Source organism: Saccopteryx leptura, chromosome X, assembly GCF_036850995.1.
Source record: "Saccopteryx leptura isolate mSacLep1 chromosome X, mSacLep1_pri_phased_curated, whole genome shotgun sequence".
Taxonomy (NCBI): domain Eukaryota; kingdom Metazoa; phylum Chordata; class Mammalia; order Chiroptera; family Emballonuridae; genus Saccopteryx; species Saccopteryx leptura.
The window spans coordinates 41,446,815-41,590,993 of record NC_089516.1 but is presented as its reverse complement, the minus strand read 5'-3'; the positions used below and the strand labels follow the sequence as shown (position 1 = coordinate 41,590,993).

Genomic DNA, 144,179 nt, shown 5'->3' with positions numbered 1-144,179 from the left:
TTACTTCTTTTTCTTTTTTTTATATTCAGTGAGAAGAGAGGAGGCAGGAACAGACTCCCACATGTGCTCCGACTGGGATCCACCTGGCAAGCCCACTAGGGGGGATACACTGCCAGCTGAGGCATTGCTCTGTTGCTTAGCAACTGAGCTCTTAGCTCTTCTTAGCCCTTGAGGTGAGGCCGTGGAGCCATACTCAGCTCCAGGGGCCAATTGAGCCATGGCTACAAAAAGGGAAGAGAGAGAGAGAGAGAGAGAAAGAGAGAGAGAGAGAGAAGAGAGGGGAGAGGGGTAAAGAAGCAGATGGGCTCTTCGGCGTGCCCTGACCAGGAATTGAACCAGGGACATCCACACACCAGGCTGATACTCTACCACTAAGCCAACTGGCCAGGGCCAATATTATACTTTTTTCATCCTTCTTTTCTTCATTAATTGAAATACTGCTTTAAAAATATTTCCATTCATCAACAGTTTTGTTTCTTTGACATACCAATTGTAAAGAATGTATTTAATTATTTTTATTTATTTGTGAGTTTTTAAAATAATGATTTGGTTGTCTACAATCTCACACAGATGACAAATAAGGATGTTTCAAAAGAATAATTATGGACTATTGCATTTACATATATTTGATGTGTTTTAAATTATTTCCCTTACCATACTTATTGATGTTGAGATGGTCTGTCATTGGTCAATGGAATCTTCTTCAAGTTGGGTTCTGATGGTTTTGACATTATTCTAGTAGTCCTCAATGGCTTATTATTTAGTATGAAAAAATGTACCATACCAATTGTATACATTTCTGCCAAACCAGGAATAAATACTTGTTCTCAATGATAACAGGTTATGATTACATTAGAAAATAAAACAATGATTCATTTGATTTATCTCACCTACACATATAGTAGTCTCCATATGACCACCATCAATATGAATAGAGAAAACAGATTTTTTAAATAAATTCTCTATTGTTTCTATCAGTATGTCATAGTTTATACCTATCTGAGAATAATCCACTTCTGTTGAGTGTTTCTTAAGCACAGTTTATATTTCAATTGTTTCCTATGAATTCTCACCTTTCATTTTCTGTAGCCTTCTGTGAAGAAGTTAATCTTATCATTCTGTTTTACAGATAAGAAATGGGTACTTAGTGAGACTGAGTGAATTATCTAAGGTCACAGGTCACATAGCAAGTAAACAGTGGACTTGATGTTCAAACACAGACTTATGACTTTAAGTCCATACTGACTTATAGAATCTATTACATAGTAAGAAAATAATAGGGAAATGGAGTGGGTTAAAATTACAAATGGGATAAGAGGATAAAGTATTAGATGATTTGGAGGGAATGGAAATATGGGTGAATTTAAGAGAAAAGAATTCAGTGAATTTCTTTTATGAGGACTTATGTTTCTTTCTAAAGTAATAGATGACCCTGTGGAGATGTGAGGGAAGATTGCAATAAGAAAATATGAAGAATGAGGGAAGATTTAGAATAAATTTTTGAGGTGTGGGAAAATTGGCTGTCATAAGTGTAATAAAATTACTTTCTTAAGAATTCTAATTTTTAAAAAAGCAATTTAGACTGGAAACTTAATAATCTCAGGTTTAGAGATTCCTTCTTCCCCCAACATACTCCTACCATCACTGGGTGGCGTGGAACAGAAGCAGAGTTTTGTTTTATCCTGGTTTAAGGAATAGTATTGTCAGATGAACTGAAAGGTGAATAATAGGAAAATATTAAGGGGCTGGAAAAGACAGGATTAAGTACACTGTGTTAGATGCCTTATATTGAGCCTATAATGATCCACAGAGGCTCTAAAGGAACAAAGACCTCAAGGTCACCATTATTACATGCTAAGAAATTAATCCATTATTTTGAAATTAGGTAAGCAGAAGCAAATAATGAAACATCCTGTGTTTGTCATATGAACTGTAACATTGATTACCAAATAGTGGATGAGAGAAATTTCACATCAGAGAATAATTCCATCTAATAAATAAAGGGTAAATAAAATTCAAACATTTCTGTTTTGGCTCCAAATGACCCAAGTGCCCCAGACAATGTGCACCAATATCTGATCGCATTACAAAAAGGACACCTATAGAGTATATGTATTCTGATAGACTAATACAACACTATCTCTGAGCCATTCTTGCAAAAATAAAAGAATGAATCAGAAGACTCTAGCCTGACCAGGCAGTGGTGCACTGCATAGAGCATCGGACTGAGATGCAGACAACCCAGGTTTGAAACCCTGAGGAAGCCAGCTTGAATGTGAGCTCATTCAGCTTGAGCATGGGATCATAGACAAGATCCCATGATCACTGGCTCGTGACCAAGGTAGTTGGCTTGAGCATGGGGTCAACTCGCTCTGCTGTAGCCCCCCCCAGTCAAGACACATATATGAGAAGGCAATCCATGAAAAACTAAGATGCTGCAACAAAGAATTGATGCTTCTCAACTCTCTCCTTTCTGGGCTATCTATACTTATCTGTCCATCTCTCTGTCTCACTCTCTGTCTCTGTTACAAAAAAAAAAAAAAGACTTTAATATGAATTTAGACCTAAATCTCAATTTACAAGAAAGACATCTTGATATCTATCTTCCTATCACAAATGGCAGGATTTCCTTTTTCCACATGGCTGCATAATATACCACTGTAAGTCCTTTTACCAAGAAACAGAAATTCCACAGAAGAACACCAATGTTCACCATTCACCTCATTAAAAGGAACTCAGTCACATGGTCAGTATTACATATAAGGGAAGCTGGAGAACCCACCATCTGACAAAGGGGAATGGAATAGCCATGACTGGATTGGGGAAATCCTGAGTCCCACCCTGGCACTGGACATATTACTTCTTTGAACAAAATCAGTTTTCTTTACCACAGGACACTAGTAGTAAATAAAGGCTGTTGGGTCAGCAATCAAGACATCTACTGAGAATAAGAAGGAAGGTTCCAGAGTCAGAAAGCAGTCAAAGGCAAGGATTGAACATGAACTAAAGGGACCAGGCTTACAAGGACTGAGACACATACTGTTTCAAGGCACTTTTGTACCTGCTCCCTCGTTCAGTATTCACAACAAACCTGTAAACTAGCATTATCTCCATGTCATGCGTGAGGAACAGAGAAGAGGAGCAAGGTGATTTGTTCAGAGTTCAGATTAGCAGTTCCACGGTGCATTACTTTACCTCTGTCATGGATCATAGATAATCCTGTCTCTGGCTTACCAAATTTATCATGAAAAATATAACACAAGAGAAGGGAAAGAGGTCCACTATTTCCTCAGCATGGCACTAGGCATGTTTCATATCAGGAAAAGGACATATGTGAATTCTGGCCACCTTCCTGATGATGGGAGATGGTGGCAGAAATGGGGCTGACAGAGTGGCTCAGACTTGATCCTGCCTGTATGGGCTGAACTGTATTCCCTCAAAATTCATATACCCTTTGGCACTTTAGAATATGACTGTATTTGAGATTTGAGTTTTAAAGAGGTAATTAAGTTAAAGTAAGGCTATTAGGCTAGGTCCTACACCAGGCTGCCTGGTGTCCTTACAAGAAGAAATTAGGAAACACAGAAAGAAACCATGGGTGAGTGAGCAGAGACGAACGGCCATGGGAAGAGGCAGCAAGAGGACATCCATGTGCAAACCAAGGAGAGAGCCCTCAGGAGAAACCAACCGTGCAGCACCTGGATCTTGGCCATCATCCAGCCTCCACACTGTGAGAGATAAATTTCTGTTCTTTAAGCTACTTAGCCTGTGGTATTTTGTTACGGCTGCCCTTACAAATTAATACACTGCCCCACACAACCTCTGCTGCCCATTCCGCAAAGCCAGATGAAGCACGCTAAGCGGGATCACAAGAATCCAGCCACGCACTGACACAGGCAAGCAGGGTCTATCACTGTCTTGGGAAGCTGTGAAGCCTGGCAACATTTCCATACTTGGATGTGGCTGCCATGCTTGTAATGTTGCCAGCCATTTTGTTCATCTATTCACAAAGAATGAGTCTGGTGGGCATTGGTTCCTATTGCACCCATGGAGCCAAATTCGGGTCTTGCCAGGATATCAAAGAAAGTTCCTAGAAGGTCTTTCTTATGCCCCATAACTTCACACCATGTCAATAACAGGTTGCCATTCATGGAGGCAAATAGCTGTTTTTCATTATGTCAACATTACTGCTCTATCATGGTTTACCCAATGCCAGAATTTTGTGACTCATTTCTCAAGATCTTTAATCTCCACCTTTTAGGACTTGGGACTCTTTTTTTTTCTGAAGTTGGAAACAGGGAGGCAGTCAGACAGACTCCCGCATGCGCCTGACCAGGATCCACCAGTCATGCCCACCAGGGGCAATGCTCTGCCCATCTGGGGCATTGCTCTGTTGCAACCAGAGCCATTCTAACACCTGAGGCAGAGGCCATGGAGCCATCCTCAGTGCCCAGGCCAACTTTGCTCCAATGGAGCCTTGGCTGCAGGAGGGAAAGAGAGAGACAGAGAGGAAGGAGAGGGGGAAGGGTGGAGAAGCAGATGGGTGCCTCTCCTGTGTGCCCTGGCCAGGAATCAAACCCGACACTCCTGCATGCCAGGTCGACACTCTACAATTGAGCCAACCGGCCAGGGCCAGTACTTGGACTTTTAATATGTGGATCCTTCCAGTCTAACCCCCTCTATCCCATAGTTAAGTAGATACATGAAGCAAGCTAGCAAAGTTTTGAGTGAGTCTGTATGAAGAACACAGAAGGCAGGTAGATGGCTATCATTAAAACAACTCGGAAACTAGACTTTGGATGTTTAAAAATGCATAGCATAAAGGTTTATCCAATTTTCTCACATGTCATATAAATATTGATTAAGACATCATAATCTTACAGACTCAGCACTTGACATGTAACATTTCTCCTTCCTGTGATAACTTATTTATTGTACACTTATTAAACTCTCTCTAGGAAATCAAGGCACTGCAAGGTGGGGACATTTCTGACCACAGTGATACTGTAGGTAAATAAGAACAAGGAGGTAGAACAAACACTGGAATGTCCCTTCTTTACTACCTTTTTCTTTATGATACTTTAGTGATTGCCTTTCAGTTATAAAATCTGTTTGCAATAAATGAAGGAAACCCTTCAGATACCCAAAGGATTAAAGAGAAGTAGCATACACATACTTCTCTTTAAGGGTGGCTGGGTGCTACTGCTGTCAGTCTTCTTGGTGTCTATCAGAAAGGAATCACCTCAAAGGGGAGAGACCGTGAACAGGTCATGTCCACAGAGATTGACCCTCTCTGTTTGTCTTCCCTTTCTGATATGGCTGAGTTTTCTTGATGAGGGTTGGAGCAAAGCAGACAGTTTCTCTGTTCGGATCTAACAAGAATATCACTCATTATTGACACATCATCTCTATTACTCGGCAAGCATACCAGGGAGAAGGCAATTATATTTGATCTTTGCTTCAACAGTCCCCTAAAACCTCAGAGGTGTGATTCCTAAGGAATACAAGTAAGTTATGCACATGGCTACAGGGGGCTACAAAAAGTTGGTTTTAAATTTTTCTTATCAACTCAAGTGATTTTGGAAACCTTGTTATTTTTACCCTTTAAAGTGTCTTAGGGACACATATTACCAATGTTACCTGGAAAATATTATGTTAATTGAAATGACCTAGACACACATGGATAAACATTCAATGATTCCAAATATATGAAATGTTTAAAATGAGCAAATTCATAGAGACAGGAAGTAGATTAGGGGACTCCAGTGACAGTTGAGAAAAGGGAAGGGGGAGTTATTGTTCAATGGGCACAGAGTGTATGTTCAGGGTAATGAAAAGGGTCTGGAAAATAATGGTGATGGCTGCACAATGTTGTGAATCAAATGCCACTGAATTGTTCACTTAAAAATGGTTAAAGCGGCAAATCACATGCTATGTATATTTTGCCACCATAAAGACATTAAAAAGAACTCATTAAGGATTTTTGATCAAGAGCCCAAAGTGTCACCTGAGGACCAGATGCAGCCATTTCAAAGAGGTACCTGAGTCAGTCTTTGGATGAAGAGTGCAGAGCCCAGGCAGAGTGTGCAGTAGACAGCAAGGGCTCCATCGATGTGAGCTGACACTGAAGCCATGGTCTGTCCTTACCCATTCTATGCAGAAGTTGTATCTCTGAGGTCTCAGTGACAAATTCTACACACCTGTCAATGTCAGCACTCTGCCTGTTTCTTCCTTCCCGGACCCTTCCTCTCTCTTACCCTCCGTTCTCCTGTTTCTGAGGTGGTGGTACTCAGAGGTTGAATTTTGAACATCACTGATTGTATTTTTCTGTTTTCCATTTTTAATGTGTCCACGTGTTTGATTTTTAAATTCCAGTTCTCTGATGAAATCTCAATTTTGTCATCCATATTTTTGAACATATTAATCCTAATTATTTCACTGTTTCTGTCTGATCATTTCAATAGTTGAGTCTACTGGGTATTCTCTTTTCTTCTTCTCTTAATCTGTTTTTTGATATGTCTGGAGGTCGAATCAAATATCAGGCATTGTTTAGGACAATGTTGAATGGCTGTGGGTGGTGATTCTCCCTCCACAGAAGTTTCACTCTCTCTCCGGCAGGCTGTTAGTGCAGATGCCGTTACATGAGTCCATCAGGGACTGAACTCTACTCAGGATGCTTTCGACTTTCTAAGGCTGGATTGGCTCTAGTCTTCCCGGCATGCCCCCTGAAGTTGCAGCTTTCCAGGGGTCCCACATGGCAGTTTGAGATATGTGCTGGGGCCCTCTTTTAGATGAGTTCTGAATTCAGTTTTATACTCTATTATACCAGGAGACTGCTAATAAATCTGTTGAGACTTTTACCTATGCTTGCTCAGCCTTCTAGTCACATGGTTTATGCAGTTTAGGTATGGACAAATGCTTCAGGGGCACATTGAATGCAAGTCTCACCTACGTCTGCCTTTCTTCTTCCTAAGATCTTGGCTTCTCAACTAGTGACTGGTTTATAAGTCTGACTCCAAACTCTGTTTTTCTAGCCCTCTGAGATTTCTGAAGTATGGAAGGCTTCTTTGCCTTTCAGTGGGTGTTTTGCTTTTTGAATGATGTTCTCTCACCCAGGACAGGTTAGAGTTCAGCAAATTTCCTTACAGTAAAGGCTGCACAAGGCTGTTGCAGTCTTCTCAGTGAACTTCCATAGTCTCTCGGCTCTATTACCCTGATGTCCAGGACACAAAAGAAAGTGCCTTATGCCTTCAAACAGAATTCTTTTCTTTCATCCAGATTTTAATTTTGCTTTCTGTGAGACAAGAAGACATCAATAACCTCTTTCATCATGGCTATATCTGGAAGTGGACATATCCCACACATAACTGTTATGTTTATTTCTTTAAAATAAACACTTAAATTTGGCTCAAAAATATTTTTTGAAAATGATTAATATCAGAGGTTTTTCCTACCAGATATCAGTGTTGTACTATGGTTTAGGACAAATATTATGGTGCCTTCCTTTACATTACCATCTTCAAAGTAATTCTGTATATCGAAAGCTGTTCTAAAATGGAAGAGCTACTTTTAAAAGTGATGATGCTACCATGTTGCAGTAGTTTCAATCATCTTGAGTTTCTCTTGAAAGAGTATAATTAAGATGTCATTTCCTTAAAAAAACATCCAGTTTCTTTAAAATATATTCAAAAATAGTGGCTGAAAAATTCTCAAATTCATTGGAAAAAAGAACAGCAACAACAACCATAAAACTACAGATTCAAGGAAATGAGTGAGCTCCAAATACAGAGAAACCCAAAGTAATTCTTGTGAAGACACAAGATGTTGTAATACTGAAAAACCGAGGAAAGAAAATAATCAAGCAATGAAGCTCATGGAAATGACAGGTTATTTATAGGTGAAAACCAATTCTGGTGACACCAGATTTGTTTATTTATTTATATTTTGTCTTCAAGCATGAAAAATGGATGGAAGTGGGATGACATTTTTTCAAGGTTTTTTTTTATGTAAAATGTGAAGAATTTATATTCATAAACATAGTAATATGATTACCACAATCAAGTTAATTGACACAGCCATCATCTCACAGAAATACCTTTCTTGTGTGTTGAAAACACGTGAGATCTAATAGCAAATGTCACATTTAAAATACACTTTTACTACTAACTATAGTCACCATTCTGTCTATTAGATTGCCAGAAGTTATGCATCATGTGATCGACAGTTTGTGCCCTTTGACAAACATCTTTGAGTTCTTGAGAACAAATCTGACAAGTCTAAATTTTGTAAGTAGAGATACTATCCTTTAAGAATGAGGTAGAATAAAGATATACTCTAAGTAAGGACAACTATGATCATGTGGTCTAGCCTTAGACAGTGGCTTAAAGAAACTCTGCAAATGAAAGAGAAAGAATAATTGAAGAAAGCTTGGAATGTCACAGAAGGCAGAAGAGAAATAGAACGGAACAAAAATCGGTGTAAATACAATAAGTTATCCATTTCCTCAGGGGCATCTTAAATCTAGTTTGATATTTAAAGTAAAAATTACAACATCTGTTTGGATGCTAAATGCATGGAAAGGAAATCCTTGAGACAATTCTATTTAAAAGTTAGGAAGGGGCCTGACCTGTGGTGGCGCAGTGGATAAAGCGTCGACCCGGAAATGCTGAGGTCGCCGGTTCGAAACCCTGGGCTTGCTTGGTCAAGGCACATATGGGAGTTGATATTTCCAGCTCCTCCCTCCCTTCTCTCTCTCTCTCTCTCTCTCTCTCTCTCGCTCCCCCTCTCCTCTCTAAAATGAATAAATAAAAAATAAATTAAAAAAAAAGTTAGAAAGGGAAATGGAGCTAAAAGGACTTAAGCATTCTAACTTCATGCAAAATCATAAAACATTACTCTGTAGATGGTGGCTACACATGTACATTATAATACTTGGAAACAACCACTGAAAAAGATACAAGATGGTATATTCAAAAACATTAATAAGTAATTTGAATGGCACTCTAAAACATATTCAAGTAATTCACAGAAATGCAAAAAAAAAAAACAAAACTCCACAAGAATGTGGAAATGAGGAAACAACAAAAATTTTGAAAAAGAAAACATAAAGTTTTAACATGTGAACATCTAATTGCAATATAATTTCTCTAAATAGATCAATTAAAGACAGTGATGAGCAGAAATGTTTCCAGAAAAATGACCCTGCTATATTTAGTTTTAAAAAAATGCATTTTAAACACAACTACAAAAACACATGGAAAGTAGGTTGATGGAAAAGAATATATTATGCTAACATTAATTATTTAACAAAAAGAAGAATGGCTATATCACTGCTAGAGACGCTGTGCTCCAGAGTAATAAAATTACTAGTACTGGTGGCAGTTACATAGTGGTGTAAGGTACATCCAGCAAGAACTCATGTGATCCTAAGTGTGTATGCAGCCAGAATTAAAGAAATATATGAAACAAAATGTGATAGAGCTAAAAGGAGTAACAGACAAATCCACAATTATAGTAGGAAACTTTAACACTCTACTGCTTGGAATTGAATTGATAACACTATTTTCTCTTTGAATCACAAAATAAAACTCAGTTGTGTGCTGAATTCTCAAGATATAGCTATATGTAGCAAGTGATTCATGGATGTTGAAGGATTAACATTTAAAAGAACAAGCTATACCAAAGGTTGCATTTTATATTATTCTACAAATTATTCATCACTGAACTCTTCATTGACATTCCCCAGTGGGAGTACTGCACAACCCTGTTGAACTCAAACATGTCCACGACCTTATCTTGATCTATGACACATGTAAACTTAGTAGCTAGTCTTTAAGACACATTATACCACTCACATGCATTGCTATGACAGGTACAATTCATTCAAAGTCTTCTAAATAGCATTACATAATACTTTCTCTTACCTCCGATCAAAAATTTTAATATAGCCATACCTTAACTGGAGGTTACATCCCGAAAGAATGTGGCAAGGAATTGTACCATCACCAGCACGTGAGGAAAAGTCATATTGCTGCTGTTTGTTACCATGGTATAGCTTAGCCTAGACAGGCTGATTTTCCAGACAAAAGTAATATATTCTTCTCAAAACACATGTCACAATCTTAAAGTAAGACAAGAATTAAGATTAGAATGTGATGAACCTGAGAAGAAGGGCATATTTTATTGCAAAAGAATACAATTTCACGGTTCTGCTCAAGATGGTGGCGCAGATTGACACTGTATTCACCCTTCAAATTACCAAATAAAAATTACAACTACATCATAGAACAATCAACCTGGTTAAGTATCTTAAGACTAGCTGAACAGAAGTCCTATAACTAAAGATATAAAGAAGAAGGCACATGGCAACTTGTCAGAAGAGTGGACACGTGAAACTGGCAGGTCCCACACCCACACATGGCAGTTGAGGTTCTGAAGAAATATTTTAGCTACAGAAGTCCTCGCTGAGGCCCGAGGGTTCTCAGTCCCATATCAAGCTTCCCAATAAAGAACACCAGTGTCAGGAACAGGAGCTCACATAACATCTGGCTGTGAAAACCAGTGAAAATTTCATCTGTCCAGGTGAGAAGGCAGGTGGCTAGAAACTCAGGCATCCTCTTCAAAGGCTCTATGTACAAACCTTTGCTCGCAGGCACTCACCTGCGGGTCCAGCAGAGAGACAGATAGATGCTCAGGGGCTGCCAGAGACATACAGGGGGAAACTGAGTGTTGAGGCTTCAGGCTGATAACTGAAGAGAGACAACTGCTGTCACTGTCTCTGTGTTGAGTACTCCTCTCTCAGGATTGTCAGGAACCACATTTCCTGTGTTGAGCCCTCCTCCCACTCAGCCAAATCTGAATCTGCATTAGTCTGGTAAACTCCACTAGCTACATCGTCTTCGTGACAACTACCTGAGACCCTGCTCCACTCAACTCCCACATGGCTCAAGGCTCCTTTTGGCAGCAGCCAGACTAAACCACCCAGGAAGATAAAGAAATAATGTAGTTCAAAATTACATCAAAAAAGGAAATAAAATAAAATAAAATAAAATAAAATAAAATAGCTAGGATTAAATATAGCCAAGGAGGTAAAAGACTTGTTCTGAAAAAAATTATGACAGTGAAGAGAAAAAGTGAAGAGCATGCAAATAAATGAAAGTGTATACAGTGCTCATGAATAGGAAGAATTACCATCATTAAAATGTTCATGCTATAAAGCAACCTATACATTCAATGCAATTGTTATCAAAATACCAATGGTGTTTTGCACAGGACTAATCTTAAAATTTATATGGAATCACGAAGACCCCGAATTCATACAGCAATCTCAGAAGGAAGAACATAGTTGGAGGCATCAAACTACATTTTGCCAAACTATACTACAAGGCTATAGTGATTAAAAGAGCATGGTGCTGGCATGTAAACAGAGTCATTGATCAAGGACATTGAATAAGGACCCTAGAAATAAAGCAAAGCCAATATGGTCAAATCATCTATGTCAACAGGCAAAAATGTAATTGAGTAAAAACAGTCTTCAATAAATGGTGCTGAAAAAATTGGACAGATACATGCAGAAGAAAAAAATGAAACTAGACCAACTTTTATACCATCTGCAAGAATAAACTCAAAATGGATTAAAACATATATGTAAGACTCAAAACCGTATAAGCATTAGTAGAAATGATAGGCAGTAAACTCTGTGACAGTGCTTTTAGTGATATGTTTTCCAATATATCTCCTTGGGCAAAGCAAACAAAAGAAAAACTAAACAACTGAATCTACATCAAACGAAAAAACAGTTTGCACAATGAAGAAAATCATCAACATAATGAATGAGAGATTTTTGCCAATAAGCCATCTGGTGAAAGGTTAATTCTTACAACTCAGAAACAACAACAGAGAATCCAATGAGAAAATGGGAGAGGCATATGGAAAACAGAGAGGGGGTTCCTGAAAAAATTTAAAAAATAAAACTACCTTTTAACTCAGCAACTCTACTTTTGGGAATATATCTGAAAAAAATTCAAAAAACTAATTTGAAAAGATATGTGCACACTTATGTTTATTTCAGTGTTATTTACAATGACCAAGACATGGAAGCAACCCAAGTGCCCATCTGTAGACAAGTGAATAAAGAAGGTGTGGTACATATATACACTGGAATATTACTCATCCATAAAAAGAATGGGCTCTTCAATTTTGCAGCAGCATGGTTGCACCTAGAAGAAAAGAAAAATGCTAAGTGAGTTAAGTCAGATAAAGAAAAATGAATACCATATGATTTCACTTATAGGAGGAAAGTAAAGAACAGAATAAACGAACAAGTAAAATGTAAGCAGACTTATAGATACAGAGAACAAATTAGTGGTTTCCAGATAGAAGGGGACCGTGGGCAACTAGGTGTAAAGGGTGAAGGGAATAAGAGGTACAAATTGGTAGTAACAAAATAGTCACAGGGACATAAATTACAACCTAGGGAATATATTCAATAGTATTGTAATAACTCTGTATGGTGCCAAATGTGAGCTAGAATTATCGGGGGATCCCTTTGTAAAGTGTATAATTGTCTAACCGCTATGCTGTACACCTGGAAGTAATATAAAATCATATTTAATGTTAGCTGTAAGTTAAAAATGAAAAGAGTACATTAACCTAAGATGATATGACACTTATGAATATGACAGACATAAATTACATTGTGAGACTTGAAATGGGCTCTCAGTGTATAGTTGATTAAAAGCACACAATTGATAACAATGTATAAGAACTAAATAAATAACAAATGATAGGTCAAAGTAATGTATATCATACTCTGCACCTGCACTGAGATTACAGAGTTCAAATTTTGATTAATGTGAAGTGGGTTGGTTATGCCATCCAGTGTGCTTGCTGAGAGTAACTGTGAAGCCCAAGATTTGAATAAAGAAAAAAATTTCAACCAATTCAGTTCCAAGAGGATACAGAGGAATTACTGGGTCCAATGACTGTGTTCTATAAAAGACAGGACTCACAGAACAAACCTAGAACTGAGAAATGCTTTTTCCCTGTAGGTAAACAGCTGTAAAGCTAAACTGTGCTTTGGTGCCATTGTTAGAGAGAAAAGTGTCCTCAATTCTCAGAGCTATCAACAGTGGTAATGATGGTAACCACCCCGCCCCTTTTAGAAGATACGTTTCCTCCAGCATACACTTTCCGAGTCATAATGAAGAAAACCTAAATAAATAAGCTTCCATTTTAGCCTATTCTGCATCATTTGGGTGTAAAGATAAAACACATTAAAGTAGGTGACAACAGGGATGTTATAGACCAACCTTGGGGAAACAGCTTAACTTCAATGAAAATGTATGTCCTTAAAAGCATGTTTTATATTTAAGAGGAAGAATGGCTAAAAGTGAGCTAAGCATCCATCTTGAGAAGTAATGACATAAACATAAAAATTAATAAATAAATAAAATATTCATTAACGATGAAAAACAAATAGTGAAAGAGAAGACAAAAACACAGTAAAGCATATTAACAAAGCATTTCCCTGATCCTTTGAAAAAATCAGAATAAAACCAGTAAATCTCTGCTGACACTTATCACGAAAAGAGAGTAAAGGCACAAATTACTAATTCCAGGACTCACAAGGGGGTGACATTACCAGAGACCTTTATGCCAATAAACATAGAAATTTAGAACGACTAGAAACAAAGGAAAATACAGCTTAATAAAACTGAGAAAGAAGGTGAGAAAACATGATTTGAACTAAAACTATGAAATAAAACATGCAATAATTTTCACAAAAATGTCATTCTAGCTTCATAATGAGTTCCGTCAATAATTAAATGGGAGGTAACTCCAATATTGCTCAAATGTTTCAGAGACTAGGGGTACAGGGTACACTACCTAGTAGCATTTTATGAAGCATAACTTTGATGCCAAAACTAGATGGGAAATTTTGAGAATATTAATTTACAAACTCGCTTGTCTCATAAACACAGATGAAACTATCCTAAGCATCATATTTGCAAAAAATAACCTAGCCATGTATAAAAATGATACCAGTCACTCTGTTCCCCCAGATCCCCAACCTCCATCCCTCTGACAGCTCTCAGTCTGTTCTCCGTATCGTTGGGTCTGTTTCTATTTTGTTTGTTAGTTTATTTTGGTCACTAGATCCCACATCAAAAGGAAATCATATTGCAAAAAGTAAGATTTCCTTCTTTTTTACGGCTGAGTAGTATTCCATTATGTCAACATATCACAGGTCTTTTGTTCACTCATTTACTGATGGGCATTTGATGAAGGAATTAAGCAAAACAAACAAACAACAGCAACGACAACAAAAACCTTCATAGACACAGAGAGCAGTTTGGAAATTACAAGAGGGAACGGGGATGGGGGAGGTAGAAGAAGGGAAAGGGGAGGTAAATGGTGATGGAAGGAGGCTTGACTCCACTCGACGTGGTGAACCTGCAATACAATATACAGAGGTTGTATTATAGAGTGGTACAGCTGAAAACTATATAATTCTATTAATCAATGTCACCCCAATAAATTCAATAAGTAAAGAATGATACTATATCATGACCAAGTTGGGTTTATCCCAGGAAAGCAAGATGGGTTTAACATTAGAAAATAAATCAGTATTATTCACCAATTTAACAGATGAAGGGGAAAAAATAAGTATGATCACCTCAATTGATGCACAAACATACTCTATTAAAAGTCATTCTCCTGACCTGTGGTGGCGCAGTGAGTGAAATGTCCTCCTGGAACACTAGGTCGTCCTTTCGGAACCCCAGGTTTACATAGTCAAGGCACATATGAAAGTTGATGCTTCCAGCTCTTCCCTTACTCTCTCTCTCTCTCTCTCTCTCTCTCTCTCTCAATCTCTAAAATGAATAAATGAATTTAAAAAACATAATTAAAAGTCATCAGTTACTCACGATGAAACAACGTTTAATAAAACAGGTCAAAGAAATATTCTCCTAAGCGTCTAGATACAATTTTGGAGTTAACAGGGTTTTCCTAGGTATGTGATAAACCCAGGATTTATCAAAGGAAAAGGTGATAGATTTGAGTACTTGGAGACTGAAGAGAAAGAGAGAGAGAGAGAGAGAGAAAGAGAGAGAGAGAGAGAGAGAGAGAGAGAGAGATTCAACAAGCTAAATCTATCTTAAGTAAAGTTAGAACTCAAAAGGTAAAGTTTAAAAAGGATTTGCTACCCATATCACACACAAAATGCTAATTAGCCTAAACAGAAAATAGTCTTTTTTCGGCCCATTTGTGCAAAAGGAGCAAAGGCTTCACTATTATTTGTGATAACACTAGCTGCTTTAACAGCTGAATTCCCAAATCTGGGTAGCCTGGGACTATAAAATGTTTCTTGCCCATGTACAACCCGGAGGGAAGCAGGGTTGGGAGGCATGACTCTGCTCTCTGAAATAATTCAGGGACCAGACTGAGCGAAGCTCTACCCTCTTCCGCAGCTGGCTTCATAGTCCATCCCAGAGTGCAGACATGGCGCCAGCAGATGGGTAAAGAGAATAGGAGGATCTTACAGGAGGCTTTAGGAGTCATGCTGGTCAGAGCTGTGCATCACTTAGGCTCGCTTCCCCTTGGCCAGGACTCAGTCCCCGCCTACAATTACCTGCTGCAGGGCTGGGAGACCTCAGGAGGGGGGGGAAATGGATTTGGAGAACAATCAGTCAGTCCCGGCCACTGGTATGACAGACAGTTCACAGGAGGGAAAATACAAAGTGCCCTTAAATAAGTTTTAAAACTCCCCAATCTACTTATAGTAAAAGAATCCATATTTTACCCACCAGAAGAGACCATCCATTATCAATATATGGCCAAATATAGCAGCCTTTGAAGTAACACCATTTTGGCAACAATGTGGGGAAAAAAAATGTTCCTGCACTGTGAGTGCCGCTATAATCTGACTTAGCACCGAGAGAGGGCAATATCTGTAAAAATTATGTGTGATTTTACCCTTTGATCCAGAAATCCAACTCCTATGAATCTATCCATGAAATGTACTTGCACATATGTGGAATGAAGTTATATATAAGTTAATTCAATACAAGTGAATAATAACAGTTATTATTGTCTGTAATAACATAGGATTTGAAAACCCATAATTGTCCATCAGTAGCAAACTGGCTAAGTCAATAAAAGAGGATACCACCATATAAAAGGACACCAGGCAGCTAATTTAAAAATATCGGATGCTTTTAGCTTAGCAGTTAAGTGTGCATTCGGAACTGCACTGCATGGCTCTCATCCTGGCTCTTTCCACTTTTAGCCATGCCACCTTTGGCAGGTTGTTTAAGCTCTATATCAGGGGTCCCAAACTTTTTACACAGGGGGCCAGTTCACTGTCCCTCAGACTGTTGGAGGGCCAGACTATAAAAAAGCTATGAACAAATCCCTATGAACAATGCACATATTTTATTTTAAAGTAAAAAAACAAAACGGGAACAAATACAATATTTAAAATAAAGAACAAGTAAATTTAAATCAACAAACTGACGAGTATTTCAATGGGAACTATGCTCCTCTCACTGACCACCAATGAAAGAGGTGCCCCTTCTGGAAGTGTGGCGGGGGCCGGATAAATGGTCTCAGGGGGCCGCATGCGGCCCGCGGGGGGTAGTTTGGGGACCCCTGCTCTATATGTTTGCGTTTCGTCTTCAATATACGAGGATAATGTTTGCTTCCTTGGCGTGATGAGGGATGTATCAAAGCATGTAAAACAATGGCATGACAAGCATGCTTTAACTTTCGCTCTCACCTTGGTCACCCAGAAAGATCCCCAAGATACACGTGAAATGAAAAAAAGGAAGGTCCAGGAAGCTGTTTGGTATTTGAGCATTTGCATATAAAAGGGAGTAGTTGACAAATGCTTGCATATGAATAATGTACCTCTGCTAGGAAAGCTTAGCAGAGCCTGGTAACCAAGCCTGGCTGCCTATTCTGAACTGGGTGCTTTTTTATCTGTAGTGAACGGCATACTTTTGACTTCATGTTTTGAAACTTTTCAATTTTATACCATGCCTGCATTTATCACCTATTTAATTATTGTCCTTTTGTTGAAGGCAAAAAGAGAAAAGGAAATGCACTAATCACGCAGGCTTGGAGCTATGCATTCTTAATTTGTGGCTTCCTCTACCATGCAGGGCCTACTATATACTGAAGGCCCTAACACAGAATGAAAAGGTAGGGTGTTCCATTCAAAAAGCAGGGGAAAGATCTCTTCCTTTCTTCCACAATCACTCCTTTGACCAGTCACGGTGTTTTGTATTAGCTGTTGACTGCCGTGCTGGTACTCACAGTTGGCCAGGGTCCCACACCACCCACCCCATGATCTGACACCCTCAGCCCTGGTCTTTGCTGTACCCACACTCAGGTTGACCCAGAGGGTGAAGGGCAGCAGCAGTCACATGGGCAAGACAGGAAGGGGGATGTGGGTGAGTGGGTGGGCGGGTGGGTGAGTGAGCAGCAGGAAACCTGTCCCAGTGAGGCAGAGAGCTGGCGGGTCTAGGCCGCAGGATTACTGAGGCCCCAGATCCCCAGTATGTACTGCGCTGTCCCATCAGACAGTACTTACAAAACACAAATTCAGATTAAAAATGTTAAGAATTTCAAGGAGGCAACATTAACCCAGAAGCCCAGGGTCCCGTCCTACCCCGGGCCCTGTGCAACTACATTAGTTGCAGGTCCTTAGAGGCAGCCAGCTGCTATATCTGACATCTGGAACCTTAATTAACTTCTCTAGGGTTCAGTCTCTTCTTCTGTAAACTAATAATTTATTTAAAAATAAATAAACTCATAGCTTTTTTGGTGAAGCTTCAATTAGATTTTGTGTGTAAAGTGCTTAGCGTGGTATCTGGCACTGTAACCAATCATTACATGTTAAAATTCATTTTTTAAGTCATTAATGAGACAGTAATTTGTAGGATGTTGCCAATTAAAAATCGGTCAGTATTGTGCCAGAATTCTAATTGTTAAATACTCTGTTAAAATAGTGCAAAATAGTGTAATGAACACATGCAAATATCACAACAGATAGAAGGATGGACTAAACTGGTTAGACGGGCAATCCTCCCAGGGATTTGATGGAGAAATGTGTCCTAGTTCATCCCTAAAGTCCAAATAGGCCAGCTCTTCACCCATCTGCAGATGACATCGGCAAGTTCAGAACAAAACTATTTTGAATCCATCATGGGAATAGTTGTTCCTGGTCAGACACAGAAGCTGGCATGTACTGAGTTCCCATGGCAACCAAATATATCAGGGAGATCATCTTTCATAGAAAATGCAAGGTGAGCCTTTGTCAAAGAGGTAGTCTGGATATTGATGCGTGGGTTCATGCCGCTCCTCTGGGTACTGTCTACTTCTTACCAGGCCCACATTTTCTACATACAAAGCTACCTCTTGAGTGATGTTTTCATGCTTTTACAGAGCACCAATGTCCATAGGTTTAGCATCTACCATATCACCAGCCCAGAAAACCATCCTCCCTGCTTCCACCAGTCCTTCCTTTCTCATGGGGTGGGATGGCTCTTCTTTCACTCATCAAAGTGCCACCATCCCTTTACACCCTCTTGTCATCACAGTTGCTGGTGACATTACCTGCTTTTCACAGTTAATGTTGTTCTCCCTTTGGACATAACTTATTCACCCAGTCAAAACTCTAGTACCATAATAATTTCTTTCTAGTATGATCCTAATGAAACATAACCACAGTTCCTCAACACCATTTGTTGAAGAGGCTATCTTTACTCCATTGTATGCTCTTATCTCCTTTGTCAAATATCAGTTGTCCATAGAGCTGTGGGTTTATTTCTGGATTCTCTGTTCTGTTCCATTGGTCTATATGCCTGTTCTTATGCCAATACCAGGCTATTTTGAATACAATGGCCTTGTAGTATAACTTGATATCAGGAAGTGTGATACCTCCCACTTGGGAAAATTGGACAGCTACCTGCAAAAAAATGAAACTAGACCACCAACTTACACCTTTCACAAAAATAAACTCAAAATGGATAAAAGACTTAAATGTAAGCCGTGAAACCATAAACATCTTAGAAGAAAATATAGGAAGTAAGCTCTCCGACCTCTCTCACAGCAATATATTTGCTGATTTATTTCCATGGCAAGTGAAATAAAAGACAGGATAAACAAATGAGACTATATCAAACTATATCAAACTAAAAAGCTTCTGCACAGATAAAGACAATAAGAACAGAATAAAAAGACAAACTACACAATGGGAGAACATATTTGACAATACATCTGATTAGGTGTAAATTTAAGACAAAAATAAAAAATTCAGAGTTTAGAAAGCTATAAGATAGTGATTAAAGAAATCTAAGAAGGTATAAAGAAATGGAGTGACATCTAGTGCTCATGAATTTGCAGAGTTTACATCCATGCAATGAAATACTAGTTAGAAATAAAAACTAATGAACAATTGATATATGCAACAGCTTGGATGAATATTAAAGCAGTTACTTTAAGTAAAAAACATCTGTCTCCAAAAGTTATATATTCTATTTATCAATTTATATGATATTTTAGAAAGGAGGAAACTAGACTGAAGGAGAACAGATTAGTCTTTGCCAAGGTTAAGGAATGGGGAGGAAGGACTGTGTGAGTAAAATAAGATATTGTAGGGACATTTGAGGGTTATGGGATTGTTTTTTATCCAGATGGTGGTGTAGGTACACGAATCTATGTATGTGTTGATACTCATAGTGCTGTACACAACAAAAAAATAATTTGCTGTATGTAAATTTTAAAAATGACATTTTTATGTATCTAGGTAAAATGAATGTCTACATTTATATTTAAGTGAAAAAATCCTGCAAAAATACTTTGGGTCAGCCCTGGCCAAGTGGTTCAGTTAGTAAGAGCATCGTCCTGATGTGCCAGTGTTTTGATCCCTGGTCAGGGCACAAACAAGAGTCAACCAATGATGCATGAATGGGTAGAATAACAAATTCATGTTTCTAAAACGAAGAAACAAAAAGTAGTTTGTGTAATATGCTGCTGTAAAAATGTAATGTGTGTGTGTGTGTTTGCTTGCATATGTATAAAACTTCTTTAAAAGAATTAGAAACTCACTAGATGGCTAGGTGCCAAGAATAAGATGGAAAGTATTTACTGCATATAATTTTGTCTCCTCTTTTGTTATTGTTTTAAATTATTCTATTTATTTTATGTCATATATTTGTAAATAATAAACAACAATTGTATAATAAACACTTTTGAACTATCTCTCAACCCAACAGCAAGATAATTATTAATCAATTTCATTTATGAGATCTTTCCTTGCCTTTTCTCATCATCTACCCTGGAAGTAAACACTATCTACCAATTCATATGTCTTTCTGGTTATATAAGTATGTATTTCTATTTTTCTTTTTTGTATTTTTCTGAAGCTGGAAACGGGGAGAGACAGTCAGACAGACTCCCGCATGCGCCCGACCGGGATCCACCCGGCACGCCCACCAGGGGCGACGCTCTGCCCACCAGGGGGCGATGCTCTGCCCCTCCGGGCGTCGCTCTGCCGAGACCAGAGCCACTCCAGCGCCTGGGCCAGAGGCCAAGGAACCATCCCCAGCGCCCAGGCCATCCTTGCTCCAAAGGAGCCTTGGCTGCGGGAGGGGAAGAGAGAGACAGAGAGGAAGGAGGGGGGGGTGGAGAAGCAAATGGGTGCGTCTCCTATGTGCCCAGGCCGGGAATCGAACCCGGGTCCCCCGCACGCCAGGCCGATGCTCTACCGCTGAGCCAACCGGCCAGGGCCTGTATTTCTATTTTTTAATTGATTGAAAATATTACCTTACTCAAATTTATCTCTCTAAGTTTTAAATTTACACATTTTTTTCTTATATTATTTTTTTTACTCTCATGCTTTTGTTATTTCAGTAGTAATTTTAAAATATTTATTACTTTTTTTTATTTTACTTTATTAAAACTTTTATTGAATTTATTGGGGTGACATTGGTTAATAAAATTATATAAATTTCAAGTGTACAATTTTATAATACATCATTTGTATATTATGTTGTGTGTTCACCATCTATAAAATTATTAACTTAACAATATCTAAACTTTAAAAATATATTAACTTCTCTCCCAAGCAATTTAATTTTGATTTCCATCTCTTCCTGAGTTACATATTTTTGTTCAGAATCTTTGAGTCATTATTTTCTTCAACCCACAACTCCATCCTAATTATTGTTTTTATATATACTATATTTGTTTTTTAGATGAACTACATCTTTATCATTTTATTTGTTCACCATTCCTTCTATCTTGTCAGACTGTCTTTCTGGAATCATTTCCTTTTTTCTGAGGTGTAGTCTATAGATCAGTAGTTTTCTTTTTTTTTTTTTTTTTTGGTATTTTTCTGAAGCTGGAAACGGGGAGAGACAGTCAGACAGACTCCCGCATGCGCCCGACCGGTATACACCCGGCACGCCCACCAGGGGCAATGCTCTGCCCACCAGGGGGCGATGCTCTGCCCCTCTGGGGCGTTGCTCTGCCGCGACCAGAGCCACTCTAGCACCTGGGGCAGAGGCCAAGGAGCCATCCCCAGCACCTGGGCCATCCTTGCTCCAATGGAGCCTTGGCTGCGGGAGGAGAAGAGAGAGACAGAGAGGAAGGAGGGGGGGTGGAGAAGCAAATGGGCGCTTCTCCTATGTGCCCTGGCCGGGAATCGAACCTGGGTCCCCCGCATGCCAGGCCGACGCTCTACCGCTGAGCCAACTGGCCAGGGCCTAGATCAGTAGTTTTCAATCTCTGTGCATCAGAAATACTTTAAGGAAATGTAAAAATATATGCATATTAATGTCTGAACTGATTTTTAGAGTTTTAGACTAATTTTAGCTGGGATGGGGACTAGGTATTGGTATTTTCAAAAGAAGAAAGACAAAAGTTCTCCTAGTGATTGTAAATATGGACCCAGAGTCGAGAACTATTGCTTTATAAGTTCCATATTTATTATTTTGTTTACTGCTTGTCTTCCTCATTAAAATATAAGTTTCAAGAGTGCAATGATTTTTTTCACTTTTTTAATGTATGTATCTCTACTGCCTTGAACAGTGACAATGACACAGTTGTTGACTAACAAATGTTTATAGACTAAATGAAAAAAAAGTGATAATAAGAAACATGAAAGGAGCAGAGAAGAGGAGAAGTCTGGTTTGGTTAAGAAGAGGAAGGAAATGTCAGCAAGCTTTCATTATAGAGACAAAATGTGAGCTTACCTTTGAAAGGTAACTATGAGTTAGCAGCATGTGAAAGCACAGGTTTGAGCTCTTGGTGTAGTTTAAAAATTATGAGCAGTTATGTGAAACTTGGACTTAGGGTGGAAGAAGCTGATTGATGAGAGATAAGAGAGAAAGATGAGGGGGAGAGAGAGAGAGAGAGAGAGAGAGAGAGAGAGACTACAAAGTCAAGGTGTACCATGGATGGTAAGTAGTTGGGATTTGGAGAGAAATATGGAGAATCTAAACTAAGATAGTGATCCTGGTTACTGAAAGAAATAAATGAAGTCATTATTTATACATTACCCAATTCATACATTACCCTTTCAGTAAGTCCTTCTATACCTTCTATACTGACAACCTCTTGTTGTCAACAACCTCTACGTTGTTATTGTACTTATTTGTTTTCTTTTTCATAGCACTTGTCAACTTTTAGCATGTATTTTCTTAAAATTTTCATTACCTGACACAAAATGCAGGCCCTGTGAAAGTAGACGTTTTTGTCCATTTTGGTTACAGTTCTATCCATAGAGTCTGGGGCATATTAATTACTTATTACATATTTATATGGTGCTAATTCAATTAAAAATATTTGTATGGCATGAATTAATGAAAAATTTGAATGCAGAGGGAGTAAAAGAAGTGACCATGTTTCAATGCCATTAAATTTCTGATAATCTATTGGGTTTTTTTTCCAGCTCATTTTCCAAGTACAATTAAACCTTAATAGCATAAATTCCTGATTTTCTGTATCTATTCATTGATCACCACAGTATCCTCTAAACCAACCTGTCTACCTCTAGATTACACTAGTACAACCTATTTTCTATGTTCTGCTTTGAAGCATTACTATCTACTTCCTTGCTTAAAATTCTTCTTTTGTTTTGTATTTTCCTCATAATTAAGCTCGAACTCCATAAAATGGAATGCAAGGTCTTTCCTTCTCTGGCCTCTTCTTATATCCAGCTTCATCTCTCATCACTGCTCCTTTCACTCTGTACTTCAAGTCCACCACCATTCTTCCCTTTTATTCATTCATTCAATCATATATTCAACCTAAACAAGTCTTTTTTGAGTATCCACTAGAGATAAGTAAGGTCTATTGTAGGTTTTTAGTATGAACCAGTCAATGGCATAGTCAGAGTTCCTACACTGCCTCCTCTTTATTGATTATTATTATCACATTATATTGCTGCTAGCTGTTTAGGTGTGCTTCCCCCACTGGTTGGAGGATCTCAAAATGCAGGACTGTGTCTTATTCTTCCTTATCTGGGCAATATCAGGAACAGAACTTTACACTGAGCAGTTGTTCAAAATTTGTTGGCTGAATGACAAGATATAAGTCAAAAACGTTGAAATAAACTATAAAAATATTAGAAAAAGTAAGGATTTTGCGTTGGCTCCTGTCATTGCTCTGACTACATTTTGGTCATTTATTCATTCAGCAAACATTTATAATCACCTATATTATCTTAGGTTCTTATGTGTTTAACTACCACCTTTACTCTTTACACTGAAGGCCACTAGTAAAATGCTTCTGGGTGTAACATAGTGTTTGAGACATGGTAAGTGTTCTGGTATACACCTGTGGATTGACTGTAAACCACAAAAGAAAAAAAACTGCGGCCCAGATTTTGAGCCCAGAATGGTTTCTTGGAGGAAGTGGCAATAGGTAATTCAATATTGAACTTTTAAGCAAAGTAAGGATTATTTTTACTACTGTATTGAAACATTTTATAAGTTGTCATTTTCTTTATTGGGGGAGTATATAAGTGTAAAAGAATGATTTCTAAAGAGTTCATTTTTATTTATTTGGAAATATAGTATAGCATGAAACTCTCTGGATACCATTCCAAGACAAAAATTATACAGGTTTAAGACAAAAAACAAACAAACCTTGAATCCAAAGTATGTTACTAGTAAAAAAAAAAAATAACCTTTTTTTTGTTGTTGTTGTTGTTTCAAACTAGTATCCCAGAAAATAGTAAACTGGTATGTTAAATATGTAACCCTAGACATCTAAGGGTAAGGGAAGTACTTAATACCCTGAATCAACAAGACAAAGTGACAAACTGGATACATAGGGTTTGTCAGAGATACTGCAGTTCCTGGGATGGTTAGAGCTAGGATTTGAAAAAAACAAAATTAACTGATTTCCAGCCAACTTACACATCTATCCAGGTTTTGATCTGATGAGAGGTTCAGTGGAATAAAGTACTGCAAGAGATTGCTAGAGAGGCACAGGAAGCTGCCTGAAGTGAAAGTGGGGAAGGGTGGTGGCAGTAGAAGCTAACTAAAGCTTCCGCCAAACAAAAGAAAAGAATACTTCCGGTCACAACGCGTCGCGGCTTTCTTCATCAAGGTGAGTGTTAAGAAGGGATGGTAATTCTCACAGGTGAATCCACAAACATGCTTGGGAAACTTCCCTCCTTGCTTCAGCATGGGATTAAACAAAGAATTCATTCCGAGTGTGAGGGATGCTTCTGAGGCTTGTGGTTCTGATTGCTTCACTATCTCTTCCTCAGAGATGGCAGGCTGTAAGCCCTTCCCCATTCTTACTCTTGTGGCTCTTTTATCCCTGATCATGTCATTCTTCACTTCTCGTCTTTGTCCCGGATCCTCTTCCTGATCATTCTGAGACTGGATCATTCCCTCTACCACAGATTTCTTTCCTATCTTTTACTCCTACCTCTCACTCCGCCCCCTCTAAGCCTCAGAACTTTTGCAAACGCCTTCCCCCACTGTGAACCTACATTCTTTCTTTTTTTTCCCTTTCCTTCTGACCCCAGTATTTTACTCCCTCTGAAGGCTTCTGATTTTTCCTGTACCTGTCTGCAGAAGCCACTTTACAAAATCAAGTGTGACTTCAATTTCAAGGTCAAGGCTATTTCATTTTTAAAATAAGAAACAAATTTTAGAGTCCTACGAGACAAAGAGACGTGTTCAAATTATTGTGTCCTTTTATTTATATTTTTACTGTCGACACAATTACACATTAGGTATTGCACTGGTTTCAGCCCTCTACTCATGAGTTTTTTTAGTTTTAAATTTTAGCATAGAACTGACTCCCTAAATTTTTATAGAATGGCAAGCATTTGCCTATACCTAGTGTCTGCCTTAGGAGGTGGAAGCTTTCCCTTCACCTTGAGAACCTCTCTTAGAGAGCAGAAATGGTTGATTAAAAATGTATTATTTCATGAGTTGGATTTACTATGAAAATATTTTTCTTGTCTCTGGTAGCAACATTGAACAGCAAGGTGGCAGATGTTTCAAACAATTTTTTTTTCCTAGGGGCTTTGAGAGTATTATATACTTTGATGCATTGTGAATTGTCTTTCTTTTTCATTTATTGCAGTGTGAAATGTATTTTGCTGTTTCATTTATCACATGTAATTGATCTTGTGAGAACATTAGTTAGTAATCAGAATTTTTATTTCAATTCTTTACCCAAAGAAGGGAAATGATCATTATATTTATGAGGTTCAGGGTTTTCAAGCTGTGAAAGGAAATTTAACCAAGGATCTCCTTGAACCAGCAGTTCATTCCCTTGTTCTCTTGTAATTAATGTGTTATGCTTGCCAAAATAAGAGGTGATTCTTTTTTCTAGACCATTTTTATTTATTTTAGAGTAAACAATGAAGCAGATATTTTATGACACCAAAACACTTAGGAACCTTATCAAAGGGTATTCTATTGATATATTCTCTATTCAAATCTCAATTACACAAAATTTAAATGTTATCACACTACCTGGATTTAATTTAATATTTTTTATTGAATGACTTTTATGCGCCAGACACTGTTCTAAGCATTGAAGATACAACAGTGGAAAATAACAAAAACTTTTCATAAATTTGGAAACGTGTTTTCATTTTCATTTGTCCAAGGTAGTTTCAATTTTCCGGTTTGATTTCGTCTTTGGTTCATTGATTGTTTAGTAGCATGTTCTTTAGTGTCCATGTAGTTGTGTTTCTTCCAATTTTCTTCCTGTAGTTGAATTCTAGTTTATGCTATTGTGGTTAAAAAAGAGTTCAGTCTTGAATTTATTGAGATTTGTTTTGTGGCCTAATGTATTATCTATTCTAGAGCATGTGCACTTGAAAATATATGTATTCTTCAGTTTTTGGATGAAATGTTTTATAAATGTTTATTAAGTTGATGTGGTCTAGTGTGATATTTAAGGCCATTTTCTTATTAAATTTTAATTTGAATAACCTATCCATTGATATGAATGAGGTATTAAAATCCCCTAATATTATTGTATTACTATGAATATCTTCTTTTATGCCCTTTAATACTACCTTTACATTTTTAGGTGCTTCTGTGTTGAGTGATAGATATTTATAAATGTTAGATCTTCTTCTTGAATTGACCCCCAAAACAAAGTCTTTTAAACTATAGCTGAGATAGACAATAAATGAATATATAGTAAGCATATAACGGTGTTGTGATAAGGAGAGGCTGCATTATTTTTAGATAGAATGGCCAGGAAAACAGGATATAGTTACGTCAGGGTTTGCATTTTGCCGGGGTCCAGCCCCGGGGGGGATCCAGGGGTCCCACAGGAGGAGACGGCGTCGGCGAAAATGGAGTGAGAGAGCCGAATTCTTTTCTTTCTCTTTATTCTCCGGTTAGCATTTACTGCCAGGCATCTCTACCAAATGCTAGTATAGCTCCCTTTTTATACACGCACACTGAGTTACAATCACATGGTGTTAATTATTACTTTTGTTTCACTATGTTTTCATGTTTCCGGATAACAGTTAATTTACATCTATGAGTCACAAACCAGGTAGCAAATCATTCAAAATACAAAATAACTTGAATAGCGATAACAACATCAGTAAAAGCTTTTAGAGTATTAGTTCTAAAAGGCTTGCCTCTAAAGAAATTAACATAACATCAAGAATAGCTTTCACCCAAAGATATGCAGAGTGCACTTGCAAGATAGCCCAGCATCAACACAAGACATTCCATGGATTTCCCTACATTTTTAAATCTCATGAGAACATCTCATTGAGAAAGCCTAGCAATTGCCTTTAGTCAAAAGACAATTCTCTTAGTAAAACATTCTTTTCTTGCTGACTACGCTCTCATCCTAGGCCACACAATGGGCCATCCTACTATACCTTACCTAAGATACTATTGTCTAATCAAATATTACTTATTTATTATATTTAAACACTAGTTAAGTTCTGACTCTATTCTTCTCAGAATATACCACTATTTGCAGATCAAAGAAGAAAGGAATGTTTCTCTACTTATCACATGAAAAGGCTAGGGAAGAAAAATGTTAAGTGAAGGCCTAAGGGTGCTCTGTGCACAGCCACTGCTTCCTACCCATTCACAAGTCACAAACTATTCTTTTTAACATGATTAAGAAGGAATTCTCCTACAAACTTAACCCTTTACGAGGGATATCATAGCCAGCCTCTTATGTCTATGAGCCCAGTTTAAGGGGCTTGCAGGCTTTTCTGTGGAACTCACATCCTCTGTCTCATTTCCAAAGAAATCACTACGAATCTGCAGGAAAAGCGCGGTACTATTATCCCTGTGCCACAAATAATAGCACACACCCAGAAAAGGGGGGATATAAGGCCAGATTAATTTAAAAAGTCAAAGGGGGGAGTATCGTTGTGTCTATCCTTTGTGGTGACTTTGTCACCCCACAGCCATTGGTCTTCACTGCAGTGACTTTGTCACCCCGCAGCCATTGGTCTTCTCTGCTGTGACTTTGTCAATCAGCAGTTTTTGGTCTTCTTCTGCTGTGACCTTGTCAGCCAGCAGTTGTGGGTCTTCTTCTGCTGTGACCTTGTCAGCCAGCAGTTGTTGATCGGCTCCCGACAGCATTTGTTAATCACTCTGGTTCTTACAAGCCCACACCCAGTCACTTTTCTGGATAACATTAATTCAACATTCTGTATACTCAATTAATATAATTAATTCATAAAAATTCCCCATATTCTCTTCTTCCTGGCTAGTTTTTTGCTAGCATTTAGGTGAATTGTCAATTACCAGCCCCTCCAGGAAGACATATCTCTATCTCCATCCTCAACCTCTCTTTGTGGTGCACTGTGTTCATAATATGTAGACCATAAATGTTGAGTGTGGTAAAAGGAAATGAATTCTGTGGTTCTAAATATAGTTGGCCACCTAAGGTTAAAAACCACCCTTTAAGGTCAGCATTGTCATTGTCGTTTTACTGATGATAAAAACAAGACTCAGAGATATAGTGACTTGCTAAATGGTGGTAAAATTCATGGAATTAAGGTCTGTAAGACATATTTCTGTCCTGATTTTGTTTTTCTCTCTTTCTTTCTCTGTTTATTAATGAAAAATAGAAAAATTTATGGAATATTTTATTATTTTATGACATAATCTGGATATAGAAATTTTAATTGTAAAGTTTACTTTCACAAGTCAGACTATGTCAGGTGCTTGAATTGTTTCCTAGTTGTAAATATTAAGAGCTGATAAGTGTAATGACCCTTTTTTACTTGAACATTTTCCAAGAAAATGTATAAACAAGTATAAGTTGAAAGAAGAATACAGTGGTAATTTTTTTGAGGAGCCTCCATACTGTTTTCTATAGTGGCTGTACCAGTTTACTTTCCCACCAGCTTTGCAGGAGGGTTCCTTATTCTGCACAACCTCTCCAATACTTGTTATTATTTGTCTTTTTTATTATTATTTTTAAGTGATATGTGGGGACGCAGAGAAGCAGACTCCCACATGCACCTGGACCGGACCACCCACAAGACACTTACCAGGTGATGCTCTGCCCATCTGGGGCTGCTGCTCTGTTGCTCAGCAATTGAACTATTTTAGTGCCTGAGGCTAGGCCATGGAGCCATCCCCAGCACCCGGGGCCAACTTACTTGAACTATTCAAGCCATGGCTGCAGGAGAGGAAGAGAGGGAGGGAGAGAGAGAGAGAGAGAGAGAGAGAGAGAGAGAGAGAGAGAGAGAGGAAGGGGGAAGGGTGGAAAAGCAAATTGTTGCTTCTCCTGTGTGCCCTGACAGGGAATTGAACTTGGGATTTCCACATCCAGGGCCAATGCTCTACCCTTGAGGCAGCTAGCCAAGGCTGTCATTTTGATAATAATTGCCATTTTAACAGGCATGAGGTGGCATCTCATTGAAGTTTTGATTTACATTTCCCTAATAGCTAATGATGTTGATCATCTTTTTTTTTTTTTTTTTTTTTTTTTTTTTGTATTTTTCTTAAGTTGGAAAGGGGAAGGCAGTCAGACAGATTCCCACATGTGCCCAACCGGGATCCACTAGGCATGCCTACCAGGGGGCGATGCTCTGCCCATCTGGGGCATCACTCTGCCGCAACCAGAGCCATTCTAGCGCCTGAGGCAGAGGCCACAGAGCCATCCTCAGCGCCCGGGCAAACTTTTACTCCAATAGAGCCTCGGCTGTGGGAGGGGAAGAGAGAGACAGAGAGGAAGGAGAGGGGGAGGAATGGAGGAGCAGATGGGCGCTTCTCCTGTGTGCCCTGGCCGGGAATCGAACCCGGGACTCTTTTTAAAATATCTGTTGGTCATTTGTATATATTCCTCAGAGAAGTATCTGTTCAGGTACTGTTTGTTTGGTGTCAGGTTGTAGGAGTTCTTTTGTACACTTGAAAACTATATAATCTTATCAACCAATATCACCCCAATGTAATAAAAAAGGCAAGAATATGATAAATACTTTTATACTCTGAATCTAGATTCAAAAGTTAACTTTTGCCATATTAGATCAGTTATTCATTCACTTGCTCACTTCATCCATCTATTTTTTTATTAAGGTGTCATTTATCTATTTTTTATCTATCTATTTTGCAGAATAATTTGAAGTTTTGCAAGCATTATTTGAGTAAGCTTAAACACATGTAGAATGGTGCACATATCATAAGTACACAGCTCAAAGCAGTTTCACAATGTAAACACACCTGCATAACCACCATGGAGATTAAAAACTAGAACATGATAAGTATCTGAAAGACTTTGAATGTATCCTCTCTCAGTCACAAGTAAACTTCAAATTGTTTGCTTCTATTATGTATAATAATTTTGCCTGGTTTTGGATTTTATAAAAATCCACTAGCATAGTTTGTATTTTTTTTTTGGTATGTTTGATTTTTTGCCATAAGATTTTGCTTTTGAAATGTATCTACTATTTAGGTGTAGCCATAATTCCTTCATTCTCATTGATATGCATTCCACTGTATGAATATACCACAATAGATGAGCATTTTGGTTGTTTCCACTTTTAGACTGCAAATAGCAGTGTGAAAATTTTAGTCCATGTTTTTCTGTATGTGTGTGTGTGTGTGTCTGTGATATATGTCAGGTATATACCTAAGAGTAGAATTGCTGAATATAGGTCATGTATTTGATTAACTTTAATGGCTATTGTCAGACAGTTTTCCAAAGTGTACTAAAACACTCCCAAGAGAAATTTTTAAGAGTCCCAGTTGCTCTAGAACAGTGGTAATCAACCTGGTCCCTACTGCCCACTAGTGGGTGTTCCAGCTTTCATGGTGGGTGGTAGCGGAGCAACCAAAGTATAAATAAAAAGGTAGATTTAACTATAGTAAGTTGTTTTATAAAGATTTATTCTGCCAAACTTAGTGAAAATCCGACATAAAGTACTTGGTAAGTAATTATTATTATATGCTTTAACTTGCTGTAACTCTGCTTTATAAATTTTATATAGTAAAGTTATTTCCCTACTTTATAAATCACCATTACTGTGGAACTGGTGGGCGGTTAGAAAATTTTACTACTAACAGAGATACAAAAGTGGGTGGTAGGTGTAAAAAGGTCGACTACACCTGGACTAGAATATAGCCAGCACTATCACTGTTTTTTGTTTTAAGAAAAAGGGAGTAGTCAATCTAGCGATTATAAGTGATATCTCGTTGTGGTTTAATTTGCATATCTCTGTTGGTATATGTGCATCTTTCCATACGTTTCTTGGCCTGGATATTGTTTTATGAGGTGCATGTTTGAGTCTTTTTTTTTCTTTTTTGGACTGTGTTTTTCTTATTGATTTTTAGGTGATTTTTTGATATTAAAGACATGACTACTTTGTCAGATATATTTATTGCAAGTCTGAGTTGCTGGCATTTTTAGTCTCTCAGTGGTGTCTTTTGATGAACTGAATATATCAATTTTAATATTGTTCAATTCATGAGTTTCCTCTTTATGGCTAGTGCTCGTTTGTCCTGGTTAAGAAATCTGTCTTGCTCAAGGTCATGAAGATATTTTTCGATGTTGTGTTATTGTATATTCTCATATATATTTACAGTTCATTTGTAATTGATCTTTGTGTATGTTGCCAGTGTGAGTTATGAGTATGGCTTTATGGACTTTTTTGTTGTTGTTGAAATGGACATCCATTCAATCTAATTCCACATGTTGAAAAGATCGTTCTCCTCTGCTATAGTGTTATCTTTTTAATAAATCAAATGATAAGGTTATATATGCAGGTTTATTTCTGAATTTTGTATATTTTGTTTATTTCTCTATTTTTGTATGAGTACCACTTTATAATTAATGTAACTTGAAAATGAACCTTATATATGTCAATAAGTCCTACAGTTTTGTGCTTATTATTTAATAATTCCTTGGTTATCCTTGGTCATTTGAATTTTCGTTCTCATTTTAGAATCACCTTGTCAATATCCACAAAAATTCTTATTGGCATTTTGATTGAGATACCACTTAGTAGATCAACCTGAGGAGCACATATCATTGCACGTCACCTCAAAATATCACAGCATTCAACCTCTAATATTAGGAACATTTTATAAATAATTTAATTACCATCATCTCACCAAGAAAAACAATAATTTCTTAATATCATCTAATACTTAATCTATTTTGAAATTTTTTCCCTAAGCTTTTATAACTGATATTGAAAAAATAACTTAGATTAATGTATTTTTATATTTGAGATTTTATTGTTGTTATTTTCTATTATTTTGTTGAACTTGTGGTTATGTATATATTTAGTACCTTTCAATTCATTGTAGTCATTATTTCTATTGTTGCTGAAATTATCTGATTTGGAAGGGGCTGCTTACAGCCCCTTCACATTGTATTGTATTTTTTCTTTTACTGCCGAAGGTTTCAAATAGATTTAAAGTAGAAACTAGTAAAATAAACATGTATTTCTGTACCCATTTCCCAGCTTCAACAATTAATATCATATTGCCATTTTTTTTTTTTTTTTTTTACAGAGGCAGAGATAGACAGGGACAGACAGACAGAAACGGAGAGAGATGAGAAGCATCAATCATCAGTTTCTCCTTGCGCGTTGCGACTTCTTAGTTATTCATTGATTGCTTTCTCACATGTGCCTTGACCGCGGGCCTTCAGCAGACCGAGTAACCCCCTGCTGGAGCCAGCGACCTTGGGTCTAAGCTGGTGAGCTCTTTGCTCAAGCCAGATGAGCCCGCGCTCAAGCTGGTGACCTCGGGGTCTCGAACCTGGGTCCTTCTGCATCCCTGTCCGACGCTCTATCCACTGCACCACCACCTGGTCAGGCCATATTGCCAATTTTTTTGATCTTTCTCTTCACTCACTTTTGTCACTGGTGGATTTTATTATTTATTTATCTATTCATTTATTCATTTATTTATTTATTTTTGGGGGGGTATTTTTCTGAAGTTGGAAACGGGGAGGCAGTCAGACAGACTCGTGCATGCACCTGACCGGGATCCACCCGGCACGCCCACCAGGGGACAATGCCCTGCCCATCTGGGGCGTTGCTCTGTTGCAACTAGAGCCATTCTAGCGCCTGAGGCAGAGGCCATAGAGCCATCCTCAGCGCCCGGGCCAACCTCGCTCCAATGGAGCCTTGGCTGCGGGAGGGGAAGAGAGACAGGGAGGAAGGAGAGAGGGAGGGGTGGAGAAGCAGATAGGTGCTTCTCCTGTGTGCCCTGGCCGTGAATTGAACCCAGGACTCCTACACGCCAGGCTGACGCTCCACCACTGAGCCAACCGGTCAGGGCTATTCATTTATTTTTATTAAGTGAGAGGTGAGAGGCAAAGAGATAGACTCTCACATTCGGCCCGACCTGGATTCACTCGGGGAGTCCACTACCAATGATGCTCTGCCCATATGGGTCTGCTGCTATGTAACTCAGCAACAGAGCTATTTTAGCACCTGCGATGAGGCCATGGTGCCATCCTCAGTGCTCAGGGCTAGCTTGCTCAAAATATTCGAACTGTAGTTGCAGGAGGGGAACGGGGGGGGGGGGGGGTTGAGAACCAGATGGTCGCTTCTCCTTTGTGCCCTGACCAGGAATTGAACATGGCACTTGCACAAGCTGGCCGATGTTCTACCACTGAGCCAACCAGCCAGGACCCACTGGTGTATTTTAAAGCAATCTGCAACATCATATTATTACACAAGTAAATAACTCATTATGCATCTCTATCTCAGAGGTGCATTATATTAAGTAACCACTAGGCATTTATATGTAATAAGATTAACAATAATTACTTATATCATTTAATATTCAATTCTTTTTTCTGTGACAGAGACAGAGAGAAGGAGAAATAGGGACAGACAGACAGGAAGAGAGAGAGATGAGAAGCATCAAGTTTTTGTTGCGACATCTTAGTTGTTCACTGATTGTTTTCTCATGTGCCTTGACGGGGGTGGGGGGCTACAACAGACAGAGTGACCCCTTGGTCAAACCAGCGACCTTGAACTCAAGTTGGTGAGCCTTACTCAAACCAGATGAGCCTGCCCTCAAGCTGGCGATGTTAGGTTTTCAAACCTGGGTCCTCTGTGTCCCAGTCCATCGCTCTATCCACTGTGCCACCACCTGGTCAGGCTAATACTCAATTCTTATTCAGATTTAAACGATTGTCTTAGAGATGTCTTTTAACAGTAGTTTTGTTAAATCTGGATCCAAATGAGGAATGTTTGTTGCCACTGGGTATTTTTATTTTAAATCTTTTTTCCTATAAAACCCTTTATAACTCATTCTATTTTAAAAATCATTGATTTATTAGAGAAACTAAGTTACTGACAAATGGGTTTAGATGATTGCTTCCTTGAGGTGACATTTACTTTCCCAGTCTCATGTTTCCTGTTTACTAGCATTTAGAGCTAAGGTTTGATTAGGATGTTTCAGTGGTTTTGTAAGGGAAAGAATTATTTCAGGCAACGATATGTACTTTCTATGGCATTTCATCATATCTTGTTTTATCTTTTTAACTAATGCTGGGATTGATTGGTGTTTTTAGGTGTTGTCAGCCTGATCCCTCCGTTGTAGAATCTCCTACCAAACTTGTTGGGTTTAGCAGCCATTGAAGACAATTGTCTAAATTCCTTATTTCAGTAGTGGTTGAAAAATGGTAGCCTAATTCTATCAACACTTCTGTACTTATTAGCTGGAATTATCTTATAAAACAGACTTTTCCTTATAGCTACGTTTCTTTTTGTTTTTTTTTTACCCTGAAATATATATTATAAAAATTATGTCAGTATATGTGCAATATTGTTTTGTATTAGTTTCAGAAGTACAGTGTAGTAGTGGTTAGACAATCATATACTTCATAAAGTGTTCTTCCTGATATTTCTGTTACTCACCTGACACTATATATAGTTATTGCAATATTACTGACTATATTTCCTTTTATGTACTTTACACCCCCATGACTATTTTCTAACTACCAATCTGTACTCCTCAATCCCTTCACCTTTTTCACCCCATCCCCCAACCCTTCTCCCTCTGTTTGCAATCAGTCTGTTCTCTGAATCTATGAGTTGTTTCTGTTTGTTTGTTCACTTATATTATTTTCAGATTCCACATATAAGTGAAATCATATTGTATTTGTCTCTCTCTGAACTACTTATTTCACTTAGCGTAATACCCTCTAGGTCTGTCCATACTGTCACAAATGGTAAGATTCCATTCTTTTCTATGGACAAGTAACATTCCATTGTGTATATGTACCACAGCTTTTTTATCCACTCCTCTATTGATGGGCACTTAAGTTGTTTTCATAACTTGGCTATTGTAAATAATGCTGCAATGAACATAAGGCTGCACATATTCTTTTGAATTAGTGTTTTGGGTTTCTTCAGACATATACCCAAAAGTGGAATTGCTGGGTCATAAAGCTGTTCCATTTTTAATTATCTGAGAACTGATGATACTTTTTTCTATAATGGCTGTACCAATCTGCAATTTTACCAACAGTGCACAAGGGCTCCCTTTTCTCCACAGCCTTGCCAACATTTACTGTTTGTTGATTTATTGATGATAGCCATTCTGACAGGTGTAAGGTGACATCTCATTGTGATTTTAATTCACATTTGTCTGATGATTAGTGACATTGAGCATCTTTTCATATGCCACCTCTACCTCTTCTTTGGATAAGTGTCTAATCAGGTTATTTGCCCATTTTTAATTGGATTGTTTGGTGTGTTTTTAGTGTTGAGTAATATACATTCTTTATAAATTTTGGATATTAAGTTCTTATCCGATATATCATTGGCAAATATATTCTCTCATTCAGTGGGTTGCCTTTTCATTTTGATGATGATTTATTTTGCTGTGCAAAAATATTTTAGTTTGATGTACTCCCATTTTTTTTTAAACATTTCAATGACTTTTTAAATGATTTCCTTGTTTTGAATTTATTTAAGTGGAACTGGTTAACAAAATTATACAGACCCCAGATACACAATTCTACAGGATGTCATCTATACACTATCTTGTGTATTTACCACCCAAAGTCAAGTCTCCATCTTTTGAAATTTATCACCCTTATACCCTATTTGTTTATTTTATTTTTCCGAAGTTGGAAACGGGGAGGCAGTCAGACAGACTCCCACATGCGCCCGACCGGGATCCACCCGGCACGCCCACCAGGGGGCGATGCCCTGCTCATCTTGGGGCGTCACTCTGCCGCAATCAGAGCCATTCTAGCGCCTGAGGCAGAGGCCACAGAGCCATCCTCAGCACCCGGGCAAACTTTGCTCCAGTGGAGCCTTGGCTGCGGGAGGGGAAGAGAGAGACAGAGAGGAAGAGAGAGGGAGGGGTGGAGAAGCAGATGGGTGCTTCTCCTGTGTGCCCTGGCCGGAAATTGAACCCAGGACGCCTGCACACCAGGCCGACGCTCTACCACTGAGCCAACCAGCCAGGGCCTATTTGTTTATTTTAAAAGAAGGTAAACATAAATGCTTCTTTTTTTCCCCCATTTATCAACTCTCAGAGTAATGAGTTGGTTTCCTAGAGACCATCACTGCTTGCTTTAATAACATTAGGAATTCATAGATTTTTATGTATATCCATTGTTATTTTTTTATGCTCAAACGCTGTCACCTTAGAAATTAAGAGCATTTTCTGTTTGGCTTCTGTGTCCTTTCCACATTATTTCATTAACTTCTATGTTTTCTGATACAAGATATTTTAGGCTCAATTATGTACACTGCCTGCCCTAGCCCTGGAATAAGCAGTTTTGTGAGGAATCATGGATTCTTTCAGTAAGGAGTGGAATTTAGAAACCAAGATGTGAGTGTTCAGGGATTGTTATTTTTAATACCCTTTTTGTGCCCTTTTTCTCACTATTTTGAGTACATTTGAGTGATTCCACCAGCATTCCATTGAAAATCAGTTAGATTGGCTTTCATTTGTTTCTGTAGTCATTCATTTAACAAAAATTTATAGAACACTTATTGCCATGTATCTGGTCTTATGCTAGATACAGGGATATGAAGTTAAACCTGACTGGTTTCTTTTCCTCGATATAGGTTCATTATAGTGGGAATGTGAATAAATAATGTCTAAAGAGTAAGATCAATACTATCATGGGCATAGGTAAGTGGGATCACAGAGAGGACATTTTAAAATGCTTTGGAAAAGGGAAATAATGCTTGATATGGGTGAGTAGAGGTGGTATGAAGGTAGAAGAGCTAGAAATGGCATTCTAGTCAGACGAAACTGGAAGAGGTTGGGGGATCTTGATGTATTTAAGGAACACATCGATGTAGTTGGTTAAAACTGAAACAAAAGTTTTATGGAGGGGAGGGAGACAAAACTGAAGCATAGATAGGGGTTAGGATGTTGTGAGCCCCAAAGGTCAGGACAGAAACCTGGGATTTCACTATGAAGTCTATGAGGGAGAAGTAATGGAATTGTCTTAAGCAATTGTCTTAAGTATCCTCTGTGATGTATTGAGGAAGCACTGGGTCAGTGGATATTAGTGGGGCAGTTGGAGACTGGTATGGAGGAGAGAGATGTGGTGGTCCAGGAGAGAGATACTGTCATGTTTACACACTGCACCCTATGTGAGTGCAAATAATGTGTGTGAGCCATAATTTATATTATAATAGTATAATATATGGAAATTATGTGTATTTATATATATACACACACACATATGACTCACACATAAGGTGAAGTGTAACATAACATTTATATATTAATGTACATGTATGTACATTACATAGAGTTGTAATGTGCATGTACATGTATATAGAGTTGCACGTCTACAATTTATTACTCAGAGGCTGTCTCATCACCACAGGTCTAATATATACTATTGTTCAGTGGATATACACTTCCAAGGGAAAACTGAAGGATGAGAAAAGGTTAACAAACATTAGTCATGCTCCTCTGAACCCTTTTTTCAAGTAGAATTTATTTTGGGGCATTATCTTTGTCATGCCTAGCCCAATGTTAGAAAGAATTTTGTTAAGTCAATTTAGCATAAGTCCCCCCCCCCCCACACACACACTTGCTATCTGATCACTCTCTGCAAGAATTCTAAGTTGGTAGTAAGAATTCTTTTATCCTTGATGTGTCCTCTACCTCCCACATCTGCTCCTTGGCTATAAATCCCCAACTGTTTTTACTGTAAACAAAGTTGAGTTCAGCATGACCTGTGGTGGCACAGTGGATAAAGCGTCGACCTGGAAACACTGAGATCACCAGTTCGAAACCCAGGGCCTGCCTGGTCAAGGCACATATGGGAGTTGATGCTTCCTGCTCCTCCCCCCTTCTTTCTCTCTCTCCTCTCTAAAATAAATAAATAAATAAATAAATAAATAAATAAATAAATAAATAAAAATTGTATATTGCTTTGGGTAATATGGCCATTTTAACTGTTTATTCTTCCTACCCAAAAACATGGAAAATTTTTTCATTTCATTATGACTTTTTCAATTTCCTTTAACAATACTTTGTAGTTTTCAGTATGCAGATTCTTTACATTCTTTGTTTTGTTAAGTTTATAGTCAGGTATTTTTTGTTGCAACTGTAAAAGGGATTATTTTTTTGAGTTCATTTTTCGAAGTTTCATTGTTGGCATATATGAAAGCAATGGACTTCTGTATATTCATTTTGTATTGTGTGACTTTACTGTATTGGTTTATTGTTTCTAATAGTCTTTCTGTGGAGTTTTTTGGGTTTTTCTATATACAGGATCATGTCATCTGCAAAAATTGAAACTTTTACTTCTTCTTTTCTGATATGAATTCCTTTTATTTCTTTCTCTTGTCTAATTGCTCTGGCTAAAACTTCTAGCTCTATGTTGAATAGAAATGGAGAGAGTGGGCAGCCTTGTCTTGTTCCTGATTTTAGAGGAGAAGCTTTCAGTTTTTCACCATTTCATGTGATATTAGCTGATGGTTTGTCATATATGCTCTTTATTATGTTGAGGTATTTTCCTTCTGTACTCATTTTATTGAGTGTTTTAACATAAAGGGATGTTGTATCTTATTGAATGCCTTCTCTGCATCTATTGATAAGCTCATATGATTTTTGTTCTTTATTTTGTTGATATGGTGTATTACGTTAATCAAATTATATATGTCGAACCTTGTGCTCCTGGAATGAATCCCACTTGATCATGATATATTATTTTTTTAATGTGCTGTTCTATTCGATTTGCTAGTATTTTGTTTAGGATTTAAAAAAATGATCAAAGTTGAGTTCAATCTTACTTCCTTTTTTGCAATAATCTTGACACCTATCACAATAGTCCTTAATAAACTTTCTATCACTTTAACAAGTGTCAGAATAATTATTTTCTTTAATAGGCCACATCAAAAGTTTTGTTTATTGAGTTGTTCCTCTTCAAAGCTCCATCAGTTGGCACAGATACCCAGTTGTGTACCTTTGAGTAATCTGAGAATTACTCTTCCTCCACTTCTTCTTGGAATTTTCAGGAACTGGAGTGAAACAATTGCTCAGCTTCTCCCCCAGGTTAGATAGAATGAAGCTTCAACAATTGTCTCTGGAAAGATGGAATGCTTGAAGATGCTTATTTCTTTTTATGTTTCTCTGGGCCAGGCATTTATATACTAATGAACATGTATTGCATTTGTCTTTTTTTTTTTTTTTTTTTAGGTACTCTGACACCTGGCTTCTTTTTTTTTTTTTAATTTTATTTTATTTATTCATTTTAGAGAGGAGGGGGGGAGCGAGGAGAGAGAGAGATGGGGGAGGAGCAGGAAGCATCAACTCCCATATGTGCCTTGACCAGGCAAGCCCAGGGTTTTGAACCGGCGACCTCAGCATTTCCAGGTCGACGCTTTATCCACTGCGCCACCACAGGTCAGGCTGCATTTGTCTTTTAAAGTTACTATCTTGAACTTTTTAATACATGTATAAAAGTATGTGGTTATATAAGACGTGCACTAAGAGGGTTCTGTTAGATTAGGGACGTAGGAGCAAACAAGGCAGTGAGTGTACATGGATCAGTGTTGGTGAAAGCTGAAGTGCAAAGGGCCAATAATGTTGGTGGTAAAATGGTTGATGGAGTGTAAACTACCATGTCAAGGATCTTGTCTGTGAATGAATAACAGGTGGTAAAAGTGTATTTTTAGGATGAGAGATTTGAACATGTTTATATGTTCTGTAGGGAAGGAGCTGGATAAAAACAGAGAGGTTGAAAATATAGGTGGGAAAAGGGATAACTGGAAAAGCAAGATGCAGTGTAGAGAACATGTGAAAGGACTAGCCATTAATAAGAGAAAAGGCATCACTTCTGACATCAGAGTTAAGGAGGGTCAGAAAGGCATGTTTCTGAAGTTATAAAAGGCAAGAGATTGAAATAGCTTCTTTCCTGGTGTCCCTATATCCCCTGTGAATAAGGTAGTAAAGGTATTTTAGAGTGTGAGAGGAGATGGCCAATAGACAGAGAAAAAAAGAGGAAAGTTGCAACCTTCTCTAGAAAATAAGAGAAGATTGATGGGCAGTTATGCACATCTGAGTTGGAAGTAAAGTGTTTTTAGGTTTTTTTCTTTTTTTCCAGTTATGCTTAGCTGCCAAGAAATTTGCAGCAAGGAAGGCAAACATTATGTTTGATTTTAAAGTTGTGAATGTGGTGGTGGTGATGACTGTGGGTGGTGGAAGGTGTGAAGGGCTTAGCTTAGTGGGTTGTTGCGGTTACTGGTGAGATTTGTCCAAGTTATAGAATATGGCATCTAATGTCATCAGGAAAGAGTGTATTCTCAGTAAGATTGTATGGAACCTGAGAAAGAAGCTGTGTGAATATGTGGGTGGGTGTAGGGGAAGTTGCATAGAGATTTCAAAACCTAAAGAGTGGATATTAAAAAGAATGGTAGACAAAAAATTATACTCAGAGTAAAATATTTGAGTTTAAGATTTCAGAGGAAAAGTAGTGTTGGTTGACGACAAGGCTCAGTAGGTGGGTGAGTTGGAGTAGAGGAGGTCTAGGAACTGTGAAGCTGGGGTGATGGACAAGTTAGCTATGGTATCATCAAAGATAGTGAGAAAGTTATAGGGTGTTAGAGAGAAATACACTATATTTTGTAGAAGAAAGGGTAAGTGTAGCTGACAGGCAGATAGCATGAGAACCAAAGGAACAGAGATTTTCCCAGCAGGGAAGAAGATTTAGGGAATAGAAATGCAAAGGACAACATGAGTGGTCACCCTTAACCAGCTTTGCAATTTATCCCTTAGATAACCCTGACTTGGTTTCAACTTTGTCTTTGCCTAACAACTTTTTTTTTTTGCCAATGACCAGAGCCAAGAAAGAACTAGACTCATGCTAAAATCTTGAATGTGAGAGAAGCTAAGCTAGCATTCTATATTCATTTATATACTTGGAGGAACTTGAAAAACTGCTCTTAATAACTTTAAGGGAAATAGTACTGCTTGTCGGACCCTGGCTTACCCAAATGTCCCTGTCCAAGAATCTTGTGGCAAACAAATGTGGATAGCCAGCACCCATAGCTTTTACAGAATGGGGGCAATGCTTTTTATATTACATTTTCATCCCAGAATGGTTGAGAACACATGCTGTTAAGGAATGCTTTAAGAGAGTTACATAGGAAGCCCCTAGATTCTTTCTTTTAAAAAATGCTTTTTAATTGTGCAATATCACAAAAATGGCAAAAGTTGCATAAGATGAAATATACAGAAAAGTGAATAATTATAAAGTAAACATCTATAAAAGAACTGTCCAGTACCAAAAATAGAACATGGAAAGTTATCCAGAAAAGTCCAGTCTTGACCCTTGGGAATTTGGAGACCAAGGGTGTGGGAGAATCAGCAGGCTTAAGAGAGAACTATCTCATTTATGGCTAGGAGGTGAAGGTAATGTTCTGTGAACCACTGCAGCGTGAATGAGCTTATTTTTCAAGAAGGGGAATTTTACAGGTCACGAAGGAAAGATTCCGGGTAGGAAAGAAAGCAGTGAACCCATAGCTTCAAGGGAAAATGGGCATGACTTCTTGTTTCTCATTCTCTCTATTTGTCTTCTTGGTTATCAGAAAAATATTTTCCCAGGATCCTACCAGACAAGAAGTATGAGTTGACAAAGGAGGAAATCAGAAGATGAGAGAGGCAAACATACAAGGTCTGAAAGTGTTAGAAGTGCTAAGTCACCATTGGAGAAAATAGGTTGATTAGAAGCCTAGAAAATTTCAATAGACCATTAATTAATTAATCAATAAAGTAAATAACTTAATTTGCTGGATAGTGAAGACATATAGTTGAATTAGATGCATTTTCTATTGAATCTGGTGGGTGAGATATACACAGACATTGTAACAGGGGTGTTATGATAAAGGAAATACCAGGGTGTGATGCTGTCAGTAGAAACATGGAAGAAGGTTCTCCATCCTAAAGGCTCACGGAAAGCCTCCATGTTAAGAATGTAATTTTGCATACAAATAGCCATCAATCTGGCAGAGAATGAGAATGGGGACCAAAGAATAAGCTGTCACTTAGACCAGTGGTCCCCTACCTTTTTTGGGCCACGGACCGGTTTAATGTCAGAAAATATTTTCACGGACCAGCCTTTAGGGTGGGATGGATAAATGTATCACGTGACCAAGACAAGCATCAAGAGTGAGTCTTAGCCTGACCAGGCGGTGGCGCAGTGGATAGAGCGTTGGACTGGGATGCAGAGGACCCAGGTTCGAGACCCCGAGGTCGCCAGCTTGAGCGCGGGCTCATCTGGTTTGAGCAAAAAGCCCACCAGCTTGAACCCAAGGTCGCTGGGTCCAGCAAGGGGTTACTCGGTCTGCTGAAGGCCCGCGGTCAGGGCACATATGAGAAAGCAATCAATGAACAACTAAGTTGTCGCAATGCGCAATGAAAAACTAATGATTGATGCTTCTCACCTCTCTCCATTCCTGTCTGTCTGTCCCTGTCTATCCCTCTCTCTGACTCACTCTCTGTCTCTGTAAAAAAAAAAAAAAAAAAAAGAGTGAGTCTTAGACGGATGTAACAGAGGGAATCTGGTCATTTTTTAAAAATAAAACATCGTCTTGCTGTATTGGCCAAGAGTTTTCTTAAAGGCTTTAATCACTGTAAAAAAAAAATAGAAGACTGGATAAAGAAGATGTGGCACATATACACCATGGTATACTATTCAGCCATAAGAAATGATGACATCGGATCATTTACAACAAAATGGTGGGATCTTGATAACATTATACGGAGTGAAATAAGTAAATCAGAAAAAAACAAGAACTGCAGGATTCCATACATTGGTGGGACATAAAAACAGGACTAATAGGCATGGACAAGAGTGTGGTGGTTACGGGGTGGGGGGAGGGGCACAAAGAAAACTAGATAGAAGGTGACGGAGGACAATCTGACTTTGGGTGATGGGTATGCAACATAATTGAATGACAAGATAACCTGGACATGTTTTCTTTGAATATATGTACCCTGATTTATTGATGTCACCCCATTAAAATTAATAAAAATTTATTTATAAAATAAATAAATAAATAAATAAATAAATAAAATAAAACATCGTTCAGAGATAAATATAAATAAAATGGAAATAATATAAATTATTTATTCTTTCTCTGCGAACCAGTACCAAATGGCCCACGGACCAGTACCGGTCCGCGGCCCGGGGGTTGGGGACCACTGATTTAGACCATGTATAATGCCAATCTGGACTTGACATCTAACCCTTAGTTTGGGAAGTACCTTACGAAATGGGTCACTGATTGATGTAATAGAGCTAGAAAAAAGGGCTAAGTAGAGAGGAACAGTTTTATAAAAGGTTAAATTTATGCTATAATATCAATCACCTTAGTCTTTTTGCATGAGCAGGCTTTTCCATTTCCCCCAGTATGCCAAGGAATGATAATTTTTTAATATTTCGTTATTATAATTTTATATATGCTATGTATGTTTAATCTTGTTTAAGTAATTCTCTCTTACCTTTGTTTTATTAAAGTATTTTACTGTAGAACTTTTATTATTTTATTTTCACAATTAAGTTTACGGTCCACTTGGAATTTATTTTTATTATGTATGATGTAGAGATCTTACTTAATCTTATTCTGAATGATTAAGCAGCTGATCCAGAACTGTTTACTAAACTAGTCTGTTCTTCACAGATTTCTAATACTGTCTCTGTAATATATACATGTCTTCTTTTACGCTTTCTATTCTGTTCCATTGATCTATTTGTTTATTTCTATACTGATACTATGATACTACACTGTTAATTACTATAGTTTTGTATTGCATTTTAATATTTGGTAGGGAAATATCCCTGCCTTATTCCTCATCCTCAAAAGTATATTCTTTGCCCTTTAATATTCCATATGATTTTAAGATGTTTAATGTGGTTTATAAGAAATATTGAAATTTTTATTAAAACTGCATTTTATTTATAGATTATAGAGACAAAAATGACACTTTTACATCAGTGAAGGTGGTTCATCTCTCCTTTAAGCTAAGTATTTTTTATGTCTCTGAAAAAGTTTTATAATTTTCTCAATAAGGGTCTCATGCATTTTTCTTAGACATATTTCTGTGAACCTGATAGTTTTTGTTGCTCTTACTAATATTTTTAAATTACATTCTGTAATTGATTATAACTGGTATATGAGAATGCTTGATCCCAGTGTATTGTTTTTGTTTCTTTTCATTTTTATTTTTCTATTTTTTATTAAAATACAGTTGGTATATAATATTATATTAGTTGCAGATGAACAATATAGCTAATGAAGTGATCACCACAATAAGTCTAGTTACCATATGACACCATACAAGGTTATGATGTCATTGATTATATACCCTGTGCTGCACATTACATCCCTGTGGCTTATTTATTTTTTATCAGGAAGTTTGTGCCACTTATTCCTCTTTTTCTTTTTCACCCATCTTCTCCAATCCCTTTGAGGAGCCACTGAGCCATTTCACCCGCAAGTGTTGTAAAGAACCAAAGGCTACAGAATTAATATTAATATTATAAGAGGCTTGGAGAACATTTTATTAATTTGGGTTAAGGTGTGCAGAGAAATTGTGAGAATAGTCTCTGTACTGTGTGATTGGCATAGTCAGGATGGCCCTTGGCATTGTATTGTAAATGCAAAGGGGAGGGAAACTTGGATCCCCAGACATTCCACCACGCCTGTGGGGAAAAGTGTGAATGGCTAGCCAGGTGCAGGAAGAGAAAAGCCAAAATAAACCTTTTCTTATAGCAATGAGCCATTCGCGGGCATTTGTCCCCACAGAAACTACCTCTCTTATGTAAATGTGTGTGGTTAACACGTGTGACTCTGGACAGAGACATGGCAGATAAACACTAGATAATATAGGAATACTTTTAATATGTGAAGAGATATCTTTCTACCATTGTGTTGGCTTGTAAACTTTGTTTTCCCCAAAAGGATGTATGGCTTGCAAATTGAACGTGGTCCTATCATGTTAAAGGACATATGACTATAACCAATAGTGGTAAGGGGCTCCTAATTGCAATTTTTGCTTCTGTATTTCCCACTTACAAAACTATAAAAACTAAGTAGAACAAAGGGCCGGCGCGCTCTCTGTCAGATTTCTGTCAGAGTTCCCGCCGCTTGGCCAAGCTAGACAATAAAGCTTTGATAAGTAAACGACGGACCTTGTTCCTGTCTTTCCTGTTTCGGGTCCCTCCGAATTTGGCTTAACACCTTCTCTGGCAACTATCAGTTTGTTTTCTATATCTATCAGTCTGTTTCTGTTTTCTGTTTTGTTTTGTTTTTTAGATTACACATATAAATTAAACATGCAGAATTTTGTCCTCTGACTTATTACATTTAAGCATTATATCCTCTAGGTCCATCTATGTTGTTGCAAATGGCAATATTTCATTTTTTTTGTATGTCTGAGTAATATTTCATTGTATATGTGTACCACATCTTTATCCATTTGTCTATTGATGGACACTTAGGTTGCATCTATATCTTGGCTAGTGTAAATAATGCTGCAATGAACATTGGTGTATTGTTTTTAGATCCATTCACTTTGCTAATAATCTCTTTCTATAAGTCCAATCTTTTGTTTATTGATTTTATTAAGTTTTTATATAAAGTTTATATAAAACATACTTTAAAATGCATAAATCATAACTGTAAAACTCGATTTACCATAAAATGTTTATTTATTAATGTAATTTGTGAATAATTGTAATTTTTACTTTTTATTTCTTATACCTCTGTAACTTGATGTCATTCTATATAAAATAAATAGATGTTGTTTCTGAAACAATTTTACTTAAGCATCTCTGAGGCCTCATTCTCTAATTAGCTGTGTTTGATATGTAAGTATCGTACTTTTGAAGTTATCAAAGACAGGAAGTTCTCTATATTTGGCAATTCCAACAGGGTGGTGATATTTCAGTTAGTTGATCACAGTCCAGGATTTGACCTTTAGCATTTATGAAATGTTGAAATTAAGTTTGTTGAAAAACAAGTACAAATTAATTTTCTGAGACTAATGTAGATATAGAAAGAAAAACACACATCCTACACTAATATATTCTTTCTAGTGACCAGACACTCAGGGCCTCTCTCCAATCAGTTCCACTTTTGGGGTACTTGGGAAATCAAACTAAGAAAACAGCATGTTGCTTACTATGAGAGTGAAATTAAAGCAAAAAAGTGACTCTCACAAACAGTCTTCTATGCAGATATAGTTTATTTGAAGAATATATTTGCATGGTCTGCCCTCTCCATCATACCTGAAGCAGTTGAGAGGCAGTAAGATATAATGGAAGGTATTGGATTTTGTGGTCATTTGACAGGTATTTGAATCCTAGCTCTTTGTGCACTGACTTTAGACAAGTTACTTCTTAAGAATTTCATTTTTCTCACTGATGAAATAGAAATCATGACCCTGCCAAATTTAAAATAAATATATCCTCTTAAAGTATTTGTTATATAGTAAATCCAGCAGAACCGGGGTTTTATTTGTTTATCCATGCCTGTGAGTGAAGAGGGAAATGCCAGTAATTATCTACTAATTTGTCAGAATGATCTTAGAAGTATTCATGTTTCCAGATATAGAGATGGCAATTACAAATTTATCAGCCGATGTGTTAGCTTCCTATTGCTGTTGTAATAAATTATGACAAATAGATAATAAACACGTTTATTATCTTGTAATTATGAAGGTCAGCAGTTTTAAAGTTAAGGCGTCAGCTCCCTCCAGCGGCTTCTAGGGGAGAACGTTTCCTTGCCTTTCTCCAGCTTCTAGAGGCTACCTGAATTCTTTGGTTCAAGATCTTTTCCTCAGTCTTCAGATCCAACAATTTAGCATGTTGAACTCATTGATTCTGATCTTCTACATTCATTGTCATATTTCATTCATTTTTCATTTTAAAATCATTTTAATTTTTAAATTACAGTTGACAAACATTATTTTTTTATTTATTCATTTTTAGAGAGGAGAGAGACAAAGAGGGAGAGAGAGACAGACAGAGAGAGAGAAGGGGGGAGGAGCTGGAAGTATCAACTCCCATATGTGCCTTGACCAGGCAAGCCCAGGGTTTCGAACCGGCGACCTCAGCATTTCCAGGTCAACGCTTTATCCACTGCACCACCACAGGTCAGGCCCAGTTGACAAACATTATTATATTAGTCTCAGGTATACACCCCAGTGATTAGACATAAATTGCTAAATGATCATCTTGATAAATCTTGCACCAGAGGTGGATTATGGTCAGTTGAGGCCCTGGGCACAGAAGAAAATATTGGGCTCCTTACATTAGAAAAAAAGTGTAAAGTTGGGGTTGTGCAGGGTCCTTCAGAAGTCAGGGCCGAGGGCTCAAGCCTGGTGCACCCGCCATTAAATGTGACTCTGCTTGCACCCATCTCACACTATATATAGTTATTAAAATATTATTGACTATTTTCCCTATGCTGTATTTTATGTTCCCATGACTATTTGGTAAAAATCAATTTGTACTTCTTAATCCTGTTACCTTTTTCATCTCTTCCCCCAACTCCCCTCCTATCTGGCAAACATCAAAATATTCTCTGTATCTATGAGTTTGTTTCTGTTCTTCTTGTTTATTTTGTTTTTTAGATTCAATTGTTGATAGATATACATTTTTTGCCATTTTATTATTCATGTTTTTTTTTTTTTCTTCTTCTTAAAGAAGAGCCTTTAACATTTCATTTAATATTGATTTGGTGGCAATGAACTCCTTTAACTTTTTCTTCTCTGGGAAGATCTCTATCCGTCCTTCAATTCTAAATAATAGCTTTGCTGGGTAGAGTAATCATGGTTGGAGGTCCTTACTTTTCATCACTTTGATATTTCTTGTCAATCCTTTCTAGCCTGAAAAGTTTCTGTTGAGAAATCAGCTGATAGGCTGATGGAAGCTCCCTTATAAGGAACAAACTGCTTTTCTCTTGCTTCTTTTGAAATTATCTCTTTGTCTTTAACTTTTGGCATTTTTTTTCCCCTTGAGTACAGAGGTATTGTTTATTTTTTAAAATTTTACTTAATTTAAAAAAGTAATTTTAACAGGATGACATTGATCAATAAGAGTACATAAGTTTCAGTTGAACATTTTTATAGCATTTGAACTGCGGATTATGTTGTATACCCATCACCCAAAGTCAAATCATCCTCCGTCACCTTATATTTGTCTCTCTTAACACCCTTCCCCACACCCGCTACTCCCCATTCACTCAAGTCCTTTTGCCTCTCCTTCCTATTCTCTTCCCTCTGGTAACTACTTCACTTTTATCTATGTCCATGAGTCTCAGTTTTATATACCAAGTATGTGTAAAATCATACAGTTCTTAGTTTTTTTCTGATTTATTTCACTCAGTATAATGTCCTCAGGTCCAACTATGTTGTCACAAATGTCACTATGTCATCATTTCTTATGGCTAAGTGGTATTCTATTGAGTATATGTTCCACATCTTCTTTATCCAATGCTCTTTTGAGGGATACTTTGGTTGTTTTCATGTCTTGGCCACTGTGAATAATGCTGCAATGAACATAGGGGTGCATGTATCTTTATGTATCATGTTTTCAAGTTTGGGGGTAGATACCCAGTAGAAGGATCGCTGGGTCTTATGGTAATTCTGTTATTAATGTTTTGGGGAACCACCATACTTACTTCCATAATGGTTGTACTAACTTGCCTTTCCACCAGCAGTGAATGAGAGTTTCTTTTTTTTCACAGCCTCTCCAACAGTTGATATTACCTGTCTTGTTGATAATAGTCAATCTAACAGGTGTGAGGTGATATCTCATTGTAGTTTCGATTTGCATTTCTCCAATAGCTAGTGAAGATGAGCTTCTTTTCTTATATCTGTTGGCCATTTGTATGTCCTCTTAGAAGTATCCAGGTCTTCTACCCATTTTTTAAAAACTTTTATTGATTTTAATTTATTGTGTTAACACGGATTCAAGTGTCCCACCCAATATAACACCTTCACCACACCCCTGTATGACCATTACATCCCCTTTACTACCTCCCCTTAACTCCCTTTCCACTTCCCTCTGGGATTTGCTGTCCTGTTATCTATATCTGTGTGTTATATATATATAATTTCACTAATTGCTTCACCTTCTCTGATCCCATCCCCTCATCTCCCTTTCCTCCAACAGCTGTACCTCAGCTCCCTGTGACCCCACCTCTGCCTCTATTATGTTCTTCAGTTCACGTTGTTCATTAGATTCCACATATAAGTGAGATCATATGACATTTGTCTTTCTCTGCCTGGCTTATTTCACTTAGCATAATAATCTCCAGGTCCATCAATGCCACAACAAAAGGTAAGATTTTTTTCATTTCCATGGCCATGTAGTATTCCATTGTGTATATGTACCACACTTTTTATTTATTTATTTATTTTATTTTATTTTTTTACAGAGACAGAGAGAGAGTCAGAGTGAGGGATAGACAGGGACAGACAGACAGGAACGGAGAGATGAGAAGCATCAATCATTAGTTTTTTCGTTGCACATTGCAACACCTTAGTTGTTCATTGATTGCTCTCTCATATGTGCCTTGACCACGGGCCTTCAGCAGACCGAGTAACCCCTTGCTGGAGCCAGCGATCTTGGGTCCAAGCTGGTGAATTTTTGCTCAAACCAGATGAGCCCACGCTCAACCTGGCGACCTCGGGGTCTCGAACCTGGGTCCTCCGCATCCCAGTCCGACGCTCCATCCACTGCGCCACCGCCTGGTCAGGCTGTACCACACTTTTTAACCCATGCGTCCACTTGGGCTGTTTCCAGAAATTGGCTATTGTAAACAATGCTGCAATAAACATGGGAGTGCATATCTTCTTTTGAGTCAGTGATTTGGTACTCTTAGGATATATTCCTAAAAGTGGGATAATCGGATCAAAAGGCAGTTTCATTTTTTATTTTTAGAGGAAACACCATACTATTTTCCACAGTGGCTGCACAAGTCTGCATTTCCGCCAGCAATGCAGGAAGTTTCCTGTTTCTCCATACCCTTACCAGCATGAATCGCACTTGATCAAGATGAATTTTTTTAATTTGTTGTATTCAATTTCCTAGTATTTTGTTTAGCATTTTTGCATCTGTATTCATTAGAGATATTGGTCTGTACTTTTCCTTTTTTTGCGTTGTCCTTGCCAGGTTTTGGTAGGAGGACAAATGGCCTCGTAAAATGTATTGGGGAGCATTGTAAAATGTATTGGGGAGCATTGCTGCTGCTTCTATTTTTTGGAAGAATTTGAGAAGGATAGGTACCAAATCTTTGAATGTACCAGTATAGCCATATGGACTTGGACTTTTGTTTTTGGGGAGGTTTTTGATAGTTGTTTCTACTTCCTCTCTGCTTATAGGTCTTTTTAGGTTTTCCACTTCTTCATGACTCAGTTTAAGAAGACTGTATCATTCTAGGAATTTATCCATTTACTCTAGGTTGTTGAATTGGTGGCATAAATCTTTCATAATAGGCCCTGGCCAGTTGGCTCAATGGTAGAGCATCGGCCTGGCATGCAGGAGTCCTGGGTTCGATTCCTGGCCAGGGCACATAGGAGAAGCACTCATATGCTTCTACACCCCTCCCCCTCTCCTTCCTCTCTGTCTCTCTCTTTCCCTCCTGCAGCCATGGCTCCACTGGAGCAAAGTTGGCCCGGGCGCTAAGGCTGGCTCTGTGGCCAACGCCCCAAGATAGGCAGAGCATTGCCCCCTGGTGGGCATGCCAGGTGGATCCCGGTCAGGTGCATGCGGGAGTCTGTCTGACTGCCTCCCCGTTTCCAGCTTCGGAAAAATACAAAAAAAAATCTTTCATAATATTCTACTATGATCCTTTGTATATCAATGATGGCTGTGGTAATTTCTTCTCTTTCATTTTGTATTCTGTTTATATATGAGTGCATCCTATTTTTTCCTTAGTGAGTCTAGCAAGTGGTTTGTCAATTTTATTAATCTTTTCAAAGAACTAGCTGTTTATATTAATTTTTCTATACTTTTTATTCTCTATTTCATTTGGTTCTGTTTAATTTTTACTATGTCCTTCTGCTGATTTTGGGTTTCCTTTATTCTTCTTTTACTAGTTTCTTAAGGTGTGATATTAGATTGTTTACTTGGGATCCCTCTTGTTTCTAGATATAAGCCTATAATGATATAAATTTCCCTCTTATTACTGCTTTTGCTGCATTCCATAAATTTTGGTATGTCGTGTTGTCATTTTCATTTGTCTATATATAAATATATCTTTTGTTTCTACTTCTATTTCTTCTCTGTCCCAGTCATTTTTTATAAATATGTTGTTTAATTTTCACATTTTGGTGGGTTTCTTACTTCCTTTTTACAATTGAATTCTAATTTCAAAGCATTATAATCAGAAAACATGCTTGGTATAATTTCAGAGTTACTGAATTTGTTGATGTTAGTTTTGTGGCCCAACATATGGTTTATCCTTGAGAATGTTTCATGCACATTGGAGAAGAATGCAAAATCTGTTGTTTTGGCATAAAATGTCCTATAAATGTCTCATGTAGATTTAGTCCAGAGTGTCATTTAAAGCCGATATTTCTTTATTCATTTTTCTGTTTGGATAATCTATGTACAGCCATCAATGGTGTGTTGAAATTTCTAAGTATAACCATGTTTTTGTCCTCTTCTATTTTTAGAGCAGTTAGTGGATGTCTTATATATTTTGGTGCTCCCTGGTTCGGTGCATATATATACATTAAGAAGCATTATGTCCTCTTGATACAATGTCCCCTTTATCATTATGAAATGTCCATCTCTGTCTCTGGTTACTTTTGTTGTCTTGAAGTCAGCATTGTCAGTTATGAGTATGGCTATAACTGCTTTACTTTGGATATTATTTGCTTGTAGAATCATTTTTTTTTTGTATTTTTCTGAAGCTGGAAACGGGGAGAGACAGTCAGACAGACTCCCGCATGCGCCCGACCAGGATCCACCCGGCACGCCCACCAGGGGCGAGGCTCTGCCCACCAGGGGACGATGCTCTGCCCCTCCGGGGCGTCGCTCTGCCGCAACCAGAGCTACTCTAGCGCCTGGGGCAGAGGCCAAGGAGCCATCCCCAGCGCCCAGGCCATTTTTGCTCCAATGGAGCCTTGGCTGCGGGAGGGGAAGAGAGACAGAGAGGAAGGAGGGGGGTGGGGGTGGAGAAGCAAATGGGCGCTTCTCCTATGTGCCCTGGCCGGGAATTGAACCCAGGTCCCCTGCACGCCAGGCCGACGCTCTACTGCTGAGCCAACCGGCCAGGGCCAGAATCATTTTCAACCTTTCACTTTGAATCTACTTTTGTCCTTGCAGCTTAGATGTGTCTATTGAAGGCAGCATATGGTTGGGTTTTGCTTTTTTTTTAATTAATTGAATTTATTGGGATTATGTTGGTTCACAAAACCATACAGAATTCAAGTATGCAATTCAATAAAACACTCTCTATACACTGCATCATGTGCCTTCTGCCCAAGCAAAGTCTCTTTTGTATTTGGTCAGTTTTGTAAAACAGTTTTATATTGAGTTAATTATGGTAGAGAATGTATGAGTAGAAAAGCATCCCAATCAGATTTTTTTTTTATTAATTTTAATGAGGTAACATAGATCAATCAGGGTACATAAGTTCAGAGAGAATATCTCCAGGTTATTTTGACATTTGATTATGTTGCATACTCATCACCCAAAGTCAAATTGTCTTCCGTCACCTTCTATCTGGTTTTCTTTGTGCTCCTCCCCTCCCCCCACGCCCTCCCTCTCTTTTCTCCTCCCCCCACCCCGGTAACCACCACACTCTTGTCCATGTCCCTGAGTCTTATTTTTATGTCCCACCTGTGTATGTAATCATATAGATCTTAGTTTTTTTCTGATTTACTTATTTCACTCAGTATAATGTTATCAAGGTCCATCCATGTTGTTGTAAATGATCCGATGTCATCATTTCTTATGGCTGAGTAGTATTCCATAGTATATATGTTGGGTTTTGCTTTTTGATTCAATCTTTTACTCTGTGTTTGCTTCTTGGTGAGTTCAGTCCACTTACATTCAGGATAGTTATTAACACTTGAAGACTTCCTATAGCCATTTTATGTTTTGTTTTCTGGTAACTCTATGACTTGTTTTGTTCTTCTCATTGTTTCTGTCAATTGTTTTTGTTTGATGGTATCCCAAACTTCTTTCCCATTTCTTCTTTTTTTAAGCTGTGTTTCAGTAGTGACTTTTTTTGTGGTGGTTACCATTAAGTTATTAAGAAAAAGATGTTTATATGTTCAAGAGTCTTTTGTTTTATGAGTGCTCCTGAACTCCATCCTCCTTTGTTATTGCACACCTTTATTCTCTTTTCTTTTATGTTATTGTTTTCACAGATTATCTTTGTTTTTATTATGACCTTGTTGGAGCTTTTACTTGTAATTTTGATTTGTTTTGTTCTTTGTATGTGGTTGAATAACCCCCTTAGGTATTACCTGCAGTGAGGTTTTCTGGTGATAAATTCCCTCAGCTTCTGTGTGTCTGTAAAAATTTTTATTTCTCCTACATATTTGAAGGATACTTTAATGGATATAGTATTCTTGGCTGGTAATACCTCTCTTTCAGTACTTCGAATATTTAGGTCCACTCTCTTCTGGCTAGTAGAGTTTCTGCTGAGAAGTTTGATGATAACATAATGGGCTTTCCTTTATATGTTATGGTCTTCTTTTCCTTAGCTGCCTTGAGGATTCTTTTTTTTCTTAGATTTTTGGCAATTTTATTATGATGTGCCTTGGAGTAGGTCTGTTTGGGTTGCCTTAATTCGACATTCTGTTTGCCTCTTGGATTCAAGTTTCTAACTCTTTCCATAGGTTTGGGAAATTCTCATCAATTACTTGTTTGGATAGGCTCTCCATTCCGTCTCCCTCTCTTCTTATTCTGATATACCCATTATTCTTATATTGCTCTTTCTGATGGAGTCAGAAAATTCTTGTAGAGCTCTCTCAGTTAATTTTTTTTTAATTTGTAAGTCTCTCTCCTCTTCTCTCTGTAACATCTCTAGTTAGTTCCCTGTTGTCGATGTTACTGATTCTTTCTTCTATCAGGCTTGTTCTGTTAGCTAAACTTGCTACCTCCATTTTCAATTCATGTATTGAGTTCTTCATCTCTGTTTTTAAAGTTATTTGTTTTGTTCATTAATTTGTTTTCTGAGCTCATTTGGTTGCCTATTGATGTCTTCTCACATCTCGTTGAATATTTTCAGAACTTCAATTTTGAATTTTCTATCACTTAACTGTAAGGTTTGCATGTGATTGAGATTTTTCTCTGGAGATTTTTCATTTTCTTTCTGAACTATATCTCTGTCTTGTGTAGCCATGGTATTCAATTTCTTCTTCCTTCATGGCATTTGAGAGTGGTATAGTTAAGAATCTTAACAAGAAAACAACTTTAAAAAATGAAAAATTGAAATAAAAAATACAATAAGAATGTAATTTTTAAAATTATGACAAAAAGGAAAAACACAAAAAATGATCAAAAGTAAACAGAAAAAATAAAAAACAAAACACTACAAAAAAGAATAAAAATATAAAATTTAAAGAAGATGAAATTCAAAAGAGAAAAATGAATAAGAAAAAAAGGAAAAAAGAGCAAATATAAATTTTGTTTTTGAGAGGTTTCTCCCAGTAGATGTCACTGTATTACAACTTTTAGCTCTGTGAAGTTCTAGGGCTGTCTGTTGAGATGTTGCTGTCACAATGATGTTGGTGGGGCCGCATTCGTGTTGTTGGGTTGTGTGTGTTGTGAGGGCTTTTCCACAGAACGGCCTTGCGGCTTTGGTTTTATGGCTTCAGCTTTCTGGCTTTATGGCTCTAGCAATGGTAATCTCAGGCTTCCCAGTGCTCCTTCCCACCTCTCAACAGACCTAGGAACCAAACCTGGAGCACCTCTGTTCTTCAGGGGAGAGAATGGCTCTGGAGAGCTAGCCATGGGATTTGTCTCTGACACTCTCCATACCCATGAGGTGAGGGAAGCAGGATCTGAGAGGCTGGGGGGAGCACACTTTAGCTTTCTCTCTTTCTGCCCAGTGTGGGCTGGAGGCAGACTGTGGAAGCACTGGCCATGACCCTGTGCTCTGGCTGCTTTGGTTTATCTCCCTCTCTGCCCCTCTATTTCACCACTCCCCCCAGCAGTCGGAGACCCAGTCACTCTGATTTTCCCTCTCTGTACCTCTCAGATGAAATCCAGAGAGCCTGAGCTTACCTCTTCCCAGTAGTCCAGCAGAGAAAAAAATACCAAAAAAACACAGTCACTCCAAGTTAGTTTCCAGTCCTCTCCAAAGCCCTCCATGAATGCATTTTGTCTTCCACCCCTTTTTTCACCTCATCCCACTGTTAGTCCATTCAGTGCATGATCCTTCAGGCATGTCTACAAGCCCAGCTGGGGTTCCTTTGTTGCATTACATTTTCCTTATCTTGTATTCTCTCCTTCTCCTCCTTGTCTTGATTATAAAAGACTGAGGTGGCAGCCTTTAAGATGTCAGGGAAGCGGATGCCTGGTCCTATTCTTAATTTTTGGAGTTTCCCTCAAGTATCAGTGGCTGCTTGTGTTAAAAACCGATCTTTCATAATCAGATTCCCTTCACGTGAATCAGAGTTAGGATTTGTATATTTTAGGAAGGCCTCCTGAAAGCTTTCTACAAAGGTATTGAGATTCTTATTTGGCCCTTATTCAATGGTGGATAATTTATTAAAGTTCATTGGGTTAGTCTTGCTAGCCCTCATACCTTTGAGTATGCAACTTAACATATTATCTGTCACCTAGATGTCATCTGGGGAGTTGTAATCCCACTTTGGGTCATGTTGGGGTCTGGCGGCAGAGCCCTCTGGATATCATTGATTGGTGATATGTAAACTGCTGGCAAACTGTAAGGCTGCCTCAGCTATGACTTGGTACTCCCCTTCAGAGAGAATTTTATTAAAGAGGAGATTAATATCATTACAAGTTAGGTCAAAGGTTAAATAGACCATTTGGGACACTTATGAATTTATTAGGGTTATCTTAGAACTTCCCTTGCTCATTTTTGATTTGAAGAAGATTTTGCATTGAAAAGGGCACCTGTATTTTGATGGGGCCTCTAGGAGCACTTGCTTCTTGGAGTGGGCATAGTCTAGAAAGCGCTGGGCAGGGAGCAGTAGAACAGGTCCCAGGATATGGAGGTGCCTATTCTGGCCATGGGAGTTTGGGATATAGAGAGCTTCCTTTTTTATTCTCTTTTCCCACAGCCTCTGGCTATACCAGCAAGAGTCAGTTTCCATCCCCTTCGCCATTTGCCACATCACTGCCGGCACGGGTTGAGCACTTAAGTGCCATTATTAGGGTGCTCACCGCTAGAAGAGTTTCATGATGCAATAAACTGGTCATGGACCGGGGAAGGATATTCTGGTTGCCCCGCCAGCTGCAAGAAAATGTCCATGTGGCCCTGGCCGGTTGGCTCAGTGGTCGAACATCGGCCCGGCATGTTGGATTCTTTGTCAGAGCACACGGGAAAAATGACCATCTACTTCCTCCACCTCTCCCGCCTCTATCTTTCTCTCTCTCTCTTCTCCTCCCCCAGCCATAGCTCGAATGGTTTGAGCAAAGTTGGTCCCAGTGCTGAGGATGCCTTCATGGCCTTGGCCTCAAGTGCTAACTAAAATAGATTGTTTGCCGAGCAAAGGAGCTGCAGCCCAGTTGGCCTAGTAGGGGCTTGCTGGGTGGATCCCAGTTGGAGTGCATGTGGGAATCAGTCTCTGGTTCCTCATCTCTCACTTAATTAGAAAAAGAAAATGTTCGTGCCAGAAGGCATACTATGTAACCCATTAAGTCCCACTCCCACAGCATTTCCCAAATCCAGTGGCACAACCTCCCCAATCACCCAAACTGGCTGCACAAGGTGGGCCCCTCATGTGGGCTGTGTACACCTTCTTCTTGTAGTTGAGACTTCCTTGCTCTTGGCATGTCAATGGGAGGGATTTAACCCAAGGCCAATTAACTGCAAGGAGTGTCTGTAATCATCAACCTCCTACTGCCATGGAAGATCAGCTGTGCTGGGACCCACCCCACAGAATAGGACTTAACTTCAATGGGGCTCTGGTGCCCGCTGAGTCTGCCCCTTGGTGTCACTTTTAGACATGATTTATTGGTGATATTGTGAGATGGTCTGAAGCTGTCCACTGGGTGTGATGATTCTGGGGCCTTCTAGAGGTGCAGGCCAAGGTTAGCTGCTGCCTGTGTTCTGCCCAGGGCCACTCAGCATGAGCTACAAAGAGATCTGCAGATGGCAGCTACTTGTGCTGGGCTTAGAGGTAACCAGGCATGGCCAAGCTGTGAAGGATGACTGCTGCCTCGAGTGCTGGGGCTGGGGCCACTTAGCAAGAGCTACAAGGTATGCCGAGACCAAATGCTGCTTATTTGAGAGATTTTAGGAAAATCTAAAGCATGAGCCAAGATAAGCTATTCATATGGAAAGCCACTGAAAACAGCTTGGGTGGGCCTGAAAGTTGTGTGGGGTGGGGGTCTTAGAAAATCACCAGGGCAGGTCAAACAATGTGAGCCAGGTTGATTGAGACTCAGATATGGTGCTTTCCTGCTACTCCGGTGAAGGAAAGCTTCTCAAAAGAATAGTGCCCACTGCCCGCACTTCTGTCTGGGAGAAAACTACTCCTCCCACTCTTGCTGTGTTGCCACACAATTCAGTTCCTCTTCATGTGTCTCTGGTGCCTTTCTAACTGCTGCCCCAGTGCTGGAGCTCAGAGAGAGTGAGTCTGAGTAAGTCTGTGCATGGGCCCTTTGAGGAACTGCCTGGGACTCCAGTAGCCTTCCATCTCATTCAGCCACAATCCCTGCTGGTTTTTACAGCCAAAAGTTATGGGAACTTCTCATCCTAGCTCTGGAACCCTGGGCTGGGAGCCCTGGTATGGGGTTGGGACCCGTTGCTCCTCAAGAAGAACCTCCACAGCCAGGATATCCCTCACAATTTTATTTATTTGTTTATATTATTTTATTTTATTTTTATTGATTTGAGAGAGAGAGAGAAACATTGATTTGCTGTTCCATTTTATGCATTCATCAGTTTATTCCTATATGTGTCCTGACTGGGGATTGAACCGCAACCTTGGCACATTGGGAAGATACTCTAACTGGCTAAACTACCCCTCCAGAGCATCCCTCCCAATTTTAAACCGCCATACGTGCGTGTGAAACCAGCCTCCTCCTACTAGTCTCAATGTGACTTCTTTAAATCCTTAGTTGTAGGACTTCCATTCAGTTAGATTTCAGGCAGTCTGAATAACGGTTGTTCTGCAGTTTAGTTGTAATTTTGATGTGGTTGTGGGAGACAGTGAGTACCGAATTTATCTATACTGCCACCTTGACCAGAGGGCCCTCACATTTCCTTCTGACTTTCATCCTCTTGTTTCCTTCTTATAAGGGCTCTTTTAATTAAATGTAGTCCTTTGGGATAATCCAGGATACTTTACCCATCTCAATATCCTTAATCATATATATATTCAAAGTCCCTTTTGCCAAGTAAGGTAACATATTCACTGCATCAGATTGTGGACACCTTGGGGGAGCCATTATTCTATCTATCATAGGTTAATAAATTACCAAGTAAGACACCTAATTAGAATTACACATTTCTTTTATAGGTTATTTTCATAGAACAATGAATGTATCCATTTCTAAAGTTGTGAGAGTCTTACAAAATGCTTCTTTAAATACTATTTCTAAAGAGAAATTTATATTAACAGAATAGAACTAGTTGGTAACAGTCATGAATATTAATAAATCTCCATATTGTAAAAGAGAATAAGATTGACATTCTCATCAAAATGATCAATGTAACATGTTTTAAATTTAGATTATATAAACTAATTGTGCAGTGAAATCATTTCTACCCCTCCACAGGTACAGAGCCTTCAAGTCTTTTTGAGTTTTCTTTTGTTGATTATGAAGAGCTCATTGTAAATTGAGGTCCTGCAATTTCATTAGTTAGTTTTATAGAAAAAGCAGGTCTTGGAACCCAATTTTGATTGTAGAAGTGGTGAAAAGGCTGGAAAGGATTTTATTCAGTATCATTGAGATGTAGATATTTTGTGCCTTGTACAATAGTTAAGATTTAGTGTGACTCACACCTGCTTGCTGAATGAAAGCAATTTGTGTCTTATTCATTTTTGTACTTTCTACCTTTTTGTCTCTTTGTACTGTACTCTAATGATTTCCTTCTCACAAATTATTTTCCTTTTTAGTTGAGGTAACAGTGGTTAATGCCATTATTTAAGTTTCAAGTGCACAAAATTATACACTACCACGCTCACTGCTAAAAAGTTCGTTTCCATCCACCACCATACATTTGATCCTCTTTGCCCGTTTCATTTTCCCCTCACCCTTTTCCTCCCTGTTAACTACAGTCTCTTCTCTGTATCTGAGTTTGTTTTTGTTTCATTTGTTTATTTTTTTATTATATTCTAATTATGAGTGAAATAATATGGTTGTTGTCCTTTTCTATCTGACACATTTCACTTAACATAATATTCTCAAGATCCATCCATGTTGTTGCAAATGGCAATATTTCATCTTTTATGGCTTAAGTTAGCTCATGGCAACTTTACACCCCTTTTGATTTGGAGTTCTAGATTTTTTCTAATTTTGTGATTAGGTTTAATTGTGATATGTTATTTGTTACCATTTCTTGTTGTTTGTAAATAGCTTCAAGTGTGTTATTGATTTCCTTATCCATGGTAAAATAGTTATCTTATAGTTGATGTTTGCTAAATCCAGTGTTTGAAGTCTTTTCTGTTATCAGCCGACCCTGTTTATTTTCTTCTTTAACCAATTCAAAGCTCAAGGATCTCAGGGCAAGTTATGTAATTCAACCTGAGTTGCAAAATGACCTCCTTTCCATTTATGTTCCCCCTGAGAAGGTAGCCTTTTGGGATTCCAGTTAGTTATAGGGAAAAGTCTCCTGTTACTTTTCCTACTCTTTGTAGTTCTGGACTTTAATTTCTGTCCCCTTTACTTTTCAAGGCAACAGAAATGGAAGTATTTTTATTTTATTTTATTTTTTAAATTATTTTTTAATTAAATTTAATGGTGTGACATTGATAAATCAGGGTACATATGTTGAGAGAAAACATCTCCAGATTATTTTGACATTTGATTGTGCTGTATACCCCTCACCCAAAGTCAAATTGTCTTCTGTCACCTTCTATCTGGTTTTCTTTGTGCCCCTCCCCTCCCCCCACTCCCTCTCTCCTTCCTCGCCCCTCCCCCCTCCCCCCACTCCCCCCACCCCTGTTGCCATCATATTCTTGTTCATGTCTCTGAGTCTCACTTTTATGTCCCATCTATATATGGATTCATATAGTTCTTAGTTTTTTCTGATTTACTTATTTCACTCCGTATAATGTTATCAAGGTCCATCCATGTTATTGTAAATGATCTGATGTCATCATTTCTTATGGCTGAGTAGTATTCCATAGTATATATGGAAGTATTTTTTTTTAATGGACAGATGTCATCATGCCTCCCTGCTTATTTACTTTTTTAGGTACTCCTTTTCCCCTGGTGTTGCTCTGCCTCTTATTTCCATATTATTATTGTTCTGTCTTTTTATTGTTTTAAAATAGATGTTACTACTTTTTCATCAAGATTTTCTAGTTGTTTTTAGTATGAGGGTTTGTCCAAACAACCTAGCTGGCAGTTAGTAGAACTAAGAAAATTTCCTATAACCTTTTCCTATGTTTTCTTTGACATTAGGTTTAAGCTCTAAACTTCTTACCATTGGGTTTTATTTTCTTTATTTTATAGAGAAAATATGCAGTGCTCAGAAAAGTAAAGGTATTTACTCAAGGTCACATAGAGTAAATAGTAATATAGGGACTTGAGCCCAGCTCTGTCCAAACAGTTAAATGCACTGTATCTTTTGAATCACAGTATTTTTTGTCTGTATGTTTCTGATTGTGGGGCATCTTTCTTTTAGGAAAAGAATAAATGACTCAGTGTATTTTTCTTACCGGGTTTTTATTCCTCAAGTTCAACGCTCTCTCCCTAGCTCTTGGGAACGTGCATTTTTATACCTCTCTTACAAGACCCCTGCCTGTTTCTAAGGTATCCTAGTAAATAAGAAACCCCTTCTACTACCTTCTTTATACCTCCTAGAACTGAACTGGAGAAATTTAGTATCTTAGGTCTAACCACAAAGTTTTTTTTTCCTTGTCCAAATGAAGGATTTTCTACCTCAGAAGACCAAAATGAATTCCCTGGTGAATTTGGTAAGAACTAAGGGCAAAAGGATCCAGGAAGAAATCCTTTTAGGTTAGTCAAGGAAGGAGAATGAGGCAAGCAGGGGCTTGAGAATTTACAGCTTTGTTAGTGTTACAAATAGTTTCTGGTTTCTGAATGCCCACATGGTAAAAATACAGGACCTTTGGAGCCAAACACACTTCAGTTGACTCTCAGTTCCCCTCCTTACTAATTCTAAAATATTGGGCAAGTCAGTTCCCCTCTCTGACCATCAGTTTCTTCATCTATATAATTGGAACAATAATAACTATCTCTCAAGGTTTCTATGTGAAATATAGATAATGTATTTTAGTTAACTGTTTGGTAAAAGTTTACTAACTAGTTATTGTAGTTGTTATCATTATTGTTGCATCTGTAGGGGTGGGAAAGTTTCCCTTCTGGGTTCTTTTCCTTTTTTATAGATAATGTTTCCAAGTTTTTAAAAAAAATTTATTTAGAAAATTAAATTCAGTAGAGTGACATTGATCAATAAGAGTGCATAGGTTTCAAATAAACATTTCTATAGTATTTTAACTGTTGGTTGTGTTGTATGCCCATCACCCAAAGTCAGATCATTTTCCATCACCTTATATTTGTCCCGCTTTACGCCCTTCTCCCATACTCTCTCCCACAACCCCCTCCCTCGGTAACCACTTTACTTTTATCTATGTCCATGAGTCTCAGTTTTATGTCCCACCTATGTGTGAAATCATATAGTTCTTAGCTTTTTCTAATTTACTTGTTTCACTCAGTATAATGTTATCAAGGTGCATCTATGTTGTTGTAAATGGCACTATGTCATCATTTCTTATGGCTGAGTACTATTCCATTGTATATATCTATATATATGAACCATCTCTTCTTTATCCAATCCTCTAGTGAAGGGCACTTTGGTTGTTGTTATGTTTTGGCCACTGTGAATAATGCTGCAATGAATATGGGGGTACATAGGTTCTTTAGCTGGCCTAATAATCAAATTGACATAAACAGCTTAATAAGGGAACAACATATTTAATTTTATATGTACAGTTGCCCCATAAAAATATGAGACTCAAGGAAGTGACCACAGCAGGACGTTTTTATAAATTTAAAGAAACAATAAATTTGTGAAGAATTGACAAGGCAGAGGGGTTTAGGTTGGGTATAATAAATGATAAAGTATTAACAAGGTTTATTTATATAGTCTTCTGGGACTAAATTCTCTAGCTCTGCTGATAAGGATGCCTTCTACCCTTAGGGGAATGTATAAAGAGGGTACCTTTCACATGGGTAATTTATCTTCTGCTTTCTGGGGGACAGAAAACAGAATATCCTTTTTGCTCCTATTGTTTTTCAAGCAACTTTAATTCAAATAATTAGTATGCCAGTGTGGAGTATTTTGGGGTGACATTGGTGGGTGCTACAACACAGGCAAGAGAGGGTTCTTTTTTCCCCTATTTTCTTTGTGATTACCTTTTGTTTGCATACCCGATTACTTGTCCTTTCTCTATTGCTTCCCCCTTTTTAGTACCATGAAAATTAATCTGTGCTTTTTACCTTCTTTCAAATCCTTGCTGTTGTCAAGTGGTATGAGTGAAGACACGTTATATAAAATCATTCAATGTTTACAGGATGTTTATGGTACATTCAATAAGTTTAGTGTAGCTGGAATATAAAATGAGAAAGGATGTAATGAGAAAGAAATACTTGCCAGATCTTGGAGACCCTTGAATGCTGTGCTAAGAACCGTGGGGAGATATTTGGGGATTTTAATCAAGAGATTAACAGGCTCAAATTTGCATTTTAGAAATAACCAGTGGATGAGAATGTGACAAACAGTCTGAAGAAGACAGAACTAGGTACAGGTAGACCGAATCAGAGACTATTACAAAAGAGGAGAGATGTTGAAACCCAAGTTAAAGCTATAGGAATGAAATGAGAACACATGTATGTGAGAAATTAAGAACTCAGTCACTGGCTGGATATAGGAGGGCTGATGGAGAAGAAGGAATCTAGGGTGCTCCTCAGTTTTATTTTGCCTCGTATGGTTGAGAAGGTGTAAAGCTGTTCTACGACAGCGTAAAGAACGGGTTTGAGGGGGAAAATGATTAGTTTAATTTTGAACATGCAAACTCTGAAGCGCTTTTGGAATGTCCAAGAGGAATTATCCAGCAGGTAGTCAGAAATATATGTATTTTGCAGCTGTAAAGCATGTGAGATTAGATAGATTTGGAAGTCATCAAGCACAGAGGTGGTGGTTTTAATTAAGGTATTAAAGAGATTTCCCCAGAAGAGTGTCTAGAATGAGAGAAAATAAAAGGGAGAGTGTCCACACAAAATCTCAGAAACAGATATTTTAAAGGAGAGAAGCAAAGAAAGCTGAGATTGAGCAGCAGGAAAGATAAGAGGAAAACCAGAAGAAATGTTGTTTTCTAGTTAGTTGTGCCCTCTTGTGGCAGTATGAATTTCTTTTTTCACAATAAATATCCTCTCTCCTGTTTTCAGTCTTCCCTACCCCTGACTACCTATTTTGGATCCATAATTTCCAGTCTCATCTTGTGAGACTGGGATTAACAGGTCCTCTGGTGGTCACTTCACAAGTGTAAAACTCTCCTTTGACTATTACTACAATTTAAGAGCAATTTGGAACATCCTCCACCAAATGTTGCAAAAAATAAAAAGTGAACATTAAGAGAGCCTTTATTTTCTACATATATATGCTCCCCACCTCTTTGTGTGTGTGTGTGTGTGTGTGTGTGTGTGTATGTGAGAGAGAGAGAGAGAGAGAGAGAGAGAGACAGACAGACAGACAGCAGACAGGAAGGGAGAGAGATGAGAAGCATGTGCTCATAGTTGCAGTATCTTACTTGTTCATTGATTGCTTTCTCATATGTGCCTTGATGGAGGGGTGCTTCACCAAACCAGTGACCCCTTGCTCAAGTCAGTGACCCTGGGCTAAAGCTAGAACAGAACCTGGGGCTTCAAGCCAGCAACCTTTGAGCTCAAGCCAGAGACCGGTGGGTTCATGTGAATGATCCCACACTCAAGCTGGCGACCCTGCACTCAAGCTGGTGAGCCCATGTTCAAGTCAGCAACCTTGGGATTTGCAAACCTGGGTCCTCAGCATCCCAGGCCAATGGTCTAACCACTGTACCACCACCTGGTTAGGCATGCTCCCCACCTCTTTTGGTCTACTCTATTAACTATATTAATTTCAGTAAATCTTACTCGATAAAGTTTTCATAATAGCCTTTTCCTTTATAATCAAATAGCTCCACTTATAACTAAAATATATTTATTTTGTATTTTATTATTGTAAGTATTAGATAATGTATATTGTATTTTAAGCCACTATATGTGGCTTAAAAATCAAATAGTAATAAAATAACGGCAGTATTTAGCTTCACCTCTGTTACCACGGTCATATACCTGAAGTAGCCAACTTTGAAATATATTAACAGTTTCTTTTGGTTTTTATCTCCATAATTCTAAACAGTATGGCTATACTATTATTTTTTGAGTTATTTATTTCAGATGTTAGTTGTTGATTTCTCATTATGGTACATGAAAATCAAACTCTTTTTCTCTCTTATTTCCCCTCTCCATCCTTCTAATATAGTTGTAGCATACATTTTTGTTAGTGATGTTTATGTTGTTGTGATTGTGCAAACATTGTTTATTAAAGAGACAAGTAGTGAATGTGATTACATTTCTTATACACATTTTTTATCACTTCTAGAGTTAATTGCTTTTCACCATATATTTTTATATATTCCTATTTTTCCATTAGATCTATTATATTTTTTTCACAACATGCTCAAGTCAGATTATCCAGAAGTTTTATTTTCTAGGAGTCTCCTTTTTAAAGCCTTTTGTCCTGCTCTCATCTGGACTATATCTACCCCCAACTCATGGAATCTTCTAGATTTTCACTTTATCACTGATATTCTGAAATTTCATGATGTGTGTGAATATTTGTATATCTACTACGCTGGACACTTGCTAAACTCTTTCAGTTTGTTTGTTCTTGCACTTAAGCTCTAGAAAAATTTATTATTTCTTTAATAACTTGAAAGCTCCATAAAGACAGATTTTATCTATTTTATTTATTTCTGTGTTTCCAGTGTCTAAACTAATGCCTGATACATGATAAGCCCTTATTATTTGTTGAATAAATTTACTACTCTTTGCATTTAGAATAATATAAATAAAATATTCTGGTAAACCCACCAACCAGGACAAGAAATAAGACTTTAGCAGTACCTTAGTGCCCCTTTCTCTGATCATACCCTCCTATCTGCCTCCACCTAGAGATAACACTACCCTGACTTTTGTATTAACAATCTCCTTGGTTTTATTATAGTTTTATCATCTATATGTGTGCCCCTAAATAATATATTGCTTGGTTTTGGAAAAATTGAAAAAGAAGAACAAATTTATTTGCATGAGGAAAGGGTAGTATTGTCTCTATTAGATTAAAGTCTCCCAGGAAAACAGAGACTCTGGGTCAAAGACTCACTTTAATTTCCACGAGAATTAAATAAAGTCATTTTGAGGAAGATTAGGGAATGAGATCTTGAAATTTGGTATTACTAATGAAAATATTATGTCCTTCTAATTTACTTTTTCTATTGTAGGTAACTTTTTATTTCTATCTGTAAGCTTATAAGATGTTTCCTTTATTCTTTAAGTTCAGGAATTTGATCAGGGCGCACCTAGGTGTCTAGGAATATAATCTTCATGAGGGCAGGAATTTCTGTCTGTTGTTCACTGATACATCTCAAGTGCCTAGAACAGTGCTGGATACTTAATAAATCCTTGTTAAATATATTAATTAAGTTAATGTATGGGAACAGAAATTAATGAATGTATGGATGAATAGATAAATTAGCCAGTTAATGAATCAACCTTGTCTGGAATTTAGAAGGCCATTCATTATCTCAGGGAAATTTTCTTACATCACTTATTTAGGTATTGCTTCCCTTCCTTCTGTTTCTTTTCTCCTTTAACTCCTCACTCACCCACTCATATTCACATGGTAGTTCCCTTTGGAACTATCTAAATATCTTAACTTGTCCCTTATTGAGTCTATTGTTATTATCATTATTATTATTATTATTACTACCAGTACTTTTTTTTTTTTTGTATTTTTCCGAAGCTGGAAACGGGGAGGCAGTCACAGAGACTCCCGCATGCGCCCGACCGAGATCCACCAGGCATGCCCACCAGGGGGCGATGCTCTGTCACAATCAGAGCCATTCTAGCGCCTGAGGAAGAGGCCACAGAGCCATCCTCAGCGTGCCCGGGCAAACTCTGCTCCAGTGGAGCCTTGGCTGCAGGAGGGGAAGAGAGAGACAGAGAAGAAGGAGAGGGGGAGGGGTGGAGAAGCAGATGGGCGCTTCTCCTGTGTGCCCTGGCCGGGAATCGAACCCGGGACTCCTGCACGCCAGGCCGACGCTCCACCACTGAGCAAACCGGCCAGGGCCTACTACCAATATTTTTTTTTTCCTCAGTACTTTGATATAAATCTTGCACTTGATTTTCTGGTCCAATAGATCAGGGTTCATCACTAACCATCATTTTTTATTTTATTATTCAATTGGGTTTTTTAAAGCTTTGAACTCCAGAAGGTTTTTGGTGTGTCTCTGTGCTATACTTGACTTTTATGAAGTGTTCTTACTACATTTTAGTCAAGTTTTTACATATATTATGCAGTAGTTTGTTTTTTTTTCATTTCTCTTTGACTCCTGAGACATATTTTATTTATATGTTTATTTTTATGAATGATTATTTTGTGTATTTGGGTCAATACTGCTAGAACACTGTGTAGATATGAAAAGGGTTCCTATGCAAAAGAGGTTACATGTGAATTTGAATCATCACACTGTTTTATTTACAGAGAATAGTTGGCATTTCTTCACAACACTGATTGTCCTATGGTAAAACCTTGAAAATTCCAATATTGGTGCTCTGAAATGATATATTTTCACTGAGAGCAGATAAGCACACTATTTAAATTTGTATGGAGGGTTCAAAAGCTAGCACAAAACTAGACAGCAAAAAAAAAAAAAAAGAGTGCTATAATGACTGTTACATCTAAATTTCCAGGGAACTTTTTGTTAACAAGATTATTCTATCAGACTAAATTCTATTTTTTAATTAAAAAGATTTTTACCTGTTGAGAAATGGTTCACTGATTTGTCTTTCTTTAATAAAGCTTCCATGACTGTCTATATCCTTGTCTAATAGTCCACATAAAAGTTTGCCACACCATCCCATGCAGGAGCTCTTTTGGTTATGCCCACCTAGGATTTATCAGTATGGCCAAGGAAAACAAATCCAGTTGGTGCCTACTCCCCACCATCCTGATTAATCAACTAGCATATACAGTACTATGGTAACTCTAATCCTTTATAATTTGAACTACCTCATCTTAGGGGAATCAGGAGTCTAAGGGTGTGGACATACAATTTCTTTATTTAGACCTAATCTTAGTTGTTGCCGAGTGTTTGTCTCAAGTGTTAATCAACACCAAACTCTACCTAGAAACTTCTCTATTAAAACATCAATAAAGCCAGTAAAGAGAATTTACATGATTTCAATGGTCCACATCATTACATTTGTCTTCCCTGCTTAGGTTCATTACTAATTAAAATATGAATTTAGGAATCAGATATGTGAAGATCAGAACAACATCATCATTATTAATAAATCTGATTGAAGAAGATTTTAGTGTGATCTTCCTAACACTAGATCCCAAAATTAGATAGACCTACCCAGACAGTTACAGGCAATGCTGAAAAACCACAATACTGCAGACCAAAAGTAGTCCTCCAATTGCATGCCAAGGTGCTAGTCTGGAGTCATGTTTTCTATGGGCATACAGACTCTTTAGAGAAAAGCAGAGAGCAAGGGCTTGAGCCAAGTACACTCGGGTATTTTTCTAAATATATTAATTATATAGCTCATCCCTCTTTCTGTGGGCAGAAAAGCATGAGTGTTAGTCTAGTTGAAGTCTTTCCCCATGGAAACCTGAGACATAAAGATTAAGTGTTCCCTCTAACACAGCTCAGTCATATATTCAGTATTGCCATTTGCTTGAACTTGTCTATCTCTTCAGGACCAAAAATATCACAACTTTGCTGTAGTAAATAAATAAACAAACAAGTAGCTATTAGGGTATTTTAGGAAGACTTAATTATAGCACAAATAGCTAAACTGCATTGTATCATATTAAAGATACATCAGTGTAATATTTAAAATGTTGTAATAAATCATGAAGACATGCTGCTTCTTTTTTTTTTTTTTTTACAGAGGCAGAGATAGACAGTGACAGGCAGACAGGAACGGAGAGAGATGAGAAGCATCAATCATCAGTTTCTCGTTGCGCCTTTTTAGTTGTTCATTGATTGCTTTCTCACATGTGCCTTGACCGCGGGCCTTCAGCAGATCGAGTAACCCCCTGCTGGAGCCAGCAACCTTGGGTCCAAGCTGGTGAGCTCTTTGCTCAAGCCAGATGAGCCCGCGCTCAAGCTGGCGACCTCGGGGTCTCAAACCTGGGTCCTTCCGCATGCCAGTCCGATGCTTTATCCACTGCGCCACCACCTGGTCAGGCAAGACATACTTCTTAAAAGCAAATGTACCAAAAGGAATCCATTCACAAGTATATAACAACTGGAACACTACATATTATACCTTTTGAGCATGATATGTTCCTTAACTTGCTAGAGCAGGGATGGAGAACTTTTTTGGCTGAGAGAGCCATGAACGCCACATATTTTAAAATGTAATTCCATGAGAGCCATACAACGACCCATGTACGTTACACGTCCAATAAAATTTTGGTGTTGTCCTGGAGGACAGCTGTGATTGGCTCCAGCCATCTGCAACCATGAACATGAGCAGTAGGAAATGAATGGATTGTAATACATGAGAATGTTTTATATTTTTAACATTTTTTTATTAAAGATTTGTCTGTGAGCCAGATGCAGCCATCAAAAGAGCCACATCTGGCTCAGAAGCCATAGGTTCCCAAGCCCTGTGCTAGAGCTTTGAAATAAGGCTTCAAGAAAGAAATTTCTCTATTATATCTGGGTTCATGTAATATACACATATTGGGAAAGTGCATGAGCATGGGGGTGGAGGGAGAAAAGAGAAGGAAAGGGAGAAGAGAGAAAATGAGAAAGAGATTGAAGGGGATGGGCACCATGTGTCAAATTGTGGATGATATGGGTCATGTGCTTGATGCAAAGATGGGGAATGTATTGAGAGACAGTAGGATAATGAGGTTGATGTGATCAAGGTCTGTGTGATAATGGAGACAGTGTGTGAGTAATGTTAGAAGATGTTATGAAATTGCTGTGAAAATGAAGGTAGAGGCAATGTAATTGAGAATAACAGGACAAGATCAGAATAGATGTTATAATTGTAGTATGGACACAATGTATGTCATTCTGTGGAAGATGAGAATTGTTTGTGTGCATGGATGGTTCTGTGAGAGAGTGGGAAGGAAGAGAGAATAGTGGGAAAAGACATACTGATAATGTGACACTGGGATCATTGTGTGTGTGAAAATGTGAGTAAGACATTTCAACTAGTAATAACAAGATGTAGAGGCCCTGGCCGGTTGGCTCAGTAGTAGAGCGTCGGCCTGGCGTGCGGCAGTCCCGGGTTCGATTCCCGGCCAGGGCACACAGGAGAAGCGCCCATCTGCTTCTCCACCCCTCTCCCTCTCCTTCCTCTCTGTCTCTCTCTTCCCATCCCGCAGCCAAGGCTTCATTGGAGCAAAAGATGGCCCGGGCACTGGGGATGGCTCCATGGCCTCTGCCCCAGGTGCTAGAGTGGCTCTGGTTGCAACAGAGCAATGTCCTGGATGGGCAGAGCATCGCCCCCTGGTGGGTGTGCCAGGTGGATCCCGGTCGGGTGCATGCGGGAGTCTGTCTGACTGCCTCCCCGTTTCCAGCTTCAGAAAAATACAAAAAAAAAATGTAGAGAGTGAGTAGAATAGGAGCACTCTAATATGATGATAGAAGATAGGTACATGGTGGAAATGATAAGGTTAGTGTGTTCGTGTGTATGTTGTACTGGGAGAAATGAGAAGCATATCTATTTGTGGGGGCAGATAGGTACAGTGAGCATTGTGCTATTGGGGAATGGACTGTAGAAATCATGAGTGTCTGGGGTTGAATTAAGTGTGTGATGGGAAAATGCAAAGAGTTTTCAAGTGTCAGTGAAGAATGGGAAAAGGATGTGTGCAAGTGGAAGTGATGTGGATATTGGTTGTGAGTGTGTATGATATGGAGATGCACAAACGTGGGAAAGGAGTTTTAGAGGATGTTAAAGCTTTTAGAGTGGGAATGTGGACTCTATGATAGTGGCTATGGTTAGGCACTGGTAGTGTACAGATTGAGTAATTGTAGGTGTGACCATGAGTGATAGAGATGGTGTGTATGATAATAGGGATTAGATTAGAACTACTCGTATCTGACTGTGAAGTGTCATGGTACCATATGGACTTTGTGTGGATGATGGTACAGGATAAGACAGTGTGGGTATAGAAATGGGAGTAATATAGACTGAACATGTTAGAAGGATAGTTTGGAGAATTGTGATAGTGTGTAGAGATCATAAATCATATTCATTATATAAGTTACAGAGAAAATTATTTATGAATGAGAAAGTGTTTTAAAGATTGTGTGTGTGTGTTAGAGAAAAAGAGTGAGAGATTTAATGTGTTGTGATGGGCACTTGGAGTTATATTTGACTATGAGTAACAGATCTGAAAATGAGTTGATACAAATGATGACAGAATATCTTTATCTCTTTATTTTACCTAAAACAAATCCAAGTCCAGGACTTCATGATTTCATCAGCATTTCAAACCCCAAATATAATATATATGTTTCATTTTCTTTTTTGTTTGTTTTTATTTTTCTTCCACGAGCCTTAGCATGTGACTCCCATCTTTCAGGTGCCTTATGACTAGAGAATGTCTGCTCCAACTCTAGCTATCATTTCTGTTTCTGAGATACGGCGATGAGGAAGAGGAGAGGGCAAAAAATACCTTGTCAATAGAATTAGTCTCCATTATATGGAGCTTTCCCAAAAAATCTTACCCAATAATTTCTACCTACATCCATTGGATAGAACTGTGACTTTGCCATCATTAATATCCCTTGAATCTTACAAATTTATTGTTTTAGCTCTTCAGAGCCCCTTGCTAACAAAACACCAGCAGTAAAAAAGAATTTGTTACGGCAGACTGAGGGAGCATCTCTTAGTGTTGTATTGGTACTGCTCTGACAAAATATACTTTTTTTTAATTTTTTTATTTTAGAGAGGAGAAGGAGAAACAGAGAGAGAGAGAGAGAGAGGAGAGAGGAGGAGCTAGAAGCATCAACTTCCATATGTGCCTTGACCAGGCAAGCCCAGGGTTTCGAACCGGCGACCTCAGCATTCCCAGGTCGACACTTTATCCACTGCGCCACCACAGGTCAGGCTGACAAAATACACTTTTAATCAAGACATATTTACGTACATCTCAAATTCCATGTCTAAAGACTGTAATTGAACCGTTGGATTGGAATAAAATCACAAACACATTACATAGTACCTTCTCAGAAATTATTCGAATTTCATAAAATTTTGAAATGTTAACACAGGAATGGAATGGCAGCTGACTTTATTAAAGTTCATACATTGAAAACAAATATGAAATTTCTAGTTGTGGTGTGAAGCTATTATGTTACTAGGCAGCATCCCCTAGCTGTATAAATAGCAACTAGCTAATGATTTCTTTTCTTTTTTATTTTTAATTTTATTTAAGAAATTAAATTTAATGAGGTGACATTCATCAATAAGAGAACATAGGATTCACTTACACATCTCTATAGCATTTGAACTGTTGATTATGTTGTATATCCATCACTCAAAGTCAAATCACTCTCTGTCACCTCATACTTGGCCCTCTTTATTCCCCTCCCCCACCTCTTACCAAAACCCCCACCCCCCTGTAACCACTTCACTTTTACCTATGTCCATGAGTCTGTTTTATATCCCATCTTTGAGTGAAATCATATAGTTCTTAGCTTTTTCTGATTTACTTGTTTCACTCAACATAATATTCTCAAGGTTTATCCATGTCAAGGAAGGAAGAAAAGTGCTCCCAGAATACGAATCAGCTTGAACAAAGGCACTTATGATCTGTTTGAAATATTTTACTTTTATTCCATGTAGAATATTTGCTATTATAATGTCTAAGTTCACTAATCTTTACTAATTCCATTCAGGGTATTTTTTTATTTTAACCATTGTGGTTTTTATCACCAGATATATGATTTGTACCTTATTAACTATACCTAATTTCTTTATTTAATATGACTATTTCTTCTTCAAGCTTTTTTTTGGAAATATGGAACACAGAACAGTTATAAAATTTGTTTTAATTATTCATTAAATTTTATTCTAAAACTCAATTAATAATCATAAACTGGCCCCCTATTTCTCCACAAACTGAGAAACAGAAAATAACATGGGAAAATAATACCTCGACCAAATTGAAGGTTAGAGAAACTTCCTTATATAAATTAAGTACTGGTGTGTAAAACAAGAACTATAACTCTATAATTACATGATGAATAACAGCTCCTTGGCTAAGACAAAACTTCAGAAAATAAGAGAGTGGTAGCTTTCTAAATGTTCCTGTCACTGACAATCTGAAACCATCTTCTACTGTACCTTCAGTTTTTCTTTCCTTTTTAAAAAATTTTTACCTCAGAGCTCCTTATTTTTCTCCATCTTTCTTTTTCTTAGTATTCTATTAGGTATTTTAATTTAATTTAATTTAATTTAATTTAATTTAGAAAACTGACTTAATAGGATGAGATTTATCAATTAGAATACATAGGTTTCAGGTGAATATTTCTATAGAATTTGAACTGTTGATTATGTTGTATACCCATCACCCAAAGTCAAATCATTTTCCTTCACCTTATTATTGGCCATCTTTATACCCTTCACCCCAACCCCCAAACACACTCCCCCTGATAACCTTTTCACTGTTATCCGTGTCCATGAGTCACAATTTTATATCCCACCTATGTGTAAAATCACACAGTACTTAGCTTTTTCTGATTTACTTATTTCACCCAGTATGTTCTCAAGGTCCATCCATGTTGTCATAAATGTAACTATACCTGAGTAGTATTCCATTGTATGTATGTATCACATCTTCTTTATCTAATATTCTATCGAAGGACATGGTGGTTATTTCCATGTATTGGTGGTTATTTCCTTATAGTGCCTTTCTTCAAGCTGATCTGTATTCTGGGAGCACTTTTCTTCCTCCCTTGACATGAATAAACCTTGAGAATATTATATTGAGTGAAATAAGTAAATCAGAAAAAGTTAAGAACTAAACGATTTCACACATAGATGGAATAATGCTGCAATGAAAATGGAGGTGCATGTGTCTTTACATACCAATGGTTTCAAATTTGGGGGGTATATACTCAGTATAGAGATTGCTGGGTCACATGGTAGTTCTATTCTTAATTTTTTCTTTGTGACAGAGACAAAGAAAGACAGAGAGAGGGACAGACAGACAAGAAGGGAAAGAGATGAGAAGCATCAATTCTTCGTTGCAGCAACTTAGTTGTTCATTGATTTCTTTCCTTTATGTGCTTTGACGGGGGGGGGGGGTTGGCTAGAGCAGACCGAGCAACCCCTTTCTCAAGCCAGCGACCTTAGGCTCAAGCTGGTGAGCCTTCCTCAAACCAGATGAGCCCGTGCTCAAGCTGGCGACCTTGGGGTTTCGAACCTGGGTCCTCCATGTCCCAATCTGATGCTCTATCCACTGCGCCACTGCCTGGTCAGCCCTCTATTCTTAATTTTTTGAGGAACCACCATAATTTCTTCCATAATGGTTGTACTAATTTACATTCTTACCAACAGTGAATGAGGGTTCCTTTTTCTCCACAGCCTCTCCAACACTTGTCTGTCTTTTTTTTTTTTTTTTTTTTTTTTTTTTTTTTTTCTGAAGCTGGAAACGAGGAGAGACAGTCAGATAGACTCCCACATGCGCCTGACCGGGATCCACCTGGCACGCCCACCAGGGGGTGACGCTCTGCCCACCAGGGGGCGATGCTCTGTTCCTCCAGGGTGTCGCTCTGTTGCGACCAGGGCCACTCTAGCGCCTGGGGCAGAGGCCAAGGAGCCATCCCCAGCGCCCAGGCCATCTTTGCTCCAATGGAGCCTTGGCTGCGGGAGGGGAAGAGAGAGACAGAGAGGAAGGAGAGGGGGGGGGGTGGAGAAGCAGATGGGCGCTTCTCCTATGTGCCCTGGCCGGGAATCAAACCCGGGACCTCTGCACGCCAGGCCGACGCTCTACCACTGAGCCAACCGGTCAGGGCCTTGTCTGTCTTTTAATCATAGCCAATCTAACTGGTGTGAGGTGGTATCTCATTGTAGTTTTGATTTGCATTTCTCAAATAGCTAGTGGAGATGAGCATTTTTGAATATATCTGTTGGCCATTTGAATTTCTTTTTGGGAGAAGTATCTCTTCATCTCCTCTCCCCATTTTTTTAACTGGATAGTTTACTTGTTTTTTGCTGAGTTTTGAGAGTTCTTTATATAGTTTGGATATTAACCTCTTATCGGAGCTGTTGTTTGCAACTGTCAACTCCCATTTAGTTGGCTGGCTGTTTTGTTACCGGTTTCTTTTGCTGTGCAGAAGCTTCTTAGTTTGATATAGTCCCATTCATTTATTTTTGCCTTTACTTCCCTTGCCTTTGGGGTGAAATTCACAAATTGTTCTCTACGGCCAAGGTCTATGAGTTTAATACCTATGTTTTCTTCTATGTAATTTATTGTTTCAGATCATATATTTAAGTCTTTGATCCATTTTGAATTAATTTTTGTGCAAGGGAACAAACTAAAGTTTCATTCTTTTGCATGTGTCTTCCCAATTTTCCCAGTACCATTTATTGAAGAGACTCTTTTTTCCAATGTGTGTTTTTGGCCCTTTGAAGATAATTTGCCCGTATATATGTGGTTTTATTTCTGGGCTCTCAATTCTGTTCCATTGATCTGTGTGTCTGTTTTTCAGCCAATACCATGCTATTTTGATTATCATGGTTCTGTAGTATATTTTGAAGTCAGGTATTGTAATGCCTCCAGTTTCATTCTTTTTTCTCAAGATTGCTTTGAATATTTGGGGTATTTAATGGTTCCATACACACCTGGTAATTTTTCTTCCATTTTTTTTTTTAAAATGACATTGGAATTTTTATGGGAATTGCATTAAATTTGTATATTGTTTTGGGTAATACAGCCATTTATACTATATTTATTCTTCCTATCCAAGAACATGGATATTTTTCCATTTCATTGTGTCTTTTTCAATTTTCTTTAATATAAGTGCTTTGTAGATTCAGTATATACATTCTTTCCATGTTTTGTTATATTTTTTTCCTGGATATTTTATTTTAATTTTTTTGTTGTTGCAACTGTAAAAGGGATTATTTTTTTGAATTTATTTTCTAAAGCTTCATTGTTGGCATATATGAAAGCAATAGACTTCTGTATATTTATTTTGTATCCTGCAACCTTACTGTATTGGTTTATTGTTTCTAATAGCCTTTCTGTGGAGTCTTTGGGGTTTTCTATATACAGGATCATGTCATCTACAAAAAGTGAAACCTCTACTTGTTGTTTTCCAATATAAATGAATTTTATTTCTTTCTCTTGTCTGATTGCTCGGGCTAAAACTTCCACCACTATGTTTAATAGGAATGGAGAGAGTGGGAAGCCTTGTCATGTTCATGATTTTAGAGGAAAAACTTTCCGTTTTTCATCATTTAGTATGATATTAGCTGATGATTTTTCATATATAGCCTTTATTGTGTTGAGGTATTTTCCTTTGATTCTGGTTTTATTGAGTGTTTTAAACATAAAGGGCTATTGTATCTTATTGAATGCCTTCTCCGTATCTACTGATAGGATCATATGATTTTTGTTCTTTGCTTTGTTGATATGGTGTATTATGTTAATAGCTTTATGTATGTTGAACCATCCTTCTGCTCCTGGAATGAATCCCACTTGATCGTGATGTATTATTTTTTTAATATGTTGTATTCGATTTGCTAGTATTTTGTTTAGGATTTTTGCATCTGTATTCATTAGAGATATTGATCTGTAGTTTTATTGTTTTGTATTGTCCTTGCCAGGTTTTTTGTTTGTTTGTTTGTTTTTTCATTTTTCTGAAGCTGGAAACAGGGAGAGACAGACAGACTCCCGCATGCGCCCGACCGGGATCCACCCGGCACGCCCACCATGGGGCGATGCTCTGCCCACCAGGGGGCGATGCTCTGCCCATCCTGGGCGTCACCATGTTGCGACCAGAGCCACTCTAGCGCCTGAGGCAGAGGCCACAGAGCCATCCCCAGCGCCCGGGCCATCTTTGCTCCAATGGAGCCTTGGCTGTGGGAGGGGAAGAGAGAGACAGAGAGGAAAGCGCGGCGGAGGGGTGGAGAAGCAAATGGGCGCTTCTCCTGTGTGCCTTGGCCGGGAATCGAACCCGGGTCCTCTGCACGCTAGGCCGACGCTCTACCGCTGAGCCAACCGGCTAGGGCCTTGCCAGGTTTTGGTATGACAGTTATGTTGTACTCATAAAATGTGTTTGGAGGTATTGTTTCTTCTGTTTTTTGTTGTTGTTTTTGAAGACTTTGAGAAAGAAAGGAACCAAATCTTCTATGAATGTTTGGTAGAATTCAGTAATGTAGCCGTCTGGTCCTGGACTTTTATTTTGGGGGAGGATAATTTTTTTTTCTATTTCCTTCCTGCTTTTGAGTCTATTTAGGTTTTCCACTTCTTCATGACTCAGACTAGGAAGATTGTATAGTTCAATGAATTTATCCATTTCTTCTAGATTGTTTAATTTGGTGGCATATAGTTTTTCATAGTATTCTACAATGAGCCTTTGTATATCAATGATATCTGTGATAATTTCTCCTCTTTCATTTCGGATTTTGTTTATATGAGCCCTTTCTCTTTTTTGTTTCGTAAGTCTAGCTCGAGTTTTGTTAATTTTTTTGATCTTGTCAAAGAACCAGCTCTAGTGTGTCTTTTAAAGCCGATATTTCTTTTTTGATTTTCTGTTTGGATGATATATCTAAAACTGTTAATGGTATGTTAAGTTATCCAACTATGATTATTTTTGTCTGTTTCTATTTTTAGATCAGTTAGTAGTTGTCTTATCTATTTTAGTGCTTCCTGATTTGGTGCATATATATTTAGAAGTGTCTATGTCTTCTCGATGCCATGTCCCCTTTATCATTATTAAATGAATATCTTTGTCTCTGGTTACCTTTGTCATCTTGAAGTCAGCATTGTCAGTTATGAGTATGGCTACACCTGCTTTTCTTTGGATAGTATTTGCTTTCAGAATTGTTTTTCAACCTATCACTTTAAGTGTACTTTTGTGCTTGCAGCTTAGATATGTCTCTCAAAGACAGAATATGCTTGAATTTTGCTTTTTGATCCAATCTGCTACTCTGTGCCTCATTATGGTAGGTTTGGTCCATTTACATTTAAGGTAATTGGTGACACTTGAGGATTTCCTATAATCATTTTATGTTTTGTTTTCTGGTAGCTCTGTGTCCTGTTTGGTTCTTCTTTTTCTTCTGTCAGTCATTTTTGTATAGTGGTATTCCATACTTCTTTCCCATTTCTTCTTTTTTTAAGCTGTGTTTTAGTAGTTGCTTTTTTGTGGGTCATTACCATTAAGTTATTAGGAAAAAATCTTTATATGTACAAGAATCCTTTGTTTTGTGAGTGCTTCTGTACTCCATCCTCCTTTGCTACTATAGATATTTATCCTCTCCCTTTTATGTTGTCACAAGTTATTCTTGTTTTTATTGTGAACTTGTTGGAGTTTTTATTTGTAGCCTTTATTTGTTTTGTTCTTTGTGTCTGAGTGGATAACCATCTTCAATACTTCCTTCAGTGGGGGTTTTCTGGTGATAAATTCCTTCAGCTTCTGTATGCTTGTAAAATATTTAATTTCTCCTTCATATTTGAAGTATAACTTTGATGGATACAGTATTTTTGGCTGGTGATTCCTCTCTTTGATTATTTTGGATGTTTGGTTCCACTCTCTTCTGGCTTATAGAGTTTCTTCTGAAAAGTCTGATGATAACCTAATGGGCCTTCCTTTATATGTTATATTCATCTTATTCCTAGCTGCCTTGAGGAGTCTTTCTTTGTCATTGATTTTTGATAATTTTATTTTGATGTGACTTGGAGAATGTCTGTTTGGGTTAAAGTAACTTTGCATTCTATTTGCATCTTAGATTCAAAGATCTAACTCTTTCCATAGGATTAATCATTTCTCATCAATTATTTGTTTGAATAGGCTCTCAGTTCTCTTCTCCCTCTCTTCTTCTTCTGATATACCCATTATACTTATATTGGTCTTTCTGATGGAATCAGACAATTATTGTAGAGCTCTGTTGTTTTTTTAATTAGTGAGTTTCTCTCCTCTTCTCTCTGTAGCATGCATCTCTAGTTGCCTGTTCTCAATGTCACTGATTATCTCTTCTATCTAGCCTGTTCTGTTGGCTCAATTTGCTACCTCATTTCTCAATTCATGTATTGAGTTCTTCACGTCTCTTTGGTTCTTTTTTAAAGTTTCAGTATCCTTACTGAAATATTTACTTGTTCATTAATTTGTGTTTTGAGTTAGTTAACTTGTCTATCAGAGTTTTCTCACATCTTATTGAGTATTTTAGAACTTCAGTGTTGATATCTCTATTGTTTAACCCCAAGGTTTTTTTTTTCCTCTCTTTTTTTATTTTTTTTTAAATTTTTTTGTATTTTTCTGAAGGTAGAAAAGGAGAGAGACAGTCAGACAGACTCCCGCATGCGCCCGACCGGGATCCACCTGGCACGCCCACCAGGGGGCGACGCTCTGCCCACCAGGGGGTGATGCTCTGCCCATCGGGGCATCGCTCTGTTGTGACCAGAGCCACTCTAGCGCCTGGGGCAGAGGCCAAGCAGCCATCCCCAGCGCCCGGGCCATCTTTACTCTAATGGAGCCTCGGCTGCGGGAGGGGAAGAGAGAGACAGAGAGGAAGGAGAGGGGGGGTGGAGAAGCAGATGGGCGCTTCTCCTGTGTGCCCTGGCCAGGAATCGAACCCAGGACTTCTACACGCCAGGCCGATGCTCTACCACTGAGCCAACCGGCCAGGGCCATAACCCCAAGGTTTTTATGTGATTAAGATTTTTCTGGGGATATTTTTATTTTCTTTCTGAACTTCTCTTTTTTTTGTGTAGGCTTGATTTTGCTTTTCTTCTTCTATCGCATTTGAGAGTAGTATTGTTAAGAAATCAAACAAAATAAAACAACTAAAAATAAAATAAAAAATATAATAAAAAATAGAACAAAATTTAAAAATAATGAAAAGCTAAAGAGAAAACCACATAGAACAGAGAACAAAAATAATTAAACAAAACGCCCTAAAAAATAAAAAGAAATATAAAAATTAAAGAAAATGTAAAAAGAGACAACATTTTATTTTTGAGAATTTTTCTGTTTTCTTTCAGTAGGTGGCACTGTATTAAAAATTTTAGCTTTATTTTACGAATTTGACTCCAAAGGCAAGGGAAGTGTAGGCAAAAATAACTGAATGGGACTACATCACACTAAGAAGTTTTTCCTCAACAAGAGAAACTGACAACAAAATAAATAGACAGCCAACTAAATGGGAAATGATATTTTCAAACAACAGCTCAGATAAAGTCGTAATATCCAAAATGTACAAAGAACTCATAAAACTCAACAACAAACAAACAAACAATCTAATAAAAAAATGGGAAGAGGACATGAACAGACACTTCTCCCAGGAAGAGATACAAATGGCCAACAGATATATGAAAAGATGCTCATCTTCATTAGCTATTAGAGAAATGCAAATCAAAACTGCAATGAGATACCACCTCACACCTGTTAAATTAGCTATTATTAACAAGACAGATGATAGCAAATATTGGAGAGGCTGTGGAGAAAAAGGAACCCTCATTCACTGTTGGTGGGAATGTAAAGTAGTACAACCATTATGGAAGAAAGTATGGTGATTCCTCAAAAAACTGAAAATAGAACTACCTCATGACCCAGCAATCCTTCTACTGTGTATATACCCCCAAAACTCAGAAACATTGATATGTAAAGACATGCAGCCCCATGTTCATTGCAGCATTGTTCACAGTGGCCAAGACATGGAAACAACCAAAAAGCCCTTCAATAGAAGACTGGATAAAGAAGATGTGGCACATATACTCTATGGGATACTACTCAGCCATAAGAAATGATGATATCGGATCATTTACAACAAAATGGTGGGATCTTGATAACATTATATGGAGTGAAATAAGTAAATCAGAAAAAACCAAGAACTGCATTATTCCATACGTAGGTGGGACATAAAAATGAGACTAAGAGACATTGACAAAAGTGTGTTGGTTATGGGGGGGGGGAGGGGCACAAAGAAAACTAGATAGAAGGTAACAGAGGACAATCTGACTTTGGGTGATGGGTATGCAACATAATTGAAGGACAAGATAACCTGGACATGTTTTCTTTGAACATATGTACCCTGATTTATTGATATCACCCTAGTAAAACTAATAAAAAAATAAAAATAAAAATAAAAATAAATTAGCTCTATGAAATCTGGTTTGACCTCCACTGAGATGTTGCTGTCCCAACGTTGTAGTCAGGACTGAAGTAACATTGGTGGGTGGGAATTGTTGTGAGGGCTTTACAGCTTTAGAATGCCAATTCCATGCTCCAGGGAAGGGCAGGAGCCCCGGAAAGGGTGGAGACCCGCCCTTGAGCAAGGGTGCAGGAGTGCAGCCTCGCCCCTCCCGTGGAACCGAGGCTTGTGGCCTGATGCAGGAACCGGCTTCTCCCGCTGGGGTGGAGTGAAAGCCCAGAACAGACAGAGTCCCGCAACTGAGCATGGGTACGCAGCCCCGCCAGCCTGTGGAGCCAAGGCTTGCAGCCATCCTGCGATTGGGCTCCTCCTGCAGGGGTGGGGCAAAAGCCGGAATCAGGCAGAGACTCACAGTTGAGCATAGGTGCTCACCCCTGCCCACAGGGCAGAGCATAACCCCACCCGTGGGGGCAGGATGAAGGCCGAGGCCACCGAGGCTTGTACACCCAAGCACGTGATCACAGCCTCTCCCGTGAAGGAGACGCGGAAACCACAGCAACACCCATTCCAGAAAGCCCTAGGCAGCAGCAGCAGAGGGGGTGGCGGGCCTGCAGACAGACCACACCTAGGGAACACCCAGTGGACTCCAGTGGCCAAAACCTTTTTTTTTTTTTTTTCATTTTTCCGAAGCTGGAAACGGGGAGGCAGTCAGACAGACTCCCGCATGCGCCCAACCAGGATCCACCCGGCATGCCCACCAGGTGGTGATGCTTTGCCCCTCTGGGGTGTCGCTCTGTTGCGTCCAGAGCCATTCTAGCGCCTGAGGCAGAGGCCACAGAGCCATCCCCAGTGCCCCGGCCATCTTTGCTCCAATGGAGCCTCGCTGCGGGAGGGGAAGAGAGAGACAGAGAGGAAGGAGAGGAGGAGGGGTGGAGAAGCAAATGGGCGCCTCTCCTGTGTGCCGGGCCAGGAATCAAACCTGGGACTCCTGCATGCCAGGCCAACGCTCTACCGCTGAGCCAACCGGCCAGGGCCAAAACCTTTTATTTATTTTTAGTTGAATTTATTGTGGTGACACTGATTGATAAAATTGTGTAGGTTTCAAGTGTACAGTTCTATAAAACATCACAGAATACAATGTATGGAAAAGACATTTTCAAAACAAATGTTCAAGACTACATGAGTACTATCAAGAATACTTGAGAACTCTACTACATTACTACGGTTGATAAAAAAAACTTTCTGGAAAGCATTTTGCTATTATTGAATACCAACCTTAATTTTTTTCATATCCTTTTGACCTTATAATTCAGTTTCTTTTAATATGCCATAAATAAATCATTGTAGATATGACAGAGGTTTGTGATGAGTGGGAATCGCCACAAAAATAAATGAACAAAAATAAATGAAAACAACACTTGAAGTAAATTTATGTCATGAGATACTGCATAATTATAAAGAAATTTTCAAATGCAAATTTTAATGTCATAGAAAATGTTATTTTGAAATAATTGTGATGTAATATGTGCTAAAAAGTTTCAGATGGGGTATATTAATTATCATGGCAACTGTGGGTGGGTGTGCACAATGTTGAAGTTGGTATGGACCATTTTCCCAATATTTTTCGTATGATCCTTGTTTCACAAATGAAACAAGAAAGTTATAAGTATGTGATCACGTGTAAGTCCAGCTCTATATCTGCTATAGTTGATGTTAATGATTTATGATTTTCAAATTAGGCAGTTTATAATTTTTTTGTGTCAAGAGAAAATCCTTTATTTTATCATGTTCCTAAGATGTTTCTTTCACTTATCATTCTCCTGTTTTTATTCCAACTTTCAATATCGAAAGAGTTAGTTGCAAAGCACTAATGTGGTTAAAGAGAATAATTTTCCAGCAATAGAAGATCTGCTACCTTGCAATATTTGGGGACTGAAAGCCAGCTGTGGTTTGAACACGTGACCAGATACGAAGTGCCTTAAACATCATTTCAGTTTTTTTCCCAATAATTTCCCAATTTTCCTTTAAGATATTACTTGCACCCCAAACCCCAATGCTTGGTCCAGAGGGACCACTTTACTCAACATGGTATTAATTTTCAAATTGCAGAATCTAAGAAATGTTTTTTCAAATCATTAAGGCATTTGCCTCTTACTCTCTCTATGTAAGATGATGGGTGCCATGATAAAATCAAAGGAATTGCTCAATCTTCCTATATCAGTTGCTTATAAAATTTTAATATTCAGTTAGCAATCCCTGAATGTACAAACAGATTTTTTAAGTTTTGTTTTGTGTGGTTAGAAAACATCTAAGAAGCTGTAAGTGATATCCTCCCTGCATTTGCTCAAACTAGTTTATCTGCCTGAAATTCCCTCCCTTCACTCCCATTGTTACATCCATCCTGTCCTCCTTTAATACTTCATAACACTGCTTAAATGTCCTACTTCCAGGAAAATTCTTCTTTTTATTAATGATGAAGTAGAGATGTGAACTCTAGGAGTTCCCCATGCCATTCCACTCCAGCCATCTCGGACCCCGTCCCCCTTTAACCTCCTCCACGTGGCAATTTCTGTACCTCTCAGCTCATTGTACACTGAGCCTTGAGTACTCTAGTTTACCTTGTTTTGTTTATTTTCAGCATGATGATCTATACTCTGTTCACCATTGCACTCTCCTCAGCACAGCCTCACACAGTGAAGACTGAAAAGGGTCCATGTGCATGGGTAGATGATGCATGCTTAAAGGCAGTTTATAAAATTTATATTGCTGCTGAACCTTGAGGACACATGGAGCTAAATTATATCCCAGGTGAATGAGAACATTCAGATATACCTCTGAATTTTCCAGTGCAAATGATCGGTATATGATTCCAGAAGCAAATGATATCTGATCAGGTATCTAGCAAACATCTTTAAACTACTTTGGAGGTGCTATTTGCAGATGTCCTCTTCTTGTCTCTTCTGCTAACCTTCTGCTTAGTAAGGAAATGTTAGTTAGTATGGTGAGGGGAGTAAGGAGTTAACAGGAAGAGGATTGTGCAGTATGAAGGTGTAACCTATTTAAGTTTATGCCAGAATCATTTCATGTAATCTTGAATGTCACTGTACCTGCTCTCATGATGCAAATTAGTATCAAAAACTAGTAAAGTTTCTTAAAATTGTGTGAGTGTGACTGTACTCAATTTTATTTACATTAGACTGAGATCCATTAGTCTTTGAATGAAGGTAATACACATGTTTTTTTGGTCATCATATCCCTAGCACTTATCACAATACGTAACACCTACTAGGCATACTTTAAAATTTATTTTTAAATTCTTATGCATATGGAAGTAAAGGACATAAAATAAAGTTAGATCCAGTTACAGAAAACATGGAAGAGGGTTTTAAAAATTCTGTAATGCTCATTTTGAAGCATTGTAATACTTTATATTTGAGTCTCAATGTGTAGTATCTACTATATGTAGAAGTTTCAAGAAGGACCCATTATTTTGTGTAATTATTCTATCCTTCACTTAGAAAGGGGTGTTATAATCTCATGTTATGATTTTGGTTTTATTATATGTTTTTGCCCATCTGTTATGATTTGTATATTATTTTTATCATGTAGTGAACGTTTTATCTAACATAATGTTTCCCCTCAAAATGCTATGTCTTAAATCAATGCCTCTTCCCTTGTTTATTAATTGTGTGCCATAACTTATTCTATCCTTTTTATTTTTATTTTTGCTACATGTGCATGTTTGCAAATTACATGTAGTTGTTTAATAATGGACAATGTATTGCATAAATGTCCTTTGATTAAAGCATCCCAAAATATCTTTAATTGCAGTTTTGATTTCCTCTTTGAAGGAAAGCTTAATTTATTTCCCTCCAATGTTGTTTCTGTTTTTATGTCATTCCCAAGTTTCTGCCCTGGATCATTTTCCTTCTGCCTGTCAGCTGGTGAATTGAAACTTTCACCAGCCCTCAGTAAAAAGAAAACCCTCACTCCCAGGTGTCAGTGGAAGCTGAAGGGGAATGTGGACTTCCACCCACATGTGATAAAACAGAGGTATAAATAGAATCTAGATCTCCATACTATCATATAATAAGCAAATATCCAAATTTAATTGAAAAACAATTATAATATCAAGAACTATGATAATCACAACTTGAAAGAGGAAAGATAGTGAACACACACCAACACCTAGATGACATAGATATTAAAATCATCTAACAAGGATTTTTAAACAACAATCATAAAAATGTTTTAATGAACAATTATGAGCATGTTTAGAATATATGAAAAAAAGAAAGCAGAAAGTCTTAGCAAAGAGATAGAAAAATCTGCAAAAAATAGAAGACATAAAGGAGAATTAAAAAGAAATTTAAAGGACTTAAATAGCTAATAAATGAACTTTAAAAAGCATCTCAGTAGATGAGCTCAGCAGCTGAATGAGTGACAGAAGAATAAATTAGTGAATTTAAGATAGAACAATGGAAAATTATTCAATCTAACCAAAAGAAAAATATAGGCTGACAAAGAAAAATAAACAGTGTCAGGAACTATTATTAAAGATTTAATATAAGGCTCTACACAGTCATAGAAGAGAGAAAAAAGAAAGACTGAAAAAGAGGCTGAAAATTCCCAAATTGGAAAAAAAGTTACCTATTTCCCCATGTATAAGACGCTCCCATGTATAAGATGCACCTTAATTTGGGGGCCCAAAATTTGAAAACAATGTATTATATTACATAAAGTGGTTGGAGCAGTGATGCCAAGCATCCAGGTATGACAGCAAGTTTTGTTTTTTGCTCTGCAGCAGTCTTCTTTGTGTTTTTTGTTATGTGTGCCCTGAACTGATCAAGCAAATAGGCCAGATTTGTATAACAGCCCACCTGATCTCCTTCTCCAAACTTTCTCAAACCAGATCTTTATCCCATCCTGATCCATCAAACCCTTGTCATGAATGTGGAAAATCACTCTTCAAGGAACGTCTTCTTTTGGTATTGTTTTGTGTTTGAAAATCAGCGTAGGAGGCAGCTTGGTTCTGTCGGCACAATAAGCTAAAACAACTGTATAATGGCTCTTTTCATGTCCACTTGTCTTCACAGTTACAGTTTTCACCCCCTTCTTATCAACAGTTCTGTTACTTGAAACATCAAATTGAAGGGGGACTTTGTCCATATTTGCAATCTGTCCCAACTCAAATTGATGTGTCTTCCAACATTGAATGACAAAACAATGAAATTCAAGGACCTTCTGCTCATAACTTTCAGGCATCTTTTGGGCAAGTCTGGTGCGTGTATGCCTGCTTAGTCCATTCTGTTTCATGAACCTGAAGCACCAATTGTGTCCTCCTTTGAAATCAGTAACTTCTTTTTCATCAGCAATTCTTCTTGCCTCATGCTGAACCATCTTTGTGGACAGAGGAATTCCAATTGCCCTTTGCTCTTCAATCCAAATCTTCAATTCCCTCTCTAAAGCCATTTTGTTGACTTGCCTCTCCTGGCTGTCTTTTATTGTGGCATTTTCAGTAGGGTTTCTTTTCCCTGTAGCCAGTCTTTGATTGATTTATCAGTTGGAGGGGGGCCAAACTTATGTTCAGCAGCAGGATTTCCATTCACTTTTGAAAACTGGATCACTTTTAACTTGAATGCAGCAGTGTACGAAAATCTTAGCCATTTCTGGGCAGGACGTGGCAAAACGTAACCTATACCGGTAACAAGTGCAAAACAATGAGCACAAAGACAACAAGCGTGAAAAAACAGGAAATTCAAGTAATAAAATCTACAACAGCCTGACTAGGCAGTGGTGCAGTGGACAGAGCACCAGACTGGAATGTGGAGAACCCAGGTTCGAAACCCCAAGATCGCCGACTTGAGCGCACGCTCACCACCTTGTGCACAGGGTCACTGGCTTGAGCATGGGATCAAAGACATGACCGCATGGTCACTGGCTTGAGCCCAAAGGTCTCTGGCTCGAGCCCAAGGTCTCTGGCTTGAGAAAGTGGTCACTCACTCTGCTGTAGCACTCCATTCAATGCACATATGAGAAATCAATTAATGAACAACTAAGGAGTCACAACAAAGAATTGATGCTTTGCATTTCTATCCCTCCCTTCCTGTTTGTCAGTCCCTATCTGTCCCTCTCTCTGTCTCTGTCACACACTAAACACTATAACAATGAGCATAAAAACAAGCATGAAAAAGCGAGAAATGCAAGTTAAAAAATCTACAACCATTGTGTAAGACACAGCCAGTTTTTATTTTTTTATTTATTTTTATTTATTTATTTTTTTAATATTTTATTTATTGATTTTTTTTTAGAGAGAGAGGAGTGAGAGAGAGAGAGAGAGAGAGAGAGAGAAGGGGGAGGAGCAGGAAGCATCAACTCCCATATGTGCCTTGACCAGGCAAGCCCAAGGTTTCGAACCTGCGACCTCAGTGTTCCAGGTCGACGCTTTATCCCACTGCGCCACCACAGGTCAGGCAACAGCCAGTTTTTAGACCAAATTTTTTGGAAAAGAGTACATCTTATACATGGGGAAATACAGTAAATCTATAGATTCAAGAAGCTTCTAGTGCTTAATTTCATAAATTCAAGAGCAAACTTTAAACAAGATATAGTCAAGGAAATTTATACCAAGACATCATTTTCAATCTTCTGAAAGTTAAAGACAAAAATAAAAAATCTTGAGAGCCACTAGAGAGAGAAATGACATGTTACCTATAGAACACCAAACAAATGACAGATTTCTCATTTTCAAGTGCTGCGAGAAAAGAACTGTCAAACTGAAATTATACACCTAGTGAAAACATTCTTCAGTAATGATGAGGGAATCAAGAGATTTTCAGAAGGAAAACTAAAAGAATATGTCACAAGCCCATCTATCCTAACAGAATTGCTAAAAGAAGTTCACGAAAAGAAAGGAAATGACACAAGAAAGAATCTTGGACCATCAGCAAGGAAAAAAGAACAACAAAATGAGTAAAATATAGGTGAACATAATAGACTTTCTTTTTCCTATTGAATTCTTTACATCATGTTTGATGATTGAACCAATAATTATAACACTATCTGTAGTTCCCAATGTATGTAGAGGCAATACTTAAGACAATTATATATAATAGTAAAAAACATGTAAGCAGAGTTAAGGATTTTCTATACTTCACTGAACTGGTAAAACATTGACACTAATGGACTGTCATACATTACATATTATACTGTGATACCTATAGCAAACACTACAAATATTTATGCATAGTTATATACTCAAAAACATTATAGGCAAATCAAAAGAAAATTTATCTTAGTTCATCTGAGCTGCTATAACAAAATATCACAGACAATGTAGCTTGTTAACACCAGAAATTTATTTCTTGTAGTTCTGGAGGCTGTAAAGTCCAAGGTCAAAGCACAACTGTGGTCACATGTAGTGAAGGTCCTCTTCCAGGCCCATAGTTGTACCTTCTTGCTATGTCCTCACATGGTGGAAGGAGATAGAGATCTCTCTGAAGCTTCTTTTATAAGGCACTAGTTCCATTCATGAGGTTCCACCTTCATGAACTAAGCACTTCCAAAAGTACTACCTCCTAATGCTCTCATCTTTGGGGATTAGGATTTATTATTATTATTATTATTCATTTTAGAGAGGAGAGAGAATGGGGGGAGGAGCAGGAAGCATCAACTCCCACATGCGTCTTGGCCAGCCAAGCCCAGGGTTTCAAATCAGCAGCTTCAGCATTCTAAGTCAACACTTTATTCACTTCACCACCACAGGTCAGGTGGGGTATTATGAATTTTGGAAAGACACAAACATTCAGAATATAACAGAATTCTTAAAAAAAAAAAAAGGTTAACCAACTTACAGGAAGAGAAAGAAAGAAAGAAAAAAAGGAAGGAAGGAAGGAAGGAAGGGAGGGAGGGAGGGAGGGAGGGAGGGAGGGAGGGAGGGAAGGAAGGAAGGAGAAAGAAAGAAGAAATAAAACAGAGAAGTGAAAAATAGAGAAAAAATAAAAGGCAGAACTAAGCCCTAATAGATAACAGTAATACACCAACTAAAAGACAGAGATTGGCAGAGTAAACAAACATTACCCAATTATATGCTGTCTATAAGAAATTCAGTTCAAATATAATGATAAAAGTAGGTTGAGAATAAAAGGATGTTACTGTATGTACCATGCAAATATTAAAATAAAGCAGGAGTGGTGATTGTAATAATAATGTAGACTTCAAAGCAAAGATATTTACCATAGATAGAGAAGGACACTACATAATGATGAAAATATCAATTTAACAAGAGTACATAGCAATCCCAATTGTGTCAACAGCAGAGGTGCAAAATATCCAAAAGAAAAACTAATAAAATTGACAGTAAAAGTAGAGAAATTTACATTTATATAGTTGGAGATTTAAGCATCCATCTCTCAATAATGGATAGAACAACTACAGAGAAAATCAGCAAAATTATAAGATAACTCAACATCAACCAACAAGATCTAATTGATATTTATAGAATGCTCCACCCAACAACACCATATACACAAAACTGATAAAGAAGTCAAAGAAGATCAAAATAGAGACACACTATTTTCATGAATTAGAACAATCAATATAGAAAGATATTAATTCTCCCTAAATTGACATACAGGCTGAATGCAACTGCTATCAAAATCCCTGGAAGATGTTTTATAGATATAGATTATTCTAAAATGTGTAGAAAAACAAAAGAACTAGAATAATGTTTAAAATAATCTTGAAAAGAAAGAATAAATTTCTACCCACTTTATTTTATTTCCTTTTTTAAAAATTGCATTTAGAAAATTAAACAATGGGGTGACATTGATAAATAAGAATATATAGGTTTCAGGTAAATATTTCTCTAGCACTTGAACTGTTGATTATGTTATGTATTCATCACCCAAAGTCAAATTATTTTCCATCACCTTATATTAGTCCCTCTTTACTCCCTTCCCCCCACTCACCTCCCCCACATACCCCTCCCTCTAGTAACCGCTTCACTTTTACCTAAATCCATGAGTCTCAGTTTTATATCTCACCTGTGTGGGAAATCATATAGTTCTTAGCTTTTTCTGCCTTACTTATTTTACTCAGTATAATGTTCTCAAGGTCCATCCATGTTATTGTAAATGGCAATAGCTTATCATTTCTTATGCCTGAGTTGTATTCCATTGTATATATGTACCACATTTTCTTTATCCAGCCCTCTATCAAAGGACACTTTGGTTGTTTCCATGTCTTGGAAACAGTGACTAATGCGACAATGAACATGGGGATGCATGTGTCTTTACTTACCAATATTTTTTAGTTCTCTGGGTATATACCCAGTAGAAGGATTGCTGGGTCATATAGTAGTTTTATTCTTTTTTCTTTGAGTAACCACCACACTTTTCTTGCATAATGATTGTACTAGTTTGCATTCCCATCAGCAGTGAATGAGGGTTTCTTTTTCTCCACAGCCTGTGCAACACTTGTTACTATCTGTCTTGTTAATAATAGCCAATCTTAACAGGTGTGAGGTGGAATTTCATTGTACTTTTTGATTTGCATTTCTCTTATAGCTAGTGAAGATGAGCATCTTTTCATATATCTGTTGGTCATGTGTATGTCTTCTTGGGAGAAGTGTTTGTTCATATCTTCTCCATATTTTAATTGGATTGCTTGCTTGTTTGTTGCTGAGTTTTGTGAATTCTATTTTGAATATTAAGCCCTCATTGGAGCTGTTGTTTGCAAATATCATCTCCCATTTAGTTGGCTGTCTATTTGTCTTGTTTACAGTTTCTTTTGCTGTGCAGAAGCTTTTTAGTTTGATGTAGTCCCATGAATTTATTTTTGCCTTTACTTCCCTTGCCTTTGGGATCAAATTCACAAATCATTCTCTATGGCCAAGGTCCATGAGTTCAATACCTATGTTTTCTTCTATGTAATTTATTGTTTCAGATCTTATATTTAGGTTTTTTTGCTTCATTTTGAATATATTTTTGTGCAGGGGGACAAACTGTAATAAAGTTTCATTCTTTTATTGTGGCTTTCCAATTTTCTCAGCACTATTTATTAAAGAGGCTTTCTTTACTCCATTGTGGTTTTTTGGCTTTCTTTGTCGAAGCCGATTTGTCCATATATATGTGGTTTTAATCTGGGTTCCTGATTCTGTTCCATTGGTCTAAATTCTACCCAACTTCAAAACTATTATATAGTTACAATAATCATGACTGTGTTACATTGCTCGATGAATAGACACATACGTCAATGGAATAGAAGATAGAAGTCAGAAACAGACCTCACAAAGTTACTGTCAAATGATTTATCACAAAGGTGCAAAAATAATTCCATGGAAGGGTTGTCTTTTAAACAAATTGTGCAAGAATGATTGACTATTCATAGTACTGCTTTTACCCTTCTCCAAATGAACCTCAACCTAAACCTCACATCTCATTCAAAATTTAAATCCAAATGGATAATAGACTTCTATATAAAAGTTAAGATCATAAAACTTTTAGAATAAAACATTGCATAAACTCTTTAGGTCTTAGGTCTTGTTGAACAGTTCTTAGAAATGACACAAAAAACAGTCTTTAAAAAGAAAAAATAATAATAAGTTGGACTTTCTCAAAATTTTGCTTTATGACTCTGTTAAGAGGATGTAAAGACAAGCTACAAAAAGAGAGAAAATATTTGCAAGCCATATATCTGAAAAAGGACTCATACATAAAATATATGACCTCAAGATTTAAAACTAAAAAAAAAAAAAAGAAAAAAATCAAATTAGACAGTGGACTAAAGACAAAGAGGAATTTCACTAAAGAGCATGTATGGATGGCAAATAAGCACATGTAAAAATGTTCAACATTAGCTATTAGGTAAATGCAAATTAGAGCCACAATGGGTTTATCACTGCACATTTATCAAAATGGCTAAAAATACAGACAACAGTTTGCTGGCATGGATTTCGAGACAAGATCATTCACACAGTGCTGGGGGAATGTAAAGTTATACAACCACTCTGAAAATCTTTGGCAAATTCTTATAAAACTAACATGCTCTTGCTTTACAACCCAGAGTATTGAAATCTTGGGCATTTATCCCAGAGAAATGAGATCTTATGCTCACAGAAAAAAACGTAAACAAACATTTATAACAACTTTATTCATAATAGCCCCAAACTAGAAATCACCCAGATGTCCTTCAGTGTGTGAATCATTAAACCATCAGTGGCGCATCTGTACCATGGAATAGTATTCAGCAATGAAAAAGAACAGATGTTGATACACAAATCAACTTGGCTGTATCTCACAGGCATTATACTGAGTAAAAAAGATCAGCCTTGCCTGACCAGGCGGTGGCACAGGCGGACTGGGACGTGGAGGACCTAGATTCGAAATCCCAAAGTCAGTGGCTTGAGCGTGGACTCATCTGGTTTAAACAAGGCTCACCAGTGTGAACCCAAAGTCGCTGGCTTGAGCAAGGAAGGGGTCACTCGCTCTGCTGTAGCCCCTGGGTCCAGGCACATATGAGAAAGCAATCAATGAGCATCTAAGGTGCCACAATGAAGAACTGATGCTTCTCATCTCTCTCCCTTCCTGTCTAACCCTCTCTCCGTCTCTCTCTGTCTCAGTCACACACACAAAAAAAATCAGCCTCAAATGTGACATATTGCGTGATTCCAATTTTAAAAGCTTCTTGAACTGTTAAAATTATAGAGATGGAGAACACAATAATTCAAATTTTAGGATTAGGGATAGGGATGCCCCGGGTAAAATATAGTGAAGAGGAAAGAGATGAGTGTGAGTATAAAGGGGTAGTACAGGAAAATCTTTGTGGTGGTGCAATATTTCTATATCTTGATTACTATGATGATTACCCATAGAAACCTCCATATGTGATAAAGTGACACTAAACTATACATGCATATCATACCACTGTCAATTTCCTGGTCTTAATATACTGTTATAGTTATATAGATGTACCCATTGGGAGAAGTGGCTGAAAGTTATATAAGACCACTCTGTACTATGATGGCAGTGTCTTGTGTATCGATAATTATTTAAAAATAAAACCTTTCTTAAAATTGTTTAAAGTAGTAAAATTCATAAACTAATTTGCTAAGAGCAGCTAGCCCAGCTGTCTTTCAAAATTCATGACATAAGTAATAGCTGGTTGGATCCCATTATTGCCACCACTGAAAAGTGGACAGTGGATGCTGCCCATGGCCCTACTGCCAATGATTCTCCTAGATCAGGGGTCCCCAAACTTTTTACACAAGGGGCCAGTTCACTGTCCCTCAGACCGTTGGAGGGCCGGACTATAAAAAAAAACTATGAACAAATTCCTATGCACACTGCACATATCTTATTTTAAAGTAAAAAAACAAAACGGGAACAAATACAATATTTAAAATAAAGAACAAGTAAATTTAAATCAACAAACTGACCAATATTTCAATGGGAACTATGTTCCTCTCACTGACCACCAATGAAAGAGGTGCCCTTCCAGAAGTGCGGCGGAGGCCGGATAAATGGCCTCAGGGGGCTGCATGTGACCCGCGGGCCGTAGTTTGGGGACCCCTGTCCTAGATGCTGGATTTTCTAGTGGCTGCTCCTCCTACCACCACAGATATAGCACTGAATTCCACCTTTGCATCGTTAAATTACTCTTTTCTGACCATGTGTTAGGTTATATTTGTGACTGTTTGTGCAGTAAAAGATGACTCAGCAGGTCTGGGGTGTTCAAATACTGTGTATCCCACAAAAATATTTACACATTCTAAAGAAAAACCTGGCTCTTGAAAAAGTCCTTGGAGATAACCTCTAAGCCTTTGGACTATCCTATCCGATTAGAGTATCTTCGTTCACCTGAGGCTTTAGGCCACACTAGATAACTTATGTTAACAGTGAGATCTATAGTAGGGCCTTGGACCTTGCAATACTAGTTTGACCTCTGCATAGATTGGAGACTGAGTAACTAACGTCAGCCATGCAAGTGTTCCATGCCTACGTGACTGATCTCTCGTAAAATCTTGGCACTAAGGCCCAGGTGAGCATCCCTGGTTGTCACGTATCTTCCTGAAAGAATTAAACACTGGCCATACAACTCTACTGAGAGAGGACAACTGGAAGCTCATGCCTGGTCTTGCCCTGAACTCTGCCCTAAGTGCCTTTGCTGATCTAAATCAGCATCTCTTCACTGTAATAAACCTTAGACATGAGTGAAAACCATTTTCTCAGTTCTATGAGTCCTAGCAATCATTGAACTCAGAGGTGGTCTTCAAGACATTGCAGTTCTAGTATTGATATATCCTAGACCACGTTCTCTTAGCTGCAGAGGGAATGTGAAAATGTGAGTATCTGACCTTTGTGGCTTTTGAAGTTGGAGTACACAGAATATACCACTTTACTAAAATGTAGGGAAAAAATTGAAATACATCTAGTCCTATGGGTTTTTCAATAACCATCTATAGGACTATATGAAAAAGTCCTAAAAATCAGTAAGACAAGGACATAAGAAAAATAGGTAAAAGACTTACACAGGCAATTTACAAAAGAAATTTCATAGGTCCATTAATATAAGAATATGTCTTTCACTACTTACTTATCACAAATGTAAATTAAAACCACAAATAATACCAGCAAAACACATAAAAAGTTGGCAAAGATATTGGAGACATTCGAATACGAAGCATTGTAGAGTATGTCGATCTTACTCCCAGGCGTCTGGTGCCATAGGAATAAAAAACATTAAGCATCAAAATATAAGGATCTATGTACAAGTATTTTATCACAATATTGTTTATATGTGCCAAAAAAAATACTCCTGAAAGTAAAGCAAATGGTTTTCAGTGGGGAAATGGTTGTCTACAGTGTGATACACCCTTATCATGAGATATTATCCAGTAGTGTAAAAGAATGAATTACACTTGGGTAGCATTAACTAACATAAAACAGATGCATTGAAATAGCCTGACCAGGTGGTGGCGCAGTGGATATAGCGTCAAACTGGGATGTGGAGGACCCAAATTCGAAACCCCAGTGGCGCCAGATTGAACACAGGCTCATCTCCTTTGAACAAGGCTCACAGCTTAAGCCCAAGGTCGCTGTCTTGAGCAGGCAGGGGTCACTCAGTCTGCTGTAGCTCCCTGGTCAAGGCACATATGAGAAAGCAATCAATGAAAAACTAAGGTGCCGCAATGAAGAACTGAAGCTTCTCATCTCTCTCCCTTCCTGTCTCTTTGTTCCTATCTGTCCCTCTCTCTGTCTCTATCTCTGTCTTTGTCACAACAACAACAAAAAAACTCACATATAACCTTTCTTTCTCAAACCTTTCACCGTTTTCACCCAGGTCCCCAAACCCTCGTCCATCTGAAAATGCACACAGTCTTAACTTCTTAAAATCATGACTTTTTGAACATGGAAGGATATAAAAATGGTTGTTAAAAATGGATGTCTGGCACATGAGGGTAGAGATGAAAGAAAGGAATGGGAGGTAATAGCAAAAGTGCTATTCACATATTTATGGCATGTATAATGTAATCAATGCCATGTAAGTAAGAATATATACAAGATGGGACAAAAGTAGGTTTAGAGTTGTGGGTATGCAAAACACAGAGTTCGTTCCTATATTATTTCTTAATCATTGCATATTTTCATGCAAACAACTGTAAACATACTTTTGCCCCACACTGTATGCACAAAGCGTTATTTTAAATGGTAGCTTCAACATTTTAATAGCAGTTATCACAAGGTGGTGAGATTTAGAGTGATGTTCACTTAATTTCTAAAATATTTTGATACTGTTTGAATTTTCAATTATTCATATGCATTGTATGTATAACGAGTAAAAGTAAGTGAATTCATCTCAGGGAAGAAAATATGCCTCTCGGTTTTCTTACTTGAGCAACAGGGTGGATGGTGGGTTCATTCATTTATTAAACAAGTATTTTTTGAACACATAAATTATGGCATGCATCATTCTAGGTCCTCCAGATACAGCAATAAATAAAACAAACAAAATTCCATCTCCTCAAAAGGTTTTTATTCTAAAGGGGAGAGAAAGACATGACTAAAGGAGACACACACAATGTTGGTGAAGACAAGGATATGTACAAAGGAATCAGTTCGTAACCTGTTAATTCTGAAAATACTACCTGAAATTCACATAATGTTATTAACCAAGGTTACCCCAATCGATTTATTTTAAAAAGAAAATACAAAGACACATTCAATTAGAGAAATGAGGTTGGCATTTGGATTCTGGATCCAGAATTCATAGGCCAAATCCAGACTTCAGATACAGATATGGAAGCAGATAGCGTATAAAATGGTCTTTCTGACCTCCTTTCCTCAGTCTGCTCACGTCCCACTGCAGACACTTTACAGAGAAAGTGCTGAGAAATAACAGGCAGCTGACCGGGGACGTTGCTATGCAACAGATGAGGAAGATGCATTCGCAGGCAGAACTGATGTTGGCTCTTGGGGGCCAAATGCTGTGGTCCTTCCTGGCATTAACTTCCATTCATATGTGGACTCCTGGCAGGAGCTGATGCAAGAACAAATGTGAAATGTGCAGAGGTCTGCCTTGGATTTTTGAAAAGTATCAGCTCAATTTGGGTCATCTCACATCTCTGTATCATTTTCTTCCTTTATCTCTCCAGTTATTCTGAAAGAACAGTAGCATGTGTATCCTTGTCCTTGTCTTTATCCTTGTCGTTGTCCTTGTCCTTGGTAAGACCCCAGTAACATGCTCCTCGCACTTCTCAGTTCGCATATTGGGAATCCAGGCTCAGAGAAGTGGAGTGCCTGAGTGGGCTCATGCAGCTGGCAACAGACTGGCCTGGCCCTTTACCCCAGGAATGGAGGCCCGTCCTTGGAAGGAACCAGGGCAAACATTTACTCTAAAGCAGGGTTTGCAGTAGCTCAGACACACAAGTGCCTGATTGTTTCGGCCACTCCAATGGGCACCAGGAAGACCTCAGGGGCAGTGTGGTTGTACCATTCAAGAAAAGGCTGGACTATGGGAGTAGGTAGTCGACCCTAAGGAGCAATAATAGTCCCACCCCTTACCTCACACACTAGCCCCATACTTTTTCAGTAGTGCTGTCAGTTCTATCCCTCCCCTCATTGTCCCTCCTGTCAGGTTGCTTGTATCTCCACTGCCTGGCCTAACATCACTTAAGTCACTATTAAAGAGGTCTTTGTATGGGGTTTCTAATTGCAACAAGCACTAGGTTCCTGCTAAACTTACATACTTTAGGGCCCAGAAAAAGGAATGGCCAGAGAGAATACACTATTGGAGGTAGAAAAGTCTGCTGTAGGATGGACTCATGTAGAATAGGCAGGGATGGGGTTTGGGATCCTCTACCTGTGTCCTCTCGCGTGCATAACCTTAGGTCTCAGAGAACACAAACCTTTCTTGTTCGGGGCAGATATAGTGTATTGACAGGTAGAGAAAGTGGTGGTGACGCTGCTGTTGCTGAAACTGAAGAGAGGAGGGTGCCTCAGTCGTCAAGGCAATGCTAGTGGAACGTGGGTTTTGGAGTCAGGAAACCCAGACCCACATATCGCATGTGATCTTTACTATTTCATGTATGCAGCGTGTTTGTGTGTCTGATCTGTAAAATGGGAACCTTCGCCCCAAGACAGTTGTGAGAGGAAAATAAGCCCCAGTTACAGATTGTACTGTGATGTAGAAGTTGTGTCCTTCACACACAAAATGAAGAAGTCCGTGCCTGGGGCTGAACAAAGGTCAGGAAAGAAGCTACTTGTTCATTGATTCTGGGAGCTGTTAAGAGGGGGCGGGGGTGAATCATATAGAATCACGTGGGAAGCACAGACTTTTTCTACCTCCAACAGTGTATCCTCTCCGGACATTTCTTTTTCTGGGCCCTAAAACCTAGCACTTGTTGCAATTAGAGACCCCACACAGAGACCTCCGTAATAGTGACTTAAGGTACTAAGGCAAGGGAGTGGAAATGCATGCGACCTGAATGGAGGGGCCATGAGAGGGGAGAGATGGAACGGAGACGCATTGCGGAAAAGGTAGGGGGCTGGTGTATGAGATAAGGGGTGTGACTTGAAGGCGCAGTGCTACTGTTTTGGGGAGGGGATATAGAGGACGGGGAGGGATCGTTGTATACTGTAGACCTGGTTGGTGGTGGGGTGGTGTGCTGGCAAAAGGGCGGGACTACCTCCCGTTGCACATGCGCATCACGGCGTTCAGAATGAGGCTTTTGTTGGGAAAGCTGACAGGACTCTTATTTGTTCGATCTGCTTTTGCGCATGCGCAAAAACTTGTGAGGCGGTGGGTGGTATATTAGGCGTAGAGGCGGGGTCGTTCTAGCTGCCGCGCTGGCATTTTCTCCTGGACAAGGAGAGAGTGCAATTGCTGAGAGCCGAGCACTGCAATCCAGATCTTCTGAGACGTGAAGAAGGGAGGCAACGAAGGGGTTGGGGTTGGGGCCTGAGGCAAGGTGAGATTAGCCCCCAGACGGGGCATTTGCCCCCTGGTGCGGGCCCCCCTATTTTTCATACTGATCCCTTTATCCTGGATTCTGATTCCCTTTCCTCTCCCCAAACCCTGTTTCACACCCCTCACCTGATCCTCCCGTATTCAGAACCCCTGTTCTCTCTCTGAACCCTTCCCATCGTTCAAAATCTCCACAGATTTCTGGTAGGATTTCTTCTCATTCGAAACCTCCATTCAGTTTCCCAGATGCGGCTCCCAAATCCAATCTTTGCTTTCCGAACCCCGGTTTGAAGCTTCTCGGAATTCAGATTCTCTCTCTATCTCCCTCTGGACATTCTGTCACTTTTCCTATATCGATCCCGCCCGTTCCCTTGACATTCGGCACTTCATCCGTCCCCACAATCAAACCCCAAACACTCCGCCCCAAAATTTGGTTCTTTGTATTTACCCTCCGTAGTATAACGTCCGGCTCCTCCCACCCCCCCACACCCCCCTAGGCTCCGCTCTTGCCAGAGGGACAGGAGCAATGGCTCAGAAAATGGACTGTGGTGCAGGCCTCCAAGGCTTCCAGGTGAGATTTATACCCCCACCCCAACCCCACCCCCGTTTCCCCAGCGGACAGATCCCCAACCCCGGGCCCCTTAGGACGCCCAAACGCCTAGGTTCGATTTGCCTTCTTGATGCCAAGACTCCATCGTCTTTCAAATTCCCAGGGTTTATCGAGGGGGGAGGGGCGTCCCTTTTCAGCCATCAGTCCCTGCTCAGAGAAAGGGGAGACCCTGTTAGTAGTCAGGGCAATCTGCCCAGAGAATGCGGGCTGGATAAGGAACCATTTTTTCCCATAGTCCTGACGTTTGTAGAACAGTCTGCGCCCCCTCCCCCAGCCACCCCACCTCCACTCTCCCACTCTCCCTTTCTCCCTCTCTCTCTCTCCCCCTCAGCTTCTCTCTCTCCCTTTCTCTCTCCCCCACTGCTTCTCTCTCTCCCTCTCTCCTTCTCTCACTCCCCTTCTTCTTCTCTCTTCTCTCTCCCTCTGTCCCTCTCTCTGCTCCCTCTCTCCTGCATTCCCCACTCCTTACGATCTCCCCGCCTCCTTATTCTCCTCAATTCCTCAGTCCGGAGCTTTTAAAGCACACACTGCCCTGCGCTAACCTAACTGCTTGATCACCCCTCCATTCCACCTCTACCCCTCTCTTCTTCCCACCCCACCCCTCTTTCCCTACCCCACTTATCCTCTACCAGACATTTTGTTTCCACTGTGCATGCCTCCCCAACAGTCGACCTCGACCTCAGCCCTCCTTTTTTACACAAGCTGCTTGCCTGCACCTCCCCTGCATGCTCCCTCTACCCTGCGATGCTCCCCCTATCCCTCTGCTCGCTTTGGAGGCCCAGGGACTTGAATTTTTCCCCCTGTATTTGCAGGCTGAGGCCTCCGTAGAAGATAGCACCTTGCTTATGCAGACCCTGATGGAGGCCATCCAGATCTCAGAGGCTCCACCTACCAACCAGGCTCCTGCAGCTGCCTGTGGGCAGAATTCTAGTCCCCAGAGTTCACAGCCCCCAACAGCCAGGGAGACTGCTGATAATCAGGTTTCATCAGCTGCAGCTAGGCCTAAAACAGCCTTTAAGGCCCAGAATTCCACTGCAAAAGGCCCAAATGGTGCCTATGATTTCTCTCAGGCTCTTAATGCCAAGGAGACGCCACCTAAGGCAGCATTTGTGACCCAGAATGCCACCTCAAATTGCCCAAATGCTGCCTATGATTTTTCCCAGGCAGCAACCAATGAGTTAACTGCCAACAATTCTGAAATGGCCTTTAAAGCCCAGAATGCCACTGCTAAGGTGGGCCCAAATACCACTTACAATTTCTCTCAGTCTCTCAATGCCAGTGAGATGTCAAACACTCAGCCTAAAACAGCGTTCAAGGATTGGAATGATACCACTAAGGCCCCAACAGCAGATACCCAGACCCAGAATGTTAACCAAACCAAGATGGCCACTACCCAGGCTGACATAGAGGTCGACCCAGGTATCTCTGAATCTGATGGTGCAGCTGCACAGACATCAGCAGATGGTTCCCAGGCTCAGAATCTGGAGTCCAGGACTATAATTCGGGGCAAGAGGACCCGCAAGGTGAGATCCCTGGTAGCTCCAATTTGCTTTGGGTTATCTCTCTAATGGTTCTTCTCTAAGGTTGCTATTTGTTTTTAAAATAGCATAGAGGAAAAAGATATAGAGATTTCTATATCTACATAGTTATATCTATATCTGCCTTTATTCAGCTATATTATACAAGAAGATAAAGTGAATGTGGTAATTCCTGCCCTCTAAATGTCCACAGACTGATGGAGAGATGAGACGTAATATATACAACCTGTATGTAATTTAATTTACATTGTGATAGTAGCCACCGTGTGTTAGGTCTTGAGCTAGGCACATTCACACTGATTATCTAACTCATTAAATCTTCAAAGTACCTAATATGAGTTAGAGATCATAGTCTCAGTTTAACAGAGAAGGAAACTAAGTCCCAGAGAGGTGAAGTGACTTGAGTGATTTGTCCGGGGTGGTGGAGGCAGAGCCAGTGGTGGACATAGGAAAAAGAGCAGCTTCAGGCCCCACCCTTGGGTTGATCCTGGCCTGGTTCAGAGATGAAACTCCTGCCTAGAAGAGAATGAAACACAAGCCCAGGACTCAGGGTGACCACTGGCTAGTGGGTCAGGCTGTCACTAAAGGTGAGGGTTTTAGGGGGCCTTCCTGGAATAGATAGGACGAAGACACAGAAACAACTGCTAACCCTGGACTTCCTTTCTCTGATGATACAGATTAATAACTTGAATGTGGAAGAGAACAGCAGTGGGGATCAGAGGCGGGCTCCACCGCCTGCAGGGACCTGGAGGTCTGCACCAGTTCCAGTTACCATTCAGAACCCACTTGGTGCACCCCCCACTGTGCTCTGGCAGACCCCATTGGCCTGGCAGAACCCATCAGGCTGGCAAAACCAAGCAGCGAGGCAGACCCCAGCAGCACGTCAGAGCCCCCCAGCTAGGCAGACCCCACCAGCCTGGCAAAACCCAGTTGCTTGGCAGAACCCAGTGATCTGGCCAAACCCAGTGATCTGGCAGAATCCAGTGATCTGGCCAAATCCCATTGTCTGGCCTGGTCCAGTTGTCTGGCCAAACCCATTGGCCTGGCAGAATCCACCTGGATGGCAGACCCCACCTGGGTGGCAGACCCCACCTGGATGGCAGGGTCCTCCAGATTGGCAAGGCCCCCCTGACTGGCCACTACCACCCGACTGGCCACTGCCACCCGATTGGCCACTTCCCTCTGACTGGCCGCTCCCACCTGACTGGATCCCCACTGATTGGCCAGTTCCACCTGACTGGCAGAACCTTCGACCCTCACCAAACCTGCGCCCCTCTCCCAACTCACGTGCCTCACAAAACATGGGTGCCTCCCAACCACGAGATGTGGCCCTTCTTCAGGAAAGAGTAAGCACTGTAACTCCCCAGTCACATCTCCCTTGTCTCGCTCTTTTCTTTGTCATCCTCCCACCTATAACTCAACCAAGTTTTCTGTAAATATCTTATAACTGAAAAGATTTCCTTCTCCCCTCCCAGGCAAACAAGTTGGTCAAGTACCTGATGCTTAAAGATTACACAAAGGTGCCCATCAAGCGCTCAGGTAGGCATCCAGTGCCCTCCTGGGGCTCTGCCCTTCCTCTCACCCCATGATCTGTGTGTATCTCTTACATCTAAATCCCCTCCCTTTCAGTCCCCTCCTTCCATGGCTGATTCTTCTGTTTTCGCCCTTGTGGACCCTGTCTATGTTCTCTTCAGTGGAACTGACAATGGGGCTGCAGCTCTGTGGCCCCTACTCAGCCCAGGTTTTCCCTCCTCTCTCCTACAGAAATGCTGAGGGATATCATCCGTGAATTCACTGATGTTTATCCAGAAATCATTGAACGTGCATGCTTTGTCCTGGAGAAGGTGAGAAGGCAGCTCCTAAGGGACAGGAATGATGGCTAAAGTCTTTATTTCAAAGATTCAAGGAATTCCTACTGAGAGTTTAGGGCAAATCTTATAGGAAGATGAGCAACTGAATATGTGTAACTTTGCTAGACTTTGTAATTTCATAGTCTGTTTTCCTTTATCTGTAGAAATTTGGGATTCAACTGAAGGAAATTGACAAGGAAGAACATCTATATATTCTCATCAGTACCCCCGAGTCCCTGGCCGGCATACTGGGAACGTAAGATGGGAAAGGAGGGGGAATGTTGCCTTTCACAGTGGTGCTTTTTTTTTTTCTGAGGGTAGGTCAGAGTCCAAAATTCAGGGTCACATAACAGGTCATGGGTAAAGCTGGAGTATAATTATCCCATAGTTGGGGAATCCTGGAGAAGGTAGATGCTTCCTGGAGTGTCTCATGCAAATGACTGCTGAAAGCATCTTCTTTTGTACTCCTTTAGGACCAAAGACACACCCAAGCTGGGTCTCCTCTTAGTGATTTTGGGTGTCATCTTCATGAACGGCAACCGTGCCAGTGAAGGTGAGTGGCTGGAGCTGCAACTAGGGGTTGGCTACAGCCTAATTTCCATGCTCATTTTCCATCCCTTGTCTCCCCTTGCCTCCCATTGCAGCTGTCCTCTGGGAGGCACTACGCAAGATGGGACTGCGTCCTGGGTATGATTGGGCTCTCTCATCTCTTTCCTGTTGATACCATCCTTTGGCAACAGAGGATGGTCCCAGGATTGCATCAGCTTGGTGGTCTAGGGGGTTTGGGGAGGTACAGAGCCCAAGAATGTGACCTGAGTAGATGGAGCAGTAGTCAATTCTCTGCCTCTTTTCTCATCTCTGATCTCTGTGCTGGAAAGCTTTTTTTTGAGGGGGCAATGTTATAGTCTCTGATTATAGGTTTCTTTTTTTACTCTCAGGGTGAGACATCCCCTCCTTGGAGACCTGAGGAAACTTCTCACTTATGAATTTGTAAAGCAAAAGTAAGTAGTGCCTAAGGGGTTTTGTCTGGCACTAATGAGTTCTGTGTTCTTGTCAGCCTCAGAAGGTTCTTCCCATGCTCATTTTTTACACTTAACTATGTGCATCTATCTATCTATCTATCTATCTATCTATCTATCTATCTATCTATCTATCTATTGAAACATGTATGCACTCAGAAGTATTTATTGAGTATATTCCTTGCAGTTGAATTTTCTATAGTACAGTAATCTTGCAAGTGAAGCTTGTCCACCATTCGCACAGTAGACAGCTCCAAGATTGGGCCTGGTTGAGACTTCTGCACTATAGTGTAATCATTGCAATGGTCTTTTCTGTGGTTCACTGACAAGAGTACAAGAACCTGGTGCCAGAGCTCTAACAGAGGGGGTGAGATTAAGTATTGTCCTTTCCATGACCCTCCGCAGGCCTCCCTTGCATCTCTAGATGACAGCTCAGTGTAGAAGCACTAACACAAATTTGAAGGCCTGAGTATTAGGGGATAAATACTCTAATCGTGCTTAGGAGTGAGTCTTGGGGGAGTTGCGACCTGAAATCTGGCATTTCACAGTCTAGGGCTATTATGCATTAATGGACTACTATTCTACCTTTATAGAAACAAAGACCTTTTTGCTCTCTCTGAGGTACCTGGACTATAGACGAGTGCCCAACAGCAACCCTCCTGAGTATGAGTTCCTCTGGGGCCTTCGTTCCTACCATGAGACTAGCAAGATGAAAGTGCTGAGATTCATTGCAGAGGTAATAGAGGAACTGCTCAAGACTTGATAGATCATGGAGTAAGGTTTGACTGGTTGGGAATAAGATCTTAGGTACTGCACACGGTAGGTGCTGGTGGTATTCTTGTTAAGCAAAAACTAGCACAAAGTAAGGCACTAAATATAAGTGCTTCATAAATATTAACTAATACCATTATGGGTTTTGTTTTATTTTCTATTTTTCATCTCAGGTTCAGAAGCGAGACCCTCGTGACTGGACTGCACAGTTCATGGAGGCCGCAGATGAGGCTTTGGATGCTCTGGATGCTGCTGCTGCTGAGGCCGAGGCTCGGGCTGAGGCGAGAACCCGCATGGGGATTGGAGAAGAGGCCGTATCTGGGCCCTGGAGCTGGGATGACATTGAATTTGAGCTGCTGACCTGGGATGAAGAAGGAGAGTTTGGAGATCCTTGGTCCAGAATCCCATTTACTTTCTGGGCCAGATACCACCAGAATGCCCGTTCCAGATTTCCTCAGACCTTCACTGGCCCCATTATTGGCCCTGGTGGTACAGCCAGTGCCAACTTTGCTGCCAACTTTGGTGCCATTGGTTTCTTCTGGGTTGAGTGAGATGTTGGGTAGGTACATCACTTTAGATTGTCGTCTAGAGTACAGTCATTGGGAAATGTAAGGTCTATGAGAATGTATTTATGTGCAAAGCTGGGAGTTATAAACCCATGGTGGGGAGATGCAAGACGTATGGGGAAGCATTGTTTGGTATTTATATTCCTTACTATTTGATTTATGTCATTGACTTTTAATTTTTTTCTCTTTCTTGTGTTCACAGATATTGCTGATCAGTTGCAATAGTCTTTCCCCTGAGTGAGGCTGAAGCCTCAGATTCCTTCTAAACAGCTATCTAGAGAGCCACATCCTGTTGATTGAAAGTGGCATGCGAGATAAATTTATTTACTGTTCCTTGTCTATTGTTTTTCCCCCTTGTGTGCTGTCAAGTTTTGGTATCAGAAATAAACATTGAAACTGCAAAGTAAATTAGATGTGCTTCTCTTTTTTTCTTTTGTTTGGGGAAGAAAGGAACCTTTGCTGCTTAGAAAACAAGAATCACAAAAGTAAGACAAAGGTCCGTGCAGACCTAGGCAACCTTTTGGCTGTGATTGTTATCAGGACCTGGCTTGAGCTGCTAAGGTCTGCTCTCCTAGAGCAAAGAGCTCTCCTAGGCCATAACTTCCTCAGAGGCTTGGTGGTACTAAGCCAGAGGGCGAGGGAAGAATCAGGAGTTCTGGGATAGAATAAAGCAAGAGCAAAGTCAATTTAGCCTCCTGGGAAAGACTCAGTAGTGGGGAGGGACAGTGTCCAGGGCTTCCTCAAGTTATCCAGTGAAGTGCATATTCTGAGAGAAGAAAGCCCAGGATTAATAGGAAAGAGAGCAATATGAAGCCCCAACCCCTGCCCTGTCTGTGTCTTCACTACCAGGCCCCCCTCCTTCAGTCAGGCTTGGATTCTGACCCTTTTCTCAGGCAATTCTGGAGGAATCTCTGCCTGAGGCCTTTTTGTCAGGGGTTGCTCTAGCCCTGTGTCTCTGGTGCCTCCATGTCTGAGCTGTGGTTCCAGCATTTCTGGGTGCTGATTATTCTACTTGGTGTGAAACACCCAAGGTCTGTGGGACTGGGGTGGCCTTTCAGTGGGTGAGGGTGCTTTCACCATGTGCCCGCTTAGGCCACAGAGCCCTCACCTACCTCAGGCTTCTCCCGATGTGTGTTTACAGCCTCCACATTCAGGTAAATGGACTCCACTTTGCAGCCTCAAAACAAACAAACAAAAAACTCCACAATCGTCCATATACCAACCCCCAAGGAAAGCACAAGTCCTCCCTGAGGTGTCATTCCTACCAGCCCCACCAACACCCACACCTTCATCTTCATGCTGTGTGCAGTTGTGACTCTCTGAAGGGAGGGGAATTTAGACCAGCTCTGTGGTGTGTGGGGAAGACACCAGGCCTAAGAGGCAACCAGTGGGATGTCTTCCCAGCTCTTCCCCAATAGACTCAGTGTTCACCGAGCCTCAACTGTCAATAGGAAGAAGAAAGGAGATGATCTCTGGGGCCTCCCTCAACCCTTGTGATCTCTGAGATAGCAACCTAATCTATATAGTAATGATGGAGCTCCAGGCATCCTCTAGCTGGTGTCGGGTGTCAGGTGGTGAAGTGGTGGAAGAGTCCTGGGGCCACTGCCTTAGGACCATCAATCCCAGGTAAAGTTTACTTAGAAGACAATGGTCATGGCAACATCCCAGGTATGGAATGTCACAAGGAAGTTTTGGGGAACCTGAAGAAGGAGGAGGATGGATCATTAGGGCCTAGAGCTGGCAGAGGAGGCCCAATACCTATGGGAACCTCCTTAGCTTCATCTCTGGATTGCACTCAGCTCTGGGCTTCAGTACACCAACAGCCCTGTTCACAATCCAGAAGAGATTTGAGTTTGTCTCTTCCCTGCTCATATAATTCTAGTACAAGTTAGACAGTTGGGAAAATCCGAAGAAGGTCTTTAAATTAGTTAATAGTATTATATCAGTGTTCGTAGTCTGATTTTGATTATTGTACTGTTTTCTGTGAGATAATGTCTTTGTAACTTATTCTCAAAATACTTTATTCTAAATTTTTTAACATTTTGTTATTTTCGCTATTATTATTTTTCAACATCAACAAGGTGAGAAAGAAGAAAGTTTTGCTTTCAAAGGCCTGTTAACTTTTTTTCCTGTTTTTTAAGTTAATTTTTTAATTGAAGTTTAGTTGGCATTCAATACTACATTAGTTTCTGTGTACAACATAATGATTCAATATATGTATTCTTTATGATGGGATCACCAGAGTAAACCTCGTAACCATGCCATCAAGCAAAGTTATCACAATAACATTGAGTATTTTCTCTATGCTGTAGATGACATCCCCATGACTTACTGCTTTTATAACTGGAGGTTCGTACCACTTACTCCCCTTTACCTTTTTTACCCATCTCCAACTCTCTCCCTTCTGGCAATCATCAGTTTGTTCTTTGTATCTACGAATTTATTTCTGGTTTGTTTGTCTTAGATTCCACACATAAGTGAAATCATATGTTATTTGTCTTTTTGTCTGACTTAATTTCACGTAGCAGAATACCCTCTAAGCCTTTTCATGTTGTGCTCTCAAAATATTTTTAAAATTGTGTGTGTGTGTTAGGAGAGAGAACGGGAGAGAGAAACTTTTTTTGGAACTGTATTTAAAATATTTTGTAAGTCTTCAATTTTATAAGAATAAAAAGTCAAAAACAAAAATTATTTTTAACAAATAGTCACTAAAGTTCACTCATCCAACATCTACACACACTTGCAGCCTTTGGAAAAAAGACACTGTGTAACATGATATAGTTATTCTTCATACATACAAAAGTGCATTCGCTCTTCTCCAGAGAGAAAAATCCTAAGGTCTCATAATTTGTTTTATCTAGATCCAAGTCCAGGAATAATGGTTATCCTAATTAGCAGGGATTTTGAATGAACACATTTGGGAAAACAGACACAAAACACATTTAGGGACATTGTATATGGACTTCCTAGAACTGGTCAGGAGCATGAGACTATTAATATTATATGTGAACGCTCACCAATAGGCTCTCAGTAATAAACTGGGTGATATGACCCACTCACATCAGTAAAGGTCAGTAAGCTTCTTTTCTCAGCTACTCCTATGTTTACTCAATGGGAACCTGTACAAAGTGGTTAGGGTGGCATGAACAGAGGCTATGTATGGCCTTGGCAACGTGGTTTCCTTTTACGAAGGCTGATGTGACTACCTCCACTGCTGTAGTCCCAACTTGCCAACACTGTACTGAGTTCCTGATAGGTTCCAGTCTCACAGAATTCACTGGTCTTATCATGTATTCCATCACTCAGAAAAAAGTTGCCCTTAAACACTGAAATAATAACTGTACTGAAGAAGACAGTTGTGCCACCAGTTGAAAAATAGCACCTTATGTGTGAAAGGACCTGCCCTACAATATATGATACTTGTTTTAAACTAGCCACCAATATATTTGATTCCATATAATCAACAAACAGAATTCCTAGGTCTAAGAACAGAAGATTAGAAGTTGTTCCTAAAGACCTATTTACAAAATGTTTGTTTCTGTTCCCTGCAACTTTGGGCTAGACTGGTCTAGAACTTTTAGTACTTAAAGAAGATGTGTTTTTATCAGGTTACTCAACAATGATTTCATTGATTTGGAAGTTGAGATGGCCACCTGGCGATTTTAGAATCCTAATAACAATGGACAAGTAGGCAAAAATGAGGCTTTTGTACATGCCAAGATGATTGATTTCAATTTTTAAGGTGAAGTTGGGTTGCTCCTACACATAATGAGAGCAGAACGGATTGTGTCTGGAGACTAAGACACCTTCTAGGATGCTTTATCATACCTCAAAGTGGTAAAAATTACTAGATAACTACACCTACTCCATATAGGTAAGGCTACCAATTAGTTGGACTCCACATAAATAAAAGTTTGAATCATTCCATTCCATACAGAATTCATCTAAGATGCTGACTGTAAGAAAGGAAAAATGACCTGAAGAATGAGGCAAGGAAGTTTATATCAACTCTGACTTTGTGACCATTTTTAGAAATGAAGAATGCAGTAGTTACTCATATTTTATTCTCTGCAACAATATGCATATATTTATATATTTTAATGTGCCCCTTTTCCATTTCTTTTACTTACTATTCTATATACGGTGAATTGGTGGCAGTTGAAGTTTTAAATTATATAACTCATTCCAGAGTATTGATACAGCATTTGTACTGAATCAGAGGAAAAATTGATGCCATCTGAAGACCCTGAATCTGGATATTATGAGTGTTAAAACTTTAGGTTTCCCTTTGAGGATGAGAAAATACATTTTTGCATGAATAAAGAATAATTGCATATTGTCATTTTTTCCAAAGTATGGAATGGCAAAACATATGTGTAGATATTGGACAAATGGACTCTAGTGAATATTGCCTTGTTGGTATTCACTCATATTTCCTAATGGAACTCAATTCCCTCTTAGAATAATAGTTTCTCTCTTTTTGTAGTAGATAAAATTCTAGTAGGCAGAATTCTAGAGTGGCCTATGAGATCTTCACCCTTGGTAAATATAGACCTTCTTACAATTGTTCAATAAAACAATAATCTAGATACTACTGTGATTTTCCACATGTCATTAAGGTCCCAAATTAGTTGAACTCAAAACAGGGAGATCATCCTGGTTGATCCAATCAAGTGAGACCTTAGAAGAGAAATGCACTCTTCTTGGAAAGAGATATTTGAAGAGTGATAGGGATTTGATGCATGGAAATTCTCCATTCCTGGATTTAAAGATGAAGGGGGATATATGGCAAAGAATATGAGTGGCGTCTATGAACTAAGTAAGACTTTCATCAAAGAAATGATCACCTGAGACAACAGGTCCTAAGACAGGCATTCTGCTAACAATCTGAATGATCAGGGAAGTGGAGTCTTTCCCCACAGGCTCCAGAAAGGAATGTGACCTTGATAAAACCTTAATTTCAGGCTTGCTCAAACAAAGAACGCAGGCAAGTCATGCCTGGACTTTTGGCCTACAATTACTGAGGTAATTGATGTTGTCTCAGGCACTCAACTTGTGGTCATTTGTTGTGCATTAATATAAAACTAATACAAAGCCTTTGTGAGATGATATATCCAGGTACTTTCCTACTCTTATTAAAATAAAGTAAGCCAGATTCTTCTCCCTGTCCCGATATTGCCAAAGGGCAGGCCTGCAACCCATTCTTCCTCAATCATTTGCTCTTTTGCTAAACATTGAAACTCATGTGTTCGACACAAAGGGGAAAAATGGTTTATGTCATTTTATCCCCAGGGCAGCCTCCTGATCAGGCTGTTCTTGTTTTTGTGTTTTCTGTCCTGTTCTCAAGTTACTATCTCTAGATTTCATCCAGTTCTGTGTCTCTGACATTTTTCTGATAAAATCCAATTACGTACAACTCAACACCAAAAACAATGCAATTTAAAAATGGGCAGAAGACTTGAATAGGTGCTTCTCCAAAGAGGACAGATGGCCAATAGACATGAAAAAATTCTCAATGTCACTAATTATCAGAGAAATACAAATTAAAACCACAAAGAACTATCACCTCATACCTGTCAGAATGGCTATCATCAGTAAATCAACAAGTGTTGGTAAGGATATGGAGAAAAGGCAACGCTCCTGCACTGCTGGTGGGAATACGTACTGGTGCAGCCACTATGGAAAACAGAATGGAGTGTCCTCAGAAAATTAAAAATGGAACTGCCTTAAGACCGAGCAATTCCACCTCTAGGTATACAGTCAAAGAAACTCAAAACACTAGTTCAAAACAATATATGCATCCTTATGCTTATTGCAGTATTATTTACATTAGCTAAAATATGGAAAGAACCCAAGTGTCCTTCAATAGATGAGTGGATAAAAAAGTGATGGTACATATATACAATAGAATATTACTCGGCCATAAAAAGAAATGAAATCTTACCATTTGTGACAGCATGGATGAAGCTAGAGGGTATCATGCTAAATAAAATAAGTCATATCAAAACAAATACTATAAGATTTCACTTATATGTGGAATCTAAAGATCAAAATAAATGAACAAACAAAATTGAAAGAGTCACAGATACAGAGAACAAACTGATCATTGCCAGAGGGGAGGAGGATTGGAGGACTGACTATAAGAGACAAAGGGATTAAGAAGTATAGATTGATAGTTACATAACAGCCATGGGATGTGTGGTACAACATAGAGAATGTAGTCAATAATATTGTAATAATTATGTATGGTGCCAGTTGAGTATTGAAAATATTGGGGGAAACACTTTGTAAAGTATATGATTGTCTAACCACTATGCAGTACACCTGAAACTAATACAAAATAATATTGAATATAACTGTAATTGAAAAATAATTTTTAAAAAGATGGAAGAGGGTAAATAAAGTAAAAAACAAAAATTCACTTATTTACATTAGCCAAAAAAACCACTCACTTCCTATTATTTATAACCAATGATGTGCCAAGGTCAGCTTACACTTGTATGCACTTCGTCCCACCTTCGCATTCAGTGAAATTGGTAACTTGAAACTGCCCATGGTGGGATTCTTTTTTCCATGAAAAGTGGCAAAAACTACCAATCAGGATTTTTTTTGCTTTGTTTTGAGAATCAGTTGTTAACCATTTACCAGCACAATATAGCCTACAATAAAAGGATTGAGGGAAAAAAAAAATATATATATATGTATGTATATATATATCACACAGATACAGATAACAGTGTGATGGTAGTCAGAAGAAAAGGAGGGTGAGGGAAGGTGGAGGATAGCAAAGTGAGGGATAGGGACAGAAAGAGACTTTGCTTTAGGGCGATGGATGCACAATGCAGTGCGCAGACCATATTTTATTGAGTTGTACACTTGAAACTTGTACCCCAATAAATTTTTTTAAAAACTAAATGAAAACATTGTAAGAAAAAATATCTTAAGTGATGCAACATGTGAGTGCACGGAAGAAAGCTGGGATAATGTGAAATCTAGGAGGGCAGAGACAATAGGATATCGTGAAAAGAACTTGGATTTTAACATCAGAGAGCCCAGGCTTCAAATTCTTCCTTTCCCTGGCAATGTGATTTTGGAAAAGTATTTTCCCATTTCTGTGTCTTAGTTTACTCATCTATGAAAGCATATGAGAAAAATACAGTATTTGGCAAAAACAAACAAAGCCCCAAACCACTTAGTGTTTACTACATTTCCATGCACTCCTCTACATTTCCCAGCCACCTTTGTGGTTTTGTTGAGGTCATATGACTATTTCTAACCAATGGATAGAAGTAATATGTGCACTTCCAGGACAACCTGTAATGACCCATATATTTTCCAAATAATGTGTGTCTGAAGGAGGGTCCCCAGGTGTGTAGTTGGATGTCCTGGTGGAGGTGAACTGGTGGTCATAAGGTGAAAACAGGAAACAACTGGGATGGCTCACACATAAAAGTTGATCTTAATTTGATTTGGTAGAGAAGCAAGTGAAAGATACAAGCTTCATTGGGATGGCCTAATTTACATATGAAAAAGGAACAAGTGTAAACTGAGGCCAGATCGAAGAAAAGCCTCAAAGACCAGCCAAGGCTGCTTAGACTCTCTTTTGAAGCATTAGTCAGCCATATGCATGGTATCAATTTTTCACCCATCAGTTTTAGTGCCCACTGATGATCCTTCCCTCATTCAATTATTATCATGCTTATTGTCTAGAGATGACTTTCTATTTTCATCACCTTTTCTACTATTTAGAGGTTGGATTGTTTGTTTTTTTTCTGCTACAAAGAGATTTCTTTCCCTTCTCATGTAAGAATGTATATAAGTATATATGTATGTATGTATGTCAGTGTTGACTCAGTGATCATTATTCCATTACACACATTATAATTTTTTACTAAGATTATCTATTTAGATATGCAAATAGTTACAGATTTGGTCAGTGGAAGCCACTTTAAGTTGACTTAAGTCCATTTGACATACCCCTTCATTTTTTTTAGCACTTCTTACTTTTGGGCACAGCAAGATGTTACATACTTATTTTATATGTTTCCTGCCCCAGGTATCATGTATTTCATGATGGAGCTCTGGATGTTTCTTCAGTGGGTAATGGTATTTGTAAAGCATGATACCGGTGCTAAGTGTGCTCACTGCTATTGAGGCATCATTGTTACTAGTACCTCTCAGATGATAGATTTAGGAGATACAGTGTGCATATACATGTTTTAATGCATTTTATATCCATATTAAAACCATGCATTCATACTGTCACCACAATTCCAGTTCAACACAGGATTCATTTCAATCTCTCTTTCAATAATTGTAACCCCGTTTGCTGACAGTGAGAAAAATGTCTTGCATTATCCACTATGTATATATTTTATTTGCTCAATCATAGCCTATACAAAAATTAGGTTTTTGTTTTTTTTTATTTTTCAACAAATGCTTCTTGGAGAAAAATCAAACCAATACCAAAAACAACTATAAAACTATTACTTAGAGTTCAATATTTAGGTTGTTTTTTGTTGTTAGTCCTAAGTCATGTAATACAAATAATTTTCAAAAGTCACTTGTGGGACTCTTGCTTCCAGAAATATGGAGTATACATAATTATTTTTCCTTTCAAGAATAAAATTTTTAGGCAGTAACCGCCAAGCACCATGGAAAAAAAACTTTAGAACTCCCCAATCCCCACTCCCTGTGAAGGTCAAATAGAGAACTTACATTTCTACTCTTAAGTGGGTGTAAAGAAGCACTCCAGACTCTAACTCTGATGGTTGATGTCAGAGAAAGGTGAACGGGGAGTCAGGACTTTTATCCTCTCCAGGTAGTAACTAGTTCCACCAACCACCTCAATGGTCATATAGACCATGAGGAGAGATTTCCATTTCTACTCAGCTTTCATAAGGAATCTCTCTCCCTTTTGATTGTGGTGGTGTCAGAGAATACCTAATGGAGAGACAGAAATTTTACCACCTCTAGGATAAGGAATCCACCCCCTGTCTCTGGCAGCATCAGTGAAGACAATGTGAGGAGCCTGGACTTCTACACCCACCTAGCAACAGTGAGGCACTCTTCCATCCCCAGTGGGGTGGTGTCAGAGCAGGCCTGTAGAAAGCAAGAACTATCACCATCCCCTATCAGTATAAAGGCCACCACTCCATAGTGTGTGATGACAAGGCTTTTGCCTCTCCCAGCCAAGTTAATACAAGCAGAAGGCTAACAGGGATCCTGAACTACCAACCTTGCACAGCAGTAATAAGGAGCCCTTCTTGTATTCTGGATATCTATCAACAGAGACCACCTGGAAAGCCTGCACTTCCACTTCTACCTGACAGTAATAAGGCAATGCTACCTTTCAACACTGGAGCAGTGTTAGAGGGAGTCTGCTAAAATGTAAGATTTAAATAAGATAATAAGACTTATCACAAAATACCCCTAATTTCAAGATTTAAATAGGAAATCACTTATAGTAGAAATTCGATTTGTTTTTTAAAATATATTTTTAAATTATTTCTTTATTTTCATTATTGTATATTGTGTCATAATATACATATCATAAAACTATCTTCTTAACTATTTTTACATGTACAATTCAGTGAAATAAAGTACATTCATACTGTGCAATGATCATTACCACCTGTATCCAGAAATCTTTTCACCTTGCAAAACTTAAACTCTGTACTCATTAAACAGTAAGTCCTCAGATCCAGCCCTAGAAACCACTGTTCTACTCTGTTGCTATGAATTACTGTTAATACAGTTGTTTTTATTATATTCCACATATACGTGAGATCATGCAATATTTGTCTTTCAACGTCTGACTTATTTCAATTAACAGAATGTCCCCAGGTTCATCCAAGTTGTCACAAATACCACAGTGAGTGACTTCTTGCTCAAGCCAGCGACCTTGGGCTTTAAGCCAGTGACCTTTGGGCTCAAGCCAGCGACCACGGGATCATGTCTATGACGCCCTTGCTCAAACCAGTGACCCTGCGCTCAAGCTGGTGAACTCGTGCTCAAACCGGATGAGCCTGCACTTCAAGCAGGTGACCTCAGGTTTTAGAACGTGGGTCTTCCACGTCCCAGTCCAACACTCTATCCACTGTGCCACCACATGGTCAGGATTATTGTACTTTGATTTGCATTTCTCCAATAGCTAATGAAGATGAGCATCTTTTCATATATCTGTTGGCCATTTTTATGTCCTTTTGTGTTTGTTCAGGATTTCTCTCTATTTTTTAATGGGATTGTTTGCTTGTTTGTTGCTGAACTTTGTGTGTTCTTTTTATATTTTTTATATTAAACCTTCATTGGAGCTGTTGTTTGCAAATATCATCTCCCATTTAGTTGACCATCATTTTGTTTTGTTATCAGTTTCTTTTACTATGCAGAAGCATTTGGTTTTATTCATTTATTTTTGCCTTTACTTTCTTGCCTTTGAGGTCAAATTCGTAAATTGTTCTCTATGCCCTAGGTCCATGAACTCAGTACTATGCTTTCTTCTAGGTCATTTATTCAGGTCTTAGATTTAGGGTTTTTATTCATTTTGAATTAATTTTTGTGAAGGGGGACAAACTGTAGTCAAGTTTCATTCTTTTACATGTGGTTTTACAATTTTCCCAGCACCATTTATTGAAGAGGCTTAATTTTCTCCATTGTGTGTTTTTGGTTCCTTTGTTGAAGATGATTTGTCCATATATTTATATGTGGTTTTATTTCTGGGCTCTTGATTCTGTTCCATTTGCCTGCATATCTGTTTTTCTGCCAATACTATGCTCCTTTAATTATCGTGGCTCTATAATATAATTTGAAGTCAGGTAGTGTGATACTTCCGACTTCATTCTTTTTCCTCAGGATTGCTTTGGCTATTTGGAGTGTTTATACGGTCCCATACAAACCTGGTGATTTTTGTTTTTGTTTCTTTTTTTTCTTTAAAACATGGCTTTGGGGTTTTGATGGGGATTCCACTCAGTTTGTATATTGCTTTGGGAAATACGTTCATTTTAAGTATGTTGATTCTTCCACTCCATGAACATGAAATATTTTTCCATTTCATTGTGTCTTTTTCAACTTCTTTCAATTATATTTTGTAGTTTTCAGTATACAGGTCCTTCACATATTTTGTTAGGTTTGTTGTTTCTAATAGGTTTTCTGTGGAGTCTTTGGATTTTGTTTATACAGGATCATGTCGTCTGCTAAAAATGATACCTTTACTTCTTTCCTGATATGGATGCCTTTTATTTCTTTCTGTTGGCTGACTGCCCTGGTTAAACTTTCTAGAACTATGTTAAATAAGAGTAGAGAGTGTGAGCAGCCTTGTCTTTTTCCTGAGTTTAGTAAAAAAGCCTTCATTTTTTAACCATTTATTATATATTGGCTGATATTGTGACAGATTACACTTATTATGTTGAGGTACTTTCCTTCTATATCCATTTTATTGAGTGTTTTAAGCATAAGTAGATTTTTATATCTTATTGAATGACTCTTCTGCATTTATTGATAAGATCATATGATTTTTGTTCTTTGTTCTGTTGATGGGTTCATTATGTTGATTGATTTAGATATGTTAAACTATCCTTGTGCTCCTGGAATGAATCTCATTTGATCAGAATGTTTTATTTTTAAAATATATTATTGTATTCAATTTGCTAGTATTTTGTTTAGAATTTTGGCATTCGTATTCATTGGAGATATTGGTTAGTAGGTTTCATTTTTTGTCTTCTCTTTGCAAGGTTTTGTTATCAGGGTTATGTTGGCTTCATAAAATGTTTTAAGGAGTATTGCTTCTTCTTATATTTTTTGGAAAACTTGAGAAGGATCTGTACTAAATCTTTGAATGTTTGGTAGAATTCACTAGTGTAGCCATTTGGTCCTGGGTTTTTATTTTAGGGGAGGTTTGTGATAGTTGTTTTTATTTTCTCCTTGCTTATGGGTCTATTTCAGTTTTCCACTACTTAATGACTCAGTCTAGGAAGATGGTATAGTTCTAGGAGCTTATTTATTTCTTCTAGATTGTTGAATTTGGTGGCATATAATTTTAATAGTATTTTAGCATGATCTTTTGTATATCTATGATGTTTGTGGTAATTTCTCCTCTTTTAGTTCAGTTTTTTTGTGTTTTGGGGGGGGTTTGTTTGTTTTTTATTCATTTAGAGAGAGACAGAGAGAGAGAAGGGGAGAGCAGCAGAAAGCATCAACTCGTATATATACCTTGACCAGGCAAGCCCAGGGATTCGAACCAGCAACCTCACTGTCCCAGGTCGATGTTTTACCCACTGCGCCACCACAGGTCAGGATTGTTTTTTGTTTTGTTCTTTTTAGCATGCACACAAGAGTGAGGGGAAGACAGAGACAGACAGGCTGGAAAGGAGAGAGATGAGAAGCATCAATTCTTTATTGTGGCATCTTAGTTGTTCATTGATTACTTTCTCATATGTGCCTTGACCTGGGTGCTCCAGCAGAGCGAGTGACCTCTTGCTTGAACTAGTGACCTTGGACTCAAACCAACAACATTGGTCTTTAAACCAGCGACCTTTGGGCTCAACCCAGCTACAATGAGGTTATGACTATGATCCTACGCTGAAGCAGGGGACCTTATGTTCACACTGGTGAGCCTGCACTCAAGCCGGATGAGCCCATACACAAACCGGTTACCTGGGAGTTTCAAACCTGGGTCCTCAGTATCCCAGTCTGACGCTGAATTCACCATGCCACTGCCTGGTCAGGCTGGATTTTGTTTATATAAGTTATTTCCCTTTTTTCCTTAATGAGTCTAGCCAGAAATTTGTCGATTTAATTAATCTTTTTAAAGAACTAACTCCTTGTATTATTTTCTTCTATAGTTTTTGTTGTCTATTTTATTTATTTCTGATCTAGTTGTTACTATTTTTTTTCTTCTAATGACTTTGTGTTGCCTTGTTTCTACTTTTTCTAGTTCTTTTCTGTGATGTTAGGTTGTTTACTTGAGTTCTGTCTTGTTTCTGGAGATAAGCCTATAATGATATAAAATTTTCTTTAATTATTGATTTTGCTGCATCCCAGAAATTTTGATATGTCTTTTTCTCATTCTCATTTGTGTGTATGTATCTTCTGAGCTGTGCTTTTATCACTTCTTTGGCCCAGTCATTTTTTAGAAGTATGTTGTTTAATTTCCACATTTTTCTTGATTTCTTTACTTCCTTTTTGGGGTTAAATTCTAATATGAAAACCCCATTGTCGGAGAATATATTTGGTATAATTTCAATCTTCTTGAAATTGTTGAGCTTAGTTTTGTGGCTCAACATAGAATCTATCCTGAGAATGTTTCATACACTGAGATATCCCTCCCAATTGTTAGCAAACTCACAACACAGTCGTGTGGAATCAGCCTGTTCTATGTCTCTGCCCTTTCTACTAGTCTCTACATGGCTTCTCTATAACCTTAGTTGTAGGATTTCTGTTCAACTAAATTTCAGGTAGTTTGGAATATCAGTTGTTCTGTATTTTAGTAGTAATTTTGATGTAGTTGTATGAGGATACAAGTACTGCATTATCCTACTTGACTGGAAACTTCAAGTGTTTCTATGTTTTGACCAAACTGGCCTAGAAGCCCTACCTCTCTTACTATTCTCCAGAGGGTCACAATCCCTTTTTACTTGGTGTGCATAACAGCACATAAACTGTACTTTTCTAAGACACTAATGCAATTTTCCCTAAGGCTTCTGGGCCATTCCTTACATTTTATAGCTCAGTCTTCCTTAAAGCTGCTACAGTTTGGTGCTATTTCATGATAAATTGTTCATGCTTCTTGGTTGTTCACTTTGGAACCTCTGGGAAAAATGATTTTGTCCTTGAGTCAGAAAAGTAAAGAAACCTTCTAACTAAATAGTGTTACTGTGGGCAGAGATGCGGGCTAAGCAATAGAGCTTTTCTGTACTTTATTATGTGGGCTATCTCCTTAAAACATTTTATCTCTGGTTTTTAAAATACTGTAGTCTCACTTTCGAACAAATGGATACATCATAACACCCCAATCATAGAAGACTTTTTTTTTTAGAAACATCAGCTCATAGTTGTTCATTGGTTGCTTTCTCATATGTGTCTTTTTTTGTTTTAATTTGTTGTGATTACATAGTTATAAGTGTTCCCCTGAATATAACTCCCTCCTGCCCTCCCTGTTTTCTCCTTGATACCGTCTTTGCACCCTCCCCCAACTGACTTTCCCCTTTCCCACCATGATTTACTATCCTGCCCTCTATCTCGCTGAGTTATGTGTATATACATTCTCTAATGTCTTTCTTTTCTTTGATCCCCTCCTCTCATCCCCTTTACCTCTGACCTCTTTCACTCTGGACTCTTTAATCCCTTCTCTGTCTCTCTTGTGTTCCTCAGTTCACATTGTTCATTGGATTCCTCATATGAGTGAGGTTATATGATATTTTTCTTCCTCTGCCTGGCTTATTTTGCTTAACTTAATAGACTACAGGTCTATCCATGTTGTCACAAAGCGTAAGATTTTTTCTTTTTCGTGGCCATGTAGTATTTCATTGTATATATGTACCAATGCTTTTTAATCCACTTGTCTACTGATGGACACTTGGGCTATTTCCAGATCTTGGCTATTGAAAACACTGCTGTAATAAACATGGGGGTGCATTTCTTCTTTTGAATCAGTGATTTGTTATTCTTAGAATATATTCCTAGACATGGGATAGTTGGGTCAAAAGGCAGTTTGATTTTTAATTTTTTGAGGAATCTCCATATTGTTTTCTACAGTGGCTGCACCATTCTGCATTCCCACCAGCAGTGCATGAGGGTTCCCTTTTCTCCATACCCTTGCCAGCACTTATTTGTTGTTTTGTTGATGAGCGCCATTCTGACAGGTGTGAGGTGATATCTCACTGTGGTTTTAATTTGCATTTCTCTAATGATTAGAGATGTTGAAAATTTCTTCATATGCCCATTGGCCATCTGGATGTCCTCCTTGGAGAGGTGTCTATTCAGTTCTTTTGCTCAATTTTTTATTGGATTGTTTACTTTCCTGGTGTTGAGTTTTACAACTTTTTTCTAGAATATGGTTATTAACCCCTTATTGAACATGTTGGCTAATAGGTTCTCCCATTGTGTGGGTTGTCTTTTTATTTTGTTCATTTTGTCTTTTGCTGTGCAAAAGCTTTTTAATTTGGTATAGTCCCATTTGTTTATCCTGTCTTTTATTTCACTTTCCTGTGCAGTTAAATCAGCAAATATATTGCTGTGAGAGATGTCAGAGAGCTTACTGCCTATGTTTTCTTCCAAGATGGTCATGGTTTCACGGCTTACATTCAAGTCATTTATCCATTTGAGTTTATTTTTGTGAATGGTGTAAATTGTGGTCTAGTTTCATTTTTTTGCATGTAGTTGTCCAATTTTCCCAGCACCATTTGTTAAAGAGACTGTCTTAACTCCATTGTATGCTCTTACTTCCTTTGTGAAATATCAATTGACCACTTTGCTCAGAGTTTTGATCTTAAATAGGTGCTGGATATTATCAAATGCTTTTCCTGCATCTATTGATATTATCATGTGATTTTTATTCTTCCTTTTGTTTATGTGATGAACCATGTTGATTTATTTGTGAATATTGTACCAGCCTTGCCTCCCCAGAAGAAGTCCCACTTGATCATGATGTATGATTTTTTTCATGTATTGCTGGATCCGATTTGTTAGTATTTTATTGAGAATTTTAGCATCTAAGTTCATCAGGGATATTGGCCTATAGTTTTTTTTCTTTGTGTTGTCTTTGCCTGGTTTGGGAATGAGGATTATGTTCACCTCATAAAAGCAGTTTGGAAGTTTTCCCTCCTCTTGAATTTTTTGAAATAACTTGAGAAGGATAGGTGTTAGTTCTTCTTTGAATATTTGGTAGAATATTCAAAATATTACACTAGCTATTCTGTAAAGAACTGATTATAATAAGAAAAAGACTGGAAGCAGAGAAGCCAATTAAATTCTCCTTCAGTAGGCCAGGTTAGAGAGATAACAGTGGACTAGACTAAATGGTAGAAAGGGAGAAAAATTAGTATATGTTTGAAAAAACATTCATGATTTGGTGATTGAATATGGGAAAAGAAATAACAGGAAGGGAGTGGTGATGGAAGACTCTTAAATTTATAGAGCAAGAATCTGAGAGCTTGTTGGTGGTATTTACTGAGATGGTAAGTCAAGTGAAGGAATAAATGATGATGATAAGAAGGTGAATATAGTACAAGACATCAGTTTAAGATATGTCAGTATCTTAAGAATACCAAGAGATATTAAATTGGACAGGCGAGGTCAGCTGTTTTAGGATTAAGGATAAAGAAGTTACGGATTAGGGATAATGGAGAGAAAAGAGATAAGTGTGAGTATAAAGGAGTAATACAGGAAAATCTTTATGCTGATGAAATAATTCTGTATCTTGATTACTGTGGTGATTACCCATAGAAACCTCCATATGTGATAAAGTGACACTGAACTATACATGCTTATCATACCACTGTCAACTTCCTGGTCTTAATAAATATTAGAGTTATATAGAGGTATCCATTAGAGGAAGTGGCTGAAAGTTATATAGGACCTCTCTGTACTATGATGGCAATTTCCTGAATCGATAATTATCTCGAAATAAAACATTTCTTAAAATTTTTTAAACTAGTAGAATTAACAAACTAATTTGCTAAAAGCAACTAGCCCAGCTGTCTTTCAAAATTTTTGAAATAAATAATAGCCAGTTGAACCCCATTACTGCCGCCAGTGAACAATGGATAGTGGATGCTGTCCTTGGTCTTTTTGCCAATGCTGCTCCTAGATACTGAATTTTCTAGTGGCTGCTCCTCCTACCACCAGAAATATAGCACTAAATTCCATCTTTGCATCTTTGAATCACTCTTTTCTGACCATGTATTAGGTTTTATTTGTGACTTTTTGTGCAGTAAAATATGACTCAGCAGGTCTGGGGTGTTCAAATTCTGTGTATCCCACAAAAATATTTGCACATTCCAAAGAAAGATCTGGCTCTTGAAAAAGTCCTTGGAGATAACCTCTAAGCCTTTGGACTATCCTATCCGATTAGAGTGTCTTCGTTCACCTGAGGCTTTAGGCCACACTAGATAACTTATGTTAACAGTAAGATCTAGAGTAGGGCCTTGGGCCTTGCAATACTAGTTTGACCTCTGCATAGATTGGAGACTGAGTAACTAACGTCAGCCATGCAAGCGTTCCATGCCTACGTGACTGATCTCTCGTAAAATCTTGGCACTAAGGCCCAGGTGAGCATCCCTGGTTGTCACGTATCTTCCTGAAAGAATTAAACACTGGCCATACAACTCTACTGAGAGAGGACAACTGGAAGCTCATGCCTGGTCTTGCCCTGAACTCTGCCCTAAGTGCCTTTGCTGATCTAAATCAGCATCTCTTCACTGTAATAAACCTTAGACATGAGTGAAAACCATTTTCTCAGTTCTATGAGTCCTAGCAATCATTGAACTCAGAGGTGGTCTTCAAGACATTGCCGTACTAGTATTGATATATCCTAGACCACATTCTCTTAACTGCACAGGGAATGTGAAAATGTGAGTATCTGACCTTGTGGCTTTTGGAGTTGGAGTACACAGAATATACCACTTTACTAAAATGTAGGGAAAAAACTGAAATACATCTAGTCCTACGGGTTTTTCAATAACCATTTTTAGGACTGTATAAAAAAGTCCTAAAATTAGTAAGACAAGGACATAAGAAAAATAGGTAAAAGACTTACACAGGCAATTTACAAAAGAAATTTCATAGGTCCATTAATATAAGAATATGTGTTTCACTACTTACTTATCACAAATGTAAATTAAAACCACAAAGAGATACCAGCAAAACACTAACAGGTTGGCGTGGATTTTGGAGAGATTACAATATGAAGCACTGTAGAGAATGTCAATCTTACTCCCAGGAATCTGGTGCCATAAGAATAAAAAACATTAAACATCAAAACATAAGGATCTATGTACAAGTATTTTATCACAATATTGTTTATATGTGCCAAAAAAAAAAAGTACTCCTGAAACTAAAGCAGATGGTTTTCAGTGGGGAAATGGTTGACTACAATGTGATACATCCTTATCATGAGATATTATCCAGTAGCGTAAAAGAATGAATCAGAGTTGGGTAACATTAACTAACCTAAAACAGATGCATTGAAATGGCCTCACGAGGTGGTGGCTCAGTGAATATAGCATCAGACTGGGACGCAAAGGACCCAAGTTTGAAACCCTGATGGTGCCAGCATGAGCACAGGCTCATCTCCTTTGAACAAGGCTCACCTGCTTAAGCCCAATGTCGCTGGCTTGAGCAGGCAGGGGTCACTCAGTCTGCTGTAGCTCCCTGGTCAAGGCACATATGAGAAAGCAATCAATGAAAAACTAAGGTGCTGCAACAAAGAATTAATTCTTCTCATCTCTCTCCTCCACTTTCTGTTTGTTCCTATCTGTCCCTCTCTCTGTCTCTATCTCTGTCTCTGTCACAGCAACAAAAAAAAAGCTCACATATAATCTTTCTTACTCAAACCTTTCACCATTTTCCCACAGGTCCCCAAACACTCGTCCATCTGAAAGTGCACACAGTCTTAACTTCTTAAAATCATGACTTTTTGAACATGGAAGGGTATAAAAATGGTTGTTAAAAATGGATGTCTGGCACATGAGGGTAGAGATGAAAGAAAGGAATGGGAGGTAATAGCAAAAGTGCTATTAACATATTTATGGCATTATAATATAATCAATGCCATGTAAGTAAGAATATATACAAAATGGAACAAAAGTGGGTTTAGAATTGTGGGTATGCAAAACACAGAGTTCGTTCCTATATTATTTCTTAATCATTGCATATTTTTTATACAAACAACTGTAAACATACTTTTGCCCCACACTGTATGCACAAAGAGTTATTTTAAGTGGTAGCTTCAACATTTTAATAGCAGTTATCACAAGGTGGTGAGATTTAGAGTGATGTTCACTTAATTTCTAAAATATTTCAATACTGTTTGAATTTTCAAATATTCATATGCATTGTATGTATAATGAATAAAAGTAAGGGAAGAAAATATGCCTCTCAGGTTTCTTACTTTAGCAACAGGGTGGATGGTGGGGTCATTCATTCATTAAACAATTTTTTTTTTCCAGAGAGAGAGAGGGATAGACAGGGACAGACAGACAGGAACGGAGAGAGATGAGAAGCATCAATCATTAGTTTTTCATTGTGTGTTGCAACACCTTAGTTGTTCATTGATTGCTTTCTCATATGTGCCTTGACCGCGGGCCTTCAGCAGACCGAGTAAGCCCTTGCTCGAGCCAGCAACCTTGGGTTCAAGCTGGTGGGCTTTTTGCTCAAACCAGATGAGCCCGTGCTCAATCTGGCGACCTCGGGGTCTTGAACCTGGGTCCTCTGCATCCCAGTCCGATGCTCTATCCACTGCGCCACCGCCTGGTCAGGCAAACAAATATTTTTTGAACATCATTCTAGGTCCTCCTCCGGATACAGCGATAAATGAAACAAACAAAAGTCCATCTCCCCAAAAGGTTTTCATTCTAATGGGGAGAGAAAGACATGACTAAAAGAGACACACACAATGTTGGTGAAGACAAGGATATGTACAAAGGAATCAGTTCGTAACCTGTTAATTCTGAAAATAGTACCTGAAATTCACATAATGTTATTAACCAAGGTTACCCCAATCGATTTATTTTAAAAAGAAAATACAAAGACACATTCAATTAGAGAAATGAGGTTGGCAGTTGGATTATGGATCTAGAATTCATGGGCCAAATCCAGACTTCAGATACAGATATGGAAGCAGATAGCGTATAAAATGGTCTTTCTGACCTCCTTTCCTCAGTCTGCTCACATCCCACTGCAGACACTTTACAGAGAAAGTGCTGAGAAATAACAGGCAGCTGACCGGGGACGTTGCTATGCAACAGATGAGGAAGATGCATTCGCAGGCAGAACTGATGTTGGCTCTTGGGGGCCAAATGCTGTGGTCCTTCCTGGCATTAGCTTCCATTCATATGCAGACTCCTGGCAGGAGCTGATGCCAGAACAAATGTGAAATGTACAGAGGTCTGCCTTGGATTTTTGAAAAGTATCAGCTCAATTTGGGTCATCTCACATCTCTGTATCATTTTCTTCCTTTATCTCTCCAGTTATTCTGAAAGAACAGTAGCATGTGTATCCTTGTCCTTGTCTTTATCCTTGTCGTTGTCCTTGTCCTTGGTAAGACCCCAGTAACATGCTCCTCGCACTTCTCAGTTTGCATATTGGGAATCCAGGCTCAGAGAAGTGGAGTGCTGAGTGGGCTCATGCAGCTGGCAACAGACTGGCCTGGCCCTTTACCCCAGGAATGGAGGTCCATCCTTGGAAGGAACCAGGGCAAACATTTACTCTAAAGCAGGGTTTGCAGTAGCTCAGACACACAAGTGCCTGATTGTTTCGGCCACTCCAGTGGGCACCAGGAAGACCTTGGGGGCAGTGTGGTTGTGCCACTCTCTGCAAAGAGGCCTGACAGTCAGAGCTGGATCATTGACAGGTCAAGGGAGGTGGGTGGTGGAGTTGTGGCAGAAACTCAAGAAGGGAGAGTGCATTAGTTCCCAGACCAGCACTAGTGTAAACATGGGGCCCAAATTCTACATTTTCTGTTACTGATTCTGTGGCTTCGTATAGTGAGCTCACATACTATGTGCCTCATCTTCTTGATCTGTAAAAGGAGGAAGTTGATATTCAGCTCCCAGGGAAGCTGTGAGAGGAGGACAAGCCCCAGCAAAGATCTGGCTGTGATGTATGACCTATAACATTCCTCAACGTCTTTCTCTCCATACACACAAAATGAGTCCATGGCTAGATTTGTACAAAAGGCAAGGGAGAAGTATACAGGCAATTAGTGAGTTAGAGACCTATGTAGAGCCAGGTGGTGGCAATCAAGTATCTGCTCTCTCTATTTCTGTATTTTCCCTAGGTTCCTTTCCTTTACTCCTAAAGCTGTGGAGAGTCTCAGGTTTTTAGTGTATCACCTGTTCCCTTATAGCAGTGGTCCCCAACCCCCAGGCTGCAGACTGATACCGGTCCGTGGGCCATATGGTACCGGTCCACAGAGAAAGAATAAATAATTTACATTATTTCCGTTTTATTTATATTTAAGTCTGAACAATGTTTTATTTTTTAAAAAAATGACCAGATTCCCTCTGTTACATCCATCTAAGACTCACTCTTGACGCTTGTCTCGGTCACGTGATACATTTATCCGTCCCACTCTAAAGGCTGGTCCGTGAAAATATTTTCTGACATTAAACTGGTCTTTGGCCCAAAAAAGGTTGGGGACCACTGCCTTAATAGAGATCTATTTCAGAGAAACCAATGGTTTGTTGGACTGGCAAACCTTAAGGCCTTGGCTAGTAACCTTCTTTCTTTTGTTGTTTTTATAATTTTTAAATTTTATTTGGAAAATTAACTGTAACACGATGACATTGATCAATAAGAGTAAACAGCTTTCATTTAAACATTTTTTATAGCACTTGAAATTTTGTTGTACATGACTCAGAGTCAAATCATTTTCTGTCACCTTATATTTCTCCCTCCTTACACCCTTACACCACGTCCTCTTACCCTTGGTAACCACTTCACTTTTATCTGTGTCCATGAGTCTTGGTTTTATATGCTACTTATGTGTGAAATCATACAGTTCTTATTTTTTTCTGATTTACTTATCTCACTCAGAATAATGTTCTCAAGGTCCATGCATGTTGTCATAAATGTCATCATTTCTTATGGCTGAGTAGTATTCCATTGTATATATGTACCACTTCTTCTTTATCCAGTCCTCTGTCGAGCGACATTTTGGTTTTTTCCATGTCTTGGCCACTGTGAATAATGCTGCGATGATCATGGGAGTGCATGTCTTTATGTACCAATGTGTTCAAAATTTTTGGGTAGATAAAATTGCTAGGTCAGCCTGACCAGGCAGTGGTGCAGTGGATAGAGCGTCAGACTGGGATGCCGAGGACCCAGGTTCGAGACCCCGAGGTTGCCAGCTTGAGCGAGGGCTCATCTGGCTTGAGCTTAAAAGCTCACCAGCTTGGACCGAAGGTCGCTGGCTGGAGCAAGGGGTTACTCAGTCTGCTGAAGGTCCGTGGTCAGGGCACATATGAGAAAGCAATCAATGAACAACTAAGGTGTTGCAACGCGCAACGAAAAACTAATAATTGATGCTTCTCATCTCTTCGTTCCTGTCTGTCTGTCCCTGTCTATCCCTCTCTCTGATTCTCTCTCTGTCTCTGTAAAAAAAAAAAATTGCTGGGTCATATGGTAGCTCTGTTCTTAAGTTTTTGAAGAATCATCATACTTTCTTTCGTAATAGTTGTACTAGTTTGCATTCTCACCAGCAGTAAATGAGGGTTTCTTTTTCTCCACAGTGTCTCCAACACTTGTTATTATCTGTTTTGTTTATAATAGCCAATCTAACAGGTGTGAAGTGGTATCTCATTGTAGTTTTGATTTGCATTTCTCTAATAGCTAGTGAAGATGAGCATCTTTTCATATATCTGTTGGACATTTGTATGTCCTCTTGGGAGAAGTGTCTGTCGAGGTCCTCTCCCCATTTTTTAATTGGATTGTTTGCTTGCTTGTTGCTGAGCTTTGTGAATTATTTATACATTTTGGATATTAGCACCTTATTGGAGCTGTTGTTTGCAAATATCATCTTGCAATTAGTTGGCTGTCTATATGTTTTGTTGTCGGTTTCATTTGCTGTGGAGAAACATTTTCGTTTGATATACATATTCTCATTCATTTATTTTTGCCTTTACTTCCCTTGCTTTTTGGGTCAAATTTATAAATTGTTTACTATGGCCAAGGTCTATGAGTTTACTACCTATGTCTTTTTCTATATAATTTATTGTTTCAGATCTTATATTTAGATCTTTGATCCATTTTGAATTAATTTTTGTGCAGGGGTCAAACTGTAGTCAAATTGCATGCTTTTTCATATGGTTTTCAATTTTCCCAGCAATATTTATTGAAGAGGCTTTCTTTTCTCCATTGTGTATTTTTGGCTCCTTTGTCAGAGATGATTTGTCCATAAATATGTGGTTTTATTTCTTGGTTCTCAATTCTGTTCCATTGGTCTGTATGTCTGCTTTTCTGCCAGTATATACCATGCTGTTTTGATTATCCTGGCTCTGTAGTCTAAGTTGAAGTCAGGTAGTGTGATACCTCCATCTTCATTCTTTTTCCTCAGGATTGCTTTGGCTATTTGGGGATTTTTTATGGTTCCATATGAATGTGATAATTTTTCGTTCTATTTCTTTTTTAAATGACATTGGCATTTTGATGGTGATTATATTAAATTTGTATATTGCTTTGGGTAATATGGCCATTTTAACCATTGATTCTTCCAATCCATGAAGATGAAATGTTTTTCCATTTAACTCTGTCTTTTTCAATTTCTTTCAATAATATTTTGTAGTTTTAAGTATATAGGTCTTTTACAGCCTTTGTTCAGTATATTTCTAGGTATTTTGTTTGTTTATTTTGGCAATTGTAAAAAAAAAAATTTTAGTACCTTTTCTGATACTTCAGCATTGGTGTATAAGAAAGCAATATACTTTAGCATATTGATTTTTATTCTACAACTTTATTGTATTGGTTTATAGTTTGTAAAAGATTTTCAGTGGAGCTCATCTGGCTTGAACAACTCCAGTACTGGAGTATCTCCATATTCCCTAATCCCCTAATTTTTGTGAGCAGTATAGTTGTTCAATTTGTTGAAATTTCAACTGGAGAGATCAGGAGTATCTCTCACACCTTCTCAGCAGTGGATAGCCTAGGAATTTCACAGAGCTAAAAGTTGTAATACAGTGACACCTACTGGAAGAAACCTCTCAACATAGCCTTTCAGTTCCTAGGCTATGCACTGAGAAGTTGCTTAACATTGATGTAGGTGACGCCGCAGTCATGTTGGTGGGTGGGGTGTGTTGTGAGGGTTTTATGGCTTTAGCCTTATGGCTTCAGCTTTTCAACTTTGTGGCTCTAGCAATAACAATCTCAGGCTTCTGTGCACTCCTTTCCACACCTCAGCAGACCTAGGGACTGGACCTGGAGCACCTCCATTCTACAAGGGAGAGAATGACTCTGGAGAGCTACCTGTGGAGTTTCTCTTTGTCAATCTTTGTACTGCAAGATGAGGAAGGCAGTGTGTCATAGGCTGGGGAGGGACACATTTTAGCTTTCTTTGGCTCTTCTAAGTGCAGGCTGCAGGCAGATCATGGGAACTCTGGCTGTAACTCTGCAATCTGGCTGCTTTGATTTATCTCCCCCTCTGCCTTCTATCTCAGCACTCCTCTCGGCAGAAGGAGAGCCAGTAACTCTGAGTTTCCCTCTCCGTACCCGTGAGACAAAAATATAGAGAGCCCAAACTTCCTTCCTCCCCATAGTTCAGCAGAGAAAAAAAACCCAGTCTCACTGGGTTTGTCTCTTCTTCAGAGCCAACCATGAGTGCATTTTATCTTTTGCTCCCCTTTGCACCCAGCCCATCTTTAGTCCATTTGGTGTGTGGATCTTTTACGTCTGCCTGTGAGCCCACTTGGGGTTTCTTTGCTGCATTATATACTGCTCATAAGAAAGTTGTTTGATTTTGCAGATGAGATGCAAAATCAACTTTTATTTCATTGGTGAAAATGCACTATACAAAAGGCTGAAAGTACTGGAGTATCTCCATATTCCCCGATCCCCTAATTTTTGTGAGCAGTATAGTTGTTCAATTTGTTGACATTTCAACTGGAGAGATCAGGAGTATCTCTCACACTTTCATTACTCTGACATCATTCCTCACCATGTTTCAAGTTGTGGGCACTTTACAAAGATCCAAGAGATTAATACATACAACAAAAGCCAAAACATTAACAGACTCATTTTGACTGGCTACTGTTTGCAATGTGCACCTTCTCTCTCAATAGAGTAAAATCATCACAGGTAAGTTTGGAGTCTTTAACATCAGAGTAAAGTTGTTTGGTAATCTCAGTAGTTGAAATTTTTGAATTAGAACTCTCTATGCATCTATAGCCTCTATGGGGAATGTCTCGTCACAAGTTCTAAAGTTCCTGTCAGCAGCTGGGTCACTCCATGATAGACTACCTCACACAAAGGAACACACTTTTGCCATTTTTTCTGCAGCTTGGATTACTCCCTACAGATTCCATACAGACTACTTCCTTTATTCTTGTACATTTTGTCTTCACATGGGGGAAAATGTCACTAATTAGGTATTAATATCAATGTAATTCTGCTGCTCCACATGACATTCTGGCCACTTTGGTGGGAGGAATGTCTACATGTTTCTCATATCTACAGATGCTCTCTGAAGTAAACCCTAAAGGTGTCTTCTCTCCTTAAATTATAATTTTTTCACCATTTCCTAAGGCTATAAAAATAGTGTCCAAAAACACACAAAAGATTTCAATGGTAGGTTCACATTGTGTATAATGTATTTTTTAAATCCCATATCATTAGACAATTAGGTGTTTTCTAATTCTCACTTTGCACATGAAAATAAATAATTTTGCATCTAATTATTAAAATAAATCTTTGATTATTTTTATGTAGTTAGTTCATAAAGGTGGAATCATTGAAGAAAATATATGAATGCTTCTAAGGCTTTCATGTCTAAATTTCTCTCTGAATATTTGTATCAATTTATAGTGCTGCAGCTATATATAATGCTAATTTTATTACATTATCTCCAACACTGGTCTTATTATCTTTTTAAATTAGCCAATCCCATATTTGAAAACTAAGCGATTAAATATATTTACTCTTTTCTTATTATAGAAGCAATTCATATTTTATTTAGAATTTATAAAATACAAAGGAAAATAAAAATAATTTTATACCAATATAACCACTGTTATCATTTTAAATATTTTCTTTACACTTTTTATGTATTTGTCGTTGAATACTTTCTTTCTCTCCACATCCAACATCCAACCAATTTGTCAGGAAAATATTTTCATTCTATCTTCACAATATATATTTGTCATTTGACCACTTCTTACCAGTTCTGTAGTTAACGTCCTGGTTAAAACCACCATCATTGCTTATATGAACCTTTACGATAGCATCCTCATGGTCTTTCTGTTTCCATCATGTACCATACACCCTATTCTCTGTGCAGCATTCAGAAGGATCAGGCTAAAACCTCATGTTCCTCCTTTACTCACAGCCTTTCCATTTCCTTTATAAATTTTAGAGTAAAATTAAGTCCTTAGATTTATTTGTAAGGTCCAACATGATTCCTTCAACATCTCTCTTATCTTTTTGTCTCACTTCTTCATTCATTCCACTCATACCACATTGTTTTCTTCTGGATCCTTAAATATACCGGACTTGCTTGCTCAAGTATTTCCATTGCCAAGAATACTCTTCCATAATATAGTTACATGACCTAGTCTTTCAAAGTGGAGAATGTTTTTCAAATAAGTACCTCCAGATCACCTTTTATTATCCTGACCCCCTTTTATTATGCTTTATTTTTCTTTTTCTCATAACTTTTATTTTGCAATGCATTGTGTATTTTAATTACTTTTTATGGTTTTGTTTATAATCTGTTCCCCCAATTAAAAAATAAGATCCACAAGAGCATAAATACTTATGTGTTTTGTTTTATGTTTCCAAGGATTTTCAACCTGGCATCAAGACTCTAAATAAATATTTTCTGAATTGATCTATCTTTCTAACTATGTAAATAAATTATTGAGGTAAGTAATAATCCTGAGTGGGCATAAGACAAGAGGGAGTTTATTTTGTTTCCCCATAAAGGTAGAGAGTTGATGGGGGATTAAAAATAAGTAAATTATAAGCCAAGGAGCTGGTAGAAAATTATATAGGTGATTGATGTAACTCCTTTCATTCAACTCTAAGATATTAAATAATTTTCACAAAATTTCATGCACTGTTTGTTCTGAGTGAATGTTTTGGAGGTTGACATTGGGACATGTGAAAGGGCAGAGTCATCAGGTCAAAAGACAAAGAAAAACAGAGGCAGTTTGAGAGTGATATCCACAAGATAGACTAGGAAGTCCCAGGTTAATAAGAATCTATATTTTAGAATAATTTTGTGAAAACCCTAAAGACAAATAGAGCAGTGATAGAATCCAGGCCAATGTAAAGTCAAAAAGGGATTCCAGAGAAGTGGACAGTGAAATTCACAGCATTTTGTGTGCCTCTCTGTGTTCTTCTCCATACCTGAAATAGTGAGGCACAACTAGGAGAAAATTTTCCATACTTGAATATTCCCTTAGGACGGAAACAAAACAGTAGACAATGTATCAAATGTTCTGGATTATCTCAAATTTGACTATGGAATGAATTTCCCTCTTGCCTTACTCAGAGCACAGACAGGACTGGCAGTATAGTTTGTAAGCCACTGAAAACAAGATGAGAACTGTGGCACATTAGAGCTGCAATTCTACAAGCAAAAGCAGGAGAAATGAGAGATTATATTCTTCTGGAAAAAAAAACAGAGACAACCTGCTTAGGGAATTTGAGACAATTAAACACACACACATACACACACACACACCTAAAGCCCAGAAGTGACACATGTCAGAAAAAGCTTGAGAGGTCCTTGAATTTATACCTTGTCTGATTACACAGTCAGTTGATAAAGACAGGAAGATGGGACTGTTTATTCAAATGCCCAAATCTCAAGAAAAGATTACAATGTCTACAAGGAAACAGAGAAACATAGTCCAATCAAAAGAACAAAATAAAACTCAAGAAATCAACCCTAAAGAAACAGAGATATATGATCTACCTCATAAAGAACTTTTAAAACTGTCTTAAAAATACTCAGTGAAAAAGGAACACAGAATAACAACTAAACAAAAGCCAAAGAAAAGATGCATAAAAACAATAGGAATAACAACAAAGCAAACAGAAACTAAAAAAATTCTGGAGCTGAGAAATACAATAACTGAACTGAAAACCTCACCAAAGGAATTAAACAGTACAATAGATCAAGTAGAAGACAGAATTAATGCACTTGAAGACAGGTCATTTGAAATCATTGAGTCATAGGAGCAATAAAAAAATAATAAAAGCAAATGGAGCTTAAAAGACTTATGGGACATCAAGAAGACCAATATATGCACTATGGTAATCACAGAACAAGTAAAAGGAAAAAGGGAGTAGAGAACTTATTTGATGAAATAATGGCAAAAATATTCCCAAATCTGAAAAAATAAATAAACATACAAACTTAAACTCAAAAATTTCAACTAAGGAAAACCCAAAGAGGCCCACACACAGCATATTATAAGCAAACCATCAAAAATCAATGACAAAGAAGAATATAGGAAGCAGCAACAAAGCAACTTATAACATATAAGGGAGCTTCCTTAAGAATATGAGCATATTTCTCAACAGAAACATTTCAGGTCAGAATAAAGTGGGATGATATATTTAAAATGCTGAGGAAAATTTTCTCAACCAAAAATACTCTATCTAGGAAAAAAATGTTCTTTAAAATGAAGGAAAAATTAAGACTTTCCAAGATAAACAAAAGCTGAAAAAGTTACCACTAAATTACCACTAAATCTTCTCTACAAGAAATGCTAAATGGAATTCTTCAAGTTAAAATGAAAGGACAATAAAAAAACACAAAGTTTATAAAACTTCTCTAGTAAAGATGAGTACATGAACAAATATGGTAACATGGATTACTGTAATTTTGGTATGTAAGTTCACTTTTAATTTTTATATAGAATTTAAATAACAAAAACTAAAATAACAATAAATCTGTTGCAATGGTTGTACATTTTATAAAGATAGGATTTGTGATATCAATAACATAAAGTTATACAGGAGTAGAATTTTGTATGCAATTAAAGCTAAGTTTTTGTCATTTTAAGATATTTCCTGTACCCTTATGGTAAACACAAAGAAAATAACAATAGAATATGCATAATAAGAAATAAGGGAATCCAAGCATGCAACAACAAAATATCAATGCAACACAAAGGAAGGCAGTAAGAAATGGAAAGAGGGTTTTAAAAGCTACAAGATATACAACTAACAATTAACAGATTGCAAGAATAAGTCCCTCCTTAGCATATTTATTTTAAATGTAAATGTACTAACCTCCCCAATCAAAAGACTTATAGATAGGATGAATAGATTTTTAAAAACAAGATCTAACTATGTGTTGTCTTCAAGAGACTCATTTTATTTTATTTTTTTAGCCAGACAGGGAAAGACAGAGAGAGACGGACAGACAGGTAGGAAGGGAGAGAGATGAGAAGCATCAATTCTTTGTTGTAGCAGCTTAGTTGTTCATGGATTCCTTTCTCATATGTGCCTTGACTGAGAGGCTACAGCAGAATATGTGACCCTTTGCTCAAGTAAGCAACCTTGGACTTCAAGCCAGTGACCATTGGGCTCAAGCCAGAGACCATGGTGTTATGTCTATAATCCAATGCTCAAACCAGTGACCCCACTCTCAAATTGGTGAGCTCACACTCAAGCTGTTTGAGTCCACGCTCAAGCTGAGGACCTTGGAGTTTTGAACCTGGGTCCTCTGCATCCTAGTTTGATGCTCTATTTACAGTGCTACCACTGGTGAGGCAAGAAACTCACTTTACATCTAAGGACACACAAAATTTGAAATTGAAAAGATGGAAAAATATATCCCAGGCCAATAGTAAGTAACAATAGATCAGGGCTTTACTAATATCAGATAGTGTACACTATAAGTAAAAAACTGTTACACAAGATATTATATATTGATAAAAGCTCAATTCACCAAGAAGACATAACAATTATAAATATTTATGTACTAAACATCAGAAATATTTTACTTATTGATTTTTAAAGCGACAGGAAAAGAAAGAGAGACAGAGGAAAACATCAAATTGTTATTCCAGTGCATTCATGGCTTGTTTCTTGCATGTACCCTGAGCAGGGATCAAACTTGCAACCTTGGCATATTGTGACGATGCTCAACTGAGCTATCTGGCCAAGGCCGCAGAGTTTCTAAATATAAGAAACAAACTTTGACAGAATTGAAGGGAGAAATGAGATACAACACAATAAAGCCAACTTCAATACTTATTTTTATTAATGGATAAAACAATCAGAAAGAAGATCAATAAAGAAATAAAAGACTTTAACAACACTACACACTAATTATACCTAACAGACATCCATAGAACAGTTCAGCAACAGCAGGATAAACATTCTTTTCAAGTGCCCATAGAAAATTCTTCAGGACAGATCATATGTTAGGTAATAAAATAATTTTTATATATTTTTAAAAATTTAAATCCTACAATGTATGTTCTCTGACATGGAATGAAATTCTAAATAAAACAACACACTTCTAAATAACCAATGGGTCAAAGAAGAAACCACAAGGGAAATTGGAAAATCCACTGAGGAAAACAGCAATAAAAACAAAATATACCATTGCCCTGTCTGATTGTGTGTGTCTTTCTACCATTCCTCCCAGGATATCTCTTTTGTGTTCATCAAAACAGGCCTAGATTTCACACTAAGTGAGTATAAATACATTTAGAAACTATATTATTAACTATATGTATAATATGTACTGTATTAGAGTGTCATTTTGTGTCATTTTGGTAGGTGGTGTGCCCCAGGATTTTGTAAATGTAAAAAATGTGCCACGGCTCAAAAAAGGTTGAAAATCACTGCTTTAAGCATCCTAACAATCATTATTATAAACTCTGTATCCAGTAATTTGGTTATATCTGACACATTCAAGTCCTTTTCTGGGGATTTCTCTTGATTCATTTGGGTTGCATTTCTCTGCCTTCCCATTTTGTCTGTGTACAAGAAGGGTGTGGCCACAGGAGTCAGTTGGGTGTGGCCTTTCTGTTCCCTAAGTGTGGTCTATCTGCAGGCCCGCCACCCCCTCTGCCACTGCCTTAGGCGTTTGGGTATGGGCATTGCAGTGCTGGCCTGCTGTGGCAGTTGCTGCAGTTTCCGCCTCTCCTGCACAAGTGGAACTGTGTTCATGTGCCTGGGCTACACACCTTTATGGACAATTGATATTTGACAAAGGAGGTAAGAGCATACAATGGAGTAAAGACAGCATCTTTAAGAAATGGTGTTGGGAAAAATGGACAACTACTTGCAAAAAAATGAAACTAGATCACCAACTTACACCATTCACAAAAATAAACTCAAAATGGATAAAAGACTTAAACATAAGTCATGAAACCATAAGCATCTTAGAATAAAACATAGGCAGTAAGCTTTCTGATATCTCTCACAGCAATATATTTGCCAATATATCTCCATGGGCAAGTGAAATAAAAGACAGGATAAGCAAATGAGACTATATCAAACTGAAAAGCTTTTGCACAGCTAAAGACAATAAGAACAGAATAAAAAGATAAACTACACAATGGGAGCACATATTCGACAATACATCTGATAAGGGGCTAATAACCAAAATTTATAAAGAACTTGTAAAACTCAACACCAGGAAGATAAACAATCCAATCAAAAAATGGGCACAAGAAATGAATAGACACATCTCCAAAGAGGACATACAGATGGCCAATAGACAAATGAAAAAATGTTCAACATCACTAATCATTAGAGAAATGCAAATTAAAACCACAATGAGATACCACCTCACACCAGTCAGAATGGTGCTTATTAACAAAACAACACATGATAGGTAGTGGTGAGGATGTAGAGAAAGGGGAACCCTCCAGCACTGCTGGTGGGAATGCAGACTGGTGCAGCCACTGTGGAAAACAGTATGGAGATTCCTCAAAAAATTAGAAATAGAACTGCCTTTTGACCCAGCCATCCCACTTATAGGAATATATCCCCAGGACACCATATCACCGACTGAAAAAAAGAAATGCACCCCCATGTTTATGGCAACATTGTTCACAATAACAAAGATCTGGAAACAGCCTAAGTGTCTGTCAGTGGACGAGTGGATTAAAAAGCTTTGGTACATATATTCTATGGAATACTACTCAGCCATAAGAAATTATGACATTGGATCATTTACAATAACATGGATGGACCTTGATAACATTATACTGAGTGAAATAAGTAAATCAGAAAAAACTAACAACTATATGAACCCATACATAGATGAGACAGAAAAATGAGACTCAGAGACATGGACAAGAATGTGATGGTAACAGGGGGTGGGGAGGGGAGGTGGGGAGGAGACGAGGAAGGAGAGAGAGGGGGTGGAGGGAGGGGAGGGGCACAAAGAAAACCATATAGAAGGTGACAGAAGACAATTTGACTTTGGGTGAGGGGTATGCAGCATAATCAAATGTCAAAATAATCTGGAGATGTTTTCTCAGAACATATGTACCCTGATTTATCAATGTCAGGTATTTATGCATTAAAATGAATAAAAATAAGATTTAAAAAAAGTGGTACATATATACAATGGAATACTATGGGGCAATGAAAAAGAAAGAAACTTACCTTTTGTGACAACATGGATGAATCTGGAAACTATTATGTTAAGTGAAATAACCCAGACTGAGAAAGAAAAATATCATATAACCTCACTCATTTGAGGATTCCAATGAACAATGTGAACTGAGGAACAGAATTAAGACAGAGGAGGGATCAAAGGGACTAGAGGAAAAGAGGACGGAGGGAAAGGGGATAATAGGATGGGATAAACCTGAAGGAAAGAGGGGGAGGACATTATTGGGAGAGGGACAAGGGAGATGTTTAGAAGAATACGGGGGAAAATGCATTTGGGGCAACACTAGAATCTATGTAAACACAATAAATTAAAATAAATAAAAAATTTAAAAACTTCCCAAAGGTAAAAGTCCAGGACCAGATGGATTTACTACTAAATTTTACCAATTAATTAAAGAAGATTTAATATCTATTCTTGTCAAACTCTTCCAAAATATTGAAGAGCCAATGCTTGCTAACTCATTTTATGAGGCCAACATTGCCCTGATACCAAAACCTAGCGAGGACAACACAAAAAACTTCTTTAATAAATAATGTGAGCCCTGGCCGGTTGGCTCAGCGGTAGAGCGTCGGCCTAGCGTGCGGAGTACCCGGGTTCAATTCCGGCCAGGGCACACAGGAGAAGCGCCCATTTGCTTCTCCACCCCTCCGCCGTGCTTTCCTCTCTGTCTCTCTCTTCCCCTCCCGCAGCCAAGGCTCCATTGGAGCAAAAATGGCCCGGGCGCTGGGGATGGCTCTGTGGCCTCTGCCTCAGGCGCTAGAGTGGCTCTGGTCACAACATGGCGACGCCCAGGATGGGCAGAGCATTGCCCCCTGGTGGGCAGAGCGTCGCCCCTGGTGGGCGTGCCGGGTGGATCCCGGTCGGGCACATGTGGGAGTCTGTCAGACTGTCTCTCCCTGTTTCCAGCTTCAGAAAAATGAAAAATAAAAAATAAAAAAAATAAAATAAAATAAAATAAATAATGTGAGAAAAACTAGAAAGCCACATGCAGAAGAATGAACCTACACTGTTATCTGACACCATACACAAAAATTATCTCAAAATGGATTGAAGATTTTAATATAAGACCAGAAACAATCACATAAATTTAAGAATACATAGACATTAAACTTATAGTCATTGGTAGCAGAGGGGTTTTTTTTGTGAACTTGACCCCAAAGACAAGGGAAGAAAAATAAATAAGTGAGACTACATTATTACACAAAACGAAAAGCTTCTGCACATGGGATTCCAAAATGGCAACAGAGTAAGTGGACATTCCAACTGCCACCTCCCAGGACCAAATTGGATTACAACTAAATTTAAGAATAATCATCTTGAAAAAAGAACTTCGAGCTAAATGAAGAGGAGTACATAACCAAGGAGTCACGGAAGAAGCCACATTGAGACTGGTAGGAAGGGCAGAGGCACAAATAGTACTGCCCGAAGAGTGAGTGGTGAATGGTCCAGAGGGACTCTCAGCTGCAGGGAGAATCACCTATAGAGGAGTGGATTCTAAGCCACAAGCCAGGCATCTGAGTCTAAAGAACCAGAGCCTAGAAGAGGTGACCACATAGCATTTGGCAGTGAAAAGAGATGAGGTTTCTGTCTGCAAGAAAGACATGGGAGTTCTCAGAGACACAGGCACTGTCTTGAAGGACCCAGAAAGAAAACCTCATTCACAGTCACTTACCCAAGGCTCTGGTGAAAGGAGGGCTGAGGGGACTAGATTTGCATGAGGAGAGAGTGAAGTTGGTGGCCCAGGAAGAGACACTGAGGGGGACAGCCACAAAAACCCGTGTGCTGAGTCATTCTCCAATATGGCAGTTGCCACCTTTATTGGGTAGAGTAGTCCTTCCATAAGGCAGCACCCTTGGGGGGAAGCAACTGCCCCACCCTCGGGAATCTCTCTTGCTCAACCCTGTTGAGAGGAGTAAAACAGGATGTGGGGGGGTATATCAGTGACTCAACTGAGACCGAAGCTTTTCCCCACGCCTCAAGGGAGATTCAGTAGACACTGTCCAGATGCAGGCAGACTACATCTCTGCCACACCCACCCGACTCCTGGTGGCCACACTCTACTGAGATCTGCAAAAAAAAAGTCAGAACAGGTACATGCAAAAAAAAAAAAAAAGAAACTAGACTACCAAATTACACCATTCACAAAAACAAACTCATAATAAATAAAAGACTTAAATGTGAGTCATGAAACCATCAAAATCTAGGAAGAAAACATAAACAGTAAACTCTCCAATATCCCTTGTAGTGTTGCAGGAAGCAACCCAACGGAGGATAAACACTCAGATAACTCAATCAATAAAGGAAGAAAAATTTATTAAGCCAGTAGAGCTTGTGGGGTTTGTAGCTCCAAAACGGGGCTCCCCAAAGTAATCAACTTGTAAGATATCATTCTTACAAGTTATATACCTTTACAGTATCTAAGGAATGTACATGTGATTTCTTTGTTTAAGGTTTCCCAGGACTCAAGGAGAGGGGAGAGAAAGCTTCGGTGGGGTAAACAAGTGGGAAGGGGTTTCCAGATCACTGGCCATAGTTACATACAAATCTTGCTGTTCTTGTTTTGTATTGTAACTATGGGATATAGATCATTGATCACTGGTTGACTTGGTTACCCCAGCTGGTTCCTTTCCTTATATTCTTTTTGTTTCTTCCTTCTTAAGGAAGAGGGGGTCTGTCCCTCCTTCCACATTCCCTTCTTTGAGAGTTCAGAATTTCTTTTATACTGGAGTCACATTCTTCATCAGATCCTAAGGGGAAGGCCTGATAGTGGTGGGTAAAGTACACATGGGCAGTGGTTCATTGCTGTATTGTGGCCTCTGTCGTGTTCCTTATGCTGTTCATTAATAATGGCAACAAACATGGACTCATTAAGCAAATTCCTAGGAGTTGTAAGACTGCTCCTATTAGGATTTTAAGCCCACTAAAAGCTGAGAACTATCCCCTAAAATGGCTATTAGGGTTCTGTTTGTGCCAAACTTGTACGGGCACATGTGTCACTTTTGTTATCTTCTTGACAAGGCCCTCAACTGCCTGTTCCTGGTCATCTATTTGCAGGCAACAATTAGTGAGATTGAATTTCCTACGCACTCCTCCTTCTGCTGCTAGCAGATAATCTAGTGCTAATCTGTTTTGGTAGATGGCGTTTCTCATCTGAATTTGCTGATGTGCAAGGAGGGTTGGGGCTCTCCTAGTCTCATTGGTAATAATTTTAAAATTGCCTGCAATTGAATAATCCAGTTTAACATATAAATGAGGGTGCGGTACCCCTAAAATATATCCTCTACCCAGGCAGCAGGTCTGTAGTATTGGATTATCCATTCTGGGGGATACTCATCATCTTTCTAGTTTCTTATCTGGAGTTCTCTTTTTACCTGTTGTAAGGGCTGTGGAGCTGGGTAGCCAAGCTGTTCCCCTGTTTCCAGAGGCAAGAGAAAAAAATAGGGCTTTATTGTACCTATTACATAGCTTCCTTCTCAATTCTTGGGAAGACGTGTATAAGTCTTATTTTCTCAGATCCAGTAAAGTCCACGTGGTGCTATCTAGTCTCTATCCCTCCCTGGGTCCCACCAGGCTCTAGTTAGCTCAGGGAATTTGGCCAACAGATTTCTCTCCATCTGGTTTTCCTACCACACACTCTGTTTGGAGGTGGCATTATAATACCATTGTCCAAGGCAAGTCAGTTCCCCAACTGATTCAGTCAGATCTCCTCCTCTGGCTAAGCAGTACTACCCTATTATAGGATGTTATAAAATCTATTGGCTCTCATAAGAGGTGCGGCGGATCATTACATTTCGCTTAGCCTCTGTGGGAACTAGTCCTTAGCTTCCCACAGCTACTTGTCCCCCATTAGATTTCCCCTGCATAAATAACAAGAGGTGACATTTAGGGAATGGGCTATTCCCTTAACTATCCAACAAGTTCTTACTTGTTGGTGGGAGTGGTGGTAGGGGTCTAATTATTTCTTTATAAAAAGACTTATATACTTGGAAGGCTTGAACTGATGGTTTTGGATCTGGCCTTAAATGATGAGTTGAGTATAGGGGTTTAAGCTACCTCTATTAATGCAAAGGGATAATACCTCATTTTTCCTCAAGTGGGGATCCAGAAGATTGGTTATAACTAGCTCTAAGGCAGTGTTAGTCAACCTGGTCCCTACCGCCCACTAGTGGACATTCCAGCTTTCATGGTGGGTGGTAGTGGAGCAACCAAAGTATAAATAAAAAGATAGGTTTAACTATAGTAAGTTGTTTTATAAAGATTTATTATGCCAAACTTAGCAAAAATCCAACATAAAGTACTTGGTAAGTAATTATTATTATATGCTTTAACTTGCTGTAACTCTGCTTTATAAATTTTATAAAGTAAAGTGACTTCCCTACTTTATAAATCACCATTACTGTGGAAGCAGTTGGCAGTTAGAAAATTTTACTACTAACAGAGAAACAAAAGTGGGTGGTAAAAATAAAAAGGTTGACTACCCCTGCTCTAAGGGACTGCACACATGGCTACTACAATTTGACAGGGCTGTTCCTTTCCTCGGGTATACTTCCTTCTTCTTGGAACTATCCTTTTCCTAGGTTGCCTATAAGACACAGGACCACTATACACAGCTGGTTTCACAGGTGAAACTTTGAGAATATATATATTTTTCTTCTACCCTGTAGTTTCTCCCCCAGCTGAAAGACCCACAGGTCTTTCCTTCATCTCTTGCCTGGCTTGTGGCTGCACATTCATCAAAACTCAGTGTAAGCCCTGGCCGGTTGGCTCAGCGGTAGAGCATCGGCCTGGCGTGCGGGGGACCCAGGTTCAATTCCCAGCCAGGGCACATAGGAGAAGCCCCCATCTGCTTCTCTACCCCCCTCCCCTCCTTCCTCTCTGTCTCTCTCTTCCCCTCCCGCAGCCAAGGCTCCATTGGAGCAAGGATGGCCTGGGCGCTGGGGATGGCTCCTTGGCCTCTGCCCCAGGCGCTAGAGTGGCTCTGGTCGCGGCAGAGCAAAGCCCCGGAGGGGCAGAGCATCGCCCCCTGGTGGGCAGAGCGTCGCCCCTGGTGGGCGTGCCGGGTGGATCCCGGTCGGGCGCATGCGGGAGTCTGTCTGACTGTCTCTCCCCGTTTCCAGCTTCGGAAAAATGCAAAAAAAAAACAAAAAACAAAAAAACCTCAGTGTAATTTGTCTAGGGTTTCCTTTAACTTTGGTCTGGGCTATTCTTGGTCCTTCTACCCATTTTTGCCATCCTCCTGCTGCTATTTTTATTTTAAATATTGTTGTAGTAGGAGGATCTGGAGAATTATAATAGACATAGTGCTGGTTATCCCCTGGGTCACACACTGAATATTGAGTCTGATTATAGGTACAGGTCCCTTTCTGAGTTCCCTTACACTCATAGAAGCTATAGAAAAGCAAGGTGGTGAAGACCTTTTGGCTTTCCTTAGTGACATGGATACACAGTTCACAGTCCTCTGCCCTAGTTCCCTTCCCTCCCTAGAGTCTAATTATAAGGAATCCTACAGCGAGGTTCCTCAGGCTTTGGCCATAGATGGACTAGCCAGCTCCTGGTTTGTGGCTGGAGCAGGGCATGTTGTCCTTCTCAAGGTCAACTTATAAAGGTTGGCAGGGTCAGCCTCTGCTATCTATAAAGGTGTCTCCACTGGGGCCACAGGCTTCAGCCGGCTGTGGTGAATCCAGGCAGTTGCACCTTCTACCTTGGCAGCAGTGGGACTGATCGGGATCATGGTGTAGGGTCCCTTACACCTGGATCAAAGGGGATCTGGATTCTAATCCTTGACCTACACCTGATCTCTTGGGGAAAAAGAATGGGCAGGGGCAAACAAACTGATCAGAGCCCTGTCTAGTACTCACTTGGATATGGTAGCAGCTACCTTGCCTAAAGCTTCTAATTGCCTATGTAGTTCTGTTTCTCCTAATTCTCGAGGAGTCCCTGGAAAGCTATGTAATATTGGGGGAGGCCTATTGTATAATACCTTATAAGGTGAATACCTAGTGTTCTTGGAAGGTGTGCACTGAACCTTAAACAATATTAGAGGCAAAGCTTGTACCTATTTAAGACCTGTTTCCTATCATAATTTGCTAAGCTTTAACTTCAGAGTCCTATTCATGCCTTCTATCTTTCTCGAACTCTGAGGTCTGTGTGATGCATGAAGCTAGTAGGTGATGTCTAATGCTTGAGCTGTCCCTTGTACTACCTTAGCCACAAAGGCTGGGCCATTGTCAGAGCCAATCTGAAGTGGCAGTCCAAACCTTGGAATTCCTTCTCTGAGCAAATCCCTTGTTACTTCTCTAGCCTTTTCAGTCCAAGTGGGGTAGCCTTCTACACATCCTGAGTAGGTGCACACTAACACCAACAGGTACTGGTAACCTTGACTCTTGGGCATCTCGGTGAAGTC

General features: G+C 38.7%; 1 protein-coding gene across 2 annotated transcripts; it reads left to right on the top strand.

The window, feature by feature from the left end:
• The first annotated feature begins 24,565 nt into the window (after positions 1–24,565).
• Positions 24,566–105,666, top strand: MAGED1 (MAGE family member D1). Of its 2 annotated transcripts, none has more exons than XM_066356807.1 (13): positions 24,566–24,624; positions 99,402–99,475; positions 100,327–101,037; positions 101,730–102,398; positions 102,528–102,591; positions 102,817–102,896; positions 103,067–103,158; positions 103,376–103,455; positions 103,547–103,589; positions 103,841–103,903; positions 104,543–104,657; positions 104,866–105,251; positions 105,461–105,666. In XM_066356807.1, the coding sequence occupies exons 2-12, from the start codon at positions 99,431–99,433 to the stop codon at positions 105,241–105,243; spliced, it is 2,340 nt and encodes a 779-aa protein (XP_066212904.1). In that variant the 5' UTR covers positions 24,566–24,624; positions 99,402–99,430; the 3' UTR covers positions 105,244–105,251; positions 105,461–105,666. The 2 variants fall into 2 exon arrangements, with proteins under 2 accessions (XP_066212904.1, XP_066212903.1); XM_066356806.1 differs by lacking the exon at positions 24,566–24,624 and adding an exon at positions 98,696–98,908.
• Positions 105,667–144,179: the final 38,513 nt, after the last annotated feature.

Coding starts and splice junctions, on each gene's coding strand:
- MAGED1 (XM_066356807.1), top strand. CDS start 99,431: ATGGCTCAGAAAATGGACTGTGGTGCAGGCCTCCAAGGCTTCCAG. Junction 102,897..103,066: donor CATGCTTTGTCCTGGAGAAG/GTGAGAAGGCAG, acceptor CTTTATCTGTAG/AAATTTGGGATTCAACTGAA. Junction 103,904..104,542: donor TATGAATTTGTAAAGCAAAA/GTAAGTAGTGCC, acceptor GCTCTCTCTGAG/GTACCTGGACTATAGACGAG.